The following is a 127,729-nucleotide window of genomic DNA, read 5'->3' as shown; positions in this document are numbered from 1 at the left end:
AGGAGTGGTCCAAAATTACTCCAGATCGTTGTGCAGGTCTGATCTGCAACTACAGGAAACGTTTGGTTGAGGTTATTGCTGCCAAAGGAGGGTCAACCACTTATTAAGTCCAAACGTTCACATACTTTTTCCTCCCTGCACTGTGAATGTTTACATGTTATGTGCAATTAAACCATGGCAACACCTAATGTTTGTGTAGTATTATGTTCAGCAGGCTGTGTTCTTCTATTGTTGTGACTTCGATGACGTTCAGAGCACATTTTATGCCCAATTCATGCAAAACGCCACGTAATCCCAAGGGGTTCACATACTTTTTCTTGCAACTGTATATATGTGATTTTGTGCACCTCTGCCACCCTGTACCAGTATATCTGCTGTAAGACAGCGGGGAAGCGGTTAATATTTCATACTTTGTTGATTTTGGTTCTGTGGATTTTTAGATTCATACTCGGTTCTAATACAGGGCTTTCATGTATATATTGAATCTCTTCACATTCATTTTGGGCTGTAATATTTTTCACATTTAGGGAACATAAGGCAGCCACCCTAGGGCGCTGTGCTGTAGATTCGGATTTCTATAATAGTCTTCCGTTCCCCCCCAGGAGGCCAACTAAAACTTCCATGCTGCTCCCAGTAGGAGAGAGGGCAGAGAGGGCACAGCAGGGACGTTTTAGTTGGCCTGCACAAGGCTGCTGCCACAGCAAGGACAGAACAGTAGGCAGGCAGGACGGTCTGCATGTCCCCCTGTCAGAGCGGATCTTCCAGAATGCAAAGGAGGGTGGAGTGGTGGGCAGATCCCAGGTGAGTGCAGGGATCGGTTGGGGCCTGCTGTCAGGAATGGTGGCGTGCGCCCAGCTCTACGGGGTGGGTGAGGCCAGGGGGTGCTAATGGAGGACCCCATAGAGAAGGAAGAAGAGGACGAGGTCAGGGTGGAGGAGCCTTCCCCTGCTCTTTGCTGTAGCTGCCATTGGAGATCTTCTCCTGTCTACCTGGGAAACAGCTACCCTCCCGCCACCAGATCCCAAACAATGACACCATCTGGAGAAGTTGCTGCAGGATAGGTGAGACCTGAGAGGATTGGTCATTCCATAGCTGTGTGTGTGATCAGAGTGACACTACCCCCCTCCTGTCCTGCAGCCCCCCACATGTCACACTGCAGTGGACAGGTGGGGTGGCAGCAGAAAAGGAGGGAGGCAGCGGGACAGGAGGGAGGCAGCGGGACAGGTGGGGGGGGGGGGGGCAGCGGGATAGGAGGGAGGCAGCGGGACAGGAGGGGGGCAGCGGGACAGGAGGGGGGCAGCGGGACAGGTGGAGGGGCAGCGGGACAGGTGGAGGGGCAGAGGGATAGGAGAGAGGCAGCGAAACAGGTGGGGGGGGGGCAGCGGGATAGGAGTGAGGCAGCGGGACAGGTGGAGGGGCAGCGGGACAGCTGGGGGGCAGAGGGATAGGAGAGAGGCAGCGGGACAGGTGGGGGGCAGTGGGACAGGTGGAGGGGCAGCAGGACAGGTGGAGGGAGGCAGCGGGACAGGTGGAGGGGCAGAGGGATAGGAGGGAGGCAGCGGGACAGGTGGAGGGCAGTGGGACAGGTGGGGGGCAGGGGGACCGATGGGGGGCAGTGGGACAGGAGAGCAGCAGCGGGACAAGAGGGAGGCACCAGGACAAGTGGGGGGCAGTTGGACAGGTGGGGGACAGGGGGACAGATGGGGCAGCGGGACAGGAGGGGGGGGCAGCATGACAGAAGGGAGGCAGCGGGACAGGTGGGGGGGCAGCGGGAGAGCAGGGAGGCAGCAGGACAGGTGGGGGGGCAGCGGGAGAGGAGGGAGGCAGCGGGACAGGTGGGGGGGCAGTGGGAGAGGAGGGAGGCAGCGGGACAGGAGGGAGGCAGCGGGATAGGTGGGGGGCAGCGGGACAGGAGGGGGGCAGCGGGACAGGTGGGGGGCAGCGGGACAGGAGGGAGGCAGTGGGACAGAAAAGAGGCAACGGGACAGGTGGGGGGCAGCGGGACAGGAGGGAGGCCGCGAAACAGGTGGGGGCAGCGGGACAGGAGAGAGGCAGCGGGACAGGTGGGAGGCAGCGGGACAGGAGAGAGGCAGGGGGACAGGTGGGAGGCAGCGGGTCAAGTGGGGGGCAGCGGGACAGGAGGGAGGCAGCGGGACAGAAAAGAGGCAACGGGACAGGTGGGGGGCAGCGGGACAAGTGGGGGGCAGTGGGAGAGGAGGGAGGCAGCAGGACAGGTGGGGGGCAGCGGGACATGAGGGATGCAGCGGGACAGGAGGGGGGGCAGCGGGACAGGAGGGATGCAGCGGGACGGGAGGGAGGCAGCGGGACAGGTAGGGGCAGCGGGACAGGTGGGAGGCAGCGGGACAGGTGGGAGGCAGCGGGACAGGAGAGAGGCAACGGGACAGGTGGGAGGCAGCGGGACAGGTGGGAGGCAGCGGGACAGGTGGGAGGCAGCGGGACAGGAGAGAGGCAGGGGGACAGGTGGGAGGCAGCGGGTCAAGTGGGGGGCAGCGGGACAGGAGGGAGGCAGCGGGACAGAAAAGAGGCAACGGGACAGGTGGGGGGCAGCGGGACAGGAGGGAGGCAGCAGATGCCCCTCTCCTGTCACAATGGCAGAATGGTGTGTGTGGGGGGGGGGGGGGACAAAATGCACCTTCGCGTGTGAAGACAAACATGCTTGTGCCAGCCGAGTGTAAAGTAGCCTCTCCCTGTGTGTTCTCCTCAGCATTACAGTCATCACACAGCACAGCAGGGGCTCTGTCATGGCTCTGTCAGTGTCACACAGCACAGCAGGGGCTCTGTCATGGCTCTGTCAGTGTCACACAGCACAGCAGGGGCTCTGTCATGGCTCTGTCAGTGTCACACAGCACAGCAGGGGCTCTGTCATGGATCTGTCGGTGTCTCATGGCTGCTGGGTGCTGACTTTAACTTCTGGCTGTACTGTGTGTTCCAGGTTGGATTGTGACACAGTGCAGCCATACAGTCAGCACCCAACAGCCATGAGACACTGACAGAGCCATGACAGAGCTCCTGCTCCAAGTCTCTATGCTGACTGTGGTGTCCAGGTCTGTATAGTGATGATGCCGGGAAGATTTACCTCAGTTGCTGCGCGGACCTTCAGTCAGAGCTGAACTCTGGATTGGTTACAAATTTTTGGGCGGGAAACATCTGACCAAGGAGTGTACGTCTCCCGTGTATCTCCTCTCCTGTCAGTGGGCGGGGTCAGCAGTTACCTCAGATCTGTCCTCCGGGCTGCCCTCAGGATTCTCCTTGGCCTTCAGTTTGGATCTTCTGACCGACTCCCAGCCAGGAATGGATCATCTACATCATAAATACCTCGAAGAGCCAATTCCCCCGGAGGATGGATGGTTCAGACATTTTCATCATTTAATTTTTATTTCCCCCTCAGTTTTCACTGGTGACCTCTGCTCCTCATTTCCATCTGTGAGTCCTGGGCCTGTGTTTTGCCTCTCATTCCTGAGTGGTAGTCTACCTGAGGTAAGCCGGGGAACTTTCCATCTACCTGTAGGCAGACCAGGACCTTCAGGAGCACCATGAGGACCATCCCCTGTGCCAATAGAGTGTCGGGGCATTGCGGTACTGTGCAGTCAAGATGTCCACTGCGCACCGGCACTTTGTTATCCAAGGGACTGCCAGGTAGATGCGCAAGATGGCAACACCGGATCGGAAGTGCCTGAGCGTCACATCACCTCATGGACCAGGCGGCCATTAGGACTTGTCAGGGACCAGAAGAGGAGGAAGTGCCATCAGAGGACCAAAGTTCCACTGTGAGTGAGGTAGGCAGCGGGTCTGACACTTCTCTCCTAGCCTGAAGCCTCTCTAATAGGACCCTCATCATCCTCACAGGCTGGGGGGTGAGTAAAGGCTCTGAGGGCAGGGAACGTAAACAGACGTCCCCGTACCCCTCCGAACATCTGTGCTGACTAACCTGAGTAGTAAACAGGGCCGGTGCTAGACTATTTTACGTCCTAGGCAAGACCAGCTACTTGCACCCCCCTCTCCCCCCCCAAAAAAAAAAATTAAATACAGTAGAAAATATTAAGTCAACAAAACATGAAACTGCTACATTTTTTTTAATTTGCAAAAATAAGTGCCATAAGATGCCCCCAGCACCAATATTAAAGATAAAATCCGTGTCACAGAAGGACTGTATCTGTGGATGGCAGTGGCGGGGTGACAGTTGCAGTGAGTGGAGGGTGATGGATCCACACTCTGACAGATCCCAGGCTGGAATTCCCCAGGCAATGGGGGGAGGTAAAACACTGTGACAGCAGGCAGCCCAGCCCACAGACAACACCTGAAGTGAGCGATCCTACAGAGTGACAGATATGACACAACACAATTTGTTCAGCTCTTTTTTTGTTTTGTTAAAATATAATTTTTTTTGTTGCTGGGTAGAATAAAAATGCAAAGCGCTGCCAAAACGCACTACTGTGCATTTCAGCAGCTTCTCCATTGAACTCTATTGTAGCAAAAATGCTGAGTTTTGCTTTACAAAAAAGTCCCCGACCCTTTCCAAGAAACGCAGCAGCTCAAAAAAGCCTAGCTGTGATCATGTTCCATAGGAAACCATGTTAAATGGACTGTAGTGCGTTTCTGCAAAAAGCCCTAAAAAACGCATTGGTGTGAGTGGAGCCTTAGGTAGTCTAGATGTGAACGTGTTCCATAGGAATATATATACAACCTTTTTGTGAGTTATAAAAATAATTAAATTTCAAATTATAAACATATAATGTGCAACAAAAGTCCCACTAATACAGAAAAATGTCCAAAAAGAAGTCCAAAATAGTGTCCTCAAATATCCCAAGTTTATTCACTCTTTTCATCCACTGAAAGGATTGGCTGCTATTTCATCCAAAACGCACCTCGAAATAAGATATAAAAATATCTAGTGCATTACCTCAATAATAATAAAAATAACAATCACCCCGTGCAACCAAAATACACTTCAGAAACGCTTTTAGTGAGAAAAAAAATTATATATATTTTTTAATTAATTTCTTATAGTGCATATAATCACACACATCAAACTGTGAACACTCTGTGATCACTGCAAATCGGTGTCTACCATCAACCAGCACACAGTAGTACTAAATACTATTACCCTCTATGAGTATTGAAAATGCTCAGACAATACTATGCAAAAGTATTCCTCCACCTCATCTTCCAAGATATTTTTCCAGGTCCTCAGAGAGATAAAAAGGCTCTCAGGACTAATATTCCAAGCATAGGGATAACTTTTATTTAACACTTACATTTAAAATTATCAGCTGCAGACATGGTTATGCACTTTTTCCAACCAAACACCATGTGTTGAAAACCAACAAAATGGCCACGGCAACACTTCCGGTCTACGTACGTGCGTCTTGACGTCACTCAACTAACGCGTTTCGTCACTTCCGGACTTCGTCCATAGGAAACCATGTTCAATGGGCTGTAGTGCGTTCCTGCAAAAAGCAGATATACTAAAACTGGAGCACTCAGAATCTCTTGAGGCTGTGCATGGCAGCCAATCAGCTTCTACCTTCAGCTTGTTCAGTTCAGAATAGTAATATAAATTGCAGCGCTAAAGAAAATAATAGTGAATGTAAAAAGACATAAATAATACACATACAAATGATGTGCAATTATAACAGGTCCACAGTCAGGGGAAGGGTAATGATAACCCAAATATGTAATGTGGTCAACCAAAGAATATATATGTCAATAACTACTGTGACTTGCATGTTAAAATAAAACATATGAATGATAAACGTACAAGTATGCAACTGTAAAGGGGACTCTGATGGTAACCCTGATTTAAAAGGGAACTCTGATGATGTCTCTAGCGCAAGGGAGGACTCTGGTGGGGACACTGGTGTAAAGGGGACTCTGATAGGAACCCTGATTTAAGGCTTAACTCTGATGCGGACAATGATGTAAGTGGGACTCTGATGAGGACACTGGTGCATGGGAGGACTCTGATGGAGACCCTGATGTAAAGAGGACTCTAATGGTGACTCTGATTTAAGGAGGAGCTCTGATGATGTCACTGGTGCACGCAAAGACTCTGGTGGGGACAGAAGTGTAAAGGGGGACTCTGATAGGAACCCTGATTTAAGGCATGACTCTGATGGGCACACTGATGTAATGGAGACTCTGATGAGGCCACTGGTGCATGGGAGGACTCTGATGGGAACCTTGATGTAAGGGGGGGCTCTGAATGACAAAAAAAATGGTGAGCACAAGGGACAAATGTCAGAGTGAACTTACACTGCAGAGTAGGCCCTCTGTGACCACCTAATGATTAATAATAATGATACAAAAGTGCAGCGCTTCAAAATGTGTGAATTTGTGTCACTACATAGCCTCAATCTTAAATCAACATGATGAACCTTAAATATACAAATAATGCACAATATTAAATAGTCCTTTAGACAGGAAAATATATAGATAGTTCCAAAACGTGTGACGTGATCAAAATAAATATATGCGACCTCTGTGACTTCCACATAATCCTCCACGTTAACCCCTTGACGACGATCGCATGCAAATATGTGGCCTCTTGGGATCTGGGCCTTGAAGCCGAGCAGCCGCATATTTGTGTGCAATTAGTGCATATTTGTGCTGAGAGCGTGCGCCCTGTGCGCTCCCAGCACATATGTCTGTGACTCACAGAAAGGTCCCAATCTCCCCCTTCGATCGGCGAATCACGGTGCTCACATGACCCTAAAACTCACGGCTTCTGAAACTCTTGAAGGGCGGGAGGCGCTGGCACGAAGAGGTTAATGCACTCACCAGAAGCAACTGGTAAATCAGCATAGAACGGATACACCTTTAAGGCAGACTGCTCAATTCCCCAGTCAGCAGATCTATCGAGGGGTAAGATCTCTCCAGAGGCCAGTTTTATATCAGAAGGAGCCAACAGACAATGGACCACACATTAGCTCCAAAATCATCTCCAGCCCGGTATTCCAGAACTGGGAATCCTAGAGTGAAAGCTCATAAACTGAGGCCGGAGACAGTATAATATAGTGTAGTACACCATACTGCCCCGAACTACATCACTGACCTAATATCCAAGTACCGCCCAGCACGCACACTCCGCTCCTCACAAGACCTCCTTCTCTCCAGTTCCCTGGTCTCCTCCTCCCATGCCCGCCTCCAGGACTTCTCCAGGGTGTCACCCATCCTCTGGAACTCCCTGCCCCAACCCATCAGATTATCACCTACTCTCCTCTCCTTTAGGCGCACCCTGAAAACCCATCTCTTCAGAGAAGCCTACCCCACCCCCTGCTAACTTGCCGACCTCCTCCACTCTTCCTACCACTCCATCCCCCACAGCTATCTCCTCCTGTACCACTATCCCCTCCCTCCTAGATTGTAAGCTCGAAAGAGCAGGGCCCTCAATCTCCTCATGTTTTGCATTGTATTGGTATTGTTCTGTCACATGTTCTGTCCCCCTTTGTAATGTACAGCGCTGAGCGAACTATTGGCGCTTTATAAATACTGTATAATAATAATAATAATAGTATGTTTATTTAAAATATAGCATCCACGTGGAGGTCACAAACAAACAAATGTAAAAGCACTTACAAAGATGGCCACCTGACATGCGGCAGCGTGACGTCAGCACATAGGCTCTTCACTGACGCGTTTCGTGCATGTTCTCAAAGGGATCTGCCTAGTGCCGATGCCATGACAGTAGGTGCTTTATATAGGCCTAGGGCGTGTGACCGAGCCAGCGCCATTTTTTAGAAGGCCTATGCTCGGGCATGTGCCATTTTGTTGTGGATCATAGCCTCATCAAAACCCATGTACTGAAGCCTGAGAGGATCACTCGGTGGGTGATCTAGAAAGCAGAATTTAGAGCTGCGAAAAAGGGTGACAGGAATACAAAATGTCAATGATTAATTGACAAACCATCAGGGGGTAAAAAATTGAAAATAAGCACCGTAATTATGGACAAATTCCGAAGGGCCATAAATCACAGTAAAGTAAAAAAGCTGGCAAATGTATATATTTATTTTATACTGACATGTAACTAGGAATCGATATCAATAAATTTGTATTGGTACTGGGCTACACAGGGGCGGCCTGACCATTTGGAAACTCGGGCACTGCCCGAGGGCCTGGGGTCAGTAGGGGGCCCCATGAGATGCCCCTGGTACCTTTTTCATAGGCTTTTTTGAGTTTGGGCAAGGTCACAGGGGCCCCATGATCCCCTGTTGCCCGGGGGCCCCATGAGTTGTCAGTCTGCCCCTGGGGCTACATGTAGAAAAATTGTAAACGGATTTAATTATTTGTAAGCAGTGGAGGGGCCATCAACCACTCATAGGGGCAAAAATTTAAAAAATATATATAAATAAAAACTGGCAGCACACTGATTGTGACACCCGGCTGAATGATATACAGTGACAATGGGCTATGATAGGAGCTAGATCTCAACCTATAATATACACATAACATATCTACAACAAAAGAGCATATATGCAAAATATTTATGAATAGTTATACAAAATAAGACAAGTTTTCCCTAAAGGGGTGAAAACCCAAATCAGTCCTTTATGTAGCAAAGAGAAAGATTGGATATATCATAACAGACAAAAGTGCCGCAATTGAGAAAAAGAAGGAAGAAAAAACGTTGTGCATCACTAAAAATACTCCAGTGTCCTAAGACGGTGGTATGATGAATACTAGCAGACAGGTTAGCTATTATCTATAAAACATTTAACGTCGATATCAACGTTGTGCCCCAAGGGGGCCAGGGTAACCATTTCATGGATCCATTTTGTTTCCAGGGTGATTATTTTCAGTCCTGCTGATGGGTTAAGGACCTTCTATGGCCCTGTCCAGCTCTCCTAGAATAACTGCCTGTCTCCTGGAATCTCCTCCATGCTCTTGAGACTGTGCTGAGAAACACAGCAAACCTTCTGGCAATGGCATGTATTGATGTGCTTGTTGAGTTGGACTGCCTGTGCAACCTCTGTAGGGTCCAGGTATGGCCTCATGCTACCAGTAGTGACACTGACCCTAGCCAAATGCAAAACTAGTGAAAACAGTCCGAAAAGATGAGTAGGGAAAAAATTTAATTGGCTTCCACCTGTAAAACCATTCCTGTTTTGGGGGTCATCTCATTGCTGCCCATCTAGTGCACATGTTGGTAATTTCATTAACACGTAACCAGGGGCGGACTGACAACTCATGGGGCCCACTCTGCTACTTACCTGACCAGATCAATATCCCAGGAGTGTCATTGACTTGATGCTAGACTCTGATTACAAAGTTAAATTTAATTTATTTTAATAATTTAATTTTTTTGAGCAGTGTATTTGCCTTTCCCAATCTCCCGCTAATCAACATGTTAGGAAGGGGTTAATTGGCCCCTAGGATGATCTGGGAGACCCCGTCAGAATTCTGGGAGCACACCATGGAGGACCACAGAGACAGGTTGGTTCTGGTATGCTCGTTTATTGATAACGTGAAAGGCAATTAAATACAAAACAGTTATGGAAGGAGAATGGAGGAAGGATGTCCCTTCATCCAATCAGAACATAATTAGCTAAGCATATTTTATAACATGATTATATATAAAAAATACTATGGTTTGCAGGAATCCAAAGTTCGCTTATCTGTAAATAGTGTGATTTTACAAGTTTTTCATGACATCCTTAAATTAGAGTAAACAGTAGCCAAGTAAACATTTAGTATTGATTTTGATCAAAGTTCTCTATCTGGAGGAGAATAAAATGTTAGTATTTTTCAGATTTATTAAAGTAGATTTTAGACAGGCATAAAAGATTTAACCCTTTCTCCCACAATCCCCTCTTAAATCACAACGTGATTTCTCTCACACACACAGATAACAATTCTATATACTGCATATAGAAAAAGAAGAAAGAGTAAGCACATTAATATCAGCATTCCTGCTTTCTTAAACCATAGGAAAATACCTCCAAAGAAATCACCAATTCCTCCTAGACCTTTAAATGGATTCCATCCTTCTTCAGCTATTTTCCTGGCCTTCTCTTGGAGGACTGAGACCTCTTCCCTAGGTTTGCTAATTATGTCATAATTCTAGCAGTGCTGGGGTGCAATTTGCTACATATCCAACATTTTTTCATATCCTGACCTCTGTGCATAAGTGTACTTAAACTTGAGCAATGACATTCTCCCAGTGTAAGTTTCCACATCATTATAGGCAATTTTCCTTTTCTGTCTATCGTAGCCATACTGTGAGCCACAGATAGAACTAATCACACCCAAGTCATCTGGATGATATATACAGTTAGAAACAATCCATGTGGGCAGGAACACTATCAGGACTAGGATAAATAGTCCACCCATCATCTTCCAAGAATATAGGGGCAAGATTAGCCAGCACATCTTTTTCAGAGGCTTTATCACCTGCTTCACTCACTCTTCGAGGTTTTAAAACACCTGCTTTACCTCCTTTATCTGTTTCTGATCCTTCAGGCTGGGAGGGAACTTTCTTTATCCTGCTGGCATGGATCCAGGTATTAGCTTGTTCCGTTAGGACAGCCGTCCGGGTCACCACAACCACTGTAGTTGGTGGTCCAAAAGGGTATTCTTGCTTCTTATTCCGATTCAGTTGTTTAATCACCACAACGTCACCTGGTACGATGGAGTGGGTTCGTTCCTGTGAAGGCAAAGGAAGAGCGCAAGCTACTTTGCCTAAACACTGTTTAATTTGTAAATCAGGTTTTTACAATATTCTTCCTGTATTTGCTCCAGGTCCCCTCTTTCTATTATTAGGGGCTTCCTAGTCCAAGGAGTGGGAAACGGTCTCCACATCAGGATTTCAAATGGAGAGGGACCATTTGTCTTGGAGGGAGTCATTCTGATCTCAGCCAAGACTGCTGGCAGTGCATTTTTCCACTTGTGATAAGTCCCACCTGTGGCCTTCCTGAGCTTGTCCTTGATTGTTCTATTCATTCTTTCCACTACTCCCAAGCTCTGGGGATGATAGGGGATATGAAACTTCCACTCAATCTGGAGCAGTTTCACCAATTCCTGACATACTTTGGATGTGAAAGCGGGCCCATTATCAGAATGTATCTGAACTGGGCACCCCCACCTAGGAATTACTTCCTGAGTCAAGATTTTGACTACAGTCCTGCTATCCTCTCTGGTTGTCACAAAGGCCTCCACCCATCTGGAAAACATGTCTACTATCACTAGCAGATACTCCTGTCTTGTACCCATTTTGGGCAGGTGAGTGAAATCAATTTGCAAATGTGTGAAAAGTGAGGTAGGATATTGCAAATGGTCATGTGTGGGTTTGTGAGGGATGTTAGGATTATTTCTTATGCATCCAATGCATCTGGCCACAAATACTTTTCAAAGCAAAGGTAAGTGCAATATGTAGAAGTCTTTAGCAATCAGTTCTGCAGTAACTCTCCACCCTCTGTGTCCTATGCCATGGTACTGTGAGATGAACAAGGATGCACTTCCTTGTGGGATACCTGGCTTCCCCTCTTTGGAGATGAGCCCTGTATTGGGGTCCAATTCCAAAGCTTGTGAAGCCCAGAAGTCCAGGTCTTCTTTATTTGCAAAGGCCTGGAGATCTTGGAGTACTTGTTCCCAGGGAAGGGAGGGGGGCTTCAGGGCTGAAAGTTGTACAAGAGCCTGAGTGGCACTGGCAGCCGTTTTTGCGGCCACATCTGCCAGGGCATTTCCCTTAGCAACTGTGTCTGTACCATGTGTATGTGCTTTGCAGTGAATGATAGCAACTTTTAGTGGCAAATGAATAGAAGCCAATACATCATCACCCAAAGATGAATGAAAGATGGCTTTACCATCTGCTGCAATGAATCCTCTCCTTTTCCATATTACTCCGAAGTCGTGAACAACCCTGAAGGTATATTTGGAGTCAGTGTAAATGTTTACTTCTTGACCCTGAAATAGCTGACAGGCCCTTGTGAGGGCAATCAGCTCAGCAGCTTGTGCTGACAGGTAAGGAATCGGTTTGGCTTCCAAAATTGTGTCGGGTAAACTCACAACAGTATAGCCTGCATGATCGATGTTATCATTAGGCCTGGAACAGGAGCCATCCACAAAGACAGTCTGCACCCCCTCCATTGGAGAGGAAAGCAGATGTGCTCTTGGGGAAGTATCCTGATGAATGATTTCAATACAGTCATATGGGGAAGGTACGTCATCACCCTCCCATTTTAAACCCAATAAGGCATTCAAACGGGGGTTGGGTCAGAGGTAGGGGAACCATATTTGATGACCAGGGATGGGTTACTCAGGAGGATAACTTCATATCCACTGAGTCGCTGGGTGGACATGTGTTGTGTGTGTAGGTTCTGTAACAAGAACATTATTTGATGTGTGGTGTGTAACTCCATGGGATGACTCATTGTAAATGGTGTAGCCATCTCTACTTCCATGGCGCATGAAGCCAAGGTCCTGTACCGGCATTGGAACCACTTTGGAAAAGAAGGCTACAGGTCTTAGCTTACCACCATGCTCCTGTGCTAGAACCACTGCCATGGTTTTACAGTTGTCCCTCGCAAACAAATGAAACATTTTAAAGTAACCAGGAAGTTCTAAACCAGGAGCTGTCACCATTGCAGTTTTAAGATACACAAAAGCATCAACCATTTCATCAGACCATTTTACAAGATCAGAGTTTTCAGGTGAGGTTGCTTGTCTCAGGATGTTGTTATAGAATGAACAGTCAGGTATCCATTGGCGGCAGTAACCAATCATACCCAAGAAGGTTAGCATGTCCTTCTTTGTTTGTGGGTGTGGCATACCCACTAGAGCAGCTCGCATGTGACTAATCTTTCTCTCTCCATGAGACAATATGAAACCCAAGTATTCCACAGTTTCCTTACACCATTGCAATTTCTTCCTAGACCAGGGGTGTCCAAACTTTTTTGGAAGAGTGCCAGATTTGACGAAGCGAACATGTGCGAGGGCCGACCATTTTGCCCGACATTCTGATGAACCATTAAAATTAAATGCAAATGAACTATTTTATGCAAAAGTTTATTGAAAACGGCATACTTTTCATTTTGTGTCTTGGATGACAAATCTAAACAGGTGTTAAATCACTCTGCCTTTAATCTCAAAAAAACAGGAAGCTGAAATATGTCAGGAACATTAGAAAGTACATTACACAAAGTATGAAGGTTGTCTGTCAACTTTTAAGTTCAAAAAATGTGAACAGGAACATAACACCAAGTATACATGTGTTCAAATATATTTAGAACTGATTTAGACCAACTGACATTAACTGAGATTTTACAATGTATTCCTCTCAATTGAAAAAAAAAAAACTTGACTGCACTAATGTGAAGGGTGAAACTGAGATCTGGACTGCAGCACATAGACTAGGTCTGGTTCAAAGGCCGTGGTTTTCATGCGCAAAATGTCACGCAGGTGAGAGTCACTTAGTCTTGTCCTCACACGGTTCTTGTTAAAGTTCATAACAGAGAATGTCTTCTCACACAAATATGTTGAGCCAAACAAGCTCAACATTTTCTTAGCCAATGTTCGAATCTCTTGAAACCGGCTCTTATCCAGTTGGCGGTAAAAGTTCACAAGAGAGAGCTGTTGGTGACGACTGCGTAACTCGCTGTCACAATGCAGCTCAATGAGCTCAAGCTGCAGCTGATCTGGAGCATCATCGGGGTCAACAGAGAATGGAGAGGAGAAAATGCTGATCTCCTTTTCAATAGCTGCAAAATCTTGAAAGCGCCGTTTAAACGCCCCAGCCAGAGATGCGATGTCCGCTGCATACCTACTCGTTTGTGCACTGATATCATCCTGTGGAAAACTGTTCATTATTTCTTGCAACGCTGAAAAGTGAACAGTATTGGGCTGCGTTTGTGACAAATGCCTTAGGAAAAGTTGCAGCTTTGTTCCAAAGGCTTTGAGGTGTGAATAAAGCTGGTTTACCGCTGCATCTTTGCCCTGAAGACTCGTGTTCAGCACATTCAGATGCTTTGTTATGTCGACTAGAAACCCCAAATCAGCCAGCCAAATAGGATCAGATAGTTCTCGCATCGGTTGTCCCTTTGTTTCCAAGAATTCTCCAATTTCCTTTCTGAGAGAGTAGAAACGCTGCAGTGCAGACCCCCGACTGAGCCATCTTACATCATTATGATATAAAACATCTTCGTATTCAGCCTGGATATCCAGTAAAAACTGTTTAAACTGGCGGTGGCACAGGGCTTTAGAGCGGATGCAATTAATGGTCTTTAGCACCGGTTTCATAACATGATCATATTTGAGATGTTTAGCACAGAGAACTTGTTGATGAATGATACAATGAAGTTTGATAGCGTTGCCTCCTTCTTCAATCACCTTGTTACAGATTAGGGTTGATAATCCACTTCGTTCACCAGTCATGGCAGGTGCCCCATCAGTAATAATCCCAGTAACCTTGTTCCAAGGCAGTTTCATGTCATCTATGGCAGAACTAACAGAGACAAATAAATCTTTTCCTCTTGTTTGGTCCTTAACCCCTTGACGCCGACAAATATGCGGCCTCACGGACCTGGGCTTTTTTCCGTGGGGCCTCATATTTGCGTACCTGTCTTTGTGCTGGGAGCGCGCCGCTCGCACCAGCACCAAGACCGCGGTGTCACTGAGAGCCCCGGGTCCCGTTCTAACGATCGGGACCCGGGACTTCCGATTCCGGGTCACGTGATCGCTGTGACAGCCTCTGATTGGCTATCACAGTGATCACTCACTGTGCAGCCCGGCCCCCTTGTTTTCTCTCTCTCTATGAATGGAGAAGAGAGATACATTGTATCTCTCGAACTCCTGACATAGAGAGATAAAAAAAAAAAAAAAAGATAAATAAATATTAAAAAATAAAAGAAAAAATAAAGAAAAATACCTAGATCAAGGTTTGATCTAGTTCAGTACCAGGGTTAGTGTTTGGGTCAAGGTCAGGGTCAAAAGGTCAGGGTCAAGGGCAAAGGTCAGGGTCAAAGGTCAGGATTTAAAAAAAAATTGGTATCAGTGTCAGTTAATGTTAATGTCAATGTCAGTGACAGTATGTTTTATATAAAAAAAAAAAAGACAAAAACAAAATGCGCACTGTTGTTTCTGGACTGTACTACGGGTACAAACAACAAATAACATACACATATATGGTATCGCTGCGATCGTCAAGAACTGGAGAATGTATTTTGGGTTGTTCTTTGGTGGTAGGTTATGATCGTAACAAGAAACACAGTTAAATTTAAAAAAAATGATTTTTTTTACTATTTTGGCCCAGTTTTCCTTTAATAATAAAAAAAAATTAGGAGCTATCCATGACCATTTACCACCAAATGAAAGCCCAATTTGTCCTGAAAAAAACAAGGTATAATCCACCTGGATGTACAAAGTAGTTGTGACGATATTTACAGTTTTACTAACACGTCAACGTTGCAGAATTGTGCTTAGGCATTTAGATTTGTTTTACCCTTAGGCGTGAAGGGGTTAAGGCTCTGGAGGTCAAGCAGCTCCTCAGTCACATTCATTTCATCATCCACCCCTCTCAGAAAAATCAGCAACTGAGCTGTGTCAGAGAGGTCCGTGCTTTCATCACAGGCTATTGAAAAGAAGTCAAAATCAACTCCTTTTGACGTTAACTGTCTCTTAATATCTGATGAAATTTCTTCAATTCTCCTTGCTACAGTGTTACGAGCCAGGCAAATGTTGGCAAACTCTTGCTTCTTCTCGGGACAGATATTCAGCACCATTTTCATGATACATTCTTTGATAAACTCACCCTCAGCAAAAGATTTGCAATTTTTAGCAATTAACACTGCCACCTCATAGCTAGCCTTTGTGGCATTTTCATTTGATTCATGGGCTCTTGTAAAAAAATCGCTGTTGTGACATTAAAACCGCTTCAAGTTGCTTCAACTTTTCACTGCGGTCGCGCCCTGTTATCTTGTCGTATGTGCTATGTCTCGTCTGGTAGTGTCTCTTGATATTAAATTCCTTATAAACAGCCACAGTCTCTTGGCATATCAGACAAACACAGTGATTCCGTATTTCAGTGAAAAAATATTCCACTTTCCACCTGTCCTGGAAGTGGCGGCCCTCACTGTCAACTTTTCGTTTCTTATTTGTAGTTGCCATTATAAAAATTGGCCAGAAGGGGAGAAGTTATGTAGAGACTACGAGGAGCAGAGGGTGGAACAGCAAAGATAGGATACTGTAACACAGGCAGACAATAGCAGCCTGTCAGTGTGTTGTCTGTTTTTTTTACTTTTAATATTTTGCCTTTGCCTTTGTGGCCCTTGTGGCTTTGTGTGGAGGCTCAGCACTCTCTAGACTTGGACTTGACGTCATCAGCCAGCAAAGGGAGAAGGAAAGCCCAAATCTCGCGAGATCTCGGAGGTCGCGAGATTTGGGCTTTGTTTCTCCTTGCACTGTCCCTCGGCACCCGTTCCGGACCCCACAGATGAGCTACCCAATATATATTTCCCAATATGTAAGTTATATAACTTACGGTCCTCCTCTAGTGATTCTGCGAACGCCACAGAGGACTCCAGGGATCTCTCGAGCGGGAATGACGTCATCAGCCGGCACACAGAGAAGGAAAGCCCAAATCTCACGAGATCTCGGACGTCGCGAGATTTGGGCTCTCCTTCCAGCGCCAGCTGATGCTGTCAAGTGCCGCAGCTAGAGATCGCTGGAGTCCTCTGTAGCTTTCAGGGAATCACTACCGGGGGCCGTAAGTAATATATTTGGGTAGCTCACCTGTGGGGCCGTTTCAGTCCGGAACGCGGGCCGCAATTGGCCCGCGGGCCGGACTTTGGACATTCCTGTTCTAGACACTTTGGGGGTTATTTACTAAAGCTGGGGAGTCCAAAATCAGACTCCCTTCTGCATAGAAACCAATCAGCTTCTAACCTCAGCTTGTTCAATGAATCTTTGGCAATGAAACCTGGAAGCTGCTTGGTTTCTATGCAGAAGGGAGTCTGATTTTGGACTCTCCAGCTTTAGTAAATAAACCCCTTTGTGACCTGTCTCACATGACATTTAGAATTACAGAGCAATAAGTCATCACAATACTGAATCAGGACGGAACCATGACAGGGTGCCCAACTTTGTAAGGTAGCTGGAGCGCTATAGAGTAGACTGCCGGCGAACCTACATAGCCCTGAGCTAGAGGACACCAGGTTAACTGGCGCCCCCTATAGCTCCAAGCCAGCATTGGCTGTGTCTCTTCGTCAACTGGGACGTAAAAAAAGGCGTTTGCTAAATCAACAACTGTATAAAACCCTGCCTCTGCAGGAATGGAGGTAATGAGAGATGGAACATCAGGTACAATTGGGGCAATGGGGACTACCAAATTTTTGATGGCTCTGAGGTCTTGTACAAACCTATAGGTTCCATCACTCTTCCTCACTGGATTGATGGGTGTATTGTAAGGTGATATGATTGGTTTCAATATCCCTAGCTTCAAAAAGTGCTCAAGTATTGGGGCTATGCCTTCTTCCTTTTCTTTTGACAGTGGGGGAAGGGGGGCCTTGTGTTTGCTGTGTCTGTTGTAGCTGTTGTGGCTGTGGCTGTTGAGGCTTTGGTGGATGTGGACATTGATTCATCCAGTGGCCCTCCTGGCCACAGTTGAAACAATGAGTGCGCCTAACTCCCCCTTCCTGTCCTCCTCGTCTTTCTCCTTTCCATTTTGATCTTTCTCCTCTCCCCGACTTCCTATACTCTCCAGCATTATCACGGAGTCTGGCATTCACTGGGTTGTAGTGCTGCAAGCTTCCCTGATAATGCAACGCTGTAACTCCCTTTGAATCAAAACAACCTGCTGCATCCTTCTCCATAATCTTACTAGTAAAATCCTTAACTCACAAAATTATTTGCTTCACCATGAGCCGAGATTCGTTCTTCAAATCAGAAATGAATGTTTGAATGAATAAGGGACCCATTGATCCTTCTCTAGGCAAACCTGCTTCTTCCGTCCACACTTTCATAAACCTTTTGAAAAACTCCACAACTTCCTCCTTACTCTTCTGTTTACATGCCACAGCTGTGGGGAGAGAAGACCTTTCACTAAAAACCCGCTTCATTTCTGTTGCTAATTGAGTCCACATCTCCTCCCGCCCTTCCTCAGTATTGAGACTATAATCACTAGCGCTGTGCCTGGGCCTTGTATAGTGCTTATGGTTGGGACCTTGGACCAATCCCAAGCACTCTCCTGATCATAACCCATGACCCCATCTATGATAAACCTCATATCCTCCTGTGTGAACTGTCTGCCTTTGCATGCACGCTTGAGAAACGTTATGCAAGCAGCAGGATTGTGCTTGGGCTTTGGGGCTCTATTAATAATATCAGCTAATTCTCCAAATTCCAATGGCTTGAGAATCATCTGATCTCCCATAATTAAGTAGGGCAGTGTAATTAAGTAGGGCAACTTGTGGTCCTGTTCCCCCAGTTGCTCCTTCTGTTTCCCACATTTCAGGGCTCTCTGGGTGGGTTTTACATTTTCCTTTACCAGCAAACTATTTAAGTATTCCTACTGCTACCATTTTGGCAAGTCTAGGGGCTTCAAGTGTTTCCGTTTCCTCCTGCGTTGCCTCTTCATATTGTTCCTTCAATGTACCTATTACCTGTTCCAGCACCACCTTCGAGACAGTTACCACTTCTTCACCACCTGCATCCCTTGACTCCTTAACCATACCTGGTAATGGGGCAGATGCTTGGGCCTGGGCCGCAGGAGCTTGCGGGGCTTGGGGCTTTAGGGCCAATGCAGCTATTTGGATGAGCTCCTCATCCTTGGCCCTTGTGTTTCCAGTTGGGAGAACTGGATATAAGGGGCAGTATGCTGGTGGGGTGTTAGTAACACCTGCAAGCATAGTAGCTGGGCGCTTTACTTTTGCCTCTATTGCATGTAGTTGTTCAGGAGTAAAGGTAGGTACATTACCTTCCTGTTTCTTCTTCTTTCGTTTCAGCTTCAGTTTAGGCAATACTAACCTTCCTTTTGGCTTCTTTGCTTCTCCATTATCTCCATTGGTGGTCACTCCGCTCCCTGTATTTTCAACCTCATGCCAGAAGGGGGCCACCTTGAGCCAATTTTCTCCCCCCACTTTCATATAAGACTGCTCCCAGCCTGGGTCACCTGAATACCACGGGAAGGCGGTTCTATCCCCTAAACCAGCGGTTCTCAACCTGGGGATCGCGACCCCTTTGGGGGTCGAACGACCATTTCCCAGGGGTCGCCTAAGACCATCGGAAAACACATATTTCCGATGGTCTTAGGAACCGAGACACCGCTGCAGTCTCCGGCGATGTGTGGGCGGGATGATACGCTGCTGTCACCCGGCCACACCTCCAAGATCGCTCAGCAGCTCCGCCTCCTCGCCGCTGATTGGCCACCGGAACTGTAGCTCAGGAGAGGCACACAGGCGGCCAATCACCGGCGAGGAGGTGGAGCTTGGAGAGGAGGAGCCAAGCGGCAGCGCGCGGACATCAAAGAAGACCGAGGGAGCGAGTGAAGAGGAGAGCGGCCAGAGAAGGAAGACAGCTGACAGGTAAGTGAGAGAGCGAGCCCAGGCTGGAGCAGGGGTCAGCAAGGTAAGTATCATTGGTGTCAGTGGGAGGAATAGTGCCCCATCATTTGTGTCACTAATACCAACGATGGGGCACTATTCCTCCCCCCACTGACACCAACGATGGGGCACTATTCCTCCCCCCACTGACACCAACGATGGGGCACTATTCCTCCCCCCACTGACACCAACGATGGGGCACTATTCCTCCCCCCACTGACACCAACGATGGGGCACTATTCCTCCCCCCACTGACACCAACGATGGGGCACTATTCCTCCCCCCACTGACACCAACGATGGGGCACTATTCCTCCCCCCACTGACACCAACGATGGGGCACTATTCCTCCCCCCACTGACACCAACGATGGGGCACTATTCCTCCCCCCACTGACACCAACGATGGGGCACTATTCCTCCCCCCACTGACACCAACGATGGGGCACTATTCCTCCCCCCACTGACACCAACGATGGGGCAGTATTCCTCCCCCCACTGACACCAACGATGGGGCAGTATTCCTCCCCCCACTGACACCAACGATGGGGCAGTATTCCTCCCCCCACTGACACCAACGATGGGGCAGTATTCCTCCCCCCACTGACACCAACGATGGGGCAGTATTCCTCCCCCCACTGACACCAACGATGGGGCAGTATTCCTCCCCCCACTGACACCAACGATGGGGCAGTATTCCTCCCCCCACTGACACCAACGATGGGGCAGTATTCCTCCCCCCACTGACACCAACGATGGGGCAGTATTCCTCCCCCCACTGACACCAACGATGGGGCAGTATTCCTCCCCCCACTGACACCAACGATGGGGCAGTATTCCTCCCCCCACTGACACCAACGATGGGGCAGTATTCCTCCCCCCACTGACACCAACGATGGGGCAGTATTCCTCCTCCCACTGACACCAACGATGGGGCAGTATTCCTCCCCCCACTGACACCAACGATGGGGCAGTATTCCTCCCCCCACTGACACCAACGATGGGGCAGTATTCCTCCCCCCACTGACACCAACGATGGGGCAGTATTCCTCCCCCCACTGACACCAACGATGGGGCAGTATTCCTCCCCCCACTGACACCAACGATGGGGCAGTATTCCTCCCCCCACTGACACCAACGATGGGGCAGTATTCCTCCCCCCACTGACACCAACGATGGGGCAGTATTCCTCCCCCCACTGACACCAACGATGGGGCACTATTCCTCCCCCCACTGACACCAACGATGGGGCACTATTCCTCCCCCCACTGACACCAACGATGGGGCACTATTCCTCCCCCCACTGACACCAACGATGGGGCACTATTCCTCCCCCCACTGACACCAACGATGGGGCACTATTCCTCCCCCCACTGACACCAACGATGGAGCACTATTCTTCCCCCCACTGACACCAATGATGGGGCACTATTCTCCCCTCCACCACACTGACATCAATGATGGGGCACTATTCTCCCCTCCACCACACTGACATCAATGATGGGGCACTATTCCTCCCACTGACACCAATGATGGGGCACTATTCCTCCCCCCACTGACACCAACGATGGGACACTATTTCCCCCCCCCCCCCTGACCCCAACGATGGGGCACTATTCTCCCCTCCACCACACTGACACCAATGATGGGGCACTATTCCCCCCACTGACACCAGTGATGGGGCACTACTCCCCCCACTGACACCAGTGATGGGGCACTACTCCCCCCACTGACACCAGTGATGGGGCACTACTCCCCCCACTGACACCAGTGATGGGGCACTACTCCCCCCACTGACACCAGTGATGGGGCACTACTCCCCCCACTGACACCAGTGATGGGGCACTACTCCCCCCACTGACACCAGTGATGGGGCACTACTCCCCCCACTGACACCAGTGATGGGGCACTACTCCCCCCACTGACACCAGTGATGGGGCACTACTCCCCCCACTGACACCAGTGATGGGGCACTACTCCCCCCACTGACACCAGTGATGGGGCACTACTCCCCCCACTGACACCAATGATGGGGCACTACTCCCCCCACTGACACCAATGATGGGGCACTACTCCCCCCACTGACACCAACGATGGGGCACTACTCCCCCCACTGACACCAGTGATGGGGCACTATTCCTCCCACTGACACCAACGATGGGGCACTACTCCCCCCACTGACACCAACGATGGGGCACTACTCCTCCCACTGACACCAACGATGGGGCACTACTCCTCCCACTGACACCAACGATGGGGCACTACTCCTCCCACTGACACCAACGATGGGGCACTACTCCTCCCACTGACACCAACGATGGGGCACTACTCCTCCCACTGACACCAACGATGGGGCACTACTCCTCCCACTGACACCAACGATGGGGCACTACTCCTCCCACTGACACCAACGATGGGGCACTACTCCTCCCACTGACACCAACGATGGGGCACTACTCCTCCCACTGACACCAACGATGGGGCACTACTCCTCCCACTGACACCAACGATGGGGCACTACTCCTCCCACTGACACCAACGATGGGGCACTACTCCTCCCACTGACACCAACGATGGGGCACTACTCCTCCCACTGACACCAACGATGGGGCACTACTCCTCCCACTGACACCAACGACGGGGCACTACTCCTCCCACTGACACCAACGACGGGGCACTACTCCTCCCACTGACACCAACGATGGGGCACTACTCCTCCCACTGACACCAATGACATGGCACTACTCCTCCCACTGCAAAATTACAGTTATGAAGTAGCAATGAAAATAATTTTATGGTTGGGGGTCACCACAACATGAGGAACTGTATTAAGGGGTCGCGGCATTAGAAAGGTTGAGAACCACTGCCCTAAACAGTCCCTTTACCATGTCCATATGGAATGGATCATTTGCCCCCTCCCGAGGAAATGCGGAGGAGCTTCCCATTAGCTCAGTCCACCCTGCCAAATTATCTACAAAAGGGTTAATGAGATAGTAATCTGTCCCACAAACCCGGGCCACATAAGTTTTACATGTTTCCCCAGGATTAGGGGGAGGGTACTCTTTACTACCTTTTTGATCCCATTCTGCAAGTGTGTAAATACAGTCAATTATAATTATGGTTCACTGTCAGCCGTTGTCTCACCTTACAAGGCCTTCAGCAATCTTACAACTCTATGAATGGCAATCTTACACTCTATATCATGCAGCGATAGAAGAGGTCAAGCAAAAAGAGGTTAGAAGTCCCTCAGATCATCCACTTCCCTTGGTCTTTCCCAAAAAGACCCATTTTACTCAGTCTACCAAAGACAATTTTCTGTACTTCCCAAAAGTACAGCAGAAAAACTTCTGTTGCGTACCAAACACAATTATTGCGTACCAAACACAATCTCAGCTGCTACCAGCTGGTTACTTAAATTTAACTATAGAGAAATGCAGTATAGTCAGAGCCGAGGCAAGAAGACACAAATTCACAGACACAGATCACTGCATCCCACCGGCTGCCACCATCTGTTAGGAAGGGGTTAATTGGCCCCTAGGATGATCTGGGAGACCCCGTCAGAATTCTGGGAGCACACCACGAAGGACCACAGAGACAGGTTGGTTCTGGTATGCTCGTTTATTGATAACGTGAAAGGCAATTAAATACAAAACAGTTATGGAAGGAGGATGGAGGGAGGATGTCCCTTCATCCAATCAGAACATCATTAGCTAAGCATATTTTATAACATGATTATATATAAAAAATACTATGGTTTGCAGCAATCCAAAGTTCGCTTATCTGTAAAAAGTGTGATTTTACAAGTTTGTCATGACATCCTAAAATTAGAGTAAACAGTAGCCGTAAACATTTAGTATTGATTTTGATCAAAGTTCTCTATCTGTGGAGAATAAAATGTTAGTATTTTCAGATTAACCCTTTCTCCCACACAACATTTTTTTTTTAAAATAAAACCTTTCTATTTTAGGCTCAGTGATATCATGGGGTCTCTGTGCTTCTGTATGCAATGCAGGCAGGTCACGGCTGGTGAGAGGGAGCTGGCAGGGTGCTGTACATGGCTTCCTGAAAATATCACAGCACACTGCCTCAGTTCTTCTCTCAAGAGCCCTCAGCCCTACTGCAAGCAATGGGCTGGCTCACGGGAGGAGTTATGCAAATATCCAAGTGGTAGGTGGATGTCAGTCTGGAGGAGGAGCTGTTCCTAAGAAGGTTGCATTTGGATGCAGACCGCTCAGTGTGATGCTGCGCCTCCATGACTGAAAAGAATATCTTCCTTCCTAGCGATCTTTTGTAAACTACCAATTGCCCTGCCCCCATGTAATGGAGATGAAGAGACATGGACAGATTTGTAGTCCATATCAGAAGAACAGCCTAGAGTGACAATGGTGGATAGGAAGGTATAATATATTTACTTGTTTTAAACTTTTTCTTTTTTCACATTTCTTCAGTTACTTCCTGGTTTCTGGCTTAGGCTAAAATGATGTCATACATCCCAGGAGTCTTCAGAAGGGGAGGCGGGGCTTTCTCAGCTAAGCACTCCCTCCTGGCTGCATGCCTGAGCTAAGGGCAGATGGATCCCAGGAAGTAAATGCTCCATGACCCGTCTACCCTTACCCAAGCTGGCCACGGATTTCAAAGTGATTTTTTTTTTTTTTATACGGATGGATGGGGGAGTTTGCTTTGAATAAAAGTAAATTAAAGCCTTTTCAGCTTGTGGTGCTCAGATACAGTGTAGTTGTGCTTTAAGTCCCAACTCCCTAATCCATAGGATTCCTCAGATGTGCAGATTGGGACTCACATTGTAAACATATTTACAGCAACTGCAGATCCTTCATAATGTTCATCAATTTATGGCCTCTCTTCTCCAAGGAAATGCCGCCATCCTTCAAGAACAAAGCAGTTTCAGGTATTCATTATTTAACACTTTTCAGCTTTTAACCGCTTAAGGCCCGCCCACAGTACAATTACTGCTGCAGGGCAGGCACTCTGCGCAAAATCACGTATATATATATACACATGATTCTGCATTTCTGGGTTGGGGAGGCACGCAAGGCGCACGACCGCCTTACCCACGCCGCTAATCACGGCCCTGGGTGTTAATGACCAGATTCCGGCCTGTGATTACCTGCCGGCAACCAGTGATTATCGATAATCACCAACAGGGAGAAGAGCTGCATTGTTTACAATGCACCCCTCCTCCCTGTCAGTTTGGGAACACTGATCGGGATGACTGAGCACAGCCATCCTGATCAGTGTGCTTACAGTGAAGCACACCGTCCCGCCTCCCCCAGTAAAATGACTCCCATCACACAGTTAACCCTTTGATCACTACCAAATGTTAACCCATTCCTGCCCAATGCCATTAGTACAGTGTCAGTGCTTATTTTTAGCACTGATCACGGTACTGGTGTCACTGGGGATGTCACCAAGTCAGTTCCCCCCAGTGTCAGAATGTCCGTCGCAGTCTCGCTGTATGTTGCTATATGTCACTGATCGCCAATATTATTAGTATTAAAAAAAAAATCCCAGTATCTATACCGCCATTTGTAGATGCTATAACTTTCACATAAACCAATTAATTTACACGTATTGGGATTTTTTTTGTAGCCAAGACACAGAGCAGAATACATTTTGGCCGAAATTTATGCCGAAATTTGATTTTTTTTACTGGACATGTTTAACCGCCTCCCGCCCGCCATATAGTTCAATGATGGGCGCAAGGCAGTTCTCTCGTTCTGGGAGGACGTCATATGACGTTCTCCCATTCTAACCACGCATGCACGCCTCTGGGAGTGCGCAGCGTGGCGATCAGCAGTGTGCTGTGTTTCTCGGACACAGCAGATCACCGATCCATGGAAAGAGCCGAAGATGTCAGCTCAGTCATGTGATCAGCTGTGTCCAATCACAGCTGATCGCATATAAATAGGGAAATGCTGGTTATCGGCATTTCTCTCCACTCGAGCTGTCACGCTGACAGAGGAGAGCCGGTAATCGGCATTCCCCGGAGCGGACATGTCCACTGATCATCAGGGCACTGATTATCAGTGTGCCCTGATGATCTGTGTAGCCCCAGCAGTGCCACCTGTCAGTGTCCATCAATGCCAGCTGTCAGTGCTCATCCATGCCACCTGCCAGTGCACATCAATGCCACATATCAGTGCCCATCTGAGCTGCCTTTCAGTGCCACCTATCAGTGCCAGTCAGTGCCACCTATCAATGCCAGTCAGTGCCACCTATCAATGCCAGTCAGTGCCACCTATCAATGCCAGTCAGTGCCACCTATCAATGCCAGTCAGTGCCACCTATCAGTGTGCATCAGTGCTGCCAGTCAGTGCCGCCTATCAGTGCCATATATGAGTGCTGCCTTTCAGTGCACATCAGTGATGCCTGTCAATGCCCATCAATGCAGCCTCATTAGCGCACATCAGTGAAGGAGATAAATCACTTATTTACAAAATTTTATAACAAAAACTAAGAAATAACTTTTTTTTCCAAAATTTTCAGTATTTTTTTTGTTTGTTTAAGAAAAAAATAAAAACCCTGAGGTGATTAAATACCACCAAAATAAAGCTCTATCTGTCACAAACAAATGCTAAAAATGTCATATGGGTGCAGTGTTACATGACCGCGCAATTGTCATTCAAAGTGTGACAGCGCTGAAAGCTGAAAATTGGCCTGGGCAGGAGGGGGTATAAGTGCCCGGTAGGCTAGTAGTTAATAGCAAAAAGTCCAAAATATTGTTTTTTTCCTCAAAATTGTCAGTGTTTTTTTTATATAGCACAAAAAATAAAAAATACCACCAAAAGAAAGCTCCATTCGTGGGAAAAAAATGTAATAAATTTCATTTTGGTGCAGCGTTGCATGACCGGGCAATTGTCAGTTAAAGTAACTCAGCTCCGTAACGCAAACCGCTTCTTTAATGTCCATCGAATGGTCACTCTTCTCCAAGGAAGATCATGCCGTCATCCTTCATAGAAGAACAAAGCAATGTCAAATATTCTTCATTTAGTTAACACTTTCAGCTTTTCACGTCATTTTTTTCCTGAGAAAACAAAAACAGAGTTTCAGTATTATATCAGATGCAGAGCAAAACAACAGGCTCACTGTGACCTTTCCTCTGCCGGAGCCATTTTTTGTACTTTTTGGACGCATGCTTATAAAAGCAAAACTACGCCTGAAGATGAATTAAAACCCCCAAACATTATATATTTCACAAAAGCAAAAAACTTGGAGAATAAAATGATGGTAGTATTATTTTTTTTTCTGTCACACCATATAAGCGCAACATAGAAATTAAAAATACACTAAATTATTATTATATTATTATTATACAGTATTTATATAGCGCCAAAGGGTTTGCTCAGCGCTGTACAATAGCAAGATTAACTTAAAGGGCCGGTTCACACTATAGAAACGCAGTCCAGATGCATTCCGGATACGTTTCTGCGTGCGTGTTTTTGATGCATTCTGGTGCGTATTTTATGCATTCCAGTTAATTTTTTCTCCTTCTCTTTTTCTCCAAATAGGGACATGTGCGTTCCAGTGCATTTTTGGTGCTTTTTTTTATGCGTTTTACCACATTCCAGTGCACTTCTGTGCAGAACATATGCAGCCTGTGCTACTCTTTTTTCTGCACCCAGAATGCACTGGAACTGCAAGCACTTATATGAACTATGACATTGACAACTGTGACGGGAGGTAGGCAGGACAGAACACACAGAGCAGATGATAAACACACAAAGCTTTATTGAAAGGATGACAGTCACTCAATTGGGGTCTGCAGGTAGCGTTGCAGTACCCAGTGTAGGGGAAGAGCAGGGAGAGGGCCTAAAACAATTGTAATCCGGCCCCAGGGGGCAAAGTTCAAGTCTCTAACAGTTTGTAATCCAAGCAGGGAAGAGAAAGGGGGAGAGAGTTCAGGAACAGTCCATAGGGGAATAAAACAGGGGTGCAGACACTCACGGTTCCGGCAGGGATGCCCTGGTTCACAGCAGACGACAGCAGGGGGGCGACCCTCCTCAGCACACAGCAAAGGGTCCTAACAGCAGGTACCGGTCCTGATACTCCAGCACACAAGCACTCCTGGGCCCGCAGTATGGGCAGTATAGCAGCAGGTACTCCTCTTGAGTCTTAGCAGCGTATTCAGCTGGTAATACTGCAGAGTGTCAGCGGGTAATAATCCTCCCAATCCCGGTAATACTGCAGAGTGTCAGCGGGTAATAATCCTCCCAATCCCGGTAATACTGCAGAGTGTCAGTGGGTAATAATCCTCCCAGTCCCAGGGTCTTTGCAAAGTGGCTGCGGGGGTCTCGCCTCAGCGTAGACCTCCCAGCAACTGCGCAGCGGACAGAATGACCCAGGGAGCCCTGCACCAGCCTTCTTAAGGCTGCTGCAGGATGCTCCCGGTTGTCCTGGTAACCGTGGGCGGTGTGCCTCGTTGCCTGGCAACGAGGCACGCCCCCTTGACACGGGCTGCGTTCTTGAGAGCGCGGCCTTTGTCAGAGTTCAGGCGCGGGAAAATCCCGTGCCCGCGCCGCACTTGCCGGGGCCGTGCAGCAGCAGCCTGACTGCCATGGCCCGGAACATTCCTGAGGGAGATTCGCCCCTCTCTGGCCTGATGGCTGGAGAGGTGCGAATTTCACCGCAGGGGACCATCTTCCTCCTTCCAGCTGCTCAGGATGGGAGGAAGATGATTGACAGGGGGGTGGCGAAAGTCACACCTCTCATCCTGGACAGCCCTAACAGGATGAGGGGGGGGGGGGGGGGGGAGGTGAGCCAGGGGGGAAGGTGAGCAGCATCTGGCACACCGTGACAACAATAATAATTTCCCATCATTGGTGTCAGTGGGAGGAATAATTACCCATCATTGGTGTCAGTGGGAAGAACAGTGCCTCACCATTGATGTCAGTGAAAGGAATAGTACCCCATCAATTGTGTCAGTGGGAGGAATAGTGCCTCATCACTGGTGTCAGTGTGAGGAATAGTGCTTCACCATTGGTGTCAGTGGGAGGAATAGTGCCTCACCATTGGTGTCAGTGGGAGGAATAGTGCCTCACCATTGGTGTCAGTGGGAGGAATAGTGCCTCACCATTGGTGTCAGTGGGAGGAATAGTGCCTCACCATTGGTGTCAGTGGGAGGAATAGTGCCTCACCATTGGTGTCAGTGGGAGGAATAGTGCCTCACCATTGGTGTCAGTGGGAGGAATAGTGCCTCACCATTGGTGTCAGTGGGAGGAATAGTGCCTCACCATTGGTGTCAGTGGGAGGAATAGTGCCTCATCACTGGTGTCAGTGGGAGGAATAGTGCCTCACCATTGGTGTCAGTGGGAGGAATAGTGCCTCACCATTGGTGTCAGTGGGAGGAATAGTGCCTCACCATTGGTGTCAGTGGGAGGAATAGGGCCTCACCATTGGTGTCAGTGGGAGGAATAGGGCCTCACCATTGGTGTCAGTGGGAGGAATAGGGCCTCACCATTGGTGTCAGTGGGAGGAATAGGGCCTCACCATTGGTGTCAGTGGGAGGAATAGGGCCTCACCATTGGTGTCAGTGGGAGGAATAGGGCCTCACCATTGGTGTCAGTGGGAGGAATAGGGCCTCACCATTGGTGTCAGTGGGAGGAATAGGGCCTCACCATTGGTGTCAGTGGGAGGAATAGGGCCTCACCATTGGTGTCAGTGGGAGGAATAGGGCCTCACCATTGGTGTCAGTGGGAGGAATAGGGCCTCACCATTGGTGTCAGTGGGAGGAATAGGGCCTCACCATTGGTGTCAGTGGGAGGAATAGGGCCTCACCATTGGTGTCAGTGGGAGGAATAGGGCCTCACCATTGGTGTCAGTGGGAGGAATAGGGCCTCACCATTGGAGTCAGTGGGAGGAATAGGGCCTCACCATTGGAGTCAGTGGGAGGAATAGGGCCTCACCATTGGAGTCAGTGGGAGGAATAGGGCCTCACCATTGGAGTCTGTGGGAGGAATAGGGCCTCACCATTGGAGTCTGTGGGAGGAATAGGGCCTCACCATTGGAGTCTGTGGGAGGAATAGGGCTTCACCATTGGAGTCTGTGGGAGGAATAGGGCCTCACCATTGGAGTCTGTGGGAGGAATAGGGCCTCACCATTGGAGTCTGTGGGAGGAATAGGGCCTCACCATTGGAGTCTGTGGGAGGAATAGGGCCTCACCATTGGAGTCTGTGGGAGGAATAGGGCCTCACCATTGGTGTCTGTGGGAGGAATAGGGCCTCACCATTGGTGTCTGTGGGAGGAATAGGGCCTCACCATTGGTGTCTGTGGGAGGAATAGTGCCTCACCATTGGTGTCTGTGGGAGGAATAGTGCCTCACCATTGGTGTCAGTGGGAGGAATAGTGCCCCATCATTGGTGTCAGTGGGAGGAATAGTGCCACATCATTGGTGTCAGTGGGAGGAATAGTGCCACATCATTGGCAGAAGGTCAGGCAATGGTCTCATAAGGCCTTGCAGTGTCAGAAGAGAACTTTCACTGTCCACTAGGACAATTGCATGGTCGATGGTCAAGGTAGTCTGATGGGCTTATATGGCAAAGATGAATCCATCAATTAAGTGCAGAGCCCACTTTACAAGATGGATTGCGCTCTCATGGGCAGAATTCAGAGGTCCGGATTATTCTGCAGGAAAACAACCAAATCCATGTCAGGTGAATTTCTAACCCCTTACAAAGTTGATCAAGCAACATTGACAACAGGAGAGTTTGACTTCAGTTCTAAAGGAATCCATTGATATGTTGATTAACCCCTTTCCTACCGGGCACTTATACCCCCTTCCTGCCCAGGCCAATTTTCAGCTTTCAGTGCTGTCGCACGTTGAATGACAATTGCGCGGTCATGCAACACTGTACCCATATGCATTTTTTATCATTTTTTTTCACACAAAAAGAGCTCTCTTTTGGTGGTATGTACTTGCCGCTGGGTTTTTTATTTTTTGCGCTAAAAACAAAAATAGAGCAAAAATTTAAAAAAAAATGGTTTTTGTTTATAATAAAATTTTGCAAATAGATAACGCGCGGGAGGCTGCGTTCTGGGAGGAAGTCATATGACATCCTCCCAGAACTGGCCGGACGTCATATGACATCCTCCCAGAACTGGCCGGCCACAGTTTAGCCATCATTTGGCTATCTGCAGTCAGCAACTGGTTAAAATGCTTCAGCTTTACCCTCCCTTGTTTTTGTTTAGCGTGCCACATCCCATACGTATATGCTGTGATGCTCGTGTCAGGAAAAACTGAAAATTGTATACTTACCTGACTGTAATTTTCCTTTCCTGATGCGCAAGCATGACAGCATATACAGTTGTGCTCAAAAGTTTACATCCCCTGGCAGAAATTGTGAAATTTTGGCGTTGATATTGAAAATATGACTGATTATGCCAAAAAATGCTCTTTTATTGAAAGATGATGATCATATGAACCCAATTATTATCAAATAGTTGTTTGGCTCCTTTATAAATCATAATAACAGAAATCGCCCAAATGGCCCGGATCAAAAGTTTCCCTCCCCTAGAATGGTTGGCCTTGGTACAGACACACAAGGTGACACATACGGGTTACAATGCCTATTAGAGGTTAATGTCCCACATCTGTGGCTTTTTAAATTGCAATTAGTGTCAGTGTATAAATAGTCAATGAGTGTGTTAGCTCTTACGTGGAAGAACTGACTAGCCTAGATACTGAGCCATGGGGAGCAGAGAAGAACTGTCAAAAGTCCTGCGTAACAAGGTAATGGAACTTTATAAAGATGGAAAAGGACATAAAAAGATGTGTTCTGGTGATTGACTACTCATGCGAGAGAACTGTATATTGAAAAGAGAGGAAGAAGGCATGTTCCCTTATACCTGTAAGTTTGAGTTGTTTTTCAGGGCTCCTACATATGAATGCATTGACGATATTATAGTCATAAGAACTTTTGCCCACCCCCCGCTCCCATGCCACTCCTGTCCCGCTTTACTTACTCTGCTCTTCGAATTTCCATTCACGGGTTTCGGGATTTGGGAGACTTTGGTGGTCAACTCTACACCTGAACGTTTTCCCGACGTCCTCGATCTCTGGGACGTACAGAATGGGAGTAGTGCTGTACAGACCGTCTTCACCTCTGCATAATTCACAGCCAGTTGTAGGTAACTCTTCTTCCTCCTTAAACCATTTTATCTCTATAGTCTGGGGGTGGAAGGAGTGGACTCTGCAGGAAAGCTTCATCTTTTGGCCAACATGTTCGGAGGTGATCTGTTCCACGACAGGCTGAGCTGAAAATATACAACAGCAGTGAGAATATTTAGGAGGGTTTTTAGTAAGTGCAATATGTTCTGCTGTTTTTGCATGTGAGGAACATTGCAGATGATAGACTACATGACGACATTTAGGCTGCTTTTTCTTCCAAACTTGCATTAAAAAAAGTAGAACAAAAATGCATGACCAATAAATGCTATGGTTCACACTGGTCAGTTGCGGGTCCGTTGCATTTTTCTGTAAGTCCTGTAAACTGCATTTTTGGTGCATGTTTGGTGTGGTTAAAAAAACAAAAAAAACCAAACACACATCCCCATTTAAATTAATTGAAACTCATCAAAAAACGCACTTGTGGTTAAATTTTTGGTGTGTTTTTATGAATCAATTTTTTTGCAAAACACATCAGAAAGATAGCAAAAATGCATATGCACTTTTACTGCATTTTTACAATCGGCTTTTCACTATTTGCTTGTGAACTGTAGGAATGTGTTCCCTGTAGCCTGATTGTCTTTTAATTTTTGCTGGGCTATGATGCTTTCCTTTATGATCTATCAGCCTCTGTTGAAATATCTAGAAGGCTGTGTAATATGGGCAGCACCGTGGCTAAATGGTTAGCACTTCCACCTGGCAGTACTAGGGTCATTGGTATGAATCCCAACAACGGCACCACCTGCTTGGAGTTTGCATGTTCTCGCTGTGCCTGGTGGGTTTCCTCTGGGTATTCCGGTTTTCTCCCCGATTCTAAAGACATGCTGGCAGGTTAATTGGCTCCTGTCTAAATTGGCCCCAGTATGTGTATTGTGGGGTTAGCTCAGGTGGGGGGATTACCTTCCCTGGGAAAAAGGTAGACTGCACAGCAGGTTTTCTTCAAAATCTGACAGGTTGTCAGTTTTATTCACAGGTTTGCAAAAAATATCAAAACAAAACAGCAAAATAAACCCTTGCCATCCAGGCACTAACTAAACATAGAACTTTTCCTCTCTCACATGTGAAGGGCTTCTCCCTGTCACCCAAAAACAAAACAATACGCAAACCTTTTCTTGTTGGTATAACACACAGCTCACTCAGGAATGGCTCTCTGAGTCCCAGGCCACCAGCCGCTTCTTGCTCCAGCCCTGCCTGATTTATACCACCTGTTGGTGGTCATTAGTGGACTACAAAATCCGGTCCGGAACCACCTCTGCCATTGTGGCCCTGAAAACCCGGAGTGGACTCCACCTTAAATTTCAAAGTATGATCACATGCGAGGTGACACATAGGCCTTGATTCACTATTGGGCGTGGGCGCATATTTATGGGCTTAAGCCCAATTTTCATGGGCGTCCGTCCATTTTTTACCCTGCAACCTAATTCACTATTGACCAGAGCCCATAAGCAGACGCCCAATCTAATTCACAAAAAGACACACGCCCGGAATCAGACTCACAAAAGCAGACTTGCTAAGAAGCACGTCTAACACCATGAAAAATCACTGTAGAGACATGTTCACTTAGAAATTTGCTTTGCCAAATATCAGGACTTCACTTTAAACAATATCTGCTATTTCCAAAAAAATTAAGAATGTGTTAAAAATCGTTTTTTTCAAGGAAATCGACACAGTAAAAATCTAGATGCCCGTGCAGTGTCTTTGGCAGATAGAACTGAGCATGTGCAGAACACCTTTTAGACCTCTGCCATGGGCGTTTGCTTTTTAGCCACTGACTAATAGTGAATCTGATTGTGGATTCCTCTGACAGCCGGCACTCGGTCGCGACTACTGTGTTTAATAAACAGCACTCGGCATATCTTCATGTAATCTAATTAGATTTCCTTAGTTTTAGTGATTCTATTTTTGTTTCTTATCCTTTATAATTATTTCTGTTATCATTTTACTTATTTTGAAGGTCTAGATAATATTTATTTTGAAAGCTGAATGTAAAAATAAAGGTCCGCAATAAAAAAAAAAAAAAAAAAAAAAAAAAAAAACAGCGTGGGTCCCCCCTCTCATCCTTACCAAGCCCTTCAGGTCTGGTATGGATATTAAGGGGGAACTCCATGCTGAAATTTAAAAAAAAAAACAGCGTGGGTCCCCCTCAATATCCATACCAGACCTTTATCCGAGCATGCAGCCCGGCAGGTCAGGAAAGGGGGGGGGGATGAGCGAGCGCCCCCCCCCTCCTGAACCATACCAGGCCACATGCCCTCAACATGGGGGGGGTGCTTTGGGACAGGGGGGCTCCCCCCCCCCAAAGCACCTTGTCCCCATGTTGATGAGGACAAGGGCCTCTTCCCCACAACCCTGGCCGGTGGTTGTGGGGGTCTGCGGGCGGGGGGCTTATCAGAATCTGGAAGCCCCCTTTACCAAGGGGGCCCCAGATCCCGGCCCCCCCCCTACGTGAACAAGTCTGCGGTACATGCTCCCGCAGACTCCTTCACAAAAAAAAAAAGTGTGGTGTAAAAAAAACACAGTACAGGGTCTTTGACAAGTCCTTTATTAAAACAATGTCCCCCGAAGTAGATCCAACGTCAATCGCGGCGGCGGCGGCAGGGACCCGAAAAAAGCAAAAAAAAAAAAAGGCTCCGCTCCAGTCCCAGGCTTCCAGCCTTGTGAAGAAGAGGCAAGCTGACAGTTCTTATATAGGTATGGGGCGGGGCCAGCCGGGGACATCATCCGAGTGACCCGCCCCATGTCACATGCTTGCTGTTCCTGGCTGGCCCCGCCCCATAGCTATATAAGAAATGTCAGACTGTCTCCTGCATTCAGCTAGTTAGCCTCAGTGGAGAGACAGGGTGACATTTCTCAAATAGGTAAAGGGCGGGGATGATGTGCCCGGCTGGCCCCGCCCCATACCTATATAAGAACTGTCAGCTAGCCTCTTCTTCACAAGGCTGGAAGCCTCCGACGGGAGCGGAACCTTTTTTTTTTTTGCTTTTTTTGGGTCCCTGCCGCCGCCGCCGTGATTGAAGTTGGATCTACTTCGGGGGACATTGTTTTAATAAAGGACTTGTCAAAGACCCTGTACTGTGTTTTTTTTACACCACACTTAGTTTTTTTGTGAATAAGTCTGCGGGACCATGTACCGCAGACTCGGTCACGTAGGGGGGGGGCCGGGATCTGGGGTCCCCCTTGTTAAAGGGGGCTTCCAGATTCTGATAAGCCCCCCGCCCGCAGACCCCCACAACCACCGGCCAGGGTTGTGGGGAAGAGGCCCTTGTCCTCATCAACATGGGGACAAGGTGCTTTGGGGGGGGAGCCCCCCCCTGCCCCAAAGCTCCCCCCCATGTTGAGGGCATGTGGCCTGGTATGGTTCAGGAGGGGGGGGGACGCTCGCTCGTCCCCCCCCCTTTCCTGACCTGCCGGGCTTCATGCTCGGATAAGGGTCTGGTATGGATATTGAGGGGGACCCACGCTGTTTTTTTTTTTAATTCCAGCGTGGAGTTCCCCCTTAATATCTATACCAGATCCGAAGGGCTTGGTACAGATGGGAGGGGGGACCCCACGCTTTTTTTTTTATTATTTATGCAATAAAGGGAATTATTTTACATTCAGCTGTCAGTGGGGAACCCCGCTGACAGCTGAAACATTAACTCATGGCTGTCGCTCCTACAATCCCGCATGAGTTATGTTATCAACTCATGCAGCATTTTAGTAGTGAAAACCAATGCAGCGCTCATGTTTCAGCTGTCGGCGGATTTCCCCACTGACAGTTGAATGTCAAAGTATTGCAGTGATTTATAAACAGTTCTTTAAATAACTGGCGTGGGGTCCCCCCTCCCATCCATACTAAGCCCTTCGGGTCTCGTATGGATGTTAAGGGGTAACTCCACGCTGAAATTAAATAAAAAACAGAATGGGGTACCCCCCAAAATCCATAACACATACTTATCCGAGCATGCAGCCCGGCAGGTCAGGAAAGGGGGGGGGGGGACGAGCGAGCGCCTCCCCCCCTCCTGAACCATACCAGGCCACATGCCCATACCAAATTATTCAAACATTTGTAAACAGACCAATTAACTGAAATGGTTTGACATTTGTACCCCAAATATGACGTTCCCTGAGGCGTTGGTAAACCGAGGTACGCCTGTATTAGTATTGCAATCCTTTGTATTGGGATACATAGAACCAACATACATGTGAATTGGCAACATAGCACAACATTTGTGTCACATTGGAGATATCTGGTAGTTATACTGACCATGCCCAGGGACCTAGGATTGATTCACAGCACAGAAATACAGGCTGGATTAGCAATGTAGCTCCGTGGGTTAGTGGTTAGCACTACTGCCTCATAACTCTAGGGTTGTCGGTTTGAATCCCAACCCTGGCGAGGTAGTAGCATGATCTCCGTGTGTGGCTGTCTTCACATACATGTTCTGGCAACATCTTTGCTTTCTGTCTAAATGATCCCTAAAATGTGAATTAGAATGAGGCCTTGTCTGTTGAAACACCTTCAAAGCTGCACCTTATGTGAATGTCATACAATGGTATAAGATAAGGGCCTGAATCACTAATAGTGTCAGGAATCAAGGAATGACCAGAAAGGTGTGGACTGACAGGGAAACGCAGGTTTCAGGTATAGTATAATACAGGTTATTATTAGCCACCCAGATATATATATAAACGCACAGTGAACAAACTAACCTTCCACTAATCTTAGGAGGTGCAGGAACACAGGCGTAGTCAGGGCTGGAGAGGTGGAATGGTCAGGCCGGCCGTAGGGTTCTGTAACGACTGCCTGGTGGTACCTCTAGCGGTCCTCAGGGCAGGATTCCCCAGGGCGCGGAGTCTAAGTCCCAGTCTGCTATTCACCAGGGCCCCTGATGGTGGGGATGGACTTGGAGCAGACAGGAACCAGGTCGCGGCCCCTGAGTACACCTGCTAGTGATAGAGGGATCCGCCAGAGGTATGTGCAGGTACGGCTGGATCCGTGCAGGATGGATGGATGGCAGAGTAGTGAGCGTGGTCAGACGGGCCAAGTCAGCAACGTGCGGGCAGCAAGGTATCAAAGGAGCAGGCAGAGAATGGTCAAGGTCACAAGCCGGGTTCAGTAACTCACGGACAGCGCAGTACAGAGGATCAGGCAGAAGGATGGTCAGGGATGAGCCAGTAGTCAGAACAGGAGACGGTCAACAGGAATCAGAATCAGGCAGGGTCAGCAACAAGGTATCTTCTCACAGGAACTAGGAACAGGATACAGGGGCTCATGGGGAAACATACACCAAGGCACAGAGCACAGGCCTGGTCATGCCTTATATACACCTTTCTGTAATCAGCCCCAGGTTTGGCTGATTGTGAGCTTCTGGCTGCTAAGAGCACCCGCTGGTCAGCTCTGGTACTGCAGCCCACACGGCAGGAGAGTCCCACCACCAGTGCTGAGAGCACCCGCTGGTCAGCTCTGGTACTGCAGCCCACACGGCAGGAGAGTCCCACCACCAGTGCTGAATCCATTCCTGACAAATAGATTTGATAATGATGGTTTACACTCCACCCACTTTTGTGAAGGATTTGGCAAGCAAAGAGCTGACAGAGAGAGAGAAGAGTGAGACGAAGAAGAGTGAGCGAGAGATACATATGAAGAGTGATAAAGAGAGACATTCAGAAGAGTGAGCGAGAGAGAAGAGCGAGCCAGTGAGACAAAGAAGAGTGAGCGAGAGATACATACTGAAGAGTGATAAAGAGAGACATTCAGAAGAGTGAACGAGAGAGAAAAGACTTGGTTGGTGAATCCACACATCAAACTTGTCACAAATCCTGGCGTGCATTTTTCCCCCAAATGCATAGCAGACCCTTATCCCAGCAGGCAGGTACCGCACGCCTTCAAAGATTTATTTCCTTTGTTGATTTTCCTGCTTCGCTCACACTATATGCAATTGAAAATTACTCTTTAAGTTGCCAATTTTACTGTGTTTTCTAGAGAATTACTAACTAGTTGTGTTTTCAATTGTGTGTAGCATTGCGATTTCTATTTGAGTCTAGATGTTAAATTGCTAATAAATGGCCACAATTCTCATATACCTTTGAACTCTCGCTGCAACAAATGGTGTATGTTAATACACTCACATTCATTATATCCAATATCAGGTACGATGTCAATGCACAAATCACACCTGAAATTGCACACCCTGGATGTGACTTGTCATGTGATTGGCATGGCCAGCAGCTTGCTCTTTGCATGGCAAATTGCACACAATGTTACTGGGGGCCAACACCACTGTCACATCTAATCCGATGCGGCAATTGTCCAACTTACAGTGAAGTTCCACGAGTTCACAATCCAATTGGATGTGAACAGAGCCTACAGTGGCCAATAGGGTGCGACTTGGTCTACGATTTGCAAGTCGCCTGTCATGCCAATTGCATGGCAATCGCAAACAATGTTACTGGGGGCTACCCGGTCACATTAAAGCAGATTTCTAAGTGGTGTTATTGACACCACAGTCACATCATGTGACTTGCATAGAAGTTGCATGATTTCAAAGTCGGGGTACATGGTGATTTCAAGTGCAATTTGCAAGACATTCGACATCGATCTCTCAGCAAATTGCATGAAAAGTAGTGTATTCATTACTCTATTATTACTTGCGGCTCCAACCAAGTTTGAACCACAACAATATGAACGCTCCAATAGCGTGCACATTGAGTGGGACTTGGCATGTGATTTGCACAACATGCAAGTTGTAAATCGTCTGCAAAGTCGCACCCTATTGTCTGCTATTAGAGCGACCACATGGGTGCGTTTCAAACACTGATTTCTATAGTAGTACATGTTCTACTGTAGTGGCAATTTGCATAGAGATCTGTGTCAGATGTCTTGAAAATTGCATTGAAATGGTCAACTTTACTGTAAGTCGCATGATTTGTAAATCAGCTTTGCCCAGAGTGTAATGTTTGGTGATGTTTGATTTCTGGAGTGTTTTACCAATTGATGGGAAATTCACCATACTAGTCAAATCGATTTGTCATTTTCAGTATTGCATACAAGATGTGGTCATGTGACTGTCTTAACTCATGCGAGAATCTGGAGGGAATTGTGACCATATTAGCAATAAAGGTTCCAATTGGGGTTCCCTTTCACATCCCTGCTCAATGTTCTGTTGTATGCTGCACACGTACATTTCACTGTATATTTCTTTCTGATTTGTGGGGCCTGTATACCAAGGGTTAATGCAGGTAGGAAGAGGATTCCTCAGGTGAAAACACTTTCACTGACCAAATTAAGGTCAGTGGTGGGTGTGGCTTCATTGGGTGTGGGGCCTTGTTTGGCACTCCAAATACAACCTAGCTTATATAAAGATGTGCAGTAGGGAGTGATTTGGCCTGTTACTAGGCCGGGTGGTTTGTGACTAATGCAGGCCATAGATGGGGAGAAAAACGGCCGATTTTTCTTTTAAAAAACGAAAATTCGGTCGTTCAAGCGGCCGACGTTACCATCAATGGTAAAAAAAAACGGCCGATTTTCATCCCTTCTACAGCCGGCAAAAAGTGTCCCTGAAGAGAGCTCTGCTATTTCTGACAGCTGTCTGACAGTTCCTTGACATTTCCAGCGGTTGAAACATTGTATGTATTTGTTTCCATTTAGGATACAGATGTTTTTATTCGGAAACAAATAAGATACAATGTTTCAACCGCTGTAAATGTCAAGGAACTGTCAGAGAACTGTCAGAAATAGCGGAGCTCTCTGCAGAGACACTTTTTGCTGGACTGGAATTCTTCTTATTTTCATCCTACTTCTTCTTCATCCTCATCCTCTTCTTCTTCATCCTCATCCTCTTCTTCTTCTTCATCCTCATCCTCTTCTTCATCCTCATCCTCTTCTTCTTCTTCTTCTTCCTCATCCTCTTCTTCTTCTTCTTCTTCATCCTCCTCCTCATCCTCTTCTTCTTCCTCATCTTCTTCTTCTTCATCCTCTTCATCCTCATCCTCTTCTTCATCCTCATCCTTTTCTTCATCCTCATCCTCATCTTCTTCTTCTTCTTCTTCTTCATCCTCATCCTCTTCTTCTTCATCATCCTCTTCTTCATCCTCTTCTTCTTCTTCATCCTCATCCTCTTCTTCATCCTCATCCTCTTCTTCTTCATCATCATCCTCATCCTCTTCTTCTTCATCATCCTCTTCTTCTTCTTCATCCTCTTCTTCTTCTTCTTCATCCTCATCCTCTTCTTCTTCATCCTCTTCTTCTTCTTCTTCATCCTCATCCTCTTCTTCTTCATCCTCATCCTCTTCTTCATCCTCATCCTCTTCTTCTTCTTCCTCATCCTCTTCCTCTTCTTCTTCATCATCATCCTCATCCTCCTCTTCTTCTTCATCCTCTTCTTCATCCTCATCCTCTTCTTCTTCATCATCCTCTTCTTCATCCTCTTCTTCTTCTTCTTCATCCTCATCCTCTTCTTCTTCATCCTCATCCTCTTCTTCTTCATCCTCTTCTTCTTCTTCATCCTCTTCTTCATCCTCTTCCTCTTCTTTTTCTTCTTTTTGTCTTCCTCTTGCAGGTCACTGCTCATGCGCAGATTTTTATCGGTAAAAAATCGGCCGATTTGCCCACTAATTGCCGCGAAAATCGGCCGATCGGCAAAATCGGCCGATTTTTTCCCAACTTTACCGAAAAACAAAAACGGCCAAAATACCGAAAAACGGCCGACCAAATCGCCCACTAACGATCCGAAAATCGGCCGATTTTATTTTCGGCCGAAAAATCGGCCGATTTTCGACCCATCTATGGCCTGCATAACGCTGCAAACTTATCTTTCCAGGTCACTGCACATGCGCATAAAATTTTCCGGAAAACGATCGTTCGTTTTTGACCATCAATGAGGATAAAGTCGGGCAATTTTCGAAAATTTTCCAACATCACCGATAATCTGAAAGTCAAAAATACACGAAAAACGGCCGACAAAATCGTCCACTAACGATAAGATAATCGGCCGGTTTTATTTTCGGACGAAAAATCGGCCGTTTTTCTCCCCATCTATGGCCTGCATAAGTCCTTGCTTGTAGTGGTTTGGGGGAAGAAGAGATTTTGTGCTGAATTGCCCCAGACACCACTCAGGCTGTGTTTGGAAGTGGGCTGGAAATGTTGGCATATTTTTGGCCTTGTAAAGTGTTTGTGTGTTATTGCACAATGATTGTGTTTTTTTTCTTTGCATTGAAAGCCTCACACATGTCAATCGTTTTGTTTAAAATCTGCTCTTGTTTTAATTTTGCTTGTTTATTTAGACTCCAATGCATTTTTCTTACAAACCTGCTGACAAATGTATGTGTAGGGGATTTGTAGAGGTGGGAGGGGTTTTGTAGAGGTGGGAGGGGTTTTTCACATATGTCTTGTTTTCTTGATATTTTGATCTGTAGACTTTTTTTGTGAATGGATCTTTATACTAAATGATTGTGTAAGTAAACCTTATGTGCACGAAAATGTTACTTGATTCATCTTCCCCTTTGTTTCCTGCTATAACCTGAGCACACACAGTTCACTAGAAGTATCTTTAGATTGTAAGCTCTTATGAGCAGGAGTGTTTTATTTTTGCCACATCAATCCTATTTTTGTGACTCACCAAGATATTGACTGTACCTACTTGTTCCTGCTGACCAAATAAATGAAGATATATTTGATCAATAAATGTTTCACCGATGTTTTTGTGTTTATTTTATGTTCAATATATGAACAACCTTAATAGTTACTTTGTATACTTAATATAATCTGCTCAAATGTAGCTTGTAAGAGCGTGAATATGCAAGTGTGTGCAAACTGGCTTTTTCAAAACCAAACAAAAAAATAAAAAAATAAAAAACCTGCTTGCACCACAATATTGTTATGTACTAATGAATATGTCACATTCACTGTGCAGCCAGCTACAGGTTTTCTACAATTTGATTTACAGTAATAAAATAGTCCCCACTGTATGTTGATTTTTGGCCTTTGGCAACAAATATATATTAGCCAAGGTTTAAAAAAAAAAAAATCACTAAAACACACATTCGCGAAAGCTATCATAGCCGTGCATAGAAATGAGCGATCGTGCACAAATAAACGCCAAACAGGTGTCCCCCATGGCGCACGAGCAGCTATCCTCCCGGAAGTCCGTCATCTGGTGCGTGCGCACCCGGAAGTGGTTGTGGGGAGTGTAAGTGGATGAGAAGTGGTTGGAGGTTTTGTGTTGGTTGAAAATTTTGATAACTTTATTGGCATTTGGACATGGCGAGAGCACAGTTCTCAACTGAGGAGATGATCCTTATATGTACAGTAAGTGTGGCCATTGCAAATATGTTAATAACATGTGAGGGACAGGTAATTGCAATTTTGTGGGTGGGGCCTAGCAGAATCTCACTTGGTGCACATGCTACTTATCTGTACATTAGCTCCTGGGTATTGATGGGTCAATGATATTAACCACTTGCCTACTGGGTACTCCTACCCCCTTCCTGTCCTGGCCAATTTTCATCTTTCTGCACTGTTACCCTTTGAATGACAATTGTGCGGTCATGCCACATTGTACCCATCTTAAATTTGTATCAGTTTTTTCAGACAAATAGAGCTTTCTTTGGGTGGTATTGACTTGCTGCTGTGAGTTTTACTTTTTGCTCGATAAACCACAAAATAGCTCATAATGAATAAAAGTCTGTTTATATTATAACATTTGGTAAACTGGTAATTTAGCAACACTGATGTGCGTTGATGAGGCAGCACTGGTGGGTGGCACTGCTGGCCACAGGTGGGCGGAACTGTTGGGTGGCACTGGTGGGCACTGATCATCGGGGCCGACCCCTGCTTTGATAACTGCTGGTTCTCGGCAGTACTTTCCACACATTCTGACAGCGTGATGAAAGTGCAGCCAAGACCCGGCAAATGCATTTCCCGGTGATCAGCGTGTCATTGGACATGGCTGATCACATGGTATAAAGCCGCTGTGATTGGTCTTTACCACATCACGTGATCAGCTGTGTCCTTAAGACACAGCAATCACGGAGAGCGCGTTCTGCCAGGATGTCATATGACACCCTCCCAGAGCTGCCTGGATGCAGTGTAGCGTTATTCGGCTATCTGCGGTCGCCAAATAGGTAACCAGCTAGGCCTTCATGGCTAATCTTTGAATATCTGGACATGTATACTGCGTATAATGCATTACATTCTACAATGTGTTGGTGTACATGGTATTACAGTGTGCAATGCGTTGCTGGATTCTGCATGACAGTGGACAGCGTATCACAGTGTGCAATGCGTAGCTCCAGCCTGCATGACAGTGTACAGTGCATTACAGTCTACAATGTGTGGGTGTACATGGTATCACAGTGTGCAATGCGTTGCTCCATCCTGCATGACAGAGTACAGTGCATTACAGTCTACAATGTGTGGGTGTACACGGTATTACATTGTACAGTGTATTACAGTGTGCAATGCGTTGTACACTGCAGTCTGCACTAAAGCATTTTACACTCATGCACTGTACACACTAACGCCTTTGACATTTCTAGTGTGCAATGCGTTAGTGTGCAATGCCTTGGACAGTACAATGCATTTGCAGTATTAGTGTATGTTTATTAAGCACAGATAATTCATCTGATTTTAGTTATCAAGGAGAAGTCTTCTCTGTCCCCCTGTTTATGAGGTGGAGGACAATTGTTTTCCGAAGAAGAGAGGAGACTTTTTTTCAAGGAGATCTGTATAGATTTCCAGAGATATGTGTAGATGGTTGAGGGGCTGCATGTGATCGCCGGAGATAATTGTGATTAACGATCACCTGAGTTAAACCAGTGAATGAAAAGTGTAAAAAAACATGGATTGAAAATAATCTGCACTGACCACTGAGCTTTGTCAAGCCACATATTGGCACATTCTGGTGTCACACAGATGCCATGTGAAATTTGCAGTGTTTTCTGTGCAAGCGCTGCACCGCATCACAACCGCAACCCCTTCATGCCACCTGCTGCGGCTTTCTAGGTGAAGTTACCAACACACCAATATTGGTACACAAAGCGTATTGCGATTTGCCAAATTGGATGGCATGCCTATTCACACCCATGTGCATACCCTGAAAAAGGGTCCTGCACATTTTTGGCCCGGATGCGGTGCAATTTGAGGTGTGCAAAATGTTTGTCTCTAATTGCAACGCACACAAATTGCATGTGATTTGCCCAGGAGTGCGGTGTTAGACCACAATGCATGTATGTGAAGCCAGAATAAAAGGATGTGGATTTTGTCTATTTTTACTTGCGCATGTTAACATTATGGAAGTGCATTTTTCTTCTGTTTAACATGCTATAGAAATGCAACATGCATTTGGATGTAGTGTTTTTGTATGTGCATTTTGGAAGTATTCTAAACACACATTGACCCTAGGGCCACACCATATCTTATGCAGGCCATAGATGGGTCGAAAATTGGCCGATTTTTCGGCCGAAAATAAAATCGGCCGATTTTCGGATCGTTAGTGGGCTATTTGTTCGGCCGTTTTTCGGTATTTTGGCAGATTTTTTTTTTCGGTAAAGTTGGAAAAAAACGGCCGAATTTGCCGATCGGCCGATTTTCGAGGCAATGATGGGCAAATCGGCCGATTTTTTACTGATAAAAAATCTGCACATGAGCAGTGACCTGCAAGAGGAAGACAAAAAGAAGAAGAGGATGATGATGATAATGATGAAGAGGATGATGATGAAGAGGATGATGATGATGATGAAGATGATGATGAAGAAGAAGAGGATGATGATGAAGAAGAAGATGAGGATGATGAAGAAGAAGATGAGGATGATGAAGAAGAGGATGATGATGAAGAAGAAGAACAAGAGGATGAAGAAGAAGAAGAGGATGATGATGATAAAGAAGAGGATGATGATGAAGAAGAGGATGATGATGCAGAGGATGATGATGATGCAGAGGATGATGATGATGAAGAAGAAGAGGATGATGATGAAGAAGAAGATGATGAAGAGGATGATGATGAAGAAGAAGAGGATGATGATGATGATGAAGATGATGAAGAAGAAGAGGATGATGAAGAAGAGGATGATGATGAAGAAGAAGAGGATGATGATGAAGAAGAAGAGGAAGAAGAAGGATGAAAAATGAGAGGAATTCCAGTATGGCAAAAAGTGTCCCTGCAGAGAGCTCCGCTATTTCTTTGACAGTTCCTTGACATTTACAGCGGTTGCAACATTGTATCTATTTGTTTCCGAATAAAAACATCTGTATCCGAAATGGATACAAATACAGTGACCTGCAAGAGGAAGACAAAAAGAAGAAAAAGAAGAAGAGGATGATGATGATGAAGATGATGATGAAGAAGAGGATGATGATGAAGAGGATGATGATGATGAAGATGATGATGAAGAGGAAGAAGAGGATGATGATGAAGAAGAAGAAGAAGAGGATGATGATGAAGAAGAAGATGAGGATGATGAAGAAGAAGAGGATGATGATGATGAAGAAGAGGGTGATGATGAAGAAGAAGAGGATGATGATGAAGAAGAAGAGGATGATGATGAAGAAGAGGATGATGATGCAGAGGATGATGATGATGAAGAAGATGATGAAGAAGAGGATGATGATGAAGAGGAAGAAGAGGATGATGATGAAGATGATGAAGAAGAAGAGGATGATAAAGAAGAGGATGATGAAGAAGAAGAAGAGGATGATGAAGAAGATGAAGAGGATGATGATGAAGAAGAAGAGGATGATGATGAAGAAGAAGAAGAAGAAGAGGAAGAAGAAGGATGAAAAATGAGAGGAATTCCAGTATGGCAAAAAGTGTCCCTGCAGAGAGCTCCGCTATTTCTTTGACAGTCCCTTGACATTTACAGCGGTTGCAACATTGTATCTATTTGTTTCCGAATAAAAACATCTGTATCCGAAATGGATACAAATACAATGTTGCAACCGCTATAAATGTCAAAGAACTGTCAAAGAAATAGCGGAGCTCTCTGCAGGGACACTTTTTGACGGCTGTAGACGGGATGAAAATCGGCCGATTTTTTTTTTTTTTTTACCATTGCTGGTAACGTCGGCCGCTTGAACAACCGATTTTTCATTTTTTAAAAGAAAAATCGGCTGTTTTTCTCCCCGTCTATGGCCTGCATAAGCATTAGTGTGCCTGGGGGAGGGGGGGACCTTTGGCCTTTCCAAACACAGTAGATGCTCCAAGAATGTTTCCTTGAACTCTTGAAATGGTTAAAAAGGAAAGACACTCTAGATCAGTGTTTTTCAACCTTTTTTGTGCAAAGGCACACTTTTTTCATGAAAAAAATCACGAGGCACACCACCATTAGAAAATGTTAAAAAAAATTACCTCTGTGCCTATATTGACTATATATAAAGTAATTCTCTTGAATAGTAATCAAACACAAAGAAATTATTTTATAATTATTTCATCCCCCCATATAGTATTTCATCCCTCATACAGTAATTCATCCCTCATATAGTAATTCATCCCCCATATAGTATTTCATCCCTCATATAGTATTTCATCCCCCCATATAGTATTTCATCCCTCATATAGTAATTCATCCCCCCATATAGTATTTCATCCCCCCATATAGTATTTCATCCCCCCATATAGTATTTCATCCCTCATATAGTAATTCATCCCTGATATAGTAATTCATCCCCCATATAGTATTTCATCCCCCCATATAGTATTTCATCCCTCATAAAGTAATTCATCCCTCATATAGTATTTCATCCCCCACAGTACTATTCCCCCCCCCCCTTCTAGTAAGCCAAGTCCCCCGTGTCAATTCACTTACCTTTTGCGTTCCTCTCGCTGTCTTCCCGCGCCGTTCGGGTCTTCAGGGCGGACTGTGAGAGGAGCCTAGCTCCCCTCCCCTCACGTTCGGCACGCTGCCCCGCCTACACACATCCTGACAGCCACATCCGCAAGCCGGATTAAAAGGTCCGCGCGGACTTTTGGGGCTGCCAACCGAGAGGAGGCAGGGGAGCGGCCGACCGAGAGGAGGGAGGGGAGCAGGCGCCCGGCACACAGAAGAGCCGCATTAGACTGGGTAAAGAGCCGCATGTGGCTCGCGAGCCGCGGCTTGCCGACCACTGAATCATTAGATTCTAATGATTGGTCTATTTGTGAGCCGAAGCCACATGTTACAGATGAAATTGGAATTTTTCCCACGGCACACCAGACAATATCTCACGGCACACTAGTGTGCCGCGGCACAGTGGTTGAAAAACGCTGCTCTAGATAGCCTGCACTGAGAATTGACTGTCATGATGACGTGTCAATGATTATTTGCTCTCATTTTTCAGGAGTGGTACTGCTTGCGGTTGAAGCTGGTAGAAATCCACCTTCACGTCCTCCACTCACCTTCACTTGTGGCCAGTGGATATTTTGTGGCCGCAGGCAAGAACTGGCATCGAGGACCTGCATAATGACCCTGGCATGCCAGAGGTGGTTTGGAAGCAGCACAGCAATTTGACCATCCCTTTCCTCTATGTTGGTTTTAGGGTGCAGAATTGCTTCTCGTTCGTGAACGGACTGTCGCCGGATATCAGAGTCCCCATATTTTCAAGATATGTTTTAGCCATGTTGGCTTATTTTTATGTTATTTTCCAAGTGTGTCGCACCTAACCGCACAGTAGTGTGGTGCCATGCGTATTTGTGGCTGTGAATGGGGCTGTTTTTAATAGACGTGTGTAGGTGCAACAACGTTTTCATCATGGTACCTGCGCACATCTACATAGGGCATTGCATTTCTTTGCTGTGCTGGAAAATGTGTGTTCTTGCATGCGTTTCTGCACCACCAATGGTGTGAACAAGTCCTAAGGGCTGGTTCACACTATAGAAACAGTCTAGATGTGTTCCTGATGGGGTTTTTTCATGCCCTTTTGGCATGCATGTTTAGTGTGTTCCAGTACATTTTGGATGCGTTTTGGACATGTTTACATTGCATTTTTGTATCCCTTCCACTTATTTTTTTCTATTTTCTTTGTATTCAATGTAGTTAGGGACATGTGCGTTTTAGTACATTCAAGGACGTTTCAATGTGTTCCAGTACAGTTCTGTGCAGAAACAATGCAGCGTGGTCAACTTTGTTTACAGCACCTGCAATGCATTGAAAATGCAAGCGCTGATGTGAACTATGACATTGACAACCATATAACCTTCTTTCTGTGCGTTTGTGATGTTGAAAAAGCAACTGAAACACATGTAGTGTGAACTGGCCCTAAAGGTTATTAGAGGTCAGGGAACAGGACTGACCAGGAATTGTGAATTCAATCAGACTAGTGGTGAGATACAATCAGCAATCGTATAATAATGTGAGATCTGAGCTGTAGCTGATAGAAAATGAGACACATTCACTTGATCAGTAAATAGATAGTTAAAGAGTGGGGCGGTGATCCATAGATTTGCATATGGGACAGGTGATGATGGGGTGGGGGAGGGGGTCAAGTTGTATAAGGAGACAGATTTAAAAGAGAAAAAAGTTACAATGAAATATACATGGCATGAAACTTGCACATGACCTAATTGGCAGAAGAACAGTACGCAAGTAACATTCATCCACTTTCTAGTCATTAGGCAAAATCATAATTGATTGATCAATATTCCTGCCACAACCCAGAAAAGTGATCTCCATTTTTTTGGGATGTTGCCAAGACTGGGATTAGAACCCATGACCCAAGTGCTGTAAATTCTGAGCTCTAACCACTAAACCACTGTGGGAGACACAGTTTGAGTTATAATGTAGAATAGTTACATTGTTTAAAAATTATAGAGCGAGCGCTGGTCACTGATATAGACTACTAAAATGGTATTACACAAGATAAATATAACCACGAACAGTAGTGCATGAACTCGTGAAAGGTCATCCACCCCTGTGACAGTGTACTACACTATTGAGCACCTTTCTGGCTCCTGTGGCTGAGCTAATTCCTCCCCAGGACCATTTGGGCACCCACCCTGATGGATGGATGGATGGATGGATGGAGCTGGATGACTAACCCATAGCTGCCAGCATACCGCTGCACCCCCAGATGTGTGATGTGTATAACCCATGCACATTAATACTTTTGTTCTGGTGAGTGTAGACCAGTCCCAAGGGTGGTTTACCTTTCACGAGTTCATGCACTACTGTCCGTCACAGAGAGAACACACGTGCCATTCATAGGCACTCTCTGAGTTGGTACTCTCACACGAAGGACATTCCATTATTCAGGAATAATTATATGAACTTATTTTAGCACGATTTACCAGTTTACATCATTATTGCAATTCTTTACACTTTTTGGTTTTTACATGCGTTCATTATTGATCACATGCATTTATAGCGCTGCACTTGTCTTTAACATAGAATAGTTATGTGATTAAAGAGAATGAAGATATATAACTATATTGGGAAATTAGAAGTATATAAATTATTTGAGATATAAGTGTGAAAATGTTTAACATTTGAAAATAGAATGTATGACATTCATTAGTAAATGCAATACTTTCCTGATCATTTTGGAGAAACAGCAAAAAAAAAAAAATAGCAAAAGAGAATTTTCAGAATGTAATAGTACAGCTGTATTAGAATTTTCTATCAGAAAAACGCCAATGTTAATAAAGCCCGCGCTTGTGCGCCATCTAGCGAATATATCCGGTATTGCACCTAAAAATGTGCCAGACGGGATACCACATTCACTAATGGCAAAGTAGTCAGTAGACGCTCGTTAATGAGCTTGCTAGACGCTGGTCAGACGACTGATTGACCGGAGTCTGCCTGAATGGTCAGTCTCTGCTAGTACACTCACATCTTAGTGAATCAAGGCCATAGCGTCCATCGATCACCTCGCCGTTCATACTGTCACAGTATGTATGAATGTAAGTTAGGGACCTTAGATTGTACGCCCCTTGAGGGTTAGGGACTGATGTGAATGTACAATATATATGTAAAGTGCTGTGTAAATTGATGGTGCTGTATAAGTACCTGAAATAAATAAAGCCAGCCACAGATGGTGCAATTTTTTTTTCCTGCAACCACAGATTGAAAATAGCTCAATTTCCCCATCAACACAGTAAATTTTGGTGGTGAAATCCCTCCCACATAGCTACTGTGTTCTCCTGGCAGGGGGAGCCGTACCTGCCGGAAGCACACGCAGTGATTATTACTAGCAGCTATAGCGTATTGCATGAAAAACTCAACATGCTGGTTGTACCCAAGTTGATCAGTTGATCAACTTGAGTACAATCAGCCTGCTCATATATGGTTCCAATGTCGGCCGGGCCTTGCTGAACCGGATGAGACTTGAACTGTCTATGGCCGGCCTAAGTGTATTATGGGTTAACATGTTTAAAGTCAATTCTTGGCTTGCAAGCTTTAAGAAGGGTCCTTAGTGTGGGATCATGGGACTAAGCCTAGGTCTTAAGGGTTATACCCCTTCCTGAGCTGAAGAAGTGGAGGGGGCCTCCAAACAATCCCACTTTTTACCATCCATTGTGTGCTGTCCTTGGAATTGAGTGACCCGAGACATCTGGCATCCAGCCACACTGTAGTTGGTATGCTAGACTGCAATCAGAACAACTAAAATAGATTATGAGGATCACATCACTACAAAAAGCAAGAACAACCTGAAAATGTATAAGAACACATGCAGGCTGCTTTATTAGGTCCACCAGCCACACCGTGGTCGAAACGCTGTGGCTGCTCATCCATCCTTTCCTTGTGACTCTGTTGTGTGTTTTTGTGGGCTTTTCTTGTGGACTATGTGTGCTCTCTCACCTTTTATTTTGCGAGTATATAATATGTTGTTTTTAATAAAGCTCTTTGATCCTTTTACTACACCAGAGGTCTGCAATGTTTCCTCCCTTCCCATGCTCAATGGCTATACCCTCTGAGCTGAAAAGGGAGGTGCTGATCTATCAAAGACCTAACCCATGCTGTTTTCTGAGGGACAATGGAGTTGAGGATGTGATGAAATGTGATGCCAAACCACTGCCCTTCTCACCAACTGGAGACAAAACACTGGTCAACCTCACACCGCGCTGACGCTTATGCAACAATGGCACTCTCAACCACACCCTGCACAAAGATTTTCCAGCTTGCGGGACCACAATCCTAGTCTCAAGAGACTGAGAGTGATTTTCACTGGGTTCAGTTAACTAAGCAATGAACCCTTTTAAAGATAGCCTTCAGGCCTATCAGCCCTTCACAACAACAGCAATGACAACTATTGTTTTAGAATAAACTTCTGTAACACGCACTGTCACCACGGACAGGTACTGTATAATCAGAAGGTTTTACTACAGTAGCACTCTTCAAGAGACAGGGATTCTTTTAGTGTGGATTAGGCTGCTAGAGACAAATTTACCACTTTTCAAAATCTAGTTTAATAATGAAAAGGGTAAATGGTGCAAATAAAATATTTAGAAAAGCAAGAAATTACAAAGTAACAAAAACAGCGATGCAATAGAGAAATAAGGAGTTAAGGGTGAGAATGCTTAACAAGGTCCTGGTTTGGTCCAATGAATAAGCAGAAACGGTACAGTGGGTCTCTCAAGTCCAGTTGGGTGTTCCGTGGTTTGATGTTAAAACGAGAGCTGTCAACTTCAGGAGCAGTCTCCTTTTCTCTGATATCAAGGGGCAGTTATCAGAGACCAGCTGACCAATTAAACAGCTGAGTAGTGGTCTTGGGAAGTCACCGGGTTTATGACTGTATCATGGTCCTCCCTTACACACAGATTTATACTAATATTTATATCTGCCAATATGTCCCGGATGCATTCTGGAAACTGGCAGTTTATTGTTCAGCATTGAATTTGTTTCCAGGGATACCAAACACACAGTATATCGGATGGGCCTGTCACCCAGGAGGTATCTGACTGCTATCTCACGTTCTGTATTTGTCATGTATGATCTCGATTTGTTCGCTATGATATTCCACATTCAAATATATACCTAATATTGATTTGTCTTGATCTTGTCTGACTTTATGAATTGTGTGTAGATTTTTTTGAATTTGTGAGTTGGGCAGGGGTCTCGGAAAGGTTACTTCAAGCCTGACTGCATTACGATTCCCATTAGCCCTGGTTAAGACAATTTACTGCACAAGGTGTATTCCTAATGGCTTTTATTGCCTCAACAAACCACAGGTGACAGAACTGAAGGATTTTGTGATTGTTTCTGATGGGTCAGAGGGGAGTGATACTCTGTAGATTTTAATGGTTAACAGAAATTAACAGACATCCTGTTAGAACTTCAATTGGATATTTACAGCTCTGGTAAAAGCCTGTGTACTGGTATCTGCTGTCCCTAAGCTGAGATAGCAGGCTCTTTGAAATGTGAGTCAAATGCTATAGAGGTGCATTCCTAGGCATTTGCTGCTACAAAGTGTAACTGCTCTACAAAAGTGTTATGGCCAACCTATGATTCTTGGACAATATGGCTGCCAGATACAGCTTTTTGCGAGCCCAGTACATGCTCATTACAGAGGACCCTGAAGCCAAAATGGAAACATTTAATTGTCTTTTGCTTCAATCCCATACCCGGTGAATTAAAAAAAAACAAATAGTTACCCCTAGCTGGTAAAAATCTGAGCATTCATCCAGGAAGAAATACTGTAGGTCAGGGGTGTCCAACTAAATTTCATCATGGGCCACATCAGCATTATGATTGCCCTCAAAGGGCCAGTTGCATCTGTAAGAGTAAATGTCCATAGCAACCCATCACCCTTACATCAGATGTCAAAGTTCCCCCCAGAGGAGGACTGGAGTCTGCTGGATGTTGAGACCAGGGGAGGTGGAGATGAGGGGGTGCTGTGTCTGTACAGCAAGGCACAGGATCTGTAGGAGGAGTTCTGTCCTCTCTGCTGCTGACAGCTTAGGCGGGGGGGCAGAGCAGAGATCAGCCTCTCCATGGCATGGAGAAGCGCAGGATCTGGTGGAGTTCTGTCCTTCTCTGCTGCCGATTGCGGAGACAAGGTGAGGATGGAGATGAGAGGGGTGCTGCAGCTGCAGGAGAGGTGCAAGGGCCAAATGAAATGGCCTGGTGGGTCAGATTCGGCCCGTGGACCTTGTGTTTGACATGTGTGCTGTAGGTGGTACAACATTGGGCATTCCATCTACTCACTTCTGTTCTACAAGTTCTACAACAAAGTCAAAATATATTTAAAGCCAAAATGTTTTTTTTTTAGTTTTGGATGAAGTAGGGAATGGTTAAAACCCCTCGGTTCTTATTTGCTGTCTTTGTCCTATTGGGAAAACACAGAAGGAAGGAAGTTGAGATCTTTCCTAAGTGAGGGGAATTCTTAGATTGTTATCACTGAAACAGGTGTCCCCTTTGAAGAATTTCCCCTCTAGTTCTGTTCTAGCAACAGTTGAATATTTTGGATTTCTCATCACTTTTAGTTCTGGAGACAATGGCCACAAATAAAGGGGTGCATCTCCCCAGTGCAGACACAAACAATAAAAACCTGACATTCTAACCTTTCAATATTCTATCCAAAACATAAAGAAGTTGACCTAGAATACACATGACAGGAAAGGTTTTCAAGCACTGTAGGGGTTGATTTACTAAAGGCAATTAGACTGTGCACTTTATAAGGGCAGTCGCTCCAGAGCTTAGTAAATGAGCGGAAGCTCTGCTGACTTCCATCATCCAATCATGTGCAAGCAAAAATGCAGTTTTTTTTAAATTTTCCTTGCATGTGATTGGGTATTCTTTGCAAAGTGAAGCTTTACATCATTTACTAAGCTCTGGAGAAACTGCACTTTGCAAAGTGCACAGTCTATTTGCCTTTAGTAAATCCACCCCTGTGCAGGCACTGAAAAGTTCTTACATAAAGGTCTTGTTCTTCCAAATTAACAGATGCTCAACTAGAATTGTACTCTGAGCCAACGCCAACGCCATACCTGTAATTAATATCTCATGGCTGGGCTTTAACATTTTTCCTATTTCAGAGTAGAAGACCTTGCAGGCGTACTTCATGCGGTGATCCTCCATAACCTTCGCCGTGAATGTCAAGTTGCTGGATGTCTTGAGTACATTACCCTCGTGTGCTTCATCTTTGGTTTCTTCATGCTTATATCTTGTGTCTTGTATCTTCCCATCTTTATATATAACTTGTTTCCCTTTCAGCCAAGTAATAGATAAAGGTCCCGGATCACATTTAGTGATCTCACAAGTCAGAGTCACTTCTTCCCCGTGTTTTAGATATTGTGGGGCCATAATGTGAGCTCTGAAATGATCTATAAAATGAAAGAAATTAACTTAGAAGACACAATGTACAATAAACCACTCCACCTGAGGTATGTGAGGCAGTCTTATGTCGGGTGCATACATGCGTTTATTTTATTTTATGTCAGGTACTTATATAGCGCCGTCAATATTCACAGGGCTTTACACATATATATAGGGGCAGCACAGTGGCTAGCACTTCTGCCTGGCAGTACTAGGTTCATTGGTTTGAATCCCAACAATGGCACCACCTGCCTGAAGTTTGCATGTTCTCCCTGTGCGGGTTTCCTCCAGGTACTCCAATTTCTTCCCACACTTCAAAGACATGCTGGTAGCTTAATTGGCTCCTGTCTAAAGTGGCCCTAGTATGTGTATGTATGAAATTGAGTTAGGGACCTTAGAAATGTACAGTATATATTATTGTTACAGGTACTTGTATAGCGCCGTCAATGTATGCAGCGCTTTACATATATACTGTACATTCCCATCAGTCCCTGACCCTCAAGGGGTGTACAATCTAAGGTCCCTAACTCACAGTCATACATACACATACTAGGGCCACTTTATTCAGGATCCATTTAACCTACCAGCATGTCTTTGGAGTGTGGGAGGAAACCGGAGTACCCGGAGGAAACCCACACAGGCACAGGGAGAACATGCAAACTCCAGGCAGGTATTGTCATGGCTGGGATTCAAACCAATGACCCGAGTACTGCCAGGCAGAAGTGCTAACCATTTAGCCACTGTACTGCCTCTAGCTTATGATAATTCAAGAATGTCAGCCTTTCAATGAGCAGGAGCATTTATAATGAGGCAGCAATAAAGCCTAATAAAGTCATTTACAGTTTTAAAAATTAATATTCCAAGCCATAGAGAAGATCTACAATGCTGAGCTCCCTCAAAAAAAACGTGGTTGTGGCCACCCCTTACACTGCCCTGACCAACTTGCTGTGTGCCTTTGCTCCCAGTTCATTGTGGGAGTTGAGCACATTATTCCATAGTTGAGACCCAGTGGGGCATTGATTTGCTGTGGAGAAAAAAAAGGTGCCATAATGGGGTTATGCTACATATTCATTTTAAATACAAACAAATGCTAAACAGACATTGTATTTAACCAGTTCAGCTCTCACACCTGTACACCCTCTATGGACCAAAGAAATGTTTTACATTTCTGTTACCAGCCCATTGATTCGCCAATACTTTTGCCATTACCGAATATAACAAAGTAACACGTATCATTTTTTTAGGACAAACAAGGATTTTTTTGTGATATTGTCTTGCAGTGTGCATATGCACATTGCAACTCATACCTTTGATATGCCGATGACCGCCAGTGTGAAAGGGGCCTGCAGCACTGTCTTAGTGGAGATTGAGGAGTTGCAGGGGGCACCCTCTCTTTTGAGTATGTTTTACTGAGGTGCTTATAGTATGCCCAGTTCCCACAATTTGTTAAACATTCATTGGCTTGTTAAAATGTAAAGCTCAATTCTAGTCCCACATGCCAGGGTGCTATGAGTAACCCTGGATTCTGAACTATCCTTTCAGGCTCACATCCAATCCGTGTCCAAATCATGCCGCCTCAACCTCCGCAACATCTCCGGAATACGCCCCTTTTTAACCAATGACACCACAAAGCTCCTAATTCGCTCCCTGGTCATTTCTCGCCTTGACTACTGCAACTCCCTCATTGGCTTACTTTACATAGGAAAATCCCCCCCCTCCAGTCCATCATGAATACTGCTGCCAGGCTCATCCACCTTACCAACTGTTCAGTGTCCTCCACCCCTCTCTGCCAATCCCTCCACTGACCTCCATTCAGTGTCCTCCACCCCTCTCTGCCAATCCCTCCACTGACCTCCATTCAGTGTCCTCCACCCCTCTCTGCCAATCCCTCCACTGGCCTCCACTCAGTGTCCTCCACCCCTCTCTACCAATCCCTCCACTGACCTCCATTCAGTGTCCTCCACCCCTCTCTGCCAATCCCTCCACTGACCTCCATTCAGTGTCCTCCACCCTTCTCTGCCAATCCCTCCACTGGCTTCCATTCACCCAACTAATAAAATTCAAAATACGAACAACAACTTACAAAGCCAACCACAACTCTGCCCCCAGCTACATCACCAACCTGGTCTCAAAATATCAACCAAACCGCTCTCTTCGGTCCTCCCAAGACCTTCTGCTCTGTAGTTCCCGTGTTGCCTACTCCCATGCTCATCTCCAGGACTTATCTCGAGCTTTTCCCATCCTATGGAACCCCCTACCCCAATCTGACTATCTCCTAGTCAATCCACCTTTAGATGATCCCTGAATCCTTTCTCTTTAAAGAAGCCTATTCTGCTTCTAATTAATAAAGTGCCTTTTATTTCCTCCATCAGCCCATCCTCCACAGCTATTACCTTTTGTATCACTCAACCCTTCCTCCTAGATTGTAAGCTCTAACGAGTCAGGTCCTCTGTTTCCTCTTGTACCAAAATGTGTTGTAACTGTAATGTCTACCTTCATTTTGTAAAGCGCTGCATAGACTGTTGGCGCTATATAAATCCTGTATAATAATAATAAGTCATTTTTTTTAGTGTTGGATAAAATGCTTGAAAGAAATGGGGGGCAGGGGAGAGGGGGGGGGATTGTCCCTGGGACAAGAAGGCACAGACATTTAATAAAAAAAAAAACCTTGTCAGGAGTTCTAATCTCCTTCACTCCACTGCAAAATGTGGTTATGTTTTTGTGTGTGTCCCTGTTGGAGGGATCTATCACCTCCCATCCTGATACATATAACTTACCTCCTTTGATGTTCAGTGTCTTCTGTATAATAAGCAAAGGTTTCACAGCAGCGTGTTTTACTTCAATGACGAGTTCGGCCTCTTTATCATTCTGTTTGTTTGGGATTATACTTATAGAACAAAGACAACTATAGGAAACGATTGAACTCCTTGGTTTGAGAGGTTTTATCCTATTTTCCTGCCTAAGAAGCTTAGTAAATTCTCCTTTCCCATCATAATCTACAGTGTCATAATTCTGGTCTTCTGGTGGCGGGTATTTCCAGGAATCAATTACTTGCCGCTGATCACCTCTCTCCAGGTAAACATTTATCTCAATGTCTCTTGGTTTGAAGCCTGACACCATCCAGGACAGATTGGAGCTCCTATCATGAACCAAATACTCCATTCCAGTGATGTCCGAAATCATCGGTGATACTGCAAGAGAGAGAAGAAATTGAGGATTCAGTAAGATGATTCTAAAGAGTGATTGCAACATAACCAGAGGTTGTCAGCCTACAAGGTATTGGCATTCTTCATACTAGAAGAAATGATAGAGAGATTGTGGACATGCTACAGGTTTGGTTAAAGATGAAAAACATGCTGCAATAGGCAGACAAACTGGTTACATGATATTAGAAGGGATCACTGCTATTACCCCATGAAAGAAAAGTGTTTCTGGGAGAGGGACTGTTGGGTTCCAAGGACCGCAAAAGTACCAAACAGCTGCGGTTTGGGCATTAGACCACCTATAAGGGGCATCAAAGCCAATGTGCAGACCAGGAGTACCATATTGTATAATGCTTGTCCTTTTTATATGCCAGTTGAGCCTCTTCTCAGACAACATAGACTTGGTAATCCCAGATCTCTGCCTATCTTCTCTTTATTTGTTGACTGAATGAAAATAATCATGCTGTGAAGCATTCATGTTCAAAAACGAATTTCCCAGAATTTTGAAGAAACTTTGGGGTCTATGCATAAAACGTTTGCTGTGTGGATGTCTTACCTATTTTGCATGGGCACCAGGAATGTCTGCCTGCTGATTGTCATACCATTATCACCTATGATCGTCAGCGCCATCTAGTGCCCATAATGCTGTATTCTTTTTTAATTGAGATATTTTAGAAAAATACCCTATTATGGGCACTAGATGGAGCTGATGATCATAGGAGATAGTCATAATACAAACAATACGGCAGGCATTCCTTTTGCCCATTCAAATGCTGAAGACACCTGCACAGTGAATGTTTCACACATAGACCCTTTAGTGTGCAACAAGATGTATTTCCAAAAATTGGAAGGACAGCAGTACAAGCTCTCCATAGCACTTAATGAAGATTGCTGGGTGCAAGCGGGAGGGAAAATGTTGACAGTAGGCTATGGTGCTGAGGAATGGAATCTGTATGCTGCGTTATTACAAAGCTCATTCTATCTGCATCAGTACAGGGTCTCTTTATGTGGTGAGAACAAAAGTGTTGAAATTTATGTTCTGAATACAATGTGAGACTTCTCACCATAGGAGTCATTTCCAGACAAGAACTTTGGGAAGAAGAAGATTATTGTCTAAAGCAGTGATCTCTAAACTGCGGCCCTTTGCTTGCCTTTATTTGGCCCTTGGGGCACTGTTCCTCTTACTGATACAAAACATTATTACTTTTACTGACACCAACAATGGGGCACTATTCCTCCCACTGACACCAATAATGGGGCACTATTGATGAATAATGATGGAGTGCAGTTTTCTGCGTGAGTGCGGTTTTTGCTGGAGTGGGAAGCTGCAGTTGAACACAGCAGTTTAACTAAAGCAGGATAACTCAAGCAGCAGGAAGAAACAGCAAAGAACTCTACTGCATGCTGGATGGACTGCAAGCAAACACCCTGGGAAACATCTCCTACAAGTCTGATTCCCACTCCATGTACCTTTTTAACATGCCACATCTACTCCTCATTTTCATATTACTATCCTGCGTTCCCAAAATCTCACTTCTTTACCCCTCTGCTCCACCCCAAAACTTATACATCTCATCCTCACTGCTACCATCTCACTACTACTGCTCTCATCACCTCCTGCTGATACTTTACTCTCCTGCTGACCCAAACACCAGGACTGGAAGGCATGTACACTCATGTACATCCCGCTCCCATGTTACTTTCCTCACCTTTCTTCTTCTCCTAACCTCTGGGGATATCTCCCCAAACCCTGGTCCTCCAGTATCTCACCCCCACACCAGGCATCCTCTTTCTTCCGGGAATAGCCACAATCCCCTCAATTTAATATCAGGCCCCATGCTCCCACAAACCACCCTCCCTTTTTCATGTGCGCTCTGGAATGCCCGCCCTGTTATAAGCTCACCTCTGTCCATGACCTTTTTGTCTCTCGCTCCCTTAACCTACTAGCAATTACAGAAACCTGGCTTCAAGCAGCAGATTTTTCTTCTCCTGCAGTACTTTCCTATGGAGGCCTCCTCTGGACCCACTCACCCAGACCCAGTGGTCGGAAAGGAGGTGGGGTTGGTTTGCTTCTATCCCCACTGAGCACCTTTAAGCCCTCCCTAGCACTCCATCTCTATCCTTCTCTTCTTTCGAGACTCACTGCATTTGGCTGTTTTCTCCCATTTCTCTGAGGATTGCAGTGATCTATCGGCCTCCTGGATCGGTGTCGTGCTTTCTTGATGATTTCTTCAACTGGCTACCCTGCTTTCTCTCCTCTGAAATACCCACTATCATTCTCTGAGATTTTAACATCCCCATTAATCTGAACAACCCGGCTACATACCAACTCTTCAACCTAACCTCATCTTTTGCCTTAACACAGCCCTCCACTCACTCTGATGGGAATACATTAGACTTTGTTTTCTTCGATCTTTGCACTCTCTACAACCTCACAAACACCCCCTTTCCTCTCTCTGCTCACAATCTCATCACTTTCACAGTGTCCTCATCTTCAAACACTTATCCCTCCAAGCAGTAAACAATTACCTGCAGAAACCTTCAATACTTGAACCCTGCTCCTTTCCACTCTGCAACTGACCAACTCTATGACAGAATCTCTCCCCTGTCCTGCCCTGACCTGGCCACTGCTATCTACAACAGTTTGCTTTCATCGCTACTAGACTCACTTGCTCCTCTAACAACACGAAGTATCATGCCCCGACCATTACAACCTGGCAGACTGACGACACCAGAAATCTTAAACGACATAGTCGTGCGCTGGAGTGCATATGGCATAAAACCAAATCTCACCAAGCATTCACCCTATATAAATCTGCTTTCTTAACATACAATTCCTCCCTCCATGTTGCCAAAACAAGCCTACTTTGTCACTCTCATCAATAGCTTGTCATCTAGTCCTCATCGTCTATTCCCTACTTTTAACTCTCTACTTTCTCCACCTTCACCTCCACCCAGCACCTTGCTCACTGCTCACAAGATTGCAAATCATTTCAAAAACAAGATTGATGCAATTCGTAGGGACATCACCACTGCACAGACATCCATTCCACTTAGCATACCTCATACTAAACCTCCCTCAAAACTTTCCTCTTTTGACCTTGCTACTACTGAAGAGGTCACTAAGGTTTTCTCAGAAGCCCGTCTCACTAGCTGCCCCCTGGATCCTGTCCCCTCACAACTACTACGGTCACCTTCTTCATCCATCCTATGCTCCTTCACTCACATCTTCAATCTCTCCCTCGCTAACGGTGTGTAAGCCGTGTACCGGGGTGGGCTCCCCAGGATACAGTGAAGTCACGAACGAGGAAAGCAATCCCAACACCAGCTTTTGCCACAACAGAATTTTACTTAGAGGTGGCAAATAAACACAACCCCAAATGCTGGGAACATACAATAAATTTACATACACCCAGCCCAAAGGCTGAGACCCTTGTGCTGCACAGAATGGCGCCTTATGATGGAAGAAGGTAGAAAGTGTAGTAATTTACCTACTGGCGGGCACAACTAAGCTGCCACACCTTACCCGTTATTACCCTAAAGGAGCAGGAATCAGTGTATGGGTGTATGGTATAGGCTAGCCTGCGGTGCAGCACAACAGCTTAGAATCTTACACAAATCTACAGTATTCCCCCTCCCATAACTGGTCCTGTAGCACATGCCTGAGTATTCCTTCTGAGCAAAATGCCAGTCTGGCTTGAGTTTATAGGATTTTATCAGCTCTCCAATGTGAAATGTCACTTTAAGTTGTGGAGTCCTTCCAATGATCAGTAACAACACTTGTGACCTGACACAAACAGAGACCCTAACTAACTATAGGCCTGTCTCAGTCCTATAGGCGCCAACACTGAAATGAGGTGCGTGCACTATCTTACCGACCCGGGTCTGCTTTGCATCCGCTGGTGACTCTGAACAGAACAAACGTCTCTTCAACAGGCATGCAATGTCATCAGCAGTATATGTTGTTCCTCTGTCCTCATCAGCTTACTGGCAGCAAATCTTCCTTTCTTTGAACAGGGTTAGCGTCTTCAACACCAACAGCTTCACTCAAGTGAATTTCTGATTACGGAGGGCCGTCCTCACAGCTGGATGGCAACGGATTCTCAGATCACTCAGCCATCTTCTCTCTCAAGCATGGCTACCCTTCTTTTTCCTGTTCTCTCCGTGTGAAAACCCCACCCCTTACTGAATATAGAAATCTCTATGCAGTCAGAGGCTGTGTTAGAAAACAGTGACATCTTGTGGCTAAACTGCTAAAACGTTTGATTTACTTCACAAACAATGAAAGCTGTTTCCCCATCTTACATGTGCCTTCCCCTCCCCTCTAAAGCATGCACACATCACTCCCATACTTAAAAAGCCCTCCCTGGATCCCACCAATCTGAACAATTTAAGACCCATCTCCCTGCTGCCAATTACCTCAAAACTCCTAGAACGCTTAGTCTACAATCGCTTGAGCTCTTACCTCACTGACAACAACCTTCTTGACCCTTTACAGTCTGGCTTTCGCTCACTACACTCCACTGAAACTGCCCTACTAAAACTCACTAATGATCTACTAACAGCTAAAACCAATGGCCACTACTCCATACTCTCACTACTTGACCTCTCTGCGGCTTTTGATATGGTTGACCATCCCTTCCTCCTCAAAAAACTCCACCCTCTTGGACTCCGAGACTCTAATCTCTCCTGGTTCTCCCCCTACCTATCGCAGTGCTCCTTCAGCGTTACCTATAACTCTGGCTCCTCCTCTTCACTCCTTCTTTCTGTAGGGATCCCTCAAGGTTCCTTGCTTGGACCCCTACACTTCTCCATCTACACCTCCTCCCTTGGTCACTTGATAAACTCCCATGGCTTTAAGTATCATCTCTATGCTGATGACACAAATCTATCTTTCTACCCCTCACCTCACCTCTTCACTCTCCTCTCACATTACTAACTTACTAAGCGACATATCGGCATGGATGTCACTCCACTTCCTCAAACTCAATCTTTCCAAAACTGAGCTTTTAGTATTCCCTCCATCCCGTGCCCCCTCCCCCTCATCAAGATCAATAACACAACCATCAGTTCCTCCCCTCATGCCAGGGTACTAGGTGTAATCCTAGACTCCCATCTGTCCTTTCAGCCCCAAATCCAATCGCTGTCCAAATCTTGTAGACTTCACCTCCACAACATCTCCAAGATATGCCCGTTCCTAACCTCGGAAACCACTAAGCAACTTATTCACTCCCTTGTTATATCTCGCCTTGACTATTGCATCTCCCTCCTCATTGGCCGACCTCATCGTAGGCTATCCCCTTTTCAGTCTATCATGAATGCTGCTGCTAGACTCATCCACCTTACTAACCGTTCTGTATCAGCCACCCCTCTCTGCCAATCCCTCCACTGGCCTCCACTCAGTGTCCTCCACCCCTCTCTGCCAATCCCTCCACTGGCCTCCACTTAGTGTCCTCCACCCCTCTCTGCCAATCCCTCCACTGGCCTCCACTCAGTGTCCTCCACCCCTCTCTGCCAATCCCTCCACTGGCTTCCACTCAGTGTCCTCCACCCTCTCTGCCAATCCCTCCACTGGCTTCCCGTTGCCCAACGGATAAAATTCAAACATTAACAATAGCATATAAAGCCATTTATAACTCTGCCCCAAATTACATCAGCGATCTTGTCTCTAAATATCACCCAAACCATACTCTCCACTCCTCGCATGACCTCCTGCTCTCTAGCTCCCTTGTTTCCTCCTCCCATGTTCATCTTTAGGACTTCTCCAGAGTTGCCCCCGTCCTCTGGAACTCTCTACCCCAATTTATCAGACTATCGCCTACTCTGCTCACTTTTAGGTGATCTCTGAAAAACTCTTCAGGGAAGCCTATCCTGCTCTCAGCTAATAATGGAATCTTCTACTCTTCCTACCAGTCCATCGCCCACAGTTACTACCTTTTGTACCACTAGCCCCTCCCACCTAGATTGTAAGCTCCAAGGAGCAGGGCCCTCCTAACCCTCTGTATTGAACTGGATTGTTGCTGTATTGTCTCTCGTTATATGGTAAAGCGCTGAGCAAACTGTTGGCGCCATAAATCCTGTATAATAATAATAATAATAAATTCCTCCCACTGACACCAATGATGGGGCACTATTACTACCACTGATACCAATGATGGGGCACTATTCCTCCCACTGACACCAATGATGGGGCACTATTCCTCCCACTAACACCAATGATGGGGAACTATTTCACCCACTGACACCAATGTCCAGTCCCCCTAAATGCTGAAGGAAAGTAAACTGTCTCTTTGTTTAGAACTTTTGGAGACCCCTGGTCTAAAGGGCCGTACACACAGGCTGAACATCGGGTGTCATTGGCCGGTTCAATAGAAACCGACCAACACTTGGCCCGTTTGTACAGCAGCAGGTCCAACAGAAGCCTACCGTTTGGCTGGCTTCTGTCAAAGGGGCATGACCGAAAAAGGATTGCTGATCAGCATCCGGTCAGCACTCTCAGCCACTTCTGGTTCTGGTGGGGGGAGGGTCGCAGTCCCCCTGTCCTAACAGAATAGCACAGCGAAGGAGATCACTGTACGTACATTGGATAGTTAGTACAGCATTTTCATCTTTTCGTTTGTTTAGCCTGCTGGGTTGAACAAAAAAAAACTAAAAGTGTGTGCCAACACTCAAGATGCTGGTGCCGTGTGAGGACACTGCGAGATCCAAGGACAGGTAAGTGTCTGGTTCTTGTAAAGGTCAGCAGCTACAGTTTTTTTTTTTAAATTTTGACTGGACCTCTGCTTTAACTTCCTTCCGCCCGCCAAGGAAATAACGGATGGGTGGCGGTTCTCTCATTCTGGGAGGACATCATATAACATTCTCCCACTCTAGCTGTACATGCATGCCCCTGGGGGTATGCATTGAGGGACTAGTGGTGCACTGTGTCTCTGGGACACAGCGGATCACCGATCGCAGTAAAGAGCTGATGACATTGGCTCTGTCATGTGATCAGCTGTGTCCAATTACAGCTGATCACATGTAAATAGGAAATGCTGGTTATTGGCAGTCGTCTCCTCACACTGACAGCTCGTGAGGAGAGGAGAGCCGGTAAGCGTCATTCCTCAGAGCGGACATCTACACTGATCATCAGGGCATTGATCATCAATGTAGCCCCATCAGTGCCAAGCAATGCCACATACCAGTGCCCATCAGTGCACATCAATGCCACATATCAGTGCACATCAGAGCTTCCTTTCAGTGCCAGCCAGTGCTGCCTATCAGTGCCAGTCAGTGCCACCGATCAGTGCCCACCAGTGATGCCTGTCAATGCCCACCAGTGCCGCCTATCAGTGCCCATCACTGCAGCCTCATTAGTGCACATCATTGAAGGAGAAAAATTACTTATTTACAAAATTGTATAACAGAAACTAAGAAAATACTTTTTTTTTTTCTAAATTTTCACTCTTTTTTAGTTCGTTTAGTAAAAAATAAAACCCTCTGTGATGATTAAATACCACCAAAAGAAAGCTCTATCTGTCTCAAAAAAATAATAAGTTAGTTTGGGTGCAGTGTTGCATGACCATGCAATTGTCAAAGTGCGACAGCGCTGAAAGCTGAAAATTGGCCTCGGCAGGAAGGGGGTAAAAGTGTCCGGTAGGCAAGGGGTTAAGAAGAATTTAAAATAATTTTTACCAAAATTATTATATAACCTCATAAAGTAATTATTTGACTATATTCAGGGGACTTACAATAGTATTAGCAAATAAGAAGTTAGATAAATACTGTATTGTTTTACAGGCTGGGCTTGTTATACTATCAAATCAGCTAAGCTGAACTCAGACAAGAAAGATACAAAGGAATGCAGATGAATACATCATTAAATGCATGCAGTGTACTGTACCGGAACATGATGCAGAATTAGCTTTTTACAGCAGATTGGGGGAGGGAGAAGCACTGGGGTGTATCTACCGTGAGACAAAAAAGGTGTTTGCCTTGGGTGGCATTTTACAGGGGGGCGCCCCCCCCCCTAGACAGAAGGGACACTGTGTGTGTCAGCGGCAGGGCCACCATGGGTGGGGGTACAGCCAAGCCAAGCTGACACACAAGTAGGGTCACCTGGACCAAGGGACCGGCTGCAGAGGAGGGTGGAGTGATGGACGGATCCCCGATGTGCGCTGGCAGCGCGTGAGGGCCTGGACCCGCTGTCTGTGCAGGATGTGCAGGAGGTGCCAGCGGAGGGCCTGTGGAGAAGGAAGAAGAGGACGAGGTCAGGGTGGAGGAGCCCCCCGCTCTTTTGCAGCTCGGACACAGGTACCCCTCCTGGAGTGATCCTGACACCATCTGGAGGAGCCACTGCTGGACAGGTATGAGCTTGAAGGACTGGTGCTTCCCCACTCCTGTCTCACTGTTCCCCCCTGACACACTGCTCTCCAACTGTCCCACTTCCCTCCCCACATCCCATTGCCCCCCATCCTTCATTCTGCCCCTTGTCACGCTGCCCCCACCTGTCACCCTGCCTCACACCTGTTCTGCTTCCCCCTTCCTATTCCACTGTCCCCCACATGTCCCACTACCCCCCATCTGTCCCACTGCCTGTCAACTATCCCATTGCACTCCTTCTGTCCCACTGTCCCTCACCTGTCCCACTGCACTCCTCCTGTCCCACTGCTCCCCCTCCTATACCACTGACCCCCTCCTATCCCGCTGCTCCTTCTTGCCCTGTGCCCCCTCGTCACGCTGCCCTCCACCTGTACTCCTGCCTCCCCACACATCATTCTATCCCCCATCACACTGCCCCCACTCATCACGCTGCCCCTATCATGCTGCCCTCCCCCTGTCACACTGCCCCCCTCTTGTCCTGCTACCCCCCCCCCACCTGTCCCGATGGCCTACTCCTGTCCTAATGCCCCCCCCGTCATGCTGCTCCCCTCCTGTCCCACTGCCCCCCTCCTGTCCTGCGGCCCCCCCATCATGTTGCCCCCCCTCCAGTCCCGCGGCCCCCCATGTCACACTGCCCTCCACCATGCTCCTGTCCTGAAGAGGTGAAATTGTCCTGAAGGACAAATTTAGATGGGGGTGCCCGATTTTAGTCTTGCCTAGGGCAGCACAAAACCAAAATAAATACAATAGAAAAAAAAAAACAAAAAGTAGCGCTACTCCTTTAGGTACATATACACATATATATAATAAATTAATTACATCAAATTATATAAAAAAATTATGTGATAGTGATATCAATTAAAATTAATTGGTGCCCATTACTCATTAGATCTACAAAATTAAATCAGGTAACTTAAAACATGTGAAAAAACATTTTCATATATATATATATATATATATATATATATAATTCTGTGAATATAAAATCACACGTGCCTCTCGTGTAGTAAAAAAAGCAAAAAAACAACAAAATTTTATATTCACAGAATTATATATATATATATATATATATATATATATATGAAAATGTTTTTTCACGTTTTAAGTTACCTGATTTAATTTTGTAGATCTAATGAGTAATGGGCACCAATTAATTTTAATTGATATCACTATCACATAATTTTTTGATATAATTTGATGTAATTAATTTATTATATATATATATATATATATGTGTATATGTACCTAAAGGAGTAGCGCTACATTTTTTTTTTATTGTATTTATCATAATCACTGGTATATGATTTAATGTTAGCAGCTTCTCCTGGTGTTTTTTATAGAGTTTTTTTATACAGTTGAAACACTTGGGAGCACAGGAGGTTCACACCACTATTGTTACAAAACCAAAATACACCACTGGAAAAGCAGCAATGGGAGCCAGTCAGCTGTGCTGTATACTAACAAGCATGCTGATAGGAGGAAAGAGTAGAGTGACAGAAGGATGAACTCATCAGTCTGCTACTTCTATTACTACTTGCATGATAGTGTGTGACGGGAGTGACTTTTGGGGGTGGGGGGACCTCTGTGTCAGCTCATGTTCTCCCCATTATGTTTAACCCACCCTGTGCCTGTTAAGGGATACAGGGTGTAAATGTGAAGATATTGTGTATTGGTGTGTTGTCCTTTGTCTTTGTTCTCGGCCATGTGGCTGTCCATTGTCTGTTCTATGCCATGTGCTTCATCCCATTCTGTGTCTTGCTGGCAGGCAAACTATTATGGGATGCATGTGTTCTTGTATTGTACTGCCATAGGTTTATTCCTTTGTCTCGGCCACATGGCTGTCCTTTGTCCTTGCCATGTGCTATCCCATTGTTCTGTGTTTTGGTTGGATGGGGAGGGGTGATGATGTGTTTCCTGTCCATACTGTAGCCCTCCCCACTGATGGGGCTGATGATGTGTTTCCTGTCCCTGGTTGTGGTTTCCCGCCCTGTGTATAAAACATGTTGTTTGTGAAAAAAAAAATAAAGTTTTGGCTTCCTGTTTTAAGAAAAGCTGGGTGCTGTCTATTTCCTGAGGGATTTCTAGGGTGTGGTCTGTGGATGGTGTTTGGACAGGGGAATCGGGAGTAAAAAACTCAGTGCCGTCTGGGTTCCGGTTCCGTTACATAGTGCATTTCCATGCATTTTATAAGGAGTGGGTTACTGCAATGCAGAGGTGTGAAGCACAAAAACAGTTCAAAAGCTTGCTGTCCCATTCACATTAACACGTCTTGGCGCAATGCGGTACTATCCGGAATGAACACATTTTGCTGATGTGCAACAAACAATGGTGCTGTGTGCAGCCAAAACTGCTGCCTGCATGGCTTGTGGTTGTTGTGGTGCGTTGCGTAGCTCATTTAAATGAATAAGCTGCCCTAATGCAACGCTTATTAATGTGAGGCACATCGCAGGTTAATGTGCATGCGTTTAATGCATGGCAGTGGACATGACTGATATCAATGGGACCTAAAATTTCAAAGAAAAAATAAAACTGACACGATATCCTTATAATTTACCTTTAAAAATATAAGAATTGTACTTACATTTCAAGAAATACAAAAATAATGGTATGCCTAAACTCATAACCAAGATTAGAGCTGATGCTATTATTGCAGGAATATAATTTGGAGGTGTCTCTGTAATGACATAAAACAGATCATCAATAAAGATTATGCAGAGAAATGTTCGTAATTACCTGAGAAAAAGAGAACCTTGTGACTACTTACACTCATTTTTGTTTACAACTAAAAATCTGTATTCTTTTGCTAGAAAATGACTTAGAACACATTATATACAGTGGGTATTTAAAAAAGAATCATCCCCCTTAAATCACAGTTTGGTGCTTTGCAGCCTGAAATGAAGACAGACAGTTTTTGTTTTATCCAGCTGTATTTTCTCAGTGCAACTTATCACATCCAAGTGAAAGATATAACACCAACATGTCAGAACAAAATAAAAAAAAAAAATTCAAAAACAGAATCACTGAGTTGGAAAAAGGATCACCCCTCTCCTAAAAATGACTTCTAAACTCAACCAGGTGTAGCTAATAACCTTCTCAATGGCACACAAAGCCATTTGACTTTCAACTATGATCAGCTGTGGTCATTTTGATTAGCTCACCATGAAAAGAGCTTTCCTGTAGCATTTCAGTCCCTGATAGTGCAACTGAAGGAAACAATCAACTATGGGCGGTAAGGCACTGTCATAAGATCTCTGGGATAAAGTTGTGGACAGTCACAAGTCAGGAGATGGATACAAAAATGCCAAAGGCTTTATCAATGCCTAGAAGCACAGGGAAGTCTATTTTTAGGAAGTGGAAGGTATTTGGTACAACACAGACCCTCCCTGGATCAAGACGTCACTCCAAACTGGATGAATGAGACAGAAGCAAACTGGTCAGAGAAGCTAGCAAGATGTCTACAGCAACTCTGAAGCTGTGTCACGAATTGATGACAAAGAGTGTTCATTGTGTGCATGGGACAACTATATCAGAAATCCTCCACATATGTGGCTTGTATGGGAAGGTTGCACGAAAAAAGGCCGCTCCTCAAGAAAGGCCACAATCACCACTGAGTTTTGCCAAAACGCACCTTGAAGATTCTGAGGCCATATGGAAAAAGGTGTTCTGGTCAGAGGAGACTATAGTGGAATTATTTGGTCTCAACACTAAACGACATGTCTGGTGGAAATCCAATCCAGCTCACCAGCCAAATACCACCATTCCTACAGTAAAGCATGGAGGTGGTGTGGCAGCACCCAGATATTGCAGAGTTCCCCTTTAAATTGTAACATTTCTAACACTATTTGCTTGCAAAGCAGGTTTTCAGCTCACTTTCCCCCTCCCTTATTTCCTGTGATTAATGTGTACCAGTCTATAGCTAGTACCCTTATCTGCAGCTTCTATTCAAGGTTATATTCTGCAGAGTATAGAAAGTCTTTTGAAAGTATAGAAAGTGAAAGAGGGTATATTGGTATATACGCTTGTAAGAAGTGGATACAACTCACTCGGCTTTGCAGGCATGAGCCTGGCTGGGTCACTCAGCGCTGTTTTAATGAATAACTTGTTTTCCTCAAGTCTGTGTCCAGAGTTCCCTGGTTTTCCAAAATTGCTACTACAGAGGAAATATCCTGTTATGGGGGGTCTCTCTACAGCAGGGACTGGAGCATTTGTCAGGCTAGAAGGAAAAATGGATGGGGCAAAGTACCTCCACATTCTGGAGGAAAATCCCAAAGCACACAGCAACAATGACCACGCAGTGGTTGGAGGAGAAAAAGGTGAATGTCTTTGCATGGCCTAGTCAGAGCCCAGACTTCAACCCCATAGAAAGTCTGTAGAATGACTTGAAGACTGTAGTCCACAAAAGGTCACCATCAAATGTAACTGAATTTGAGCAGTTCTGCAAAGAAGAGCTGGCAAATATTGCAAAGTTTAGATGTGCAAAGTTAGTAGAGACATATCCCAACAGACTAAAGGCTGGAATTAAAGCGAAAGGTGGTTCAACAAAATACTGACACAAGGGGGGATCCTTTATCCAACTCAGTGATTCTGTTATTGATGTATTTAATTTTTTTTCTGACAACTTGGTGTTATATCTTTCATTTGGATGTTAAAAGTTGCACTGAGTAAATATAGCTGGATAAAACAAAAACTGTCTTCATTTCAGGCTGCAGAGCAACAAAATGTGATTACTTTAACCACTTGAGCTCCTGAGGATTTACCCCCTTTAATGACCAGGCCTCTTTTTGCTACTCGGCGCTGCACTAATTCAACTGATAATTGTGCGGTCATGCAATGCTGCACCTAAACAAAATTTACGTCCTTTTTTTTCACACAAATAGAGCTTTCTTTCGGTGGTATTTGATCTCCTGTGCGTTTTGTAATTTTTTGCGCTATAAAAAAAAAGGCTGACAATTTTGAGAAAAAAAAACAATATTTTTGACTTTTTGCTATAAAACACGCTATAAACAAAAAAAGACCAAATATTTTGAAGAAAAACGATATTTTTTACTTTCAGCTATAAAAAATATATAGTAAACTCAAAGTTAGTTATAAATTTAGGCCAAAATGTATTCTGCTCCATGTTTTTGGTAAAAAAAATCCCAATAAGTGTATATTGATTGCTTTGTGTGGAAGTTATAGCGTCTACAAACTATGGAATAGATACTGCAATTTACAACATTTTTTTGCTATGCAGCGCTGCGCTAGTTTAACAGACAATTGCGCGGTCATGCAATATGGTACATAAATGAAATTTATGTCTTTTTTTTTTAACACAAATAGAGCATTCTTTTGGTGGTATTTGATCACCTGTGCACTTTTTATTTTTGGCGCTATAACCAGAAAGTTTTGAAGAAAAAAATGTTTTTTTGAAAAAAACAATATTTTCTCATTTTGGTCATAAAAAATATCTAAAAAAACTAAAATTTCATCATAAATTTAGGCCAAAATGTATTCTGCTACATGTTTTTGGTTAAAAAAAATCCCAATAAGTGTATATTGATTGCTTTTTGTGAAAGTTATAGTGTCTACAAACTATGGTATAGATAATGGAATTTACACAGCTTTTACTTTCTGACTGCCCATCACATTTCTTGAGGTGCTAAAAAACCAGGATAGTACAAACACCCCCAAATGACCCCTTTTCGGAAATTAGACACCCTAAGCTATCTGCTGAGAGGCATATTGAGTACATGGAAGATTGATTTTTTTCCACAAGTTTCTGGAAAATGACAAAAACTTTTTTTTTTTTTTTTTACACGAAGTTGTCATTTAAATGATTTATTTCTCGCACAAGCCATGGGTTTATGTGGAATTACACCCCAAAATACATTCTGCTACTTCTACTGAGTATGGGGATACCACATGTGTGAGACATTTTGGGAGACTAGCCACATACAGGAGCCTGAAATCCAATGACCACTTTGAAAGCCTGAAAGTATTCCTCATTACACTTCCTCACTACTTATCAGAGTTTCGAAGGCCCTGACATGCCAGTATAGCCCCAAACCCCTCCAAATGACCCCTTTCTGGAAAGTAGACACCCCAAGGAATTTAAAAAGAGGCATGGTGAGTATTTTGCAGATCTCATTTTTTCTCACAAGGTTTTGAAATATAAAAAAAATAGAAAAAATATGTTTTTGTTTTTTTTCTTCATTTTCCAAAAACTTGTGGCAACAAATGAGATCAGCAAAATACTTACCGTGCTTTTTTATCAAATTCCTTGGGGCGTCTACTTTCCAAAAAGGGGTAATTTGGCGGGGTTAGGTGCTATCCTGGCATTTCAGGGCCTCCGAAACTGTGATAGGTAGTCTGGAAGTGTAATGAATAAATAAAGCCCTTTAAAAGCCTGAAGGTGCTTATTGGATTTTGGGGTCCTGTACTTGGCTAGACTGCCAAAAAGTCTCTTACATGTGGTATCCCAATACCACAGACCAAAAATTTTGAAAAAAAAACAATATTTTCTCATTTCTGTCATAAAAAAATATCCAAAAAAACTCAAATTACGTCATAAATTTAGCCCAAAATATATTCTGCTATATGTTTTTGGTAAAACAAAAATCAAATATTGGATTTTGGGGTCCTGTACTTGGCTAGACTGCCACAAAGTCTCTCACATATGGTATCCCCATACTCGGGAGAAGTAGCAAAATGTATTTTGGGGAGTAATTCCACATATAACCATGGCATGTGTGAGCAGTAAATCATTTAAGTGACAATTTTGTGTAAAAAAAAATATATATATTTTTGTCATTTTCCAAAAACTTGTGGTAAAAAAATAAATTCTTCTATTGTTTCAACATTCCTCTCAACAAATAGTTTGGGGTGACTACTTTCCAAAAAGGGGCCATTTTGGGGGGTGGGGGCGTTTTATGCCCAGCATTAGAAGTTTATGCCACACATCATTCACTCTTCTAACCACGTGAAGACCCAGCCTTTTTGTTCACATGAAAAAAATCAGTATTTTTTGCTAGAAAATTAATTTAAACCCCCAAACATTATATATTTTTTTTAAAGCAGACACCCTAGTAAATAAAATGGTGGATACTACAATTTTTTATGGCACATAGTACTCGCGAAGCGATTTTTCAAAAGCAATTTAAAAAAAAAAAATACACTGTTTTTACTTTTAATGCACAAAAACACAATATATTGGCCAATTGTTTGGTAAAATATAAAAGATAATGGTATGCCGAGTAAATAGATACGAAACATGACATGCTTTAAAACTGTGCATGTCCCGTTCAATGGCGACAAACTGCAAACATTTTTAATATCCATAGGCAGCGCTTTAAAAGCCACCATTTTAGATTTACAGAGGAGGTCTAGTGTTAGAATTACTGCCTTTGATCTGACCTTCACGGCAATACCTCACATGCATGGTGCAACTGCTGTTTACATAACAGCACAGGGTCAAGGCTTGTGCACACAAATGTGCACGCATGGGAGGGGCAATTTTTTTTTTTATTTTTTTTTTTAGTTATTTTGATTTTTTTAAATTATTTTTACATTGTACCTTTTCATTTTTTTTTTTTTATCACTTTTAATGCTATAACAGGGAATGCAAATAACCCCTATAACTTCAATGGGCATTGTCATATATTCTTTTTTGAGAAATCTGGGGTCTATCAGACTCTAGATATCTCTTCTGCCCTTACATTATCTAATCAAACCAAAATCGGTGTGATCAGATGCTTTCCCAATTTACAAATGGCGCTGTTTGTATCCTGCAAAACTGAAGTGATGAAATGCTTGTAGCTTCCGAATTCTTAGACTATAGAGATGATTGGCACCATTCCGGTCTCCAATCAGCTCTATGGTCAGCTGGAAGAAACACCGGCTGCATTCTTTGGTTCCCCTGATGGCACGGGACTGCCCGAGAAGGCCGTGGAAGGCAGCAGGCGAGGGGGGGACATCATATCCCACTGCTTGTAAAAGCAATCTTGCAGCTAATTATCCACTAAGATTGCTTTTACATGAAAGCCGATCACCGGCTGAAAAAAACGATACCAGGATGATGCCTGCAGCTGTAGGCATCATCTTGGTATAACCATTCAAATCCAGTGATGTACCAGTACATCGCTGGTCCTTGTTGGTTATATATGCTATGTTCTTTTTTTTTTTTTTGTATGCAGCCTGTGGACTGAATGAAAAAATGAGAAGAAATCTCTGCCAGAAAAAGTGTGTGGTATGCCCACCATTAGAATATACCTCCTGCATCCACCCACTTCTCATGGTGGGCACACATTAGGTCACACTTTGCCACAAGCGCCAGTTCCAAGATTGAATAAATGTCTAAATAGTGGCACGCTTGAATAAAGATTGTCCATGTATAAGTGGTACCCCATATGGAGAAATGATGACACCAAGTCCCAAACTATCTTGCCACTGCTCCCCATGTAGTCTGGGCATCCGGGGGGGCTCCACATGACTATCTTTTCCCTCGTAAATCCAAAACTTATACGTATAGCCTGTTGTCCTCTCACAGGTCTTCTACATCTTGACCCCATATCTGGCACGCTTGCAGGGGAGAAATTGTTTGAATGCAAGGCGGCCAGAAAAAAGAATAAGGGACTCCTCAACGCAGATGTTTTGCTGGGGAGTATAGCCATCTGCAAATTTTAGGTTAAGGTGATTTGCGAGGGGCTGAATTTTGTGGAGCCGGTCAAATTCAGGGTTACCCCGAGGATGACAGAGTGTATTGTCGCTGAAATGCATAAAACACATTATACTCTCATATCTTTGCCTGGCCATGGCAGCAGAGAACACGGTATATGATGAATCGGGTTTGCGGACCAATACAACCGCAATTCATTTCTTTTAGTAATGCCCATGTTGAGGGTTAGGCCCAAAAAAAATGTAAATTTGAAAACCGTAATGAGTTTCCATGCGAATGGTCTGGCAAGGTTTGAATTTGGGTTGGCGGCAATAAATTGTTGTGCATATAAACTGCTTTGATCCACAATCAACGCATACAGATATTCCGTGAAAAACAGCTCCAAAAATCAAGGAGGTATGTGAAAGACCAGGATGTACTAGACCGCTGGTATTCGTCAGTTCACCAAAAGGTAGAGCGGCACTAGTACTGGCACTCTACTGCATATGAGAGTCATCAAAATTTACCGACAAGTGCGAACAGAGATCAGGCCTGATTCTGCCAACACTGCGGTTTTGTGTGCAATGGATCAAGTGACAGTGACCTACTGACATTGCACTTGCTGGGGGAGAAGGGGGGGTAAGCTTAGGGGCTAAACGCAGGTGTTGGCAGGTGCCGGGGCTGATCCCGCTAACGCTGCGTTTTTGGGGACGCTATACTAATGTGAACGCTGGTATAGTGCTGACCTGATCAAAGATATTGACCCGTTCAGACACTATACTAGCAATGGAGGTTTATTGTACATGAGCGTGCTCCTCGCAATCAAGGGGTTAAATGTGATGACTGGTGTACTGACGGGCAATCTGACGCTATCTGGGAGGGGTGTGAAAACCACGGGAGCGTGAATCACGTATATATATATATATATATGTGATTTTGCGTACCCATGCCGCCCTGTAGCAGTATTTCTGCTGTAGGGTGGTCAGGAAGCGGTTACAGAAGAGGTTTGTGTTACGCCGCTGCGTTACTTTAACTGACAATTGCGCAGTCATGCAACACTGCCCCCAAATTAAATTTACATCCTTTTTTTCCCACAAATTGAGCTTTCTTTCGGTTGTATTTGATCTCCTGTGCGTTTTTAATTTTTTGTGCTATAAAAAAAAAAGCCTGACAATTTTGAGAAAAAAAAACAATATTTTGGACTTTTTGCTATAAAACGTCCAGTAAAAAAAATTAAAAAATCAAATTTTGTCACAAATTTCATCCAAAATGCATTCTGCGACATGTCTCTGCTAAAAAAAATCCCAATACGTGTAAATTAATTGGTTTACATGAAAGTTATAGTGTTTACAAATGGCGGGAAAGATACTGGGATTTTTAATTTTTTTTATACTATTAATGGCGGTGATTAGCGACATATGGTGGCGATCAGCGACTTATGGCGGCGATCAGCGACTGCGGCGGACATTTTGACACTGGGGGGGAACTGACTTGGGGTCACTGACATCCCCAGTGACACCAATACAGTGATCAGTAAAAAAAAAAACCCACTGACACTGTACTAATGGCACTGGGGAGGAAGGGGTTAACATTTTTAGGGTTAACTGTGTGAGGGGAGTGTTTTACTAGGGGGCGGGGGTGTGTGCTGGATGGGGACAGGCTGATCGAGAGAGAGAAACTCTTCTCTCCCTCTTCAGCTTGTCAGGAGCTGACAGGCAACTGACAGATAGCAGGGCTGTGTATAAACAATGCAGCCCTGCTCTCTGTCAGCGATCATCGCTAATCCTGGGGAAACGGCCGGAGACCCACTGCTGACACCCGCGGGACAGGTAGGGCGTGCGCGCCCCCTACCTGTTTTGCAAAATCACGTTTTAAAACGTGGTTTTGCGCAGCCGTGCCACCCTGCAAACATACTAATGCAGTGGCTGGGGCTGAAGAAGTTAAAGGGGGTGATTCTTTTCTATACCCACTGTATATTTTTTTAGCAGAGGCCCTAGTGAATAAAATGGGTGGGTTTTGCAAATATTATGTCACATGATATTTGCACAACAGTTTTTTTTAATGCAAATTCTTTGGAATAAATACACTTTAATGAATTTTAATGCACAATATACAGTGCCTTGAAAAAGTATTCATACCCGTTGAAATTTTCCACATTTTGTCCTATTACAACCAAAGACGTAAATCTATTTATTGGGATTTGATGTGATAGACCAACACAAAGTGGCACATAATTGTGAAGTAGGAGGAAAATGAGAAATGGCTTTCAGCATCTGTGACCAATAAAACTGTGAAAAGTGTAGCGGCATTTGTATTCGACCCCCCGGAGTCAATACTTTGTAGGACCCCCTTTTGCTGCAATTCCAGCTGCAAGTCACCCATCCAACTTAGCACTCCTCACACAATAACCCCCTTAACACTTTGCTCCCTTGACCTCACTACCACCACCACCACCTGAGGTCACTAAGATTTTCTCCGACGCCCGCCTCACCACCTGCCCCCTGGACCCTGTCCCCTCACAACTCCTGCGGTCCCCCTCCTCTTCCTATGTCCCCCCATCCTATGCTCCCTCACTCACATCTTCAATCTTTTCCTCTCCACCAGTACCTTCCCCTCCCCTCTAAAGCACGTGCACATCACTCTCATACTTAGGAAACCCTCCCTGGACCCCTCTGACATGAACAACCTAAGACCCATCTCCCTACTGCCATTTACCTCTAAACTCCTAGAACGCTTAGTCTACAATCGCCTAAGCTCCCATCTCACTGGCAACAACCTTCTCAACCCTTTACAGTCCAGCTTCTGCCCCCTACACTCCACCGAAACTGCCCTACTCAAACTCACCAATGACCTACTAACCGCCAAAACCAATAGCCACTATACTATACACCTAATACTTGACTCTCTGCGGCTTTGTGACACGGTTGACAACCCCCTACTCCTCAAAAAAAACTGCACTCTTTTGGCCTCAGAGACTCCGCTCTCTCCTGGTTCTCCTACTATCTATCTCAGCACTCCTTCAGTGTTACCTATAACGCTGCCACCTCCGCTTCACTCCCTCTCTCTTTCGGGGCCCCTCAAGGCTCTGTCCTCGGACCCCTCCTCTTCTCCATCTACACCTCCTCCCTTGGCCAATTGATAAACTCACACGGCTTCAACTACCATCTCTATGCCAACGACACACAAATCTATCTCTCTACCCCTCACCTCACCCCCTCAGTCTCCAATCCCATCACCAGCCTACTAAGTGACATATCGGACTGGATGTCACTCCACTTCCTCAAACTCAACCTTTCCAAAACTGAGCTTCTAGTATTCCCCCCAGCCCACGGCCCCCCCCTGACTTCTCCATCAAGATCAACAACAGTATCATCAATCCCACCCCTCACACCAGGGTACTAGGTGTAATCCTAGACTCCAATTTGTCCTTTCAGCCCCAGGTTCAATCACTGACAAACTCATGTAGACTTCACCTCCGCAACATCTCCAAGATACGACCGTTCCTAACCTCGGAAACCACTAAGCAACTCATCCACTCCCTTATTATATCACGCCTTGACTATTGTAACTCCCTCCTCACTGGCCTACCTCATTGCAGGCTATCCCCACTCCAGTCCATCATGAATGCTGCTGCCAGACTCATTCACCTTACTAACCGCTCTGTATCTGCCACCCCTCTCTGCCAATCCCTCCACTGGCTTCCAATTGCCCAGCGGATAAAATTCAAAACACTGACGTACAAAGCCGTTCATAACACTGCCACTACATCACCGACCTTGTCTCTAAATACCACCCAAACTGTACTCTCCGCTCCTCGCAAGACCTCCTACTCTCTAGCTCCCTTGTCTCCTCCTCCCATGCTCGTCTCTAGGATTTCTCACGGGCTTCACCCATCCTCTGGAACTCCCTACCTCATGCTATCAGGCTATCGCCTTCCCTGCTCACTTTTAGGCGCACTCTGAAAACTCATCTCTTTAGGGAAGCCTACCCTGACCCCGGCTAACTACTGGAATCCCTTACTCCCCCAACCACTCCATCCCCCACAGCTAATTACCTCTTGTACCACTATCTCCTCCCTCCTAGATTGTAAGCTCCCAGGATCAGGGCCCTCTAATCCCTCTTGTATTGAACTGTATTGTTGCTGTACTGTCTCCCTTTATATTGTAAAGCGCTGAGCAAATTGTCGGCGCTATATAAGTCCTGTATAATAATAAGTTTTTTTGGTGATGTCTCTACCAGCTTTGCACATCTAGAGAGGGACATTTCTGCCCATTCTTCTTTGCAGAATTGCTCAAGCTCTGTCAGATTGGATGGAGAGAATCTATGAACAACAATTTCCAAGTCTTGCCACAGATTCTCATTTGCCTTTAGGTCTGGACTTTGGCTGGGCCATTCTAATACATGAATATGCTTTGATCTAAAAGATTCCATTGTAGCTATGGCTGGATGTTTTGGGTTGTTGTCCTGCTGGAAGGTAAACCTCCGCCCCTGGGTCACTCAGTGCTGTTTTATTAAATAACTTGTTTTCCTCAAGTCCGTGTCCGGAGTTCCCTGGTTTTCCAAAATTGCTACTACATTTCTTGGTGCATTGACCAGGAAACCAGGTGTAACTACCGAGACAGGTGGTTTTCCAGCCTAACCCACGGGGATCAGTCCAGAGCTGGCCCCTGGGATTGCTGTGTTGTTTCAGGCACCACCAGACATTTGTCTGGGAGACTGCACTACATCTTAGTCACCTGCTCTGAGGATCGACCTGCTGGAGTCCAAAGAACCCCGACTGGGGAACCAACTACCAAATTGTGAAGCTTCACACATCAGGAACAGGTGAGATATTTGCCTTTTGGGTTATAACAGTCAGGACCTCTCAATGCTATTTGAGAGAAGGGGAGCCCACTCACCTCCCAAGGTGCCCTTAAATTGGATCATTGTACATCCGTGTGCTATACCTCCAGGTAGTCAGTAATTTTGGGTTGGAAAGTCTGGTGTGTGTGTGAGTGAATGAGATGCTGCTCAGCAGCAAAGCCAGAGTTGACCCTGTGTAGGTGCAGTTCTTGGTATCGGGGCTGATATCATTCTCTACCGAGTCACCGATAAGGGGAAGCGCTTGTCTTTTAACCCCTTACCAGATCCTCAAACCAATCCCCTACCCCGCTGTGTCTGTCTTGGTGTCTCTTAGGAAACAATATGGGTGGTAATCAGTCAATGCAGACCCCCTTAGAGTGCGTGATCAGTAATTTCAGGAGTAGGTTTTGCAAAACCTGCAAACTGAAACTCAGTCCTAAAAGGTAGAAACACTGTGCAAGAGACTGGCCCCATTATGAAAAATGTTGGCCTCCCCAGGGTACGTTTGATTTAGAGATCATTGACCGATTGCAAGAATATATTAGGTCTGATTCACAGAAGCATGACCAGATTCCGTACATAGACTGTTGGAAAAGGGTGACAGAGGAAGACCCTAAATGGATGCATAAAGCCAGGGAAGAACAGTGTAGAATTATGGTTATGACAAAGGTAATACCACAGACTAACAGTGCCTTTTCTCAACCTGAGGAGACAAAACTGCCTCCTCCATATGTACAGGGACATACCATGGGTGAACGCGGGACAGACTCTGACACCTCTCTACATAGACAGTTGGAATTTAGCTCAGACCTACTTCCAAAGCAAATGCGAGCAGCTCATCAATGCCAAATCTTACTAAACATGTTCATACTGACACCTCTAGTCGTGACACTCTCAGAAATACCAGTATGATGGGAACTGGGGGCACAGCAACTAATGGGCGCACAGATCAGGTGTTCACTTCCACCTCGAAGAACTCCAGTAATCAGCCGGTAATCAGACTCTTACCCCATCTTTCAGTCCTTTCAATTTACCAATGCTAATGCCCCTAAGGGATCAATAGGGGCCACCAGATTTTAGTCTACACTCCCTTCACCACAACTGACTTACTGAACTGGAAAACCCTTAACCCCTCTTATAGTGAGAAACCACAGGCTTTGACAGATTTCCTCCGTTCAATAAACCGGATGCATAACCCCACCTTCTACTAACTATTTTTAACACAGAGGAAAGACACAGGATAACCCATGCAGCGTTTAAGTATGTTAGAGAGTTGGGAAAAGACACATTTGACTCCCAGGGCTGGGTGGAGGAGCATTTTTCAAAAACTGATTTCCAGTGGGATCAAAATACAGAGGGGGATATGATAAGACTTGAATTTTAACGGAAAGCTATTATAGAGGGGATGAAAACAGCTGGCAAGAAGCCCACAAATCTCAGTAAGGCTACATTCACACTAGCGTTGTGTGCAGGCGGCAGAGAGGCATTTGGGAAGCATTTTTACCGCTTCCCAAACGCCTCTGCCAATTCTGCACATTACAGCACATGGTGCTGTTCTAACGGGAGCGTTTGCGGAGCAACACCATTCAAACTGCATTATAGGCATTTGTGGGGCGTTTTTAACGCTCGGCAAACGCCTAGCAACTTGCGCTAAACCGCACATGCGGCATTTGCGCAGCGTTTGCTGAGCGTTTAAAAACGCTTCGCAAACGCCGGACCAACGCTTGCCAAACGCTATAGGGGCGTTTGGCAAGCGTTGGTAAAACAGCCAAGTGTGAACGAGCCCTTAGACGACAGAAGTTCTTCAACAGCCCAATGAAAGTCCAGGACAGTTTTATGAGAGACTATGTGAAGTTTTTAGGCTATATACCTCGTTGGACCCTGAAGCAACTGACAATCAGATGTTACTTAACACTGCTTTTGTGTCACGTCTATGGTAGTGAGCTCTATCAAACCACAGCTTGGGGTTCCCCAGGGCGCAGAATCTAAGCCCCGGCCTGCTTGTTCACCAGGGCCCCTGATGGTGGGGATGGACTTGGTGGAACTGGGTGCAAAGGAGAAGACACAGGGAATCCAATGGCAAGCCGAGGTCAGGACAGGCAGAAGACAAGCAAGGTCAGGATTGAAGCCGAGATCGGTACACGGATAGACAGCACAGGATACATAGCGGAAACACACAGGAGCTCCAAGAACACGAAGTTTCTCAGGCAAAGTGGGACAGACTGAGCATGTCTTACATAGACAAGCCAGGTAGGAGGTGGCCCAGGAAGTGATGAAAGGGAAAGACATAAAACCCAGGGAATAGCAGACGACGCCCACAGGTGAGCACATACAAACACATATGTGAAGGAAACGAGCAGCAAGGAGGTAAGAGTAAACACACAAGAGGCTGCAAGCTAACTTGTGACATTTTGTTAGTCAGTCCACGAGGGATATTAAGAGGAAAATTGCAAGAGTAAATAGAATTTGCTGGTGTGAACGTTTCACAGTTGTTAGAAATAGCTATGCAAGGGTTTGTTAATTGGGATTTAGAAATAAGAAGAGAGGAGAATCGGAGAATGAAAAAGGAGGTGGATATGTTAACAAAAGCTCTGGATGGCGAGATCCAAAAAGGACCAGGGAATGTTTAGACAGAAGGAGGCCAAGAAAGTGGAAAAATAAAAAGGAGATTATGTACCGAGGCTGGGAAAAGATCAGTGTGCATATTGCAAACAGGAGGGGCATTGGAAGTGATTGTCTCCCAGGTCCTCTTTGGGGACACTAAGACCGGACCCTATGAGAGGAGAGCCATGAAAGGGAGAAGTTCACAACGGACAATATGAAAAGGAACAGGCAAGAAGACAAATATGCAGACTTTGTGGGGCTAGCAGGCTCTGTGTATCCAGATGAGGATTAGTACTGAGATCGACCAGGCTCCATCCCGCTAGGCCCCTGGGAGCCCATGGTCACTGCTACAGCTATTGTGGAAGGCAGGCTATAAGGTATCCAGGAAAAAGGCTCAGTTATGCCAAGAGACTGAAAAATACCTGGGATTTAAAGTATCAAAAGGCCAGAGACAGTTGGGAGAGGGCAGAAAAGAGGCTGTTTGCCAAATCCCTACACCAAGAACCAGGTAGCAAGTGCGTGAATTCCTGGGAGCAGCCAGATTCTGCCAGATCTGGATACCAGACTTTGCCACAAAAGCCAAGCCCCTCTATTTATCTATAAAGGGGGGAGAGAAGGAACTATTCCTATGGGAAAAACAACAAGACCAAGCATTCCAGGACATTAAGACTTCCTTAATGCAAGCCCCTGCTCTCGGCTTAATGGACTGTAAAAAACCTACTATCTGTATGTCAGTGAGAAATGGGGGATAGCAGTGGGAGTGCTGACGTAATACCTGGCCAAACAACTGTACACTGTAGCTCAAGGTTGGCCACCTTGCCTGCGGGCTATCGCAGCAACAGCCGTCTTGGTGGCCAAAGCTGACAAATTGTCACTGGGTCAAGAGATCTATGTCAGAGTTCCACACCACATTCAGGAATTGATGGATTAAAAGGGAAATCACTGATTCATTAACAGCCAGATGGTCAAATACCAGGCCATGCTGTGTGAAAATCCTCAAATCCATTTAGAGACTGTTAACACTCTGAAACCTGTCACCCTGCTCCCCACCTCAAAAGAACCCCTAATACATGACAGCCTCCAGGTAATGAATGAAGTATACGCAAGTCGGCCAGACTTGAGAGACAGTCCCTTGGGAAAGCCAGATGTTGAATATTACACTGATGGCAGCAGTTTTGTAAAGGATGGAATCCACTATGCCGGGTATTCAGTGGTCACACAGGAAACGGTGATTTAGGCAAAAGCCTTACCACAGGGGACCTCTGCACAAAAAGCAGAACTAATTGCCCTGACCCGAGCATTACAACTAGCTGCAGGCCTAAGACTGAATGTTCATGTGGACTCTATGTATGCTTTGCGGACTCTTCATGCTCATTGAGTCCTGTATAAGGAAAGAGGATTCATCATATCTGGGGGAAAAGAGCATCAAGTATGGGACAGAATTACTAGAACTTTTGGAAGCAGTGTGGGCCCCCTCTGAAGTTGCAGTAATACACTGTAGGTGTCATCAAAAGGGAGACTCCTAGGTGGCCAAAGGCAACAGAAAAGTAGATCAAGCTGCCAGAGAGACAGCACTCCAGCAGTCCCCACAACAGATTATGTCCCCTCTGTTCCCAGTACCACTCTCTGAATGGGACCCAATCTATACCAAGGCAGAACAAGAATGGATAGACACTGAACCTGGAAAGTACAGGGAAGACCGGTGGTATCAACTGCAAGATGGAAGAATTGTCATTCCAGCTGCTGTAGCAACTGAATTAGTGACAGATTTCCACAAGGGAACACGCACAGGCAAAACAGCCATTGAAAAGGCCCTAGAGAGACATTTTTACATTCCCCGACTACCCAAGCTAGCACAAGCAGCAGCCAGTAGATGTGTGGAATGCACCAGAAACAACCCAAGACAAGGGCCTGTACTAACTCTTGGAGTACAAGCAGTAGGGACCTCACCAATGAAAGAATTAATGGTTGACTTCACTGTTATGCCCCCTTCAGGAGGATATAAATATTTGCTGGTGGCTGTCTGCACCTATTTGGGCTAGGCGGGAGCCTGGCCTACACAAACTGAAACTACCAGAGAAGTGGTCAAATGCCTAATACAGGAAATTATCCCCAGATATGGAATTCCCTCCTCCATAGGCTCAGACAATGGTCCTGCCTTTGTTCACAAGTGCCTTCAGGAATTAGCAACCACACTCAAGATCACTTGGAAACTACACACCGCATACAGGCCTCAAAGTTCTGGAAAATTGGAAAGAATGAACTGCACCCTAAAGTTACAACTGGCAAAACTGTCAAGAAACCCAAATGAAGTGGACCTTGATGCTACCCATTGCCTTGCTGAGAATCCGGAGTACTCCAACAAAGAGGACAAATTTTCCCCTTTTAAAGTACTATATGGTAGGCCCCCACCCATCAGTAGAGGTATCAAGGGAGACTTACACCAGATAGGGAGGGTGGTAAACCGTGAACTGTTACAGAAATTGGGGAAGAATATGCAGGATATAGGAAAGTGGGTTCAAGAGAAACTCCCCATAAGCCTGTCTAACCCCATCCACCCCTTTGCACCGGGAGATGCAGTGTGGGTAAAGGAGTGGAGCGTAACCCCTTTAGGGCCCAGATGGAGAGGTTCTTACACTGTTCTGCTATCTACTCCTACAGCCATTAAGGTGGCTGAGGTGACCCCCTAGATACATCACTCCAGGGCAAAGCGAGCTGCTTATACCACAGATTCCTGTCTGAGTAAAGCAGACCCTCTAGACCACTTAAAGCTGAAGCTGACCAGAGAAATCAGAAGGATGGATTCCAGCCCTGCTCTTAGCACATAACTGGAAGCTGCTGAGTCTACGCACAGCTCTGTCAGATTGGATGGAGAGCGTCTGAACAGCAATTTTCAAGTCTTGCCACAGATTCTCATCTGCCTTTAGGTCTGGACTTTGACTGGGCCATTCTAACACATGAATATGCTTTGATCTAAAAGATTCCATCGTAGCTCTGGCTGGATGTTTTTTTGGGTCATTGTCCTGCTGGAAGGTGAACCTCTGCCACAATATCAAGTCTTTTACAGACTGTAACAGGTTTTCTTCTAAGATTGCCCTGTATTTGGCTGCATCCATCTTCCCATCAACTCTGACCAGCTTCCCTGTCCCTGCTGAAGAAAAGCATCCCCACAACATGATACTGCCACCACCATGTTTCACGATGGGGATGGTGTGTTCAGGGTGATGTGCAGTGTTATTTCTCCCCCACACATAGCATTTTGCTTTTAGGCCAAACAGTTCCATTTTGGTCTCATCTGACCAGAGCACCTTCTTCCACATGTTTGCTTTGTCCCCCACATGGCTTCTCGCAAACTGCAAATGGGATTTCTTATGGCTTTCTTTTAACAATGGCTTTCTTCTTGCCACTTTTCCATAAAGGCCAGATTTGTGGAGTGCACGACTAATAGTTGTCCTGTGGACAGATCCTCCCATCTGAGCTGTGGATCTCTGCAGCTCCTCCAGAGTTACCATGGGCCTCTTGGCTGCTTTTCTGATGAATGCTCTCCTTGCCCAGCCTGTCAGCTTAGGTGGATGTCCATGTCCTGGTAGGTTTGTGCCATACTCTTTCCATTTTTGGATGATAGATTGAACAGTGCTCCATGAGATGTTCAAAGCTTGGGATTTTTTTTATAATCTAATCCTTCTTTAATCCTCTCCACAACTTTATCCTTGACTTTTCTGGTGTGTTCCTTGGCCTTTATGATACTGTTATTTCACTAATGTTCTCTAACAAACCTCTGAGGTCTTCACAGAAAAGCTGTATTTATACTAAGATTACATTACACACAGGTGGACCCTATTTACTAATTAGGTGACTTCTGAAGGCAATTGGTTCCACTAGATTTTAGTTATTGGTATCAGAGTAAAGGGGGATGAATTCAAATGTAAGCCACACTTTTCAGATATGTACAGTTGCAAGAAAAAGTATGTGAACCCCTTGGGATTCCGTGGAGTTTTGCATGAATTGGGCATAAAATGTGCTCTGAACGTCATCTAAGTCACAACAATAGAAGAACAAAGTCTGCTGAACATAATACTACACAAACATTAGATGTTGCCATGGTTTAATTGAACATAACATGTAAACATTCACAGTGCAGGGAGGAAAAAGTATGTGAACCTTTGGACTTAATAACTGGTTGACCCGCCTTTGGCAGCAATAACCTCAACCAAACATTTCCTGTAGTTGCAGATCAGACCTGCACAACGATCTGGAGTCATTTTGGACCACTCCTCTTCTCAAAACTGTTTCAGTGTAGCAATATTCTTGGGATGTCTGGTGTGAATCGCTCTCTTAAGGTCATGCCACAGCATTTCAATTGGGTTGAGGTCAGGACTCTGACTGGGCCACTCCAGAAGGCGTATTCTGTGCTGTTGCAGCCATTGTTTTGTTGAATGACTTGTATGCTTTGGGTTATTGTCCTGTTGCATCACCCATCCTCTGCGGAGCTTCAGTTGGCGGACAGATGGTCATACGTTTTCCTGCAAAATGTCTTGATAAACTCTGGAATTCATTTTCCCATCAATGACAACACTCCGTCCAGGCCCTGAGGCAGCAAAGCAGCCCCAAAGCATGATGCTTCCTCCGCCATGTTTCACAGTGGGGATGAGGTTTTGATGTTGGTGTGCTGTGCCTTTTTTTCTCCACACATAGTGTTGTGTGTTCTTCCCAAACAACTCAATCTTGGTTTCATCTGTCCACAGTATATTCTGCCAGTAGTGCTGTGGAACATCCAGGTGCTCTTTTGCAAACTTCAAACGTGCTGCAATATTCTTGTTGGACAGCAATGGCTTCCTCCGTGGTGTCCTCCCATGTACTCCATTCTTGTTTAATGTTTTCCTTATTGTAGACGTGTCAACAAAAATGTTAGCATGTGCCAGAGATTTCTGTATGTCTTTAGCTGACACTCTGGGATTCTTCTTTACCTCATGCAGCATTCTGTGCTGTGCTCTTGCAGTCATTTTTACAGGATGACCGCGCCTAGGGAGAGTAGCAACAGTGCTAAACTTTCTCCATTTGTAGACAGTCTGTCTTACCGCGGACACATGAACATCAAGGCTTTTGGAGATACTTTTGTAACCCTTTCCAGCTTCATGCAAGTCAACAATTCTTGATGGTAGGTCTTCTGAGAGCTCTTTTCTGCGAGGCATGGTTCACATCAGACAGTGCTTCTTGAAACCAGTAAACCCAAAACAGGTGTGTGTTTTCTAAGGGCAGGACAGCTGTCAGCAACACATCCAATATCATCACACTGATTGCAGTCAAGGTTGGCTCACTCCTGGCTCCAATTAGCTCTGGGAGAAGTCATTAAGCTAGGGCCTCACATACTTTTTCCTCCCTGCACTGTGAATGTTTACATGTTATGTGCAATTAAACCATGGCAACATCTAATGTTTGTGTAGTATTATGTTCAGCAGACTGTGTTCTTCTATTGTTGTGACTTAGATGACGTTTAGAGCACATTTTATGCCCAATTCATGCAAAACTCCACGGAATCCCAAGGGGTTCACATACTTTTTCTTGCAACTGTATTTGTCAAAAATGTAGAAAACCATTTATTATTTTACTTCCACTTCACAATTATGTGCCACTTTGTGTTGGTCTATCACATCAAATCCCAATAAAATACATTTACATTTTTGGTTGCAACATGACAAAATGTGGAAAATTTCAAGGGGTATGAATACTTTTTCATGGCACTGTAATAACCAGTTTTTTTGTAAAATATAAAAATAGTTACCTAACATGTCATGCTTTAAAGTTGCGCATGCTCATGGAATTGTGACAAACTACGTTGCCATAGGTGACACTTTAAAAACCTTTACAGGTTACTAGTTTAAAGTTACAGAGGAGGTCTGCATGTGTAGGCAGGCATTATTGAGGTATTATTTGGCGACTTAAGGGTTAATATGTGCTGTGGTGCAACTTCCTGTTTTGGGGTATATATGTCAGGCCGGATCTAACACAGCTGATGTGGGGGCACAGTAAAAAATGTCAAGGGTGCAGAGGATGGGAGGTCAGAAAGGCAATGTGCAGGGGTCAGCAGTTGTTAGGACAGCATATCGGGGCTATTCGTTTGTAGGACTGTGTGCACGGGTCAGCTGGGCAGTGTACAGTGAGTCAGCAGGACAGAAGATGGGAGGTCAGCAGGGGAGTGCACAGAAATTTGTAAGGAAGTGTATTGGGGATCAATAGGGTAAAGGACAGGTGTCAGCAGGACAGAAGACAGGGGTCAGCAGAACAAAGGACAGGGGTCAGCAAGGTTAAGGATAGGGGTCAGTTGAGCTGAGGATAGGGGTCAGCAAGGTGGAAGACAGGGGCCACTGCTGACAGGGCAGAAGGCAGGGGTCACTACTGGCAGGAGAGAGGACAGTGGTCTTCACTGGCATGAGAGAGGACAGGGGTCACCGCTGGCAGGAGAGGCAACAGGGGTCACTCCTGGCAGGAGAGAGCACAGGGGTCACCGCTGGTAGGAGAGAGGACAAGGGTCACATCTGGCAGGGCAGGGGACAGGTGTCACCTCTGGCAGGGCAGAGGACAGGGGTCACCGCTGGCAGGAGTGAAAAGGGGTCACTGCTTGCAGGAGAAAGGACAGGGGTCACTGCTGACAGAAGAGAGGACAGAGGATGGCAGGAGACAGGGACACCACTGCAAGGAGAGGACAGGGGTTACTGCTGGCAGAGCAGAGGACAGTGCTTAGTGCTGGCAGAGCAAAAGACAGGGGTCACTGGTGGCAGGAGAGAGGACAGGGGTCACAGCTGACAGGAGAGACGACAAGGGTCACCGCTGGCAGGAGACAGGACAGGAGTGAACTCTGGCAGGGCAGAGGACAGGGATCACCTCTGGCAGGAGATAGGACGGGGGCACCACTGCCAGCAGAGGAAAGGAGTCACTGCTGGCAGGAGAGAACACAGGGGTCACAGCTGGCAGGAGAGAGGACAGGGGTCACCTCTGGCAGGGCAGAGGAAAGGGATCACCTCTGGCAGGAGAGAGGACGGGTCAGGACAGGTGTCACCTCTGGCAGGGCAGAGGACAGGGGTCACTGCTGGCAGGAGAGAGGACAGAGGCTGGCAGGAGATCGAACAGGGGCACCACTGCCAGGAGAGGACAGGGGTCACTGCTGGCAGGGCAGAGGACAGGGATCACTGCTGGCATGGCAGAGGACAGGGGTCACTGCTGGCGGGGAAGAGGACAGGGGTCAGGACAGGTGTCACCTCTGGCAGGGCAGAGAAAAGGGGTCACCTCTGGTAGGGTAGAGGACAGGGGTCACTGCTGGCAGGGCACTCAGCAAAGCTCTTTCTCCCATCCCTGCACTGCACACAGACTGGCAGCAAGATCTCCTTCTTTTCTCCTCCCCACACAGCACATAGCTGAAACTGAAATCGGATAACACAGTGCTAGGATCTGTACAGTGTATAGCTGGGTACTGTGTTGCAGTTCTGACCAGAGAAACTCTCTGGTCGGAATGGCAGCACGATGCAGTGACCAGCTACACACAGTACACATAGTAGCTATGTGCAATCCGATTTCAGTTGTAGCTATGTGCTGTGTGTTGAGGCAAGGAGGAGATCTTGTTTTTTGTGCTCAGGCATGGGAGACGGCCGGGCACAGCGCCACGGCCTGAAGGGTGTTGTGGGCGGGGGGCCCAACTGCAATCTCGGTTGAGGTGCAGCCCGCCACCATTTGGGAGGAGGTCAGGCCTTGTTCACTTTTTGGAAAAAATGAGGAAGGGTTGTAACAGCGCAAACACTGCAAAGTCCTGGGAAATGGTAGTATGGGGTGATCGTGGTATTAGTGGCTACTGTATGAAGAGCGTAGGATTCCGTGTGGCACTGAGGGCAAGGCTTCCAAATAAGCTGTAGCAACTTCTGTAGATGAGAAAAAGGAGAGAAGCGCCTCTAAGTGCAATAAGTCTTTTAATTCAAGTCTAAATGTAGAAACATTCACATGTGTGAAGTAATTATAAGCTTAAAAACCGTGGTTAACAATAGTTAACGGTGGGATGGTAACCCGGGTGAAGAGCCGTCATCTTACTTCGATGTGGGGAGGTCAGCTCTCGGCTGGAACAGCGTGGCGGCTGGAGGGGAACAGCAATGAGGCCGGCGTGCACGTCCTCCCTCAGAGCCGGATGGAACACACGCTGGAACGTAGCGGCGGCGTGGCCGTGATGACGTCAGATCCCAGGGTGCACTGCAACGCGTTTCGGAGCATGCACTGGCCGTGGAAGGCGGAAATGCACTCCTTTTTCATCACGGCCACACTGCCGCTACGTTCCAGCGTGCGTTCCATCCAGCTCTGAGGGAGGACGTGCACGCTGGCCGGCCTCACCGCTGTTACCCTCCAGCCACCACGCTGTTCCAGCCGAGAGCTGACCTCCCCACATCGCAGTAAGATGACGGCTCTTCACCCGGGTTACCACCCCACCATTTACTATTGTTAACCACGGTTTTTAAGCTTATAATTACTTCACACATGTGAATGTTTCTACATTTAGACTTGAATTAAAAGACTTATTGCACTTAGAGGCGCTTCTCTCCTTTTTCTTGTTCACATTTTGGCCTGTGGGAAGTTGGAAGCAGGACCATACACTTCAGATGTAATCATTTGACCAAGTTTGGGGCTACTCTGAAGCAGGACCCTGGTATGGGACCCTGGACTGAAGTTATATGACCATTTTATGGAAAAGAAGTTTATTTACAGAAGTATGGAACACCACAGCACAGCTTAAAGTGGATCTTCACTGCTTCAAAAACACCAATTAATTTTTAGTATGCAAAGCAACCCCCCCCCCAATCCATGTCTCTGTGCTTTATTTTGTTGAGAAATCACTTTGAAAAACCACCCTCTAGCATTTCTGGATGTGGCCATCTTGAGTAAGGGCAAGTGATACATGTAGCATTTACAGTTAGGTCCATATATATTTGGACACAGGCACAATTTTCATACTTTTGGCTCTGTGTGCCACCAGAATAAATTAAAACGAAAGAATCCAAATGAATGTGAAGTGCAGACTTTCAGCTTTAATTCAAGGGGTTGAACATAAATATCAAGTACAAATTTTAGGAACTGCAACCATTTTTATACACTGTCCCTCCATTTTCAGGGGCTCAAATGTAATTGGAAAATTGAATATAATCAATTAAAACGTTCATTTTTAATATTTTGTTGAGAATCCTTTACTGGCAATGACTGCCTGAAGTCTGGAACCCATGGACATGACCAAAGACTGGGTTTCCTCTTTTTTGATGCTTTGCCTAAAGTCTGGAACCCATAGACATGACCAAAGACTGGGTTTCCTCCTTTCTGATGCTTTGCCAGGCTCTAACTTCGGCTGTCTTCAATTGTTCTTTGTTTGTGGGTCTTTGTGCCTTTTTATTTTTGCCTTCAGCCAATGTAATGCATGCTCACTTGGGTTGAGATCAGGGGATTGACTCGGCCATTGCAGAATATTCCACTTATTTTCCTTCAAAAGCTCCTGGGTTGCTTTTGCAGTGTGTTTTGGATCATTGCCCATCTGTACTGTGAAGAGCCGTCTAATCAACTTTGCTGCATTTGGCTGAATCTGGGCTGACAGCATGGACCTGATTTACTAAAGTGCATAAATGGCGTCTAGGCGTACTTCCGTAGGCTAAAGTCTACTTTTCATTGGAATGCGTCTACTTATAGACGGCAAAGACATTTACTAAAGAAAGCATCTAACAAATAGATGCAAAAGCGAATTTACTAATGGACACAATAAAGGAATCCGTCTAAAAAAAGCAGACTTCCTAGAAGCACGTCTAAAGGAATGGAAAATCACTGTAGAAACATGTTCACATTGAAATTCCAAATATCTGGACTTCACTTTAAAGAATAAAAAATAGATTTTTTTTAGTGAATTCATGATTGTCAAGAAATAAGCGTCTTTCCAACATCTATGCACTGATAGAAATGCGCATGTGCAGAGCAAAATTTAACCATCTACCTAGGGTTCTTTTCTTTTAGACTGTGTCTAATAGTAAATCTCTGTGTGGAGTCCTCTGGAAGACAGCAATCGCGACCGTCAACTGAGTTTCAGAAACAGCACTATTTTTAGCTAGACAGATCTTTATGTATTCTAATTTGTTTTCCTTAGTTCTCTTGATTCTATTTTTGTTTCTTATCCTGTATAATTATTTTCTATAATGGTTTTACATATTTCGAAAATCTAGATAATATATATTATTGACAGCTGAATCTAAAAATAAAGGTCTGCAAATAAAAAAAACAAAAACAAAAAAAAAAACAGTGTGGGGTCCCCTCTCCCATCCATACCAAGCCCTTTGGGTCTGGTATGGATTTTGAGGGGAAGCCCCACACCAAACTTTGACAAGTCCTTTATTAAAAGAAAAAACTAAAATAATGTCTCCCGCAGTAGATCCAATGTCAATTACGATGTCCGACGCCACCCCCGAAAAAATAATTAAAATAAAAAGGCTCCGCTCCCGATGATGGCTCCCGGCCATCTGCCTCTCCGCTGGCTTGACAGTTCTTAAATATGTAAAGGATGGGGCCATCATGCATGTGAGCCCGCCCCCATGTGACATCATTGACCCAGCATGCCCAGTCGAGTGATGTCACCGGGTGACCCCGCCCCTTACATACTTAAGAACTCTCAAGCCAGCGGAGCAGTCAGATGGCCAGGAGCCAGTGTCGGGAGCAGAGCTTTCTTTTTTCTTTTTTTTCTTTTATCAAGTTGGTGGCGGTGGAGGGCATCGTAATTGACATTGGATCTACTTCGGGGGATATTCTTTTATTTTTCTTGTCTGGGACTTGTCAAAGACTGTCTCCTGTCTTTTTTCACACTGCAGGTTTTTTTTGTGAATGGGTAGTGGTACCATGTACCCCATACTCATGCACATGGGGGGGCGGGATCTGGGGGCCCCCGTGCTAAAGGGGGGCTTCCAGATTCCGACAAGCCCACCGCTAGCAGACCCCCACAACCACAGCCCAGGGTTGTGGGGAAGAGGCCCTTGTCCCCAGCAACATGGGGACAAGGTACTTCGGGGGGGAGCCCCCCCGCCCCAAAGCACCCCCCCATGTTGAGGGCAAATGGCCTGGTATGGTTTAGAAGGGAGGCGCTCGGTCATCCCCCCCCCCCCTCTTCCTGACCTCCCGGGCTGCATGCTCGGATAAGGGTCTGGTATGGATTTGGGGGGGGGCGAATTGCGTCTACTCTGGTCAGAGATTTACAAAGGGAATTCAGTCTGCCTACAGATGCTTTTTGCCTACAGACTTTTTTTGACCACAGAAAGGTCTTAATTGATTTAAATGGGGTCTGGCTGAGTGTTCAGCGTCTGCTGTTGGACACTATTAGTAAATTAGGGCCTATATCTCTAAACACTGCAGAATTCATCTGGCTGCTTCTGTGACATTATCAATAAACACCAATCACCCAGTGCCACTGGAAGCCACGTTGTGTACATTGGATTATGAGCTGTTCCAAGCCTTCTCCACACTATTTTCTTCCCCTCATTCTGGTACAGATTCATCTTAGTTTCATCCATCCAAAGAATACTTTTCCAGAACTGGTCTGGCTTCTTTAGATGTCTTTTGGCAAAGTCTAATCTGGCTTTTCTATTCTTCTGGCTTATTAATGGTTTGAAGCTTGTGGTGAACCCTCTGTATTTGCTCTCGTGAAGTCTTCTCTTGATTGTAAGCATATAATAAAGTGCAGCGCTAAACGATAAGTCACAGTGAGAACTTTAGTATAAATAAGTTCATGGATAAATGTGGTAATGACAGCCGAGTGAGCCAGAAGATCAAGATAATGGTGCTCGGGAAAACCGGTAAAATTGCTCTTACCAGATGCGCATAGGGTATGCGCATAAATAAATCCACCTCTTGAAGAGGTATGGTAGGTAGAGGTCCTCCTTCTGGGAAATGGGCAGCACAGCGGGACGTAGGTGAGGGTTGTGTCTCCAGAGGTCTCCTTTAGGGTAGATGGGTCTACAACCTGTTTAAAGGGATTCCCTTCCTCTGGATACTGTATCCTTCATCAAAGAACTTCCACTGGCTCTGCCACTCAATAGCTCCATAAAGAAGCCATAGAAAAAATGCCCATAGTGTAGTATGTTCCCAATGTTCTTTAATGACAATATAATATAAGGAGAGAGACTGACCCTTCTTTAAGATGGCCGCCGGACCAGCTCGTGGCTCCGGCGGCGTGACGTCACAGCGTGTTGTGCCTCCTGAGGCCTTTCGTGCTAAAGCACGTCTTCAGAGGGGGATCAACACCACTGCAATGATGATCGCCGATATATATAGTGACCGCGCATGCACGCCGCATCGCCGCCATTTTACCGGAGGATGAGCGAACTGCGCATGCGCGGTCTGGTCCGCGCCATTTTCCATTGGATTTTAGCCGTGATCTCAGCTGTAAGGCTGTGTGAATCGAGAGTATATGTTACAAGCCCGATCTATTACAGAGAAGATGTTGCCCTATATGCAGGATCCTAATAAGCATATACAGTCATGGCCGAAATTGTTGGCACCCTTGATATTTCTCCAGGAAATCATGTATTTCTCACGAAACGTATTGCATTAACACATGTTTTGCTATACACATGTTTATTCCCTTTGTGTGTATTGGGACAAAACAAAAAAAGGGAGGAAAGAAAGCAAATTCGACATAATGTCACACAAACCTCCAAAAATGGGCTGGACAAAAGTATTGGCACCCTTTCACAACTGCGGATAAATAAGAATGTTACAAGCATGTGATGCTCCTGTAAACTCACCTGGGGCAAGTAACAGGTGTGGGCAATATAGAAATCACACCTGAAAGCAGATAAAAAGGAGAGACGTTCACTTAACCTTTGCATTGTGTGTCTGTCTGTGCCACACTAAGCATGGACAACAGAAAGAGGAGACGAGAACTGTCTGAGGACCTGAGAACCAAAATTGTGGCAAAATATCAACAATCTCAAGGTTACAAGTCCATCTCCAGAGAACTAGATTTGCCTTTGTCCACAGTGCGCAACATTATCAAGAAGTTTGCAACCCATGGCACTGTAGCTAATCTCCCTGGTCGTGGACGGATGAGGAAAATTGATGAAAGATTGCAACGCAGAATAGTCCGGATGGTGGATAAGCAGCCCCAAACATGTTCCAAAGACATTCAAGCTGTCCTGCAGGCTCAGGGAGCATCAGTGTCAGCGCGAACTATCCGTCGACATTTAAATGAAATGAAACGCTATGGCAGGAGACCCAGGAGGACCCCACTGCTGACACAGAGACATAAAAAAGCAAGACTACAGTTTGCCAAAATGTACTTGAGTAAGCCAAAAGCCTTCTGGGAAAACGTCTTGTGGACAGATGAGACCAAGATAGAGCTTTTCGGTAAAGCACATCATTCTACTGTTTACCGAAAACGGAATGAGGCCTACAAAGAACAAAACACAGTACCTACGGTAAAATATGGTGGAGGTTCAATGATGTTTTGGGGTTGTTTTGCTGCCTCTGGCACTGGGTGCCTTGACTGTGTGCAAGGCATCATGAAATCTGAGGATTACCAAAGGATTTTGGGTCGCACTGTAGGGCCCAGTGTCAGAAAGCTGGGTTTGCGTCCAAGATCCTGGGTCTTCCAGCAGGACAATGACCCCAAACATACGTCAAAAAGCACTCAGAAATGGATGGCAAAGAAGCGCTGGAGAGTTCTGAAGTGGCCAGCAATGAGCCCAGATCTAAATCCCATTGAACACCTGTGGAGAGATCTTAAAATTGCTGTTGGGAAAAGGTGTCCTTCCAATAAGAGAGACCTGGAGCTGTTTGCAAAGGAAGAGTGGTCCAAAATTCCGGGTGAGAGGTGTCAGAAGCTTATTGATGGTTATAGGAAGCGACTGATTTCAGTTATGTTTTCCAAAGGGTGTGCAACCAAATATTAAGTTAAGGGTGCCAATACTTTTGTCCAGCCCATTTTTGGGGTTTTGTGTGACATTATGTCATATTTGCTTTTCTGCCTCTGTTTTATATTTGTTCCAATACATACAAAGGGAATAAACATGTGTATAGCAAAACATGTGTTAATGCAATACCTTTTTTGTGTGAAATACTTGATTTTCAGGAAAAATATCAAGGGTGCCAACAATTTCGGCCATGACTGTAAATGTGGGACATAGCCTCAGATAGGCTGGTGAATCCGCTATCAATTAACCACTTGCTGCCCAGCCACTGTACATATACGGCGGCAGGGCGGCACTCACAGGCAAAACCACGTTTTAAAACATGTGTTTTGTAAACAAATAGGGGGCGCGCGCAAGGCGCGCTGACGCCCTATCTGTCCCGCCGATCACCGCCGCAGATATGAGTCGCCGGGTCACAGCCGCTCCTTAGCGGCTGTTTCCCGGCGATCGGCGGCAAACAGTGACAGACAGCACAGCTGCAGTAGCTGTGCTGTCTGTCACTTCCCTGTCAGCTCGAGGATGAGCTGATCGAGAAAGAACAGTTTCTCTTTCTCGATCAGCCTTGTCCCGTCCAGTACACACCCCCGCCCCCTAGTAAAACACTCCCCTCACTCCTATAACCCTTCCCTGCTAAATAAAGTTAACCCCTTCCTCCCCATTGCCATTAGTACAGTGTCAGTGGTTTTTTTTTTTTGCACTGATCACTGTATTAGTGTTTTTGGGGATGTCAGTGACCCCAAGTCAGTACTCCCCAATGTCAGAATGTCTGCCGCAGTCCCGCCATAAGTCGCTGGTCGCTGCCATAAGTCACTGATCGCCGCCATAATTCGCTGATAGCCGCCATTATTAGTATAAAAAAAAACCTAAAAATCCCAGTATCTTTCCCGCCATTTGTAAACGCTATAACCTTCACGTAAACCAATTAATTTACATGTATTGGGATTTTTTTTTAGCAAAGACATGTCGCAGAATGCATTTTGGCAGAAATTTATGACTAAATTTGATTTTTGCATTTTTTTTTACTGGACATGTTTTATAGCAAAAAGTCCAAAATATTGTTTTTTTTCCCTCAAAATTGTCAGCCTTTTTTTTTATAGCACAAAAAATAAAAACCGCACAGGCGATCAAATACCACCGAAAGAAAGCTCAATTTGTGGGGAAAAAAAGGATGTAAATTTCATTTTATGTACCGTATTGCATGACCGCGCAATTGTCCGTTAAACTAGCGCAGCGCTGTATAGCTATAACGCTATAGACGCTATAACTTTCACACAAAGCAATCAATATACACTTATTGGGATTTTTTTTACCAAAAACATGGAGCAGAATACATTTTGGCCTAAATTTATAACCAACTTTGAGTTTACTATATATTTTTTATAGCTGAAAGTAAAAAATATTGTTTTTCTTCAAAATTTTTGGCCTTCTTTTGTTTATAGCGTGAAAAATAAAAAGCGCACAGGTGATCAAATTACACCGAAAGAAAGCTCTATTTGTGTGAAAAAAAGGACGTAAATTTAATTTGGGTGCAGCATTGCATGGCCGTGTAATTATCAGTTGAATTAGTGCAGCGCCGAGTAGCAAAAAGAGGCGTGGTCATTAAGGGGGGTAAATCTTCTGGAGCTCAAGTGGTTAAGTGGCATTTGGGAGGTATAATCCCAGGAGGATAAAAAATTGACATGGCTAAAAAAATGAAAAAAATGCACATATATAGCAGCACCCCCCATGAAATAAATATGGGAAGTGCTAACTGGATAGTACATAGCACATGTACTAAATGTACTAAAAAGGCAATATATAAATCACATGTAAATATATGTAAAATTATAATGTTAAAAATGAAATACAAGATCCAATGTAAAAAAGGGTCACTAATGGCTGCAAAAAGTGATCAATGTATTCTCCGATCTTTGAGCACAAAGACCCTGCGCCGCTGACAATGGGTCTGCCAGGTGGTTTTACAGGGTCTTTATGGATTTTTATGGAATTTTACATGCTTTTATAGGTGTCCATTAATCTTAGTCCTCATTAAGTTTATCTTATATTCCTGTCTATTCTATTCTTTTATTGTTGGAGCTACTTTTTTATATTGGACACTTGGTTTTACGTTATATTTTTATATGGGTTTATCATGTATTTTTAATTTTACTTCTATGGATTTTTTTAGTCTAGTCTATTTTATATCTGACATTTCCACCATTTTACCATTATAATGTCACTATACTACTGTTTGATTATACATGTTTGTGGTCCCGAACGTCCCTTTTTTACATTGGATCTTGTATTTCATTTTTAACATTATAATTTTACATATATTTACATGTGATTTATATATTGCCTTTTTAGTACTTTTAGTACATGTGCTATGTACAATCCAGTTAGCACTTCCCATATTTATTTCATGGGGGGTGCTGCTATATATGTGCATTTTTTTTAGCCATGACAATTTTTTATCCTCCTGGGATTATACCTCCCAAATGCCACTCAATTGATAGCGGATTCACCAGCCTATCTGAGGCTATGTCCCACATTTATATCCTTATTAGGATCCTGCATATAGGGCAACATCTTCTCTGTAATAGATCAGGCTTGTAACATATACTCTCGATTCACAGAGCCCTACAGCTGTGATCATGGCTAAGATCCAATGGAAAATGGCGCGGACCAGACCGCGCATGCACAGTTCGCTCGTCCTCTGGTAAAATGGCGGTGATGCGGTGTGCATGCGCCGTCACTATATATATCGGCGATCATCATTGCAGCAGTGTTGATCCCCCTCTGAAGATGTGCTTTAGGACGAAAGGCCTCAGGAGGCTCAACACGCTGTGACGTCACGCTGCCGGAGCCACGAGCTGGTCCGGCGGCCATCTTAAAGAAGGGTCAGTCTCTCTCCTTTGTATTTTAACCTATTATATTGTCATTAAAGAATATTGGGAATATACTACACTATGGGCATTTTTTCTATGGCATCTTTATGGAGCTATTGAGTGGCAGAGCCAGTGGAAGTTCTTTGATGAAGGATACAGTATCCAGAGGAAGGGAATCCCTTTAAACAGGTTGTAGACCCATCTACCCTAAAGGAGACCTCTGGAGACACAACCCTCACCTACGTCCCGCTGTGCTGCCCATTTCCCAGAAGGAGGACCTCTACCTACCATACCTCTTCAAGAGGTGGATTTATTTATGCGCATACTCTATGCACATCTGGTAAGTGCGCAATTTTACCGGTTTTCCCGGGCACCATTATCTTGATCTTCTGGCTCACTCGGCTGTCATTACCACATTTATCCATGAACTTATTCATACTAAAGTTCTCACTGTGACTTACCATTTAGCGCTGCATTTTATTATATGCTTTGTATTTGAAGGTTTCATTTGGTTACCTTGAGGTGCTAGCTGCTACACTGGGAAGGAGTCACTTTATTTCATTATCACTTGTCTTGATTGTAGACTTTGACAATGATACATCCACCTCCTGGAGAGTGTCCTGCACTTGTCTGGATGTTGTGAATGGATTTTTCTTTACCATAGAGAGGATCCTGCGATCATCCACCACTGTTGTCTTCCGTGGACAACCATGCGTTTGTATGTTGCTGAGCTCACCAGTGCATTCTCCTTTCCTCAGAATGTACCAAACTGTTGATTTAGCCGCTCCTGATGTTGCTACTATCTCTCTGATGGCTTTGTTTTGCTTTTGAAGCCTTACAATGGCCTGTTTCAGTTACATGGACAGCTCCTTTGAACACATGATGTAGGTTCACAGCAATAGATTCCAAATGCAAATACCACACTTAGAATCAAGTCCAGACCTTTTACCTGCTTAATTGATGAAGAAATAACGAAGTAGTCCACACCTGGCCATGAAACAACTTTTGATTAAATTGTCCAATTACTTTTTGTCCTTGGAAAATGGGGGGATGGCTATTCTTAAGAGCTGTAATTTCTAAACCCTCCCTCCAATTTGGATGTACATACCCTCAAATTAAAGCTGAGTGTACACTTTCCTCCCATATCCATTATATAACTATAGCTTGAATATGTTTAGGTAAATACCTGAAAAAAAACTAAAATTGTGCCCGTGTCCAAATATATATGAACCTAACTGGACTTCCTGGAATCCATTTACCTTTTAGCTCAAACATACATGCATGCAGGAGAGTGTGCTTAGCTGAGACAATCTCTCCCCTCCTGAAGACTCCTGGGATGTATGACATTATTTGCCTAGGCAAGAAACCAGGAAGTAACTGGAGAAATGTAAAAAAAAAGTTTAAATAAGTAAATACGATATTCTTTCCTATGTATTTACTAATGCTAGCAGCATGAAGATTAAAAATAATAAATGTTCACAGCATTCAGTTCCCCCATGCCTTCACGTGGACACAACTGCTGCTTGCAATTTGGCAGCCTTGTGAAGCACTGAATAGGACTGCCTGCACAAGGATGCTTTATATTGTCTATCAACAATTGAATAATAATAAACAAAATGGAATTATATTAGACCCATGCAGGGATCTTGTTATTTTCTTTGAACATATTGAAGTACAGTCAGTTACCTTTCACTGTAACAGTAAAATTCTGGGCATAGTCACGCTCCAAGGATCTGTGACTGACGATGCAGGAATATTTGTCTCCATTTTCATGTAGGCTCGATGGTTTCACAAACATACGGCTGGTTACATCAAACGTCCCATCATCCGCCTCTGTGGGCACGCTGTTACAAGTATCTCTGTCCAAGGCCGTTATCTCAGAGGAGGCACTGCGCTTCTCCCATCGAATTTTCACAGATTCGGGATAGAACTTGTGAATATCACATGTAACAGATTGCTCATTGCCAAGTTCAATCATCACTTTGTAAGAAGACAAAGACACAATTGGCCTCGCTGGGAAAATCAAATAATCAAAATTAGCCATACTCATTGCACACATGCATCATAAGTAGTGTAATGTACGCAAGTAAAATCATATTTGGTATAATCCAGGGGTGGGCAAACTTTTTGACTCAAGGGCCGCAATGGGTTCATATATTGGACCCGGGGGCCGGACCAAGAGTAGATGAATTATGTGTATGTGTCATCCATAGTAAGTATAGTAATATTCCCCCATAGTAAGCATAGTAATTAATCCCCCATATAGTAATTCATCCCCCATAGTAATTCATCCCCCATATAGTAATTCATCCCCCATATAGTAATTCATCCCCCATAGTAATTCATCCCCCATATAGTAATTCATCCCCCATAGTAATTCATCCCCCCAATAGTAATTCATCCCCCCTATAGTAATTCATCCCCCATAGTAATTCATCCCCCATATAGTAATTCATCCCCCATATAGCAATTCATCCCCCATAGTAATTCATCCCCCATATAGTAATTCATCCCCCCTATAGTAATTCATCCCCCATAGTAATTCATCCCCCATATAGTAATTCATCCCCATATAGTAATTCATCCCCCATATAGTAATTCATCCCCCATATAGTAATTCATCCCCATATAGTAATTCATCCCCATATAGTAATTCATCCCCCATATAGTAATTCATCCCCCATAGTAATTCATCCCCCATATAGTAATTCATCCCCCATATAGTAATTCATCCCCCATAGTAATTCATCCCCCATATAGTAATACATCCCCCATAGTAATTCATCCCCATATAGTAATTCATCCCCATATAGTAATTCATCCCCCATAGTAATTCATCCCCCATAGTAATTCATCCCCCATATAGTAATACATCCCCCATAGTAATTCATCCCCCATAGTAATTCATCCCCCATATAGTAATTCATCCCCCATATAGTAATTCATCCCCATATAGTAATTCATTCCCCATATTAATTCATCCCCCATATTAAGTCCCCAAGTCCCCCCTGTGTCAATTCACTTACCTTTGCTCCGCGCGTTCCTCTCGCCGTGTCCCGCGCCGTTCCGGTGCAGCATGCAAATCTGTCTCCTATGAGGATCTGTCCCCCTCGACGTATCTGCGCATGTGCCAGTTTCAGGCATTAGCAGCCAATCGGCGATCTCCGGCACATGCGCAGATACGTCGAGGGGGACAGATCCTCATAGGAGACAGATTTTCATGCTACACCGGAACGGCGCGGGACACGGAGAGAGGAACGCGCGGAGCAAAGGTAAGTGAATTGACACAGGGGGGACTTGGGGACTTCAGGGCGGACTGTGAGAGGAGCCTAGCTCCGCGGGCCGGATTAAAAGGTCCGCCGGGCCGTATACGGCCCGCGGGCCGTAGTTTGCCCATTGCTGGTATAATCCATATTATAAATTAAAAAAAAAAGAAGAAGTCATTCTGCTGTAGAATGGATCCCCTTCCTCCTTCTTGTGGCCATGAGTTCTGGCCATCTTGATCTTGGTAAGGGGACTTCCTTTCCTCATCTAATGCACACAGCAGGAGTCACTCATGCACAAAGTCACGGGCTATTATGAACCTTTGTGCATTTTCTACATTGGCCCAGGGCTGTCCTAATAGCATTATGGGCCCCTGAGCAGGGCTGCTGTTAGAAACCATGGGGCCCCATACAGCCAACCCTCCCCCCCCCAAAAAAAAACACAGCTTACTATGCTTCAGTTATGAATGAACACAGTGAGTGATCAGCACCAATCACTCATTGTGTTCATTCAGGAAAGGATTGGGCTGGTAAATGTGGCATATTTACTGGACCTTTCCCCCACTCTCCATCCTGAAGGATCCTATTGTGTGCTTGCAGCTGCCGGTGGGAATGAGAAAAAGGAAGTCTGCAGCACCGCAGGGGTGGGGGTTTTGGGTGCAGGGGAGGGGCCCCACCCATCACCCTCCCTGCCCACATCCGATTCATCCAGCTGCCTGGGCCCCCCTGACTCCATACAGGAGGACTGGTGGTACCCCCTTATTTATGACCCTGCCCATGAGCAATGTAATGCACTGGGGCCCCTACCAACCTTCCTCAATTTATGCACCTACTCTCAATAATTAAAGTATAAATAGTTGATAGAATTAAACATTTTATTTATTAGTACCTTTAATAAAATCTATTTTAAACAATAAGAAAACACCATAAATCAAAGACTAGTCAAAACAAAGGGCACAGTACAGGGGGGAGGCAGAAGGACACAGTACAGGGGGGATCAGGAGGGCACAATACTGGGATCAGGAGGGCACAATACTGGGATAAGGAGGGCACAGTACAGGGGGGGGGGGTCAGGAGGGCACTATACTGGAACCAGGAGGGCACAGTACAGGGGGATCAGGAGGGCACAATACTGGGATCAGGAGGGCACAGTACAGGGGAGATCAGGAAGACACAATACTGGGATTAGGAGGGCATAGTACAGGTTTCGGGACACGCCTTAAAGTGTGACTGTCCCGGGCAAATCCAGGACAGTTGACAAGTATAATGTAATTCAAAATTATCATGGGGCTCTCAATGCACCTGGGGCCCCTGGGCAGTGCCCATGTATTAAGACAACCCTGCATAGAACAGTAGTCTGGCTCTACCAGCTGACCATAGAGTACAGCACTTCAGCTCCAGGAGCTGGAGTTAAAGTGGTTTTAAAGCCTAAATATTTTTTACTTTAAAGCATTTCTGGCATTAACCACCTCCATACCGGATACTTTCACCCCCTTCCTGCCCAGGCCAATTTATTACAATAATAATAATTATTGTTATTATTATTAATAATTATTATTATTTCAGCAGCTGAAATTAAAGTGATACTAAAGGCATATATAATTTTTTTTAAAAAATAACAAACATGTCTATACTTACCTGCTGTAATAGTTTTGCACAGAGCAGCCCGAATTCTCCTCTTCTCGGGTCCCCCGTCGGCACTCCTGGCCCCTCCCTCCTGTCAGGTGCCCCCATAGCAAGCAGCTTGCTATGGGGGCACTCACTCCTGAGCTATGACTCTGCCCTGCACCCTCTCTCCTCTCAATGGCTCACTGGCTGTGATTGGCAGCCGTGGGAGCCAATGGTTCCGCTGCTTTTCTCGGCCAATGAGGAGAGGGATTCCCGGGATAGTCGAGACTCCAGTGCACATCACTGGATCAAGAGGGGGCTTAGGTGAGTATTATGGGGGGGGGGGGAGGATAGTAGGGGGGATGATGCACAGAGAATGTTTTTTATCTTCATGCATAGGATTCATGAAGGTAAAGAACTTTGAGGCTTTACAACCACTTTAGGTTTTTCGTTTTTCTTTTTAGTAATAAATATATATTATCTTTAAGGTATTAATCTCATGGAAATATTATTCAGTATTCTCACTTACCTGACACCTCCACTTTGCGAGTTGCTATGAGCTTGTTCCCTGCAACAAACACATTACAGATGTACTCCCCTTCATCACTTTTCTGGACATTGTACAGGGTGAGACTGGCGTTGCCCCTTTTAAATCCTTTCCCTTCAACACTAGACTTCAGTCTATATGGTGTATGGCGGCCATTTGTAAGCAGATATACTCTTTGTTCACTTCCATTCAATGACCTAATTTCCCAGCGCACAGAATCCGTAGACTGATCCAGAACCAGATCCCTTAGTGGTTGATCTTTGTCAATTAGCACACAAGGAATTGTCACATTCTGTCCCAGTATCGCATCAACAGGTGACGGACTATCGATGATCTTTAATGCTGAAAGGTAAAACAGACAAACGTTAACATACTAAAGCAAGCTATTGACATGAAGGTGCCAGTCAGAATTTATAAAGCAAAAAAAAGCCAAATGGCCTTCCTCTTCTGTGATGCCCTTAAAATATACATGTATCTCCTAAAGCAGGGGTCCAGGGGCATATGTGGGGAAAGCAGGTGTGGGGATGCGCGCTGTACCAGGTGACACCTTTTGCACGGGGTGACACTGGACCCGCTCCACCAGGGGCACACTGACCGAGAGCCCAGGGACACTACAGGGCCCCATGAGAGGCTCAGTCTGTCCCTGTATGTGCCGCTGCTGAAATAAGCAAGCCTTGAGGGGACGGACAGTGAGGCAGGCACTCCTCCTCGGAGTTTCAGCAGAGGGGCGGGTCCACATCCCTGTCATGGGTGCTGAAGTCGGAGAGCTGGAGGGGCGGGCAGAGTATGCAGCAGGTCAGTGTGTAATCCCCGGACCCTGGTGACAGCACTGCAGCTTGCTGTAGTAGGTGGGGGGGAGAGGGGGGGAGAAAGAGGGTGGAGAGAGAGAGAGTGTCACCAAGTGTTCCGGCACCGAGTGACAGCAATCCCAGGGACGCCCCTGCATGGGTCTCGAAACTATTTAAACAAAGAGCCAATTTACTGTCTTTCAGGCTTTTCGGGGGCCAGACCGTGGACACTCTGAGTAGAAAATGTCCTGGCATCACTGAGGTTTAACAATGCACCAACTTTCGTATCAGGTGGAGGAGTATTTGGTGTTATTGGAAGGAATAGTGCTCCATCCTGGAAGGAATAGTGCCCCATCATTGGTGTCAGTGGAAGGAATAGTGCCCCATCCTTGGCGTCAGCGGAAGGAATAGTTGCCCATCCTTTGTGTTAGTAGAAGGAATGGTGCCCCATCCTTGGTGTCAGTGGAAGGAATGGTGCCCCATCCTTGGTGTCAGTGGAAGGAATAGTGCCCCATCCTTGGTGTCAGTGGAAGGAATAGTGCCCCATCATTGGTGTCAGTGGAAGGAATAATGCCCTATCCTTGGTATTAGTAGAAGGAATAGGGCCTCATTGTTGGTGTCAGTGACAAAAAAGTATGCCCCATTGTAGGTATCAGTGGGAGGGATATTGCCCCAAGGGCAGGATAAATGCATCCAGCCCCATGGTCACAGTTTGGAGACCACTGTCCTAAAGAAACACTCCCTGGGTCTATGTATAAAAAACTAGATGGGGTTGAGGAGCATAAGAAATACATACTGCACGTAACACCCTGCTACAATGTCAGTGCAGGATGTTAGAACAGACACAAGATGGCAGTGTCCTGCAGTTCAGTAACACTCACATTCTGGGAAGAAAAAAAGTCTTATGGACATTACATGCTGCATTGCAGAACTTTGCTGGAGAGGGTAGTGTCAAAGGACTACAATTCCCAGAGGAGCTGGTGTGGGGGGCGGGGACTGATATATACAGAAGCCCAAGAGATTGGACAGGAAGTGAGAGAGGAGAGAGCTGGAGCTGTTTGGGCCGCCAAAGTATCAGACCAGGCTGTAGAGTGAGAGAGAAGGGGAGCCAGGAGGGATCGCTGACCACCAGCATCACCAGCTTTTAGAGAGAGACATCCTGTCAGCAGGCATCTCAGAGTGCTGTGACCAGACCAAGTGCTGCAGTGGGGATCGGAGAACCGTTGGGGTCCGTCATCCGCTGAGAGAGACCGCCAGGACCTGCTGGAAGCCATAGATCAGATGAGAAAGTCCCATATACCAGCCAGACCAGTGATCACTGACATCTCTTTCTAATCTACCAGTTCCCTACACACAGTGGTGGACACGGAAACTAGTTAACACGTGTTGTTGCCTAGTTCCCCTGGCCTATGACTACACACACATTCTAAGCCTAATTCAACCAATTCACAGCATTGTTTCTCTGACCATCAGCCCACCCTTTCAAAGGAACATTTGTCACCACTGCCATAGGCTGTTGCAAGCCTGGAGTGGAGTTACACCTTGCCTAGTGCATTTAAAGAAACATCAAGTCAAGTGCCACTTAAATGGATAGCAGGTAAATCCTCCTTTGTTACCTTAAATCCTTTAAGTGACTGCCCCTTTACTTTCTTCAACTCGAGAGGCCTGATTCTCTGTTGTGCTCCAATAAGCGCATAGAAGGTTATTTTGAGTATTTAAAAGGAGGTTAACTCCCCCAATTAAAATAGATTTTTTTCTATCTCAGATTTATACCTTGCCCTCAGGTTCTGAGGGTCCAAATTGAGCTAAATCTACCATTTGAAATTTTTACTTGCTCATTTTTGGGACCGGAAAAAAACAAACACCTCAGACTTGAGGCTTTGAGGTAAATTCTGATAAGCAGGCCTGCCAGTATTGATTGATACTTTGTTGTATGTGTCATTTCTTTGCTTAACCGCCTTCCGCCTGCCATATAGTACAATGACGGGTGCAAGGTGGTTCTCTCGTTCTGGGAGGACGTCATATGACGTCCTCCCATTCTCACCGTGCATGCGCTGCTCCAGGAGCACGCAGCTCGCTGATCGGTGGTGCGCTGTGTCCCTCGGACACAACGGATCACCGATCCATGGAAAGAGCTCGGCTCGGTCATGTGTCGGCTCGGTCATGTGATCAGCTGTGTTCAATCACAGCTGATCGCATGTAAACAGGGAAATGCTGGTTATCAGCATTTCTCTCCTCACAAGCTGTCACGCTGACAGAGGAGAGCCGGTAATCGGCATTCCTCAGAGGGGTCATGTACACAGATTATCAGAGCACTGATGATCAGTGTGCCCTGATGATCTGTGTAGCCCCAGCAGTGCCACCTGTCAGTGTCCCATCAGTGCCAGCTCTCAGTGCTCATCCATGCCACCTGCCAGTGCTCATCAGTGCCACATCAATGCCACATATCAGTGCCTACCAGTACACATCAATGCCACATATCAATGCTCATCTGAGCTGCCTTTTAGTGCCACCTATCAATGCCAGTCAGTGCTGCCAATCAGTGCTACCTATCAGTGCCAGTCAGTGTCGCCTATCAGTGCCCGTCAGTGCCGCCTAACAGTGCCAGTCAGTGCCACCTAACAGTGCCAGTCAGTGCTGCCTATCAGGGCCAGTCATTGCCACCTATCAGGGCCACAGATCAGTGCCATATATCACTGCTGCCTTTCAGTGTCCATCAGTGATGCCTGTCAATGCCCATCAGTGCCACCTACCAGTGCCTCCTCATCAGTGCCTATCAGTGCCCATCACTGCAGCCTCATTAGCACACATCAGTGAAGGAAAAAATCACTTATTTACAAAATTTTATAACAAAAACTAAGAAAAAACATAATTTTTTTCAAAATTTTCAGTGGTTTTTGGTTTGTTTAAGAAAAAATAAAAAAACCCGAGGTGATTAAATACCACCAAAATAAAGCTCTATCTGTCATAAAAAAAAATGATAAAAATTTCATATGGGTACAGTGTTGCATGACCGCGCAATTGTCATTCAAAATGTGACAGCACTGTAGCTTGAAATTGGCATGGACAGGAAGGGGGTATAAGTGCCCTGTAGGCTAGTGGTTAAAGTGGTTAAGAGTGATAACTACCGTTGCATGCACACACATTGTTTTATGTTGTCTACTGTGCTTGCAGCCAAGTTTATCATAAACTGGATCCCTGGGTCCTTTTTAACAAGATAGATTCCTGTGTGACCCCCTTTATCTGGAGAGGTGCCTTTCCCCGCCTTGTGAAATCTACATTGCAACTACCTGCCATTATGGGGGGTCTGGCCCTCCCGAGCTTTCAAACATACTATTGGGCGGCAATGCTGGTGTCAGTGTATTGGTGTTTTGGGGGCTTTAGGTCCAATACTGCTGTCTGTTTAGAAGCAGCTTGCTTAGCCACTTGCCGCCCAGCCACTGTAGAAATACGGTGGCAGGGCGGCACTGGCAGGCAAAACCACATTTTAAAACATGTGTTTTGTAAACAAAAAGGGGACACGCGAGGCGCGCCGCCGCCCTATCTGTCCCACCGATCACCGCCGCGGATGTCAGTCGCCGGGTCACAGCCGGTCCTTAGCGGCTGTTTCCCGGCGATCGGCAGTAAACAGTGACAGAGAGCACAGCTGCAGTGGCTGTGCTGTCTGTCACTTCCTTGTCAGCTCGAGGACGAGCTGATCGAGACAGAAGAGTTTCTCTCTCTCGATCAGCGGTGTCCTGTGCAGCACACCCCCCCCCCCCGCCCCCTAGTAAAACACTCCCCTCACTCAGATAACCCTTCCCTGCAAAATAAAGTTAACCTCTTCCTCCCCAGTGCCATTAGTACAGTGTCAGTGTTTTTCTTTTTGCACTAATCACTGTATTAGTGTTTTTGTGGATGTCAGTGACCCCAAGTCAGTACCCCCCAATGTCAGAATGTCCGCCGCAGTCCCGCCATAAGTCGCTGGTCGCTGCCATAAGTCCCTGATCGCCGCCATTATTAGTATAAAAAAACCCCTAAAAATCCCAGTATCTTTCCCGCCATTTGTAAACGCTATAACTTTCACGTAAACCAATTAATTTACATGTATTGGTTTTTTTTTTAGCAAAGACAGAAATTTATGACTAAATTTGATTTTTGCATTTTTTTTGTACTGGACATGTTTTATAGCAAAAAGTCCAAAATATTGTTTTTTTTTCCTCAAAATTGTCAGCCTTTTTTTTATAGCGCAAAAAATAAAACAGGTGATCAAATACCACCTAAAGAAAGCTCAATTTGTAGGGAAAAAAAGGATGAAAATTTCATTTATGTATCGTATTGCATGACCGCGCAATTGTCCATTAAACTAGCGCAGCGCTGTATAGCAGAAAAATGGCGTAAGTTGCAGTATCTATACCATAGTTTGTAGACGCTATAACTTCCACACAAAGCAATCAATATACACTCATTGGGATTTTTTTTACCAAAAACATGTAACAGAATACATTTTGGCCTAAATTTATAACCAACTTTGAGTTTACTATATATTTTTTTATAGCTGAAAATAATAAATATTGTTTTTCTTCAAAATTTTTGGCCTTTTTTTGTTTATAGGGTGAAAAATAAAAAGCGCACAGATGATCAAATACCACCGAAAGAAAGCTCTATTTGTGTGAAAAAAAGGACGTAAATTTCGTTTGGGTGCAGCATTGCATGACCGCGCAATTATCAGTTGAATTAGTGTAGCGCCGAGTAGCAAAAAGAGGCGTGGTCATTAAGGGGGGTAAATCCTCCTGAGCTCAAGTGGTTAGGATCCCTAGCTGATCTTCATAACATTCCTTACCGGGAATGTAGAGCTTATGATACTATTCCAGGGCTGAGACAAGCTACAGTACATTACGAATATGGGCATCAGCGGTTTTTTCAACCTGATCATATTTCTCCGGCTCAACCTTGATGGGGAATCCTTCACTCTCTCACTTCTGTTCCATTCCTGATCCACACCTCTGGGCAAGATAAGGTATTAGGACCGTAGCTGAAGTTATGCATTCTGGGGTATTACTACCATTCTTACGGGTATCCCTGAAATTCCATCTCCCTCGGGGGATGCTCTTCTCGTACTTCAAACTGAGACATGCGGCCAGAGCTCATTTCCCACAACGTCCTATCCTCCAGAAGGACCTCATTGAGGAGCTGCCGACTCAAGGCGACTTAAAAAAAACATTGTCTGTCCTATATGGAGTATTTCTTGGTATTAATTCACCCAAGATCGAGAAGTTATGGGACACATGGAAGGAGGATATCCATTCTTTGGACGAGGAGGACTGGGTGAAGGCTTTGGAACAGGGTCCCAAGCTGGTTATGTTCTCCAGGGATAAATGTATACAGGTTAAGTTTTTACATAGGGTTTATTACACCCCCTTGACACTTTCTCGGATATATCCGGAGTGGGATAATATTTGCCCTCATTGCCGGCTACATCCGGGAACCTTTTTACACTTGTTCTGGACATGCCCTAGAATTGTTCCCTTTTGGTCTGATGTTTTTGATTAATGTACGGTTGCAGCTGCCCCTAACCCTTTCACCTGCGTTGGTATTGCTGGGGCTTCATGATGATGCACAATGGTCCCACCGCTTGAAATTGTTGATATCTTACCTCCTGTATTATGCCAAAAAAGAGATTCTATTAAATTGGAACTCAGGGGACCCTCATCCTGGGAATCAGCCGTAGATGCGGCCCTTCCAATGTGCAAGCTCACCTATGTAAATAGGTGAAATACCGGAAATACGATAAGGTATGTCTCCCCTGGACATCTCGCTAAGGGTCTATGACCCTTATATGGCCTTATATGGCCTATGTGGGTTTATGATAACATTTGCTTTTCTCCCTCCCCTCCCCACTTTTTCCTCCCCACTTCCTGTCCACTGCGTGGTACTATTAGTCACAATTAGCAAATACATGTAACCATTGGTCACACTGGTGCCTCCTGGTAGCCCAGTCAGCAAGTTATACTCACCATGCCCCCCTCCCCTTTGTGAGAGCCCACAATGAGTAAGCTCTAAAGTTGGATCTTGCGCAAGTAGATGCCATCAACCCTCCATGTACAGTGTTTGGGCCCATGATTGGCTGCTCAGATCCAAGCATGTCATATTGAGGATGTTAAACATACCCCCATACTCATATCTGTTTTTCTACTATATATAAAGACTCTACAAATAAACATGTTAGGCTGAAGTTTAATCTGCATATTGTAATATGGGGATTCTGATATCACCAGTCAGCCGCTTGTAAAAGTAAAAGTCTTTATTGTTCTTTCAAAACCAGGCAAACAAAACTAAACACAAACAATCCATAATTCAGGTATATTGGAATACAATGGTTAACCACCAGTATGCCAGTCCTACACCAGGGTTTAAGGTTCCCATCCACTTTGGGCTACAGGAGCTCAACAGACCATGTCTCGTTACTCAAAAGGCTGTGTACTGCTCATCTCCACCTCACAGACAGGTGCTGCCTCCTTTCTGTTCATTTTCAAGCTTTCCCTGCAGTTGGGTTAACCCTTTCAAGATCAAAGTCCCTGTAATTAGGGTTGAGCTTTTTTCCCACCCAAAGTCTCTCTGAGCCTCTGAATTATGTGTCTCAAATGAGCACCACCAATCCTGAGGGAACTGTAAATCCGTTTTCCCTGCTGCAATCAACACCTCACCCGTTATGGGAGAGAACCCCTGCGTACTCAATAGAATGTCTTATCATCCCACTTTGGGACCACACCCCAAATATATTCGGCCTTTACGTGGTTCTGCCTTTCCCCTCCCCCATCCACATGTTAATTACATTTTTAGTAAATCCTTCCTGTTTTTAAAGAGATGCCCGTAGCGAAAAGAAGAAAAAGGAAAATTGCGCAAGGCAGACATGACTAAGTTAAGAGGGGTAGGAAAGACAGGAAAGGGTTAAAGAAAAAAGGTGGGAGTTAGAATATGGGCAAGTTACCTGATTGGTGACAGGTGTGCAGTGTGGGGTCTTCAAAACCTTTGGGTGTGGATGGGAGGTTCCGGAGGCAGCACATACTTTTGAGCTAAAGTTAATGTTTGGGACCCATCGGTGGTATGGTGTGCCCAGGTGCATTCCAGTTAACTGAGGTTTAACTGGAAGGTGGAGGTTCTGCACTGCGGAGGCCTAGTTATAATATAGGTTCCACAGGGGGATATTGTTTTTTGTTTGGTGCCTTCAAAGACCAACAACTTCTCCTGTATGTTTCTGTTTTAAGGAATGTTTTGTGTGACCCTTTCCTCAGAGCCCAGTGGCGGACCACCAGGGCGCGATTGTAGTTCCGCCACTAGTGTCAGTAGGTTTTTATTTTTATTTAATTTGTTATCATTTATATTTTAATTATATAAGAAAGAAAGAACAAAAGAGAGAAAAGTTGGGAAAGAAAGAGAGAAAAGTTGGGAAAGAAAGAGAGAAAAGTTGGGAAAGTAAGAGGAAAGAAAGAGAGAAAAGTTGGGAAAGAAAGAGGAGAGAAAAGTTGGGAAAGAAAGAGAGAAAAGTTGGGAAAGAAAGAGGAAAGAAAGAGAGAAAAGTTGGGAAAGAAAGAGGGAAGAAAGAGAGAAAAGTTGGGAAAGAAAGAATGAAGAAAGAGAGAAAAGTTGGGAAAGAAAGAGAGAACAGTTGGGAAAGAAAGAGGAAAGAAAGAGAGAAAAGTTGGGAAAGAAAGAGAGAAAAGTGGGGAAAGAAAGAGAAAAGTTGGGAAAGAAAGAAGGAAGGAAGGAAAGAGAAAAGTTGGGGAAGAAAGAAGGAAGGAAGGAAAGAGAAAAGTTGAGAAAGGAAGGAAGGAAAGAGAAAAGTTGAGAAAGGAAGGAAGGAAAGAGAAAAGTTGTGAAAGAAAGAAGGAAGGAAGGAAAGAACATTTGGGAAAGAAAGAAGTAAAAAATAAATGAAAAGAAAGGTGTGAAACTAAAGGAAAGTAAGAAAGAAGAGATAGAAAGGGGGAAAGAAGGAATGAGGGAAAGAGAGCGAAAAAAGGAGGAAAAGAAGGAAGGAGGGAAAGAAGGAAAAAAAGGACGGAAGGACATAAAGAAGAAGGAAAAGAAGGAAGGAGGGAAAGAAAGAAGAAGGGAAAGAAGGAAAAAAGGAAAGAAGGATGGACAAAGGGACTGAAGCAAGGAGTGAAAGAGGAAAGGAGGGGAAAAAAGAGAGAAAGAAGAAAGGAGGAGAAAAGGGAAAGAGGGACAGAAGAAAAGAGGGAAAGAGAAAGGAAGGAAAAAGGGAAAGAAGAGAAAGAAAGGAAAAGGGGAAAGAAAGGAAAGAGGGAAAAAGGAAGGAAGAAGGGAGGGAAGGAGGAAGGAAGGGAAGGAGAGAAGGAAGGAAGGAGGGAAGAAAAGAGGAAAAAAAGAACAAAAAAGAAAAAATAAAGAAAGAAGAGATAGAAAGAAGGAATGAGGGAAAGAGCAAAAAAAGGAGGAAAAGAAGGAAAGAGGGAAAGAAAGAAGGAAAACAAGGAAGGAAGAACATAAGGAAGAAGGAAAGAGGAAAAGAAAGAAGAAGGGAAATGAAGGAAAAAAAAGAAGGAAGGAGGGAAAAAAAGGAAGGAAGGAAGGAGGGAAAGAAGGAAAGAGGTAAGGAAGCAATGAAAGAAGGACAGACGAAGGGAAAAAAGGAATGAGGGAAAGAAGTAAGGAGGAAAAAAAGAGAAAAGAAGAAGGAGGGAAAGAAGGAAGGCGCAATAGAAAGAGGGAAAGAAGGAAGGAGGGAAAGAAGGAAGGAAAGAGGGAAAGAAGGAAGGAAAGAGGGAAAGAAGGAAAGAGGGAAAAAAGGAATGGGGGAAAGAGAGAAAGAAGGAAGGAAAGAAAGAAGGAGGGAAAGAAGGAAGGATGGAAAGAAAGAAGGAAGGATGGAGGGAAACAGCAGAAAGAGAGAAAGAAAGAAGACACAAAGCCTGCGGGAAGTGTTGGCGGGGCAGACACAGGAGGAGAGGGCAGGAGGAGGAGTGGCAGAACCAGCTTTCTCTCTCCTCTCCTGTCTCTGGTAGGCAAGGACTGTCAGCACTGGGGACAGAATATGCTGACAGATGCTTTGCAGTAGCTGCAGGGAGGGGGAACCCGGTGGCAGCACTGCTGGAGGTGAGGGGGGGTGGCCTCGGGGGGTGCATACAGGAGCCCAGGACAGTATGAGATGGATTGGAGGGGCAGCCAGGGCACACAGAGGAACCGAGAAATGCACGGATCAGTTTCCTCTATGTGCCGCTCAGCCACCCCTCCAATCCAGAGAGCCCCGGTCTCCTGGGCAAATGCCCAGTGTGCCCTATGGCCAGTTCAGGCCTGCTCCTAAATGTGCACCATTCAAAAGAGGTTTACTTTTTGCAGCAGCTGGTGACCTCACTGGCGCATGCGCTCTCAAGGAACAGCATTTCTATTTTCATGCACAACCATCTCTAGGGTTTATAGAGAATGGTCAGAAAAAGAGAAAATATCCAGTGAGCGGTAGTTGTGTGGATGAAAATGCCTTGTTGATGTCAGAGGTCAGAGGATAATGGGCAGACTGGTTCCAGATGATAGAAAGGCAACCGTAAGTCAAATGACCACTCGTTACAACCAAGGTATGCAGAATACCATCTCTGAACGCACATGTCCAACCTTGAAGCAAATGGGCTACAGCAGCAGAAGACCACACTGGGTGCCACTCCTGTCAGCTAAGAACAGGAAACGGAGGCTACAATTCGCACAGGATCACCAAAATCGGACAAGAGAATATTGGTTCCCTGGTCAGACAAGCCCGTCTGGCACCAACAACCATGCCACGTTCAAAGCCACTTAAATCCCCTTTCTTCCCAATTCTGATGCTCGGTTTGAACTTCAGCAAATCGTCTTCACCACGTCTAGATGCCTAAATGCATTGAGTTGCTACCATGTGATTGGCTGATTAACAATTTGTGTTACCATGCAATTGAACAGGTGGACCTAATAAAGTGGCCGGTGAGTGTATATAGACCAAGTTGTCCGTATACATGAGGCCTAACACAAGGATAAGGACAGTAAAGTAACAATAACATACCATTAGAAGTATAACACGGAATACTACACTAGAATATGGCAGCCCTGCATAGCTCCCAGTATTCACGCTGTGACCATTAACCCTTTGCTCTTCCTGATATGCAGGATACACTCACCCATTTGCGTATGGCCCAGGAAGGGAAAGCTCATTAGAACCAGAACTTTCATTGCGGTCCCTACTTGGAACTTTCCCCCAGGACACATCTTGTTGACTTATTTCTACTGAGACCCATATGAATCGACTGAACCCCACCCTGAGAACTTGTCTTCACCGTCAACCAACTACACTGATTTCACTTTCACTTTGTCAGGACGGAATGACGTCTGCTGCTATCTACCGCCACATACAAATACTGCAGTCTCAACAAGGACTATTTAAGGCTCCGTTCACACCAATGTGTTTTTTTTAGTGCTTTTTGCAGAAACGCACTACAGTTAATTTAACATGGTTTCCTATGGGACATGTTCACAGCTATGCTTTTTTGAACTTCTGCGTTTTTGGAAAGGGTCGGGCACTTTTTTAAAAGCAAAAAGCAGCGTTTTTGCTACCAATGAGTTCAATGGAGAAGCTGCTGAAATACATGGTAGTGCATTTTTGCCACGTTTTGCATTTTTATTCTGTCCAGAAATAAAAAAAATTTCCACTTTGACAAAAAAAAAGAGCTGAACAAAGCACGGCAAAAACGTGTGTAGAAAAGAGCAAAACAAACTGCAAAGGCATCAAACACAAAATGCATATATGTGAACCAAGCCTAAATGTGTATTTCCACGTTTGCACGTTCCCATTCACATAAAAATAAAAAAAACATTCTGCTTACCTTTTGAAGTGCTTTTTACTTCCATAACCCTTATGCTGCCACTGATGAATGGCATATGTCAGCGGTGTTGAGTTTTACACAGACACATCCGGCTGCTACAGGAGACGGGAATAACTTATACATTTTACTTCTGCGCTGCAACCAAGATAGTTACAAAAATGGCCACTGCCCCAATCTATAACTGGCCTTCACAGCAAGGAACACATGGACGGGCGACGCATGTCAAACAACAAAAGAGAAAAGTTCCCAGCTAAACTTGCTAGCCAGCCTGCAAACAAACCAAATTAACTTGTCTAACAGTGGATATAGTGAATGCAGGGTCCGGGGAGAGCAGATATAATGAATGCGGGGTCCGGGGAGAGTGAATATAGTGAGTGCAGGGTCCAGGGAGACCAGATATAGTGAATGCAGGGTCCGGGGAGAGCGGATATAGTGAATGCAGGGTCCGGGAAGAGCGGATATAGTGAATGAAGGGTCCGGGGAGAGCGGAAATAGTGAATGCAGGGTCCGGGGAGACCAGATATAGTGAATGCGGGGTCCGGGGAGAGCAGATATAGAGAATGCGGGGTCCGGGGAGAGTGAATATAGTGAGTGCAGGGTCCAGGGAGACCAGATATAGTGAATGCAGGGTCCGGGGAGAGCGGATATAGTGAATGCAGGGTCCGGGGAGAGCAGATATAATGAATGCGGGGTCCGGGAGAGTGAATATAGTGAGTGCAGGGTCCAGGGAGACCAGATATAGTGAATGCAGGGTCCGGGGAGAGCGGATATAGTGAATGCAGGGTCCGGGAAGAGTGAATATAGTGAGTGCAGGGTCCAGGGAGACCAGATATAGTGAATGCAGGGTCCGGGGAGAGCGGATATAATGAATGCGGGGTCCGGGGAGAGTGAATATAGTGAGTGCAGGGTCCAGGGAGACCAGATATAGTGAATGCAGGGTCCGGGGAGAGCGGATATAGTGAATGTAGGGTCCGGGAAGAGTGAATATAGTGAGTGCAGGGTCCAGGGAGACCAGATATAGTGAATGCAGGGTCCGGGGAGAGCGGATATAGTGAATGCAGGGTCCGGGAAGAGCGGATATAGTGAATGAAGGGTCCGGGGAGAGCGGAAATAGTGAATGCAGGGTCCGGGAAGAGCAGATATAGTGAATGCAGGGTCTGGGGAGACCAGATATAGTGAATGCGGGGTCCAGGGAGAGCAGATATAGAGAATGCGGGGTCCGGGGAGAGTGAATATAGTGAGTGCAGGGTCCAGGGAGACCAGATATAGTGAATGCAGGGTCCGGGGAGAGCGGATATAGTGAATGCAGGGTCCGGGGAGAGCAGATATAGTGAATGCGGGGTCCAGGGAGAGTGAATATAGTGAGTGCAGGGTCCAGGGAGACCAGATATAGTGAATGCAGGGTCCGGGGAGAGCGGATATAGTGAATGCAGGGTCCGGGGAGAGCGGATATAGTAAATGAAGGGTCCGGGGAGACCAGAAATAGTGAATACGGTCTGGGGAGACCAGATATAGTAAATACAGGGTCCGGGGAGAGGGGATATAGTGAATGCAGGGTCTGGGGAGACCGGATATAGTGAATGAGGGGTCCGGGGAGACCGGATATAGTGAATGCGGGGTCCGGGGAGACCAGATATAGTGAATGCAGGGTCCGGGGAGACCAGATATAGTGAATGCAGGGTCCAGGGAGAGCAGATATAGTGAACGCACGGTTCGGGGAGAGCAGATATAGTGAATGCAGGGTCTGGGGAGACCGGATATAGTGAATTCAGGGTCCTGGGAGACCAGATATAGTGAATGCAGGGTCCGGGGAGAGCAGATATAGTGAATGCAGGGTCCGGGGAAACCGGATATAGTGAATGCAGGGTCCATGGAGAGCAGATATAGTGAATGCAGGGTCCGGGGAGACCAGATATAGTGAATGCAGGGTCCGGGGAGACCGGATATAGTGAATGCAGGGTCCAGGGAGACCAGATATAGTGAATGCAGGGTCCAGGGAGACCGGATATAGTGAATGCAGGGTCCGGGGTGACCAGATATAGTGAATGCAGGGTCCGGGGTGACTGGATATAGTGAATGCAGGGTCCGGGGTTTAGTAACATTTTAACCACTTGTCCTCCTGAGGATTTACCCCCCTTCCTGACCAGGCCTCTTTTTCATATACAGAGCTGCACTATTTCAACTGGTAATTGCGCGGTCATGCAATGCTATACCCTAACAAAATTTATGTCCTTTTTTTCACACAAGTAGAGCTTTTTTGCAGTGGTATTTGATCTGCTGTGCACTTTTTATTTTTCACGCTATAAACAAAAACAGACCAAAAATTTTGAAAAAAAAACCAATATTTTCTCATTTCTGTCATAAAAAAATATCCAAAAAAACTCAAATTACGTCATAAATTTAGCCCAAAATATATTCTGCTATATGTTTTTGGTAAAACAAAAATCAAATATTGGATTTTGGGGTCCTGTACTTGGCTAGACTGCCACAAAGTCTCTCACATATGGTACCCCCATACTCGGGAGAAGTAGCAGAATGTATTTTGGGGAGTAATTCCACATAGACCCATGGCATGTGTGAGCAATAAATAATTTAAGTGGCAATTTAGTGTAAAAAAAATAAATTATTTTTGTCATTTTCCAAAAAACTTGTGGTAAAAAAATAAATTCTTCTATTGACTCAACATGCCTCTCAGTAAATAGTTTGGGGTGTCTACTTTCCAAAAAGGGGTCGTTTTGGGGGGTGGGGGCATTTTGTGCCCAACATTAGAAGTTTATGCCACACATCATTCACTCTTCGAACCACCTGAAGACCAAGCCTTTTCTGACACTTTTTGTTCACATGAAAAAAATCTGTATTTTTTATTAATAAATTAGTTTGAACCCCCAAATATTATATATTTTTTTAAAGCAGACACCCTAGTGAATAAAATGGTGGGTGCTGCAATTTTTTATGTCACCAATATTTAAAAAAAAAAAAAAAAATGTTTACTTTTAATGCACAAAAGCACAGTATATTGGCCAATTAGTTGGTAAAATATAAGAGATGATGGTATTCTGAGTAAAAAAATATTAAACATGACATGCTTTAAAACTGCACATGCCCGGTGCAATGAAGACAAACTGCATACATTTTAATATCCATAGGCAACATTTTAAAAGCCTTTACAAGCTACCATTTTAGATTTACAGAGGAGGTCTAGTGCTAGAATTACTGTCCTTGATCTGGCGTTCGTGGTGATACCTCACATGCATGGTGCAACCACTATTTACATACTGGCACAGGGTCAACGCTCGCGCACGCACGTCTTTTATTATTTTTACACTGTCCCTTTCTTTTTTTTTATCACTTATAATGCTATCACAGGGAATGCAAATATCTCATAACTTCAATGGGCATTGTCATATATTCTTTTTAGAGAAATCTGGGGTATATCAGACCCCAGATATCTTCTCTGCCCTTACATTATCTAATCTCACCAAGATCGGTGTGATCAGATGGTTTCCCAATATACAAATGGCACTGTTTATATCCTGCAAAACTGAAGTGATGAAATGCTCGTAGCTTCCGATTTCTTGGACTATAGAGATGATTGGCACCATTTCAGTCTCCAATCAGCTCTGTGGTCAGCTGGCAGAAACACCGGCTGCATTCTCAGGTTCCCCCGATGGCACGGGACTGCCTGAGAAGGCTGTGGAAGGCAGCGGGGTACCGGGGGCATCATCTCCCGCTGCTTGTAAAAGCAATCCTGCAGCTAATTAGCCACTAGGATTGCTTTTACATAAAAGCTGATTCCTGGCTGAAAAAAACTATACCACGAGGACACCTGCAGTTGTAGGCATCATACTGGTATAACCAAAGTCCAGTGATGTAACAGTACTTCGCTGGTCCTTGTTGGGTATATATGCTATGTTCTTTTTTTTTATGCAGCCCGTGGGCTGAATGAAAAAAAAGAAGGAATGTCTGCCAGAAAAAGTGTGTGGATTTGAGGATTGGGCCACAGCACCTTCTGGATGCAAAAGGGCCGTGATGATCTCTTCCTGGAATTTTAGGAAGGATCCACTTCGTCTAGTTGTTTTGTAAATTACAAAAGCATTATATATAGCCAATTGAAATAAATAAATAGACACTTTTTTGTACCAGTCTCGAGCTTTCCGGGAAACTAGGTATGGATTCATCAATTGGTTGTTGAAGTCCACCCCTCCCATGTTAAGGTAATAGTCATGGACACAGAGGGGCTTCTCAACAACGTTGGAAAAGAAAGAAGGAAGGAAGGAAAGAGAAAAGTTGGGAGAGAAAGAAGGAAGAAAGGAAAGAGAAAAGTTAGGAAAGAAAGAAGGAAGGAAGGAAAGAGAAAAGTTTGGAAAGAAAGAAGGAAGGAAGGAAAGAGAAAAGTTGTGAAAGAAAGAAGGAAGGAAGGAAAGAGAAAAGTTGTGAAAGAAAGAAGGAAGGAAGGAAAGAGAAAAGTTGGGAAAGAAAGAAGTAAAAAATAAATGAAAAGAAAGGTGTGAAACTAAAGGAAAGTAAGAAAGAAGAGATAGAAAGGGGGAAAGAAGGAATGAGGGAAAGAGAGCAAAAAAAGGAGGAAAAGAAAGAAGGAGGGAAAGAAGGAAAAAAAGGATGGAAGGACATAAAGAAGAAGGAAAAGAAGGAAGGAGGGAAAGAAAGAAGAAGGGAAAGAAGGAAAAAAGGAAAGAAGGATGGACAAAGGGACTGAAGCAAGGAGGGAAAGAGCGACAGATGAAAAGAGGGAAAGAGGGACAGAAGAAAAGAGGGAAAGAGAAAGGGAGGAAAAAGGGAAAGAGGAGAAAGAGGGAAAGAAAGAAAAGAGGGAAAGAAAGGAAAAAGGGAAAGAAAGGAAAGAGGGAAAGAAGGAAAAAGGAAGGAAGAAGGGAGGGAAGGAGAGAAGGAAGGAAGGAGGGGAGAAAAGAGGAAAAAAAGAAAGAAAGAAAGAAAAAAGAACGAAAAAGAAAAGAGAGAAAAAAGAAAGAAAAAAGAGATAGAAAGAAGGAATGAGGGAAAGAGCAAAAAAAGGAGGAAAAGAAGGAAAGAGGGAAAGAAAGAGGGAGAGAGGGAAAGAAGGAAAACAAGGAAGGAAGAACATAAGGAAGAAGGAAAGAGGAAAAGAAGGGAAATGAAGGAAAAAAAAGAAGGAAGGAAGGAAGGAAGGAGGGAAAGAAGGAAAGAGGGAAGGAAGCAATGAAAGAAGGACAGACGAAGGGAAAAAAGGAATGAGGGAAAGAAGGAAGGAGGAAAAAAAGAGAGAAAGAAGAAGGAGGGAAAGAAGGAAGGCGCAATAGAAAGAGGGAAAGAAGGAAGGAAAGAGGGAAAGAAGGAAGGAAAGAGAGAAAGAAGGAAGGAAAGAAAGAAGGAGGGAAAGAAGGAAGGATGGAAAGAAAGAAGGAAGGATGGAGGGAATTAGCAGAAAGAGAGAAAGAAAGAAGACACAAAGCTTGCGGGAAGTGTTGGCGGGGCAGACACAGGAGGAGAGGGCAGGAGGAGGAGTGGCAGAACCAGCTTTCTCTCTCCTCTCCTGTCTGTGGTAGGCAAGGACTGTCAGCACTGGGGACAGAATATGCTGACAGATGCTCCGCAGTAGCTGCAGGGAGGGGGAACCCGGTGGCAGCACTGCCGGAGGTGAGGGGGGGTGGCCTCGGGGGGGTGCATACAGGAGCCCAGGACAGTATGAGATGGATTGGAGGGGCAGCCAGGGCACACAGAGGAACCGAGAAATGCACGGATCAGTTTCCTCTATGCTCAGCCACCCCTCCGATCCAGAGAGCCCGGGTCTCCTGGGCAAATGCCCAGTGTGCCCTATGGCCAGTTCAGGCCTGCTCCTAAATGTGCACCATTCAGAAGAGGTTTACTTTTTGCAGCAGCTGGTGACCTCACTGGCGCATGCGCTCTCAAGGAACAGCATATCTATTTTCATGTACAACCATCTCTAGGGTTTATAGAGAATGGTCAGAAAAAGAGAAAATATCCAGTGAGCGGTAGTTGTGTGGATGAAAATGCCTTGTTGATGTCAGAGGTCAGAGGTTAAAGGGCAGACTGGTTCCAGATGATAGAAAGGCGACCGTAAGTCAAATGACCACTCGTTACAACCAAGGTATGCAGAATACCATCTCTGAATGCACATGTCCAACCTTGAAGCAAATGGGCTACAGCAGCAGAAGACCACACTGGGTGCCACTCCTGTCAGCTAAGAACAGGAAACGGAGGCTACAATTCGCACAGGCTCACCAAAATCGGACAAGAGAATATTGGTTCCCTGGTCTGATGAGTCTCGATTTCCTTAGAGATGGTTGTGCGTGAAAATCCCAGTAGATCAGCAGTTTTTGGAATACTCAGACAAGCCCGTCTGGCACCAACAACCATGCCACGTTCAAAGCCACTTAAATCCCCTTTCTTCCCAATTCTGATGCTCGGTTTGAACTTCAGCAAATCGTCTTCACCACGTCTAGATGCCTAAATGCATTGAGTTGCTACCATGTGATTGGCTGATTAACAATTTGTGTTACCATGCAACTGAACAGGTGGACCTAATAAAGTGGCCGGTGAGTGTATATAGACCAAGTCGTCCGTATACATGAGGCCTAACACAAGGATAAGGACAGTAAAGTAACAATAACATACCATTAGAAGTATAACACAGAATACTACACTAGAATATGGCGGCCCTGCATAGCTCCCAGTATTCACGCTGTGACCATTAACCCTTTGCTCTTCCTGATATGCAGAATACACTCACCCATTTGCGTATGGCCCAGGAAGGGAAAGCTCATTAGAACCAGAACTTTCATTGCGGTCCCTACTTGGAACTTTCCCCCAGGACACATCTTGTTGACTTATTTCTACTGAGACCCATATGAATCGACTGAACCCCACCCTGAGAACTTGTCTTCACCGTCAACCAACTACACTGATTTCACTTTCACTTTGTCAGGACGGAATGACGTCTGCTGCTATCTACCGCCACATAAAAATACTGCAGTCTCAACAAGGACTATTTAGGCTCCGTTCACACCAATGTGTTTTTTTTAGTGCTTTTTGCAGAAACGCACTACAGTTAATTTAACATGGTTTCCTATGGGACATGTTCACAGCTATGCTTTTTCGAACTTCTGCGTTTTTGGAAAGGGTCGGGGACTTTTTTAAAAGCAAAAAGCAGCACTTTTGCTACCAATGAGTTCAATGGAGAAGCTGCTGAAATACATGGTAGTGCGTTTTTGCCACGTTTTGCATTTTTATTCTGCCCAGAAATAAAAAAAATTCCCCTTTATAAATAAAATAAGAGCTGAACAAAGCACAGCAAAAATGTGTGTAGAAAAGCGCAAAGCAAACTGCAAAAAGCATCAAATGCAAACTGCATATATGTGAAACAAGCCTAAAAGTGTATTTCCACGTTTGCATGTTCCCATTCACATAAAAATAAAAAAATTGCTGCTTACCTTTTGAAGTGCTTTTTACTTCCATAACCCTTATGCTGCCACTGATGAATGGCATATGTCAGCGGTGTTGAGTTTTACACAGACACATCCGGCTGCTACAGGAGACGGGAATAACTTATACATTTTACTCCTGCGCTGCAACCAAGATAGTTACAAAAAATGGCCACTGCCCCAGTCTATAACTGGCCTTCAGTGCAAGGAACACATGGACGGGCGACGCATGTCAAACAACAAAAGAGAAAAGTTCCCAGCTAAACTTGCTAGCCAGCCTGCAAACAAACCGAATTAACCTGTCTAACAGTATGCGATAACAGTGGATATAGTGAATGCAGGATCTGGGGAGAGCGGATATAGTGAATGCGGGGTCCGGGGAGAGCAGATATAGTGAATGCAGGGTCCGGAGAGAGTGAATATAGTGAGTGCAGGGTCCAGGGAGACCAGATATAGTGAATGCAGGGTCCAGGGAGAGCGGATATAGTGCATGCAGGGTCCGGGGAGAGCGGATATAGTGAATGCAGGGTCCGGGGAGAGCGGATATAGTGAATGCAGGGTCCTGGGAGAGCGGAAATAGTGAATGAAGGGTCCGGGGAGAGCGGATATAGTGAGTGCAGGGTCCGGGGAGAGCGGATATAGTGAATGCGGGGTCCGGGGAGAGCGGATATAGTGAATGCAGTGTCCGGGGAGACCGGATATAGTGAATGCGTGGTCCGGGGAGAGGGGATATTGTGAATGCAGGGTCCGGGGAGAGGGGATATAGTGAATGCGGGGTCCGGGGAGACCGGATATAGTGAATGCGGGGTCCGGGGAGACCGAATATAGTGAATGCGGGGTCTAAGGAGACCAAATGTAGTGAATGCAGGGTCCGGGGAGAGCAGATATAGTGAATGCAGAGTTCGGGGAGAGCAGATATAGTGAATGCAAGGTCCTGGGAGACCAGATATAGTGAATGCAGGGTCCAGGGAGACCAGATATAGTGAATGCAGGGTCCGGGGAGAGCGGATATAGTGAATGCAGGGTCCGGGGAGAGCGGATATAGTGAATGCAGGGTCCTGGGAGAGCGGAAATAGTGAATGAAGGGTCCGGGGAGAGCGGATATAGTGAATGCAGGGTCCGGGGAGAGCGGATATAGTGAATGCAGCGTCCGGGGAGAGGGGATATAGTGAATGCGTGGTCCGGGGAGAGGGGATATTGTGAATGTAGGGTCCGGGGAGAGGGGATATAGTGAATGCGGGGTCCGGGGAGACCGGATATAGTAAATGCGGGGTCCGGGGAGACCGGATATAGTGAATGCGGGGTCTGGGGAGACCAAATGTAGTGAATGCAGGGTCCGGGGAGAGCAGATATAGTGAATGCAGAGTTCGGGGAGAGCAGATATAGTGAATGCAAGGTCCTGGGAGACCAGATATAGTGAATGCAGGGTCCTGGGAGACCAGATATAGTGAATTCAGGGTCCGGGGAGAGCAGATATAGTGAATGCAGGGTTCGGGGAGAGCAGATATAGTGAATGCAGGGTTCGGGGAGAGCAGATATAGTGAATGCAGGGTCCTGGGAGACCAGATATAGTGAATGCAGGGTCCGGGGAGAGCAGATATAGTGAATGCAGGGTCCGGGGAGAGCGGATATAGTGAATGCAGGGTCCGGGGAGACCGGATATAGTGAATGCAGGGTTCATGGAGACCAGATATAGTGAATGCAGGGTCTGGGGAGACCGGATATAGTGAATGCAGGGTCTGGGGAGACCAGATATAGTGAATGCAGGGTCTGGGGAGAGGGGATATAGTGAATGCAGCGTCCGGGGAGACCGGATATAGTGAATGCAGGGTCCGGGGAGAAGGGATATAGTGAATGCAGGGTCCGGGGAGAAGGGATATAGTGAATGCAGGGTCCGGGGAGATGGGATATAGTGAATGCGGGGTCCGGGGAGACCGGATATAGTGAATGCAGGGTCCGGGGAGACCAAATGTAGTGAATGCAGGGTCCGGGGAGAGCAGATATAGTGAATGCAGGGTTCGGGGAGAGCAGATATAGTGAATGCAGGGTCCTGGGAGACCAGATATAGTGAATGCAGGGTCCGGGGAGAGCGGATATAGTGAATGCAGGGTCCAGGGAGAGCAGATATAGTGAATGCAGGGTTTGGGGAGAGCAGATATAGTTAATGCAGGGTCCTGGGAGACCAGATATAGTGAATGCAGGGTCCTGGGAGACCAGATATAGTGAATGCAGGGTCTGGGGAGAGCGGATATAGTAAATGCAGGGTCCAGGGAGACCGGATATAGTGAATGCAGGGTCCAGGGAGACCAGATATAGTGAATGCAGGGTCTGGGGAGACCGGATATAGTGAATGCAGGGTCCGCCTTGTCCTCCTGAAGTTTTACCCCCCCCCCCCCTTCCTGACTCTGCCTATTTTTGATATACAGCGCTGCACTATTTCAACTGGTAATTGCATGGTCATGCAATGCTATACCCTAACAAAATTTATGTCCTTTTTTTCACACAAATAGAGCTTTATTTCGGAGGTATTTGATCACCTGTGCACTTTTTATTTTTCATGCTATAAACAAAAACATACTGAAAATTTTGAAAAAAAAGATATTTTCCCATTTCTGTCATAAAAAATATCCAAAAAACTCAGGTTTTGTCATAAATTTAGCCCAAAATATATTCTGCTACACGTTTTTGGTACAAAAAAATCAAATATTGAATTTTGGGGTCCTGTACTTGGCTAGACTGCCACAAAGTCTCTCACATATGGTACTCCCATACTCGGGAGAAGTAGCAGAATGTATTTTGGGGAGTAATTCCACATATACCCGTGGAATGTGGAGCAATAAATCATTTAAGTGGCAATTTTGTGTAAAAAAATTTTTTTTTCATTTTCCAAAAACTTGTAGTAAAAAAATAAATTCTTCTATTGACTCAACATGCCTCTCAGCAAATAGTTTGGGGTGTCTACTTTCCAAAAAGGGGACGTTTTGGGGGGTGGGGGCAATTTATGCCCAGCATGAGAAGTTTATGCTACACATCACTCTAACCACCTGAAGACCAAGCCTTTTCTGACACTTTCTGTTCACAAAAAAATCTGTATTTTTTATTAGTAAATTACTTTGAACCCCCAAACATTATATATTTTTTTAAAGCAGACACCCTAGTGAATAAAATGGTGGGCGCTGCAATGTTTTATGTCACCAATATTTAAAAAAAAAAAAACACTTTTTACTTTTAATGCACAAAAACACAGTATATTGGCCAATTAGTTGGTAAAATATAAAAGATGATGGCATTCTGAGTAAAAAAATATCAAACATGACATGCTTTAAAACTGCACATGCCCGGTGCAATGAAGACAAACTGCATACATTTTAATATCCATAGGCAATGTTTTAAAAGCCTTTACAAGCTACCATTTTAGATTTACAGAGGAGGTCTAGTGCTAGAATTACTGCCCTTGATCTGGCGTTCGTGGTGATACCTCACATGCATGGTGCAACCGCTATTTACATACTGGCACAGGGTCAACGCTCGCGCACGCAGGTTTTTAAATATTTTTACACTAACCCTTTCTTTTTTCTTTTTTTTTTTTAGCACTTATAATGCTATCACAGGGAATGCAAATATCTCATAACTTCAATGGGCATTGTCATATATTCTTTTTAGAGAAAACTAGAGTATATCAGACTCCAGATATCTTCTCTGCCCTTACATTATCTATTCTCACCAAGATCGGTGTGATCAGATGGTTTCCCAATATACAAATGGCGCTGTTTATATCCTGCAAAACTGAAGTGATGAAATGCTCGTAGCTTCCGATTTCTTGGACTATAGAGATGATTGGCACCATTTCAGTCTCCAATAAGCTCTGTGGTCAGCTGGCAGAAACACCGGCTGCATTCTCAGGGTCCCCTGATGGCACGGGACTGCCCGGGAAGGCCGTGGAAGGCAGCGGGGTACGGGGGGGCATCATCTCCCGCTGCTTGTAAATGCAGTCCTGCAGATAATTAGCCACTAGGATTGCTTTTACATAAAAGCTGATTGCCGGCTGAAAAAAACGATATCAGGAGGATGCCTGCAGCTGTAGGCATCATACTGGTATAAGCAAAGTCAGGTGATGTACCAGTACGTCGCTGGTCCTTGTTGGGTATATATGCTATGTTTTTTTTTTTTTTATGCAGCCCGTGGGCTGAATGAAAAAAAAGAGACGGAATCTCTGCCAGAAAAAGTGTGTGGATTTGAGGATTGGGCCACAGCACCTTCTGGATGCAAAAGGGCTGTGATGATCTCTTCCTATAATTTTAGGAAGGATCCACTTCGTCTAGTTGTTTTGTAAATTACAAAAGCGTTATATATAGCCAATTGAAATAAATAAATAGACATTTTTTTGTACCAATGTTGAGCTTTCAGGGAAAATAGGTATGGATTCATCATTTGGTTGTTGAAGTCCAACTCCTACCATGTTAAGGTTATAGTCATGGACACAGAGGGGCTTCTCAACAATGTCAGATACCATGTTAATTTGGACTGTCGCGTCTGCATGAATGGAAGACAGGAAAAAAAACATCCTGTTTGTCCTTCCACTTCACTGCGACTAATTCATTATTCCTCAAGCAAGCTTTCTCCTCTTTTCTAAGTCGGGTATTGGGGGGAAGCCTCGGCGATTAGGTCGCACTGTGCCACATGAGCCAATTCCAAGATTATACAAATGTCGAAATAGTGGCACACTTGTATACAAATTGTCCATGTATAAGTGGTACCCCTTACGGAACAAAGACGACACCAAGTCCCAAACTATCTTTCCACTGCTCCCTATGTAGTCTGGGCAGTCAGGGGCC

The 127,729-nt window shown here is 45.3% G+C and overlaps 2 protein-coding genes across 2 annotated transcripts; both read right to left on the bottom strand.

Annotated features, from left to right (window-relative positions):
- Nucleotides 1–13,320: 13,320 nt before the first annotated feature.
- LOC149440762 (general transcription factor II-I repeat domain-containing protein 2B-like) lies at nucleotides 13,321–14,385 on the bottom strand. The gene has a single exon (XM_089658173.1). It carries the CDS (start codon nucleotides 14,383–14,385, stop codon nucleotides 13,321–13,323), a length of 1,065 nt encoding a protein of 354 aa, XP_089514299.1.
- Nucleotides 14,386–23,148: 8,763 nt separating this feature from the next.
- On the bottom strand, nucleotides 23,149–114,923 carry LOC149440761 (poliovirus receptor-like). The gene is made up of 7 exons (XM_089658172.1): nucleotides 114,751–114,923; nucleotides 103,800–104,159; nucleotides 100,086–100,412; nucleotides 56,704–57,117; nucleotides 53,599–53,934; nucleotides 31,522–31,812; nucleotides 23,149–26,587 (listed from the first exon to the last, which is right to left on the bottom strand). The coding sequence occupies exons 1-7, from the start codon at nucleotides 114,836–114,838 to the stop codon at nucleotides 26,577–26,579; spliced, it is 1,827 nt and encodes a 608-aa protein (XP_089514298.1). The 5' UTR covers nucleotides 114,839–114,923; the 3' UTR covers nucleotides 23,149–26,576.
- Nucleotides 114,924–127,729: the final 12,806 nt, after the last annotated feature.

The sequence above is a fragment of the Staurois parvus genome, unplaced genomic scaffold (assembly GCF_062004578.1).
Source record: "Staurois parvus isolate SC_StPar_1 unplaced genomic scaffold, SC_StPar_1.0 ptg001054l, whole genome shotgun sequence".
NCBI classification, from domain to species: domain Eukaryota; kingdom Metazoa; phylum Chordata; class Amphibia; order Anura; family Ranidae; genus Staurois; species Staurois parvus.
This window is presented reverse-complemented; position numbering and strand designations above follow the sequence as displayed.

Bases quoted from the DNA above. Each gene is read 5' to 3' on its own strand.
- LOC149440762 (XM_089658173.1), bottom strand. From the start codon at position 14,385: ATGACTGGTGAACGAAGTGGATTATCAACCCTAATCTGTAACAAGGTG.
- LOC149440761 (XM_089658172.1), bottom strand. From the start codon at position 114,838: ATGTGTCCTGGGGGAAAGTTCCAAGTAGGGACCGCAATGAAAGTTCTG. The intron at 104,160-114,750 runs GTGAGTGTATCC...TTTACCTTTCAG, and splicing joins CCTGGGCCATACGCAAATGG to CATTAAAGATCATCGATAGT. The intron at 31,813-53,598 runs GTATGGCGTTGG...GTATATTTTCAG, and splicing joins CCATGAGATATTAATTACAG to CTCAGCCTGTCGTGGAACAG.